Source organism: Salvia hispanica, chromosome 4, assembly GCF_023119035.1.
Source record: "Salvia hispanica cultivar TCC Black 2014 chromosome 4, UniMelb_Shisp_WGS_1.0, whole genome shotgun sequence".
NCBI classification, from domain to species: Eukaryota; Viridiplantae; Streptophyta; class Magnoliopsida; order Lamiales; family Lamiaceae; genus Salvia; species Salvia hispanica.
The window spans coordinates 49,919,542-50,046,579 of record NC_062968.1 but is presented as its reverse complement, the minus strand read 5'-3'; the positions used below and the strand labels follow the sequence as shown (position 1 = coordinate 50,046,579).

Below are 127,038 nucleotides of genomic sequence, written 5' to 3'. Positions count from 1 at the left end.
TTCGTCGCACCATGGAATGATTGTTAATTGATGAGAAAATGGGGAGTTATTTTGACTGCGCCAGTCTGTGAAAATATATTTTGTGATACTCGCTCGATATTCTTTTATAACTGCTTAAAACTCGAGTTCACATGGTAAGTGTGGCATAACTTATAAAATGTTTTTGGCTTAGCGAGCTCTTGAGTATTTCTAAAATATCAAGCCACTTAAATGTGTTTTCATGTATGCGCAGGTTGAATGATGGCCAGTGGTGGCGGGTGTTGAGCGAGATTAATAAATTAAAAAGGATATGTTGAACTTCAAGCGTAGTTGTGTCTTCATACATAGCTATACTTTCTCTTGGTCGTTTTCCGCTGAATTTTTGATATACTTTAGAATGTCTTTTTGGAATATTTGCATCTTACTTTCGGTTGTGGCCTTAGCCCTTTTCTCGTGATTTTGTCTGGGATACTATGTCGTACTCTTAAGGATTTGATTCTCATTTATGATAACTATCCCCTTTTGAACTTCTAGGTTAAGTTGTTGCATTAAATACTCTGATATCTCTTTCAATTCTTTTGGTCAATGCTCTTTAAATGAAACCCTAGCCTATGTTTACTTTTCGGGAGTCGGTTTCGGGTAGCAGCCGCCGCATTTATGTACCCTAGGAGGGCGGGCTGTTAGAGAGAGTGAGTAGATGGAAGGTCTATGAAAATCCCACTGAAATCTCGCTCCTTCCGTTTTAATTCATGGTTGTTTTACAATTTTACCCATATAATGCACAGAAACAATCTAATAATGCAACACGGGATGATTTTGTGAGGCTTCATCTAATCCATCCATCATACTAATCTAATGGTTGATATTAAGAAAGAAATAGACTCTAAGGGGGCAATAGGACCCTAATGCTCCCCTATATATATATATATATATATATAGGGATGTATTCATATCCTTTTCTAATATTATGTTCTATTGTCCTTTTTAATCTTGGCCTTCCATTTTAGAGATCTAATGGCCCAAAATAGAGGCTGATTTATTTATTTTTAATCATTGAATTTGACGAAAAGGGCTGATTAGGAATATACAATATAGTTAGTTATGGTAAGTCCTTGATTTTCTCTTCTCATGATTGTATCGGTTTTTTCTACAGAAATAAACGATTCTACCCAAATTTTATGTGCAATCTTTTCTCCCTTCTTCTCCGTTGAAGATATTTCATCGTCCAGAAAAATGTGGTATGCAATAGGGAGGGCTGCAAGAGGTCGAACGAGGAAGACGAACTAAATCCTTGCATTAATAATGATATTCTATGCATCATTCCCTTTATTTATTAGATTACTGGAGTACTTTGTTAGTGCGAATTATTGCGCTTGTAGCCTTTCATTAAAAATGATATTCTACGCAGCATTTCCTTTATTTTTTCCATTACTTGAGAACTTTGTTAATGTGCATTTGCGCGTTTACGTCATTGCATTAAATATTAAATTCTATGCATCATTCGCTTTATTTATTCCATTACTGGAGTAATTTGTTAATGTGCATTACCATGTTTATATTATTGCATCAAATATTATAGGATTGTGTTAAAATGACAACACCTCTTAAAGTAACACCATACCACCATTCCTAGCCAATCATTTGTACATGTGACGAATAATAAGCCATGTGGCAATCATAAAAATTGCTCAAGGGTAAATTTTCACGAATTGCAATATCTGATACACTAGGCTACCAATTTTTTCCATTGCCCAATATCAATTGCGCTAGGCGCAATCTATAGATTGCGATCTAAGCCGTTTATACTATTGCGTCTAGCATATATAATATTGCAGTCTAGCGTGGTGTCACAGTGTCATTTTAAGAGTGTTGTCATTTTAACGCACCCCTATATATATATATATATATATATATATAATTTTATAATTTACAATTTAAGAATCATTCGATTTGAATTATTTTATTGTTTTAATTTATTTGTTACTATTACGTATCAAAATTATCTCTATTCATGATTTTTTAGTCAAGATGTAGAGTATTGAAATAATTTGATGTATTGATTGTCAATTAGTTGGATGATAGTACTAAAACAAACTATATACATGTAGTCATTTTTATAATTTGTAACTATTATAATTATTATAGTTGAATGTGAATGATTATTATTTATTTTTATTATTTTAATGTAATTTTTGTTAATTTTTTATGGTTTTGAGTCAAGATATTGAATATACAAAAAATTAATTTAATGATCATCAATTAGTTTGATGGAAATAATAGAAAATTAGGCAAATATACATGTGGTTGTTTTGTAAATTACAATTTTACAATTTTACGATTTACTAATAAGAGTATTAAAATAGTAGGATACGAATGACTGATAATATTTGTTAGTTAATATTTACTTTTTACTGTTTTATATTCATTTCATAATTTTCGAGTAAGGATATACAATACTCAAAGAAATCGACTTATTGATATTTAATTAGTTGGATGATAATTATACTAATTAATTAAGTATATTTACAAATAGTTGTTTTTATAATTTATGTAATTTTTATTACACAATGAAATAGTTTGTTTTGAATAACTATTAATTATTTTAGTTTATTTTTTATTACTGATTAATTGTAATTATAATTTTAAATTAGGTGGATGACAATACTAAAGTCTAAAACTTTAAATACATTATGTGACTTTTTTTAGTATAACTACTAGTAACATTTTATATGTTAATGTATTCATTAGATTTTATTGCATATGGTATTTGAGTGTTGGGAAAATAAAGAAATTTAATATTCTTCAAATACTTACCCATTATTTATAAAAACGTATGGTGAAGAATGTGATAAATTCAACTTTTTAGTTTTGATTTATCTATAATTACGTAGCTTTATGAAAGAATGAATATCTTTCCTAAATGTGCAATCTTCCTAAATAGTTATAAAATGGTAAATATGTAATGTATAAACTATTGTGAATGTAAAATATCTAAAATGTCCAATTTTGTATATACAATTTTTGTTAATTTATCACTACTCTATGACATATATAGAGTATTCGTAAATCCTAATTACTATTAATTGAATTCGGCTTCACAAGATTCTGCTCTATTCAACACCTTCTTCAATAATATACCCGATTAAGAAAATTAGACATAATCCATTGAAGATTCTCACCACAATTTTGAATAAAAAAACAAGAAAGCATCTATATAAAGCAAAACGTTTTCACAGTCTGTCATAGCCAATTTCATTGAAGAAACAAAAATATTAGCATCCATGGCCTCTCTCGTAGCCTTAATCATTTTCATAGCTATTGTCATATCGCAAGCTGTTGCAACAACTGATGATAACATCTTGCAGATAGACGATTCAAATGAAAGTCAAGGCAAGAACATGACAGAGTTAACAATGCAACAAATTTCATTAGCAATCCCATATTTCAGTGACAACGGAGAAATCAGAAGTATGATCAACAACACTACTGCAGACAACACACTGGCCTTATCCGCACTGAGATGTTGCCAAGAGCTGCTCCCCCTCGCAATGGACAACCTCAACAAATCCCTCTCGACCGATGTAGCCAATGACGGACTGATGTCCTTGATATGCTCTGCAGGCACCAATCTGGAGACATGCGTAGAAGGATTTGAGGATCAACCCCATGCGATGTTCGAATCTGTATACAACAAACTCAAGTATCCCATCGATCTCAACAGAGGAACGACCAAAATCATGGCAAGGGCAGACAGTAAACCTGATCTTTTGAAAAAAGATTCCGAGTATCCGGATTGGGTGTCTGATAGGGACAGGAATCTCCTGGAGGAGGATTCGAAGATCAGTGCTAATGTTGTGGTGGCCAAAGATGGATTGGGGAAGTATAAGACAATATCGGATGCGGTGAAGGGTGCACCAAGTTATAGCAAGACGAGGTATGTGATATATGTGAAGAGCGGGGTTTATAATGAAAATGTGAACATTGGATCAGATAAATGGAATTTGATGATGTTTGGGGATGGGATGGACAAAACCATTGTCACCGGCAACAAGAGCCATGGAAGTGGATTCCAGACTAGGGAAACCGCCACCTTTGGTAACTTTTTTTACCTTATTCTTTCTTTCTCCAATTTATTTACTCCATATAGTAAATGTGATTTCTAAAACCCTAATATTTTGACAGCCGTACTAGGAGAGGGATTCATGGCTCGTGACATAAAATTCGTAAACACGGCCGGAGCCAAGAACGAACAAGCAGTGGCCCTTCTCTCCGACTCAGACCGCTCTGTGTTCTACCGGTGCAGCATGGAGGGCTACCAAGACACCCTCTGCCCTGACTCCAACCGCCAGTTCTACCGCGAGTGCAAAATCTACGGAACTATCGACTTCATCTTTGGCAACGCGGCGGTGGTGATACAAAAGAGCAGCATCTTTGTGAGAAAGCCAATCCCGGGGCAAGATAATGCGATCACAGCGAGTGGCAAAACCGATGCGCAATGCCGGACAGGGATCGTGGTGCAAAGCAGCACGGTGCTAGCAGCGGAGGACTTGACGGGCGTGAAAACCTTCCTGGGGCGGCCGTGGAAGGCGTATGCGACGCAGGTGTTCCTGCAGAATAACTTGAATGATTTGATCGAGCCGAGGGGGTGGAGGCCCTTCAACCCTAATCAGCCCACGCCGGACACGGTTTTCTTAGCGGAGTATGGAAACAAAGGGAATAGCGCCAACACTGCGGGTCGGGTCAACTGGAAAGGAGTGAGGGTTAGTCTTAGCTTGGCGGAGGCGGGGGGCTTCACGGTCGCCTCTTTTATACAAGGGAATGAGTGGCTGCCTGCAACACAAGTCCCCTTTGATTTCGGTCTTTGATTCACTTCTCACTTCTATATATAATGTGCTATATATTTAGTATAGTACATCATATTCATGATTGTTATCTTTCTTCAATTTTAATTTATTTTATAATGATTATTTGTTAATTATAATTCTCTCTAATTATAAATTACTTATAGCATAGCAAGGGACCTAAGGGTATGCGACTTCTTTTAATTAATCAACAATTAGTAAACATAAATATTAGTATAAGAGTAGTTAGAGATCAATATATTGAAGTTATAATTTAATTGATGATTCCAAAGCAATTACCATACACTAGGAAAAAAATAATACTAACAACACCTTTTTTAATACAGCTTGTGTTTTTAAATATATCCCCAATGCTTTTGAAGCATCCTCATTTTTTATGTTCCAACTAAAATCATTACGATCTGCAGATAGAATTGTCCAAAAAAGTTAAGATAATATGCCATCAATACAAGGATGGTTTATTTTGCGTTCTAAATTATTATTATTTTTTTTAAAAAAATTAACACGAGTAATTGTGTCTTTATCTTTTATATTCTTAAGTTTTTTAGAGTGATAATCTGTTGTTCTAGCAAAATAGTGAAAAATATAGATATTTATTTCCCCTCCAAAATTCATAATCCATCACCAACTAGTTTTTCCAACAATTTCGTATCTTTAAAGAAATAGAGTTGGTATAAATGCATGCAACAGAATCACTAAGCATATGGGCTGACGTAAACAATAGTACTAGTATTATTAAAATTTTAAATCATGTGTTAGATTCGAATTACTATTCAAATTTATTCCTGGATTTCAATTAATTAATCAAAGACTTTCAACCATGCATTCTACAATTTTGATGTTTTTAACAAAACATTGCACTAATGATACCATCTTCAATTTGTTAAAATTAAAACCCCATTTTTTCTCATCATCAGAGAGTTGACATATAAATATAACTACTAACCGAGTCAAATGCCACGTACTGAAATGTGGACAATAACATTCCACAAAACAGAGCAAAAGTTTAGTAAAATACTAGTAACATCTAAATCCAATCAACCTAAACTTCATATACACACATGTAGACATAGAGTTTAATAGGTCCAAACCCAATAATGCCCCTCTAAATTGGATACAAGTTAACAAGTTAGTGCAACAAAAGTTGAGAGGCCGTTGAACTAAACCTTTCACACATATTCAACCACCATACCTTCCACCCCAACCACCACCTCACTCCCTCTTTATTACAAACCCCCCAAAAACAAACTCATGGCCTCCACAGACTTCACTTTCCCCGCCACCGCCGATTCCTCCCCCGACTCCCCGCCTCTGTGGCGTCGCTCCGCCACCGCCCCTCGCCTTGAGGGGGGCGAAGAAGAGGGGTTCAACTTGCCGTCGTTTCAAGCGTTCAGATTTTCAAAAGGCTCTAAGGAGAGAGATGAAGAAGAAGATGGAGAAGAGAAGATGGACATGTTGTGGGAGGATTTGAATGAAGACCGCTTTGTGAAAAATGGGCAGAATTCGGATACTTCGCCGCCTAGGAGAGAAGTGAGGGTGAGCTGCGTCAGAGGTTTGAGGTTGTCCAAAGCAAATGGGCACATAATCTCTGGGAAGAAAACAAGTATTCTTGTATTCATCAAAGCTTTGAAGAAGGTGTTTCTCATGCATAATTCGCAACGTGGGATCAACAAGAAGCTATCTTAGTAATTTAATCAATCTTTTTTTATGATATTAATTGTTCTTGCTTGGTTTGATCTTGATTTAGAGACTTTATTTATTCTTTTGGTTTTGTTGTTGGAAGAGGGAAAGAAGAAAATGATTAAAAAGAATTTTATTTTTATTATTTCCATTTCTCTTTTTGTATTTTATTGTATTTTTATCTAGTGTATAATATGATTAATTTTATTTTAAAGATAAATAGCCAATCCTACTATTTTGTTGGGATGATAGATTTGCATAAGATCTTGTGATTTGGGTATTAATTAATCAACATCAATTATGTGGGATGAAATTGATAAAAAAAAAAAAATCGATGCTTGAAATTAGAGTACGAAAATCATTAATCTGACGTGGCTTAAGCTTACGTGGTGGTATTATAGATATTCAATTGTATACCTTACTCTTATCAATGCATGCATGTCAAATTTATGACGACCCTACTTAGTTTTTAGCTACTACAGTAAAAAAAAATTTTTGGAAGATATGCTACTATTAGTTTGGGATCTCAGGCAATAATTAAGCAAAATCGATAATTTAGGGTGGAATTGACAGGGAAAAGAAAAAAGAAAGAAAGAAGCAATTTGAAATATATGTTACCCATTATTCATGGCAAAAAAGACAGCAGGCCATGCATGTTGTGTATGGAGACAAGGTATGTAATTCCATAGGCTAAGTGCATGACGTTGTGAATATTCTATTTATATGTTGTATTTCAATGTGTTTAGATAAAGAGACATATCAAATATTGAATGAATGTTAGGTGAATAGTTCATTTCATGGGATGGTTCTATTTGCCTGTGACTATCTTGATTGCAAGATAAAGATGCCACCTTTTCCAGTAGCTGTCACCTATCAATTAACTATGTTTAATTAAAAGCTGTAATACACTTACACAAGGAGTTGTTCGTCTTTTGCAAATCATTATTATTTGGAGGATATTAACGAGAGTGGTTGGTTAGTAACAAGATGAAGTCTTCTTTTTTTTCATTAAATTGGAAAAAAAACATTATGTTTGTCCTTGTAAACGTGAGAAAAAGTCCAAATAAATTTGTTGGAATCATAATTCATACATATGCAGAAAATTGATTGTTGCAACACCTCACATACATATTACGAATCTACGATGGCACCAAAAATGCATTTCAGCATTAAAAAAGGAAAGAAAAAGAGGGATAACCATATAAACCAATTCACTATACATGATAATTTAGAATAATTTTTTAAAAAAAAACACCAACCTACGATTGATAATATTTTACCTCAACTCTAAAACTATTTGGTTCTAAAAGAAGAGGTGTGATTACTCTCCATATTCCAATATCTGAAAGTCTGAAACAAACGTACATATGAAGTAAAACAAAATCTGAAAGACAAGAAACAGCAACAATATACATTCCACGTGTATTGACTTAGTGGTAGAAAAACCAAATTGGAGGTTCGAGTCCACAATAATATCATTAGAAACAATTTACATTCAACAAGCAAAAGAAAATCTTGGAATGACCTCCAAAATTTTATCAAGTTAATGATGACAAGAATACATGGTATAGACACTGTAAGGTGCTAGCATAATGAATATGGTTGCAAAAGATATTGGTCGGGTTAAATTTGTGGGCATTATACAATCGATATATCTCATCAATGGACTCGAACTGAGGCTCTAGAACAAGATGTCTATGTTTTATGTAGTTCTTTCTTTTGAGCAAGTCAAAGAGTTAGCAAGAGCTAACCTTCTCCTCGCGTGTATCGTATTGTATTGGTGGAAGCAATGCGCCTTCACCATTCGACGTAGTAAGTTGCAAATATATATGCCGCAAGAGATCGTATCCACCACTCCAACATTGACACATAGATCACAAGAATGAACCTGTTTCCTTGATGCTAGATGAGGCGTGATGGAAAACTTAAACCATTTCGTGTTGTGGGACATTCCTCTTCTCCTCGGATCTGTGATGGTACAGCTTAGCAATCTTTCGCCTCTCGCAGTCCTGAAATGTGGATATTGAGTTCAACAATCAAAACATTAGGAACTGTGATGCTTGAATATATTATCTAAGTCAGGGTTAAACTACAACGATACCTTGAACATGTGGAGGTGAAAAGATTTCTCTGGATTACTCCTTCTCAGTTTGTGATATGTGTAGGCAAAACTCAGCTGGTCACGGGGAGTAAATCGTTCAACCTCGTTAAACCAAAGGCAGGAAAACAAGTTTGACATTGGTGTGTGAGCCCTAACAATGAAAGAACCTTCAGGTACATCTGCCGTACAATTAAAGTGTCATATACAGGAAAGAATATAACAGCCGGATGGAAAGGATTTTTTAAAGATGAAGTTGTCAAAATCATACTGCTTGGCAGAAGTTTGCCAGGATCTGATGCATTGAATCTTCTCATTCCATCTGCTTGATAGAATGCAAACTGTTCATCTATAATGCTATGGTTATACTTGTTGAGCCTCTTATTTTGGGCCACCTCTTCCCACAAGCAATGGCGATCATAGTGATTCGAAATAGCATATTCGTGTCCTTTCCTCCACAAGAAATATTCCAAAATAAGCATTGGATCAAGTTGGAGACGAAGTTTGCTGTCCAACCAAATTGAATACCTGAAATGAAATGGTAGACGGAAATTTTGATAATAAGGTGCTGCGAAATGTGTTGTAAATCATACAAGTATATCATACTGCTATGAGAAGAGTCCTAGCTGAAGTCCTACAAAATCATTTTCCTAAGTTCCCTGCATTTCTGAAGGGGCTTTTAGGACTACATCAGCATCTTTCACCAAAAAATATTTAGGAATGGAACTATGTGACAATAAATTTCATTGGGAATTCAGATCGTGAATGAGAAAGTACAGTTTTAAAGTGTGTGATGTTAATCCATTGCTCTAAAGGTAAAAATATTAAACCACAGTTTACGATTTTCTTCTTGACAGAAATGATGGTGTATATCTAAAATACATGCTTAACATTATTCAACATTTAGGTGCTGGCTAAAATTTCCAGTATAAATAACACCAAAGCTCACTCAGGCCCCAGACACAAGTGTATTTATGTGATAAACTGAAAATGTACAGCCAAAGAAGACATTTTCTAAAAATTTAGCAAAAGACCAAAAATATAATGCAAGCAAAATAAGATTAAAGATGCAATGCATCTTGAAATTGTTCTAGCTATTCTTTGTACCTGGCCGAAGTAAAAAGTCGGTGAGGCAAAAATTTTGGTATCTTCCCTACTCTCCTCATATCAGTGTAAGGAAGATTCTTTACCACCACAATCTTCCACAGCCCAACGAAGCCCATTGTATCAGGCATTTGACCTTCAGACGAAAGAGTTTGTAAAGTCACTTCATCAACGAACATGACGAAGCATACGTTTTTCCTTGACATACGAGAGACCTGTTGTTTAACAAAAGTGAGTACATCTTTGGGTAGAAACGTGTGAGATGTCTCAAATCCAGTTATAGTTCCATCATTAATCTCTACCACTTCTCAAGACGGATGACATGTGAGTTGCACAGATATCAGTAACCTCTTACGATCATAAACCCCAACAAAAATACCTCTAACTTCAAGAAAGCCATTGAATCAGACACTAATGCAGGGTGTACAAAAGTGAATAATGTCAGCTTCAATTAAGACAATAACAAAATACAGAAAGATACCCTGTATGCATCAAGGTACATAGCAGCGAAAGGAAAATGAGCTAAGAATTCCAAATAGATGAATAAGGACCTCCCAAAAGTAGACAAAATCGATGAATAAGGCTCACTTATTTAGTGGTGATCCTGATTATTTTCAAGTGTAAGGGAGAATTGTCTTTCGATTTATTGAATGATGAGACCTCTTGCTTAACAACTTTTTTAATATAGGAAAATACTAAATCTAATCAAAATCCAGTTCTCATACTCCACAAAACTGAAAAACCATTTACAACTCTAAATTACCTATACTTCTAATAAACTTAAGTATCTCATTGGGTTTATCAGGTATGTGTGACAGAAATGAGGTTAAGTACAACTAATAGGCAGAAAAAGGGTCCATAGAATCTTACGGCTTTGCCAATTGGTGATCTCAAGCGATCAGAATTGCCAAAAATGCAAGACATAACAGCAATGTGGCAACTGCTAATGTATTTTGCATCATCTTCAGCTAAGTCAAACCCTGTACTTGATGACCCTTTAGGACCTTTCACAAAGCCACAGTTAATCTTCTGATCATGGGCAATAAAAGATTCTTCCCTTTCTTCGAGACTCTGATGTCCAGCAAATCTAGGTTCCCATTGTTCATCTTCAGTGGGCTTCTCTTCCCTTTCTGTATATTGTAAGGAAAATCTTGCAAATTTTCGACTTTCTATAGGCTCCACAATCAATGCAGAGGCATCCAGAAATTTCATCTCACAAGAACCTAAAATTGTATAGCATCAGCATTTGATCCAGAATCCCAGACAAGGAACAGACATAACATGAGTTCTATTTGTTTTAAAAGGGTCACTATTTCCCTTTTACTTTTTTTTAATTAAAAAGGAAATGTCAGCATTTTGCAAATGACCAATACTTGCCTGGAGAACACTGAACAAATACTAAGTGAAAGGCTTTATACGAGTATTGCTGTAATGGAAGTCACCCCCTCAGTTGTATCAGTATATGAATGATGCAGGCTACTTTAAGTTGGAAGTTACCAACAAAACTCAACGATGCAACCATAGAATTAAATAAGAACCAGACTTTCCACATAACTAGTTGCATCAATTAAAACACATATCAATTGATATGAATAGGAGACACAGATGTTCATTGTCAAACTAAGTAGCAGAATAGCTCATTGTCTCGTTCTTGTAATGAAAAGCTTGACAATCACTGGAGTAATAGGACTTCCAAGAAAAAGTAATTAATAAGTAGACAAATTACCAGAAAATTTTCGACGCTTAGACTTCTTTTTTGAACCCGAGCGCTTTTCAGGAACAACCCTCTTAACAGGCTGACCTTCAGCAGAACTGGCCTGCTCAGAAATCAGGTTAACTTTATCAAGGTGGGAGTCTGAAAGAGACTCCTTCTCATATAAATCAGCAGAAGCTTCATCAAGCTCCTCAATATGCTGCTTACTTTGGCTAGTGTCATGCACAAGAGAGGCTTCCCTATTGTTGTTATAGGATATAGTAGCACTAGAGTGTTCCATGTCATCATTTACAGTATCATCACTTTCTTCCATTTGATCGTCCTGTAAGTCAATACCATCATCATATTCATCCACCTCATCTAGTGCTCTGTGTTCCCTCCCATCAGTATCATGTGACTGCTGGTTTCTGTGATCATCTGACTCCATGGACTTCTCAGTGCTCTTTAAAGAAGCCTCGTATTCAGCCTCATACATTTTCAATTCATTCCGCCCGGCTTCATTGTATAAGCCATTCCTATGGTGATCCGAGTTGCCATGCGACCGGTCATTAGAAGTTACTTTATTACTCTCTTTAACTGGCACATGAACCTTATCCACAGAACCATCCAGAGCTCGCTCCTGTTCCTCCTCGGTATAGTCTTCATCTCTTCTTCTATCATCCCTATCCCAGTACCGTGAATCCCGGCCATGAGCAGCAGACCCATGGCCAAATTTAAGCTCCCTGGGTCTCTGTATTCGTGTCACATCCATGAGAAAATCTGTATCATTGCTCGTGTACTCATCTTCAGTCTGGTGTCTATTGTTTTCCACACCTAACATGGAAATAATGAGTGAATAGCAAATCTCAAGCTTTTGCCTAGAAAGTTGCACTAGATAGAAGTTGAAACAATGCATATTTAATCTAGTTTTTAACAAGAGAATTTAGGGTACATCCATTTCTACATGCAGTTGGATGAAACTACCCAAGTACCGGCAAGTCAAAAAAGCTCTGATTAACCAACATATCAGCACATAGAGCCGATGATTTGTAGTAATTTGGTAAATTTTACAATTTGGATTGAATGTCGGAAATAAATGTTCAATTTCAGATCCAACGTCAATTATCACATATACGAGGCCTCAGTCAATAACTCAATATCTACATCCCTAGGATATTATAATTGAGGCAAGGATCTGGCAAGATTAATTCGATTTATATCTTAATAACGAATCTCATAGCACCTTCCTAACTGTACTTGCAGAGTTCTGCAGATCTAACAACTAAATGGAAGTTTTACAAACCTCTAATGTTGATCAAAGTTGACATATTAAAACTTCAATAACACAAATATGAGCAAAATCATTTGCAATTCACCATGCTAGGGTCCATGCACAAATTTTTCCCACTAAAAATCATCATCCAAGTTCAAAGATCCCAGCAATCAAACACTCAACACAAGTGCTAATCACTGAAGTCTCGAGCTCCAATTCACTATACCAAAACAATTATTCAATCGCAAAAATTTTGAGCTAGAAAAGCTCACAAAAACTGAGAAATTAAACGCTTTAACACCAAACCCCTAAACCCCCAACAGAACAAAATCAATTATTCACAGACCTTTAATCTGCAGTGCGAAGTAGAAAAAAGCGGAGATCGACAGAATGAGAGCGAATATCAGAATGCAGAATCCGATAGCGATCTTATACGACGGCGGCGGCTTGGATCGCCGGTGGTGGAACTGCCTGGAGGCGCCGCGGAAACTGAGCGGTAAGTGATCCGTGACGACGCCGTTTCGGGAGCCATTGCCGCCGGATTGCCTGAACTGAGGCATCCGCGCATTATTGGACGTAGATACACAATGCGCGTACGTATATACCCAGCCCCGGTGGGGGCACGGTTGGAAATATGAAGGGTGTAACTGAAATTACTGAGCAGCTGGTGAGGACAATCGGAGGAATTTGATTAAGCTCACCGGAGAGGAATTGATTTCGCACAGGGGCAGCGGTGGGAGTGTGAAGAAAGGAATGGGGTGGATTTTAAATTTTTAATTATACTTTGATTTTATTTATTGCGTTGCTGCCAGAATTGCCCCTAGATTTACAATTTTAAATTTGTTTTATTTTGTTTTTGGGAATTATCATTTCACCTGATATTTGAACTTTATCATTTGAATTTTACATCCTTTATGTTTTTTAGGTTTCTCAAATTCACTGCATTTCAATTAATTTAATTGTTCAAACATTATCCCAGACAATTTTAGATCCAAAGTCCAAATTTGACGAGGATCATATCACTCAGCCTAATAATATGACAACAAGGATCATATTTAAAAATACATCACTCAAATAATATGATCCTCGTTGTCATATTTAAGAACTAAGTACTATCATGTTTGAAACAAAGCCATGACCATCACTCAAATAATATTCATATTCATATTCATATTCATATCAATCATTGTCATATATATTGGGTTCAATTCATATAACATATTGTCCGTACTGATATTACAATTACGATTATGACCATATCACTAACACATTATTAGTGTCAATATAATTTTCATGCAAATTTATTCCAGCACATGAACATTAATCCCTCAAACTCCTTTGCACAATCAGTGTGTATTTTTAACACTTCTTCTTTCTCTTGCAGCATTTCCGGCAACCTCGACGGCACTCTCTTCTGCTCTCCGACTTGTTCCGACATTTCTTTCTGCATTTTTTAACGCAATCTGCAACACATGTATGAAATTATTATTATTTTTTACATTAAATCGATAAATATAGTAGCACTCCTATCAATTAAAAGGGGACAAATTTCATTAGTTACCACGTCGTTCTGAATCTATATCATCTATATCTTTGCTGATATTACTGATCTTGATCGAACCCCCATTTGCATCCTCCTAAAAACATTAAATAGATTTTGATTTGAATAAAATAGATGCATTTAAACCAAATATTTAAAGATGATTTGTTACTTGAGAAAGAGAATTCGAAGATCCACTGATGGTTGATTCTGCCTCTACGAATTCCTGAAAAAAGAATTGAAAAACATTAATATTAGTAGAGTATGCTCTTGTAATGAGCTAGACTCTATTTGGAATTTATTTTTTCAACATTTTTTGTCATTTTTCAATTGAAAATTGAACCTTGTGACATTGGAGTAAGGTATTTCTTGCCCATTTTTACCTGTATGAGTAGAATGGAGATCAGCAAAATCAAGAGGAACTTCTTCATCTCAGAAACTAAAGTTTTATGTCTTGAGCTGTTTGGTTGTGAAGAATATATACCTATTTATTTATAGACATCATGTTCTGTTATTTTAATCCATTTTTTCGGGTCACATGTTATGATCCTAAACAAAATTCGAAAATCATACTATACGTGTTACCAAAAGTACCAAATTACCAATTAAAATAAGATGGAGAGTCCCTTGTGTTTATTCTTCAATTTTTTAGGTTTTGGACTGGTCTAATTATATGCAGTTCCAATGACTAAATAATTATGAAATGCCCCCCTTAAAATAAAAACAAAACAGTGTTTCATAACATAAGCAGAATATTCAATTACTGAAGTTCGGTATATAGTCCTTATATTATTAAGAATACATGTGTTTTTCTTTTGTATTCTACATTTTGCAACCAAGGAATTGGTCTGGAGATAATATATAAATATAATTATCTTACCATCTGTTCTTTTTCTTCGTTTTTGTATAACTGTTTATTGAGATCTATGACACCTTTTCTTTCTCTCTTTGGATATTAGGTCTACAACTTTACTGAGATTATATTTCTCTTTCAAAATTTTTAGTATAATTGGACTTCTCTTTTCAAGATTCCAAGTATAAGTCATTTCATATACATTAATGCAGTATTGCTTAAAATTTGTTCATATTAATTTCGTAATCTAGCTATCTTTCTGCCTTTATTGCATTTTCATTTTAATTCTTCTTTCTAATTTCTTACATTTTTCAAAAAATTGAAGGGATAATATTTTCTAATTCCATATTTTTTCCAAAAATTGAAGGGATAATATAGTCAATTAAATCACTGACTTTAATCAAATTTGTCTCACTTTGATGAAGTTCGAAAGTAGAATATTAAATCACGAAATTCTAGTTTTTCTCAATTGTCACATGTGTACAAAATAACGACATGTTTGGCGATGCTCAAAACGTGGTTGTTTATTTATAATAAGAAAATAAAGGGGAAGAAAGGGGGAAAATAACCACTTCATCCGTCCCACAAAAGTATGCATTCTTGGTTGATCACGAATTTTAATGCACAATTAGTAAAATAAGAGGGAGATAGAAAAAAAAAGTAATTGAAATATTGTAAGAAGAGAATGAGTCTCACCTCATTAGAGAGAAACGAATTTTCAAAATTAGAAAGTGCATATTCTTGTGGGATGGACTAAAAAGGAAAGAGTGCATACTCATGTGGGACGGATGAAGTATTATTTAATAAAGAGGGAATATTTTTTTAGACCTCTAACTTTGCTAAGGTATCAATTTTGGTCCGTAACATTTGAAAATATCCTGTGAGGTTCATTAACTTTGATGTAATATCGGTTGAACTACTTTTTCATTGTTTCAAAAAAATTTTAGATGAAAATACCCCCAAGCCCATGTAAGGCATTTAAGTCTATTTACTCTCTCTTTTACATTATATAATTGAATTATATCTCTAATTCTTCTTTTCCCTTTCTTCCTCTTTTTTTCTCTGTTCTTTCCCATTTTTTCATTCTCACTTCTTCTCCATTTTCTTCTTCTCTCTTCATCTAAAGTAACAATATACATAGAAATGAATCAATGACAAATCCAGACTTTTTAAATTGGGGTACGAATTTTATGATAATAAAATATAAACATAAGAAAAATAATACATTAAATATAAAATAAAATAAATTGAAATAAATTTAATTATAATATATATAAACTACCATAGTACTAAAAGGAGAGAACATAAAAAAATTTATGAAAATCTTTAAATATAAGTAACAATCTAGAGAACAAAATGATCATCTACAAAATATAAAATCTAAGTAAAATAAGTATACAAAACAGAAAACAAAATCATATAACTACAAAACAGAATACAAATGAAAAGGATACAAAGAAGAAAACAAAACCATATAACTACAAAACAGAATTCATTGTGTTCAAGGAAGTCGAACTCGTGTCTCACCATGTATGTAAAATACCTCTCCAACCGCTGCGCCACAGATATGATTATAAATATGAATCTAAATATAACATTATGTGCAATTAACTGGATCAGCCAGTGGAATGAATGATTGTGTAACTAATTTAAAGTGACATTCTAAAGATGTCTGAAATGCTCTTCATAGGCTTGAGGGTATTTTTTCACAAAAAAAATTTAAAATAGTAAAAAAGTAGCTCAAATGATATTACATCGAAGTTAATGGACATTAGAATATATTTTCAAATATTACGAACCAAAAATTGATGCCTTTGCAAAGTTTGCGAACCAAAAAAATGTTTTAATAAATAACGTCATTATGGTGATCACCAAAATACATTGTTTTACTTTACTGGGATGTGTTATATTGCTAACTATTTAAGTTGCTAACTCTGCTAACTCATCAATACAGTGTATAAAAACTGTCAACACGGTAATATCAAAATGTCAACAAATAATATCAACACATTATATTGAAGTTCAACAAAATTATGTGTTGACATTTTAATATCATTGTGTTGACATTTTTAATACACTGCATTGATGAATTAACAAGTTAGCAATTTAAGAAAGTTAGCAATTGATCACACCTCTTTACTATATACTACTGAGATAACTGATAATAATTAAAACTTTATAATCTAATAAAAAAATATTCTATACTTCATGGGATTGAACTTTATTTTCTTCCATTTTAACTAGTCTTCTATATTATTTTATCTCTTTTTGTATATTTTTTTCTTCACTTTGAATATTTAAGGGTGCTGCTATTAAATTCTACGTAGCAGCCTTTTTTTTCATCTCTTTTCAACCCAGTAATAGAGGGTTCATGAGGGTACTAGTGATAATTTTCACCCGATAAGAGAACATAAATTAAAAGGCGGCCAACACTAAAATTTGATAACAGTAATTTTCATCTTTTCATTATCCTATAGTAATATATTCACCATCTTCATAGATATGAATATATATACTGTAATAATTATTACAGTAGTACTATATACATCTTCGAATATTTTTCTTAGAATCTATGCTATATTTTCGCACTACTTTTGTGAACATATTATTGAAATATACGTTATACGGAGTAGTAACTTTACAAAAAAATGTGATAGGAAGTAACGAAATATGAAAGTAAATATAGTAAAACTAAATGAGACCATCATGTCAGTACACAAACACCAAGTATCTGAAATAGTAGTATGAGTTTTTCAACGGGCTTCAATCCAGAACATTTTACTTTTATTTTACATCTCACGCAGTTATTTATCTATAGATGGATAGGGAAATATACGAACTTATTTTTGATGAGGATGGAGGCGAATAGGAAGTCCATGAGCCGGTGCAGGCGAAAGACGATTGAACAACATCTTCTCATGAGGCAAGACCTTCTCAAATCTGAAGGTGGTCACCAAATTGTGGATGAACACCAATACTACAAGCTTAGCATAGCCTCTCCCAGGGCACATTCTCGCTCCTCCTCCGAATGGGACGAACGTGTAAGGCGGCGGCCCACTCCCCTCAAAGCGCGAAGGATCGAACTTGTCTGGCTCTGGAAAGTAGTCCGGATTGTTGTGGGTAGAGTGTGGCGTCCACATTATCTGCATAGATGATTGAGTTGTAAAATGAAGAAACAAATAGTATGAAAATTTTAATTTTAATAGTATTAATATTGTAGATTAAGCACACCTTCCATCCTTTAGGAACGGTGAAACCTGCAAAAGTGAACTCCGTTATTGTTTCTCTGAATGTTCCGAATGAAGGTGGTGTTATCCTGAAGCACTCGAGCACCACATTCCATGTGTACTTCATCTTCTCCACATCCTCCTCCGTCAGCAGCTCATCAGCGCCTTTTGATGTTGCAATCTCCATTTGCTCTGCGGAACAACACATTCCACTAACTCATATTTACCCAGATTAAGAGTCACACTTTGACCGGGCACGAGTTTTAAGAAATGTAAAGAAAAGTTGGTTGAAAAAGTTAGTGGAATGTGAGACCATTTTTTTATATTGGTTTTATAATAAAATGTGAGTGAATTGAGTTAGTGGAATGTGAGACCTACTTACTATTTATGGTAAAAATGAAGTGTGACTCTTAATTGGGGACGGACCGAAATTGAAAAGTGTGACTCTTAATCGGGGACGGAGGGAGTATTTATTTGCGTACCTTTGAAAACCAAGTCGTAAATGTGAGGAAGTTGGGCAAGATATTGAGTGACAATATTGATTGCAGATGAAACTTCATAGAGGCCAGCAACAAGCAAACCAACAACCATATTAGCAACCCTGGTATGGCTCATAGGTTTCCCATCTTCTTGACTTCTAGCCAGCAGCATCTTGGACATGAGGTCACCTCGTCCCTCGCTCATAACCTCCAGCTCCTTCCTCCGCTCCTCCACGATCCTCAGCAGCTCTGCGCGCACCACCCTGCCTCCCCTCAACGCGCGGTTGAAGGCCGTCCCAGGGAAATTTATAGGCAGGGAGACCATCCCATCCGTCATGAGAGAGAAGGGCCCCAGCAACTTGTCCAGCCGCTCCGGATCCACCACGTCCATGAACAACCTGCACGCCAGCTCGAAGGTGTATTTCTTCGTGGCCGGGCCTGCCTTCACCACCGAATTACGCATCCACCCATGCCGGAGATGCTCACGCGCCAGCTTGTCCATCACCGGGATGTACTGCCTCAAGGCCTCCGGCTTCAGGACGTCGTGCTTGAAGTTGTAGAACGTGGCCTCCGGCTCCTGATGCCTCACATGGTCAAAGTCCGGGAAGATTACCTTGCTCAATGACACAGGAAACCAGGGCGCAAAGAGCTTCTTCTCGTTCGTGAAGATGAACTTGTTGCCGCCTGCGCCGCATAACACAGCCAATTTCTCTCCAAACAAATTGGTTTTGAATGCGTCTCTACAATATTTCTGCATCCGCTCTTTTATTAGTCTCTGAGAGCCTACCACTGCGAACTCCACGTTTTCTCCGAGGATCGGCCAACCCACCGAGCCCGGAGGGAGACGGCTGGACCCTTTTCTGTAAATCAAGGAGAAGAGATAAAGAAAGAGAGGAACAAGGACAGGTAGGAGATAAGGCATCAAGCTTTCCATGTTTGTTTATGAGCATGCACTATTTTTTACTCCACTTTTTATTTCCAAATTCCACCGATTAGTAGTAATTTTTTTATATACAAGCTTGTCGACTTTTTCTAGTATTAATACTCATGGAGTGTTAAAGTTTGATCAAATTTTACTGAAATTTTAAAAATGACCAATTAAATCATAATTTTGACGACTTTCTAATTATCCCATGAAATTGAATTTGGAGAGAACTAAGCATAACATGGACGCTGGAATCGAGCATTTTTTTTAAGCTTTTGTAGTACTGATGTATTGTGTTTATGTCATGCTCAATTCTGGCGTCCATATCATACTCAATTTTCTTCAAATTCAACTTTATGGGATAATTTAGAAAATCGTCAAAATTATGATTCGATTGTTTACTTTTAAGCAAAATTTGACCAAACATTGTGGAATTCTTTTTGCTATTTTCTCTTAAATATAACTTCCATTTATTTTTTAAGTATATAAAACTCTTATACCTACTGATTATTTATACACATATTATATGACTTGCAAAGCTACAAAGGTGTTGACCTTTTATATTCCTTTAATACGTATACGTATTGCAAATAATCACATTTTATTTTATAAGTGACTCGTACATGTCTAGATATTTAAATGATAGAAAGTATATAAAACACTTGCAGCGTCTCCAACAAGGAAACATAGATAAATAAAATAGGCATATCATTTATTTTATCTTTTTAAAAGGTGAATTATACCCTTTCAAAAAATAACATATTTCAAAAGAAAAAAAGTATATAAAAAGATAATTATTTTTAAAAAAAAAATAAAATAATAGTACAAAATATATTAAAAAACATAAAGTGTAATAGCTTCTCTCATGGAGAATGATTTTTCATGAAAAGAAGACAAATATGGTAGTTAGAAGATTTTACATCCTAACCGATGGAGAGGTAAAAATATCTCTTCATCAAAATGAGAAAATGTATAATATCTTCTCAAAATATTGCATCTCCAAGGGAAATGGTAAATGGAAAGGTAAGGTGAAATAACTACCATATTTAAGTTTTCTTCATAAAATCTCATCCTCCAGTGGAAAGGGTATTTGAGGAGGTATTATACCTTCTTTCATTTTGAGAAGATATCTTTATCTCTTCTTGATATAAAAGGTAAAAAAAAGTTATTTTTGTTTGCCTTTTCAATTTATCTTCTTTCCTTGAAGTCCATTACTTTTTAAGAAGGTATAATAATCTTTTTGAAAATGTAAATGAAAAATATATATACTTTCTCAATATACCTGTTCTCCTTGAAGAGAGAATGATTTTTCATAAAAAAAAGAGTAATTATAATAGTTATATAACTTTACCTCTCTATTTACCTCTCTTCTTAGAGATGCTCTTATCCGTCTATACCTTCTAAATATTTAGGGCGTGTTTGATAAGTTAGTAATATCAAGATAGAGAATTATATATGGACATTTCTAATTGTTTGATATCATAATTAAGCATAACTCAAAGCCCAATATAAGACAAGGGCCCTATCCAATCTTACCAAAATTATAACATTAACCATGTTTATGTATCCCACCAATTTGTCAAGTTAAGCCATATTATTTAATATACAATACAAATTTTGATAATTTCTTTTCTATCAAACAACAACAGAAAAAAATCATATCTTTGCATATCTTGACATGAAGCCCGTATTTCTTATCTTGTTTTACATATCTTCTCATATCCAATCTTTTTTATCAAACGAGTCCTTAAGGATAAATGCACCTAATGTCAGAATATTTACATCACATCACAATGAAAACTCAAACTATTTTTATTCACTTTCTTTATATGTAAGTCCTACACCTACTAAATATATAAAGCTAATGTAATCTAATATCAGAATATTTACATCACAACGAAAATTCAACAATATTTTAATTTCACATTTCACAATATTAGTGATAGCAACTCTTCCAAAAAAAACAAGCAGTGGAGTTATGCTCATAAATTCGTAATCTTATTAGGTGGTGTTTGGTTTCCTAAATAAAATAATACTCCCTCTGTCCCAATAAATATGAAATATTTGGTTTCTGGCACATGATTTTATGCAGTGGTGTTTTATGAGTTAATGAAGAGAGAATAAAGTAAGACAGGGGGAAAAGTAGGAAGAGTGATGTTTCTATTTTAGGAAACGTTTCATTTTTAGTGGGACGGCCCAAAAAGGAAAACGTTGCATTTCTAATGGGACAGAGGGAATACAAAGATATAATCTTGGATTGAGTTATGAGATTATTTTAGTTATAGGAGATTAGCTATGACAAATTATCTCATGATTATTCATCTAGGATTGAGTTGTGGGGTTGAATCTCATGAACCAAACACACTATATATTTAATTTCGGAAGACATTCTTGCAAATTAAACACTCCCTTAGAGCATCCGCAACATGGACACATAAGAAATATACACTAGCTCCCTCAGTCAGTGAAAACGTATCTTATATTCCCATATCGAATGCATTTGCGATTTAATGTCTCATTTACCTCTTCTCAATTCTAAGTATACCCTCTCAAGGTCTCCATGCTTGTTTATGAGCTACCAATTAGCATGCACTATTTTTCTAAATATATATCCAAATTCCAAACCAATTAGTTAGTAATTTTTTATTTATATATACAAGCTTGTCGACTTTTTCTAGTGTTTATACACATGGAGTATTAAAATTTGGTCAACAACTGGTATATATTTTGTAACTTAAAAAATGACCAATTAAATCATAATTTTGTTGATTTGCTAAAGTATCCCATGAAGTTGAATTTGGAGAGAATTAAGCATAACATGCACACTAGACACACTAGAATTGCGCAAGTTTTTTTGAGTTTTGCAATATTGATGTATTGTGTTTATGTCATGCTCATCCATGTCATCATGCTCATTTTTCTCCAAATTCAACTCTATTAGATAATTCAAAATCATCGAAGTTATGATTTGATTGGTTAATTTTAAGCAAGACCAAACATTATGAAATTTTCTATTTTCTCTTAAAATAACCTCAATTTATTTTTTTTAAGTATATAAAACTCTTATACCTACTGAATATTTATAGATACATTATACATATAATATGTCTTGCGTGTTGACCTTTTCTATTATTTTGATACACGTATTGAAAATAATCACATTTTATTTTATAAAACTCATATACGGCTATACCTAATAAATAAGTATTTAAGATTAACTGCACCTAATGTCAGAATATTTAACTCATATACACGTATTTTGACTCACATGTCTAGATATTTAAATGATGAAAGTATATAAAACTCATACACGGCTATACCTAATAAATATTTAAGATTAACTGCACCTAATGTCAGAATATTTACATCACAATGACATCTCAACAACTGTTATTTACTTTCTTAATATTTAAGGGCATCCGCAGCGCGGCTCGATGTCGTCTCTATCTCGTCCCGCCGAGACGAGACGGCAACGAGACCGCGTTGCAACCTCCATCTCATCCCGACGAGACGGGACATCCCGTCGCGCGTCGCGCGTGGAAGGGGCCGGCCTCGAGCTGGCACGCCACGCGCGCGGGCCATATGGCGCACGCTGGCGCGCGGCGTGACGCCCACTCGCCGGCACGCGAGTGGGCGTCGTAATAATGACGTCATAATTTGATTTTTTTTTAAAAAAATTGATTTAAAAAAAAAAAAAAATGGTAATATTGTTAGGTTTGGTATACTGAAAGCATGTTTCGAGCAAGTTTCGCGCGAATAGAATCTTGCTTGTATACGTAAAACTCTACAATCCACTTTTAACCCGATTCAGTATTATTCGAGCAGTCTCGCACGAATAGAATCACTATTATTGTTACATTGTGTTTGCTTGTGCATTTATAAGATGTTTTACAAACATTTAAATGCATAAGAAGTAAACAAAGTCTAAGTCTTTTGCTTAGTAGACCGGTTGTGGGTGTCGTCCACTTTAAGGTAACACGGTCAGATCTATGCAATGCTTTGCAAAAGAAAAAGAAGAATTTCACAACCTAGATAGGCTTTGACTACCTATCGTGAAAGGTTGCAATGTCAGTCCGCATATTTCTAAGCCTTACTGAAATAAGATGACATTGGTGTGATATAGCACTGAACGGATCTAACAGCAAGACGTGTCTTTATGCTATCTACTGAAAGTCTTGATAAAATACTATTTCTTAATCTACATATATTAGCATTGAGCATACGGTATTGATTATGCACTACTTTGACTTATCAAATGGTGCGGGTTTTTCGCAACCCAATAATCCCGATATATTGGGTAGTGGTGATTAATATCTAGCGGTGCTAGAATTGTTATTATGTTGAATCGTGCACGAGGTGAGTCTCGTTTGATAATGTCCTCAAGAGGAGCTCGAACAAGGTTTTATTATTCGGAAAACTGGCCAGTTGGAGTTTTATCGCTCTATGAATAATAAATAAATGTTTCTTGCTAAGTCCACTCTTGGAATTAATAAGATATTAATTAATTAAGTCCATAGCAGACATTAATTAATTAATGGACATTTATATCTTAAGCGCGAGAAATAAATAATAAAAGTGGAAACCCGGATTACTTGTAATTTCGTATTTGGATGGGGAGAGTTCAATATTACTTCTGTAGTGGCTACTCGTAATATTCCAATTATAACTTATATTAAATTGTGGGTTCAATTTAATTAGTAAAAAGTAAATTGGATGAGCCCATATCCAAAACCTTCCATAGATCCCTGTCTGGGCCCAAAAGGAACTTAATATAAATAGGAGAATAAAGGAGACAGAAAGAATCACAATAATTTTCGAAAATTTCGAACTCTCCAGCTGTGGAGAATTTCGAATTCTTCACCTTTTCCCAAAAGGATTTCTTCTGTCTTCTTTATTTAAGTCCTAGTATTTTGATAAGATCAGCCCACCCTGATATCGAGATACAGTTCGGGAACCAGAGAGAAGATCCGTGGTCTAGTATTGAAGATCATCACGTGGAGAAAGCGCAAGCAATCGACGATTCTTTGGAGAATCAAATCGGTAACTCTAAACCGTAGTATTCATGTTTAGGATTTATATTTTCTTTAAGCATGAATTATTTGCGTTCTAGCATGCAATTATCTGTTTAACATGTGAATTGATTAATCGCATAATCGGTCAAATAGATCCTACGTCTGATTTATTTGTTTTGTACAAGTCTTCCGCTGTGCAAGGGGCACCAAACCCCATCAAATATGACCGTTCAATTGTCGAATTTTAAATTTTTTTAATTTTTTATTCTATAAATACTCTTCTCATTCTCCATTTTACATACAAACGCACGTCTATTCTTCTCTTATCTCTCTTTCTTTCCTCTCCAATCACTTCTATAAATCATTCCTTTATTTTTTTCTTCTCCCAAATTTAATCCATTCATGGATCCATTTGAGCAAATGCGTCGAATAATGGAAGAATCGCTAGAAGAAGATCGACGTAGGGAGGAGGAAGCCGCCGCGCCTCCTCAAAGGCGACCCCGGACTTACATCCATCATAACCGGGAGGAAGCCGCCGCAAGGTTGGAACGTGATTACTTCAGTCGGAACTCGGTATGGGGAGATATCTACTTCCGTCGCCGTTTCCGTATGTCACGCGCGCTATTTTTGCATATCGCGAATACATTGGCGGCACGGGAAGAGTACTTCGAGAGAAGGGTTCGACGCTGTTGGCCGTCCTAGCCACACGACGCTCCGAGAAATGTACTGCAGCGATCCGTCGGCTTGCTGCTGGACAAACGGCGGATTCGTTCGACGAATACCTGCACGTCGGAGAATCCACTAGGAGACTTTGTTTGTTGAAATTCTGCAAAGGCGTCCGGACAGCCTTCACCGACGAATTTCTAAAGAAGCCAACCACCGCAGATTGTCAGTTTCTGCTCCAACTTCACGAACAAGCACATGGATTCCCTGGGATGCTCGGGAGCGTCGATTGCATGCATTGGCAATGGAAGAATTGCCCTGTGGCGTGGAGGGGGTCATACACGAGCGGTAACAAAGGCACCCACCCCACCGTTATACTCGAGGCCGTCACCGACTACCGGCTATGGATTTGGCATGTGTATTTCGGGGTCCCCGGCTTGAAGAACGATGTTAACGTGCTCAACAATTCCAACCTCTTCAGCGAAGTTCTGAATGGTAAAGCGCCGGCCATCAACTTCATCGCTAACAATCGCCAGTATAAAATGGGGTACTATCTTGCCGACGGCATCTATCCGAAGTGGCCAACCTTCGTGAAGCGTTCAACAGGAACCTGCAAACGAAAAACAGTCTCTTTTTGCGCAGAAACAAGAGGCTGCTCGCAAGGATGTGCAGAGAGCGTTTGGGGTTCTCCAAGCTCGATATACCATTATCAAAGCCCCGGCTCGTACATGGTTTATGGATAATATGGTCGACATCATGTATACGTGCATAATCTTGCAAAACATGATTGTCGTCGACGAAGGACCTGAGGCGGGAAATTGGTTCGACCCCACCCTGAAACCCCGGGAAGCTCAACTGCAAGTAGTCCGCCTCGGAGGGGAGTGCATCCGTCTTTGCAAGAGCAATTGTCTATTCAGGCAAGGACACGTGATTCTACCGCCCACGCCCAACTCCAGAAGGATCTAATGGAGCACATTTGGGCAAAATTTGGCAACCGTTAGATGATCGTCACTAGAGAACTCCTTCTTCTGCTTCTTTGCCTCCATTTTTTTTGTGATTTGAATTTAAGTGTGCAATTTGTAATTTCTAGTTTTTTAAATTATGTTTTTTTTTAGGTATTTAAATTGTAATTATATTTTATTTAATGAAGTGTGTTTTTATTAATTGAATTTGTTGGAAATAAAAATAAAAAATGAAATTGAATGAATAGTTAAAGGATGAGATAGTTAAGAGATGAATGAATGCAGGTGTTGTCTCTTAGTTAAGAGATGGGCTGAAAAGTACAGTGGGGCCCCTGAACAGTTAAGGGATGAGACGGTTAAGGGATGAATAAAAGATAGGGATGCGGATGTCCTAACTCCTACACCTTCTAAATATTTAAAGCTAGTGTATCTACTGTCAGACTATTTACATAATAACGAAAACTCAACAATATTTTAAATTCACAAATCACATATTAGTGATGGCAGCAGTTGATCACAACTGGAGTCAGTGGCGGATCTAAGGGGGGCAGGAGGGGGCGGTCGCCCCTACCGTGCGACTAATTTCTTCTAATCCGGACGTAAAATTACCATGTCCGCCCCCTCCATTTGCCCCGACGTCGCCTCGAAAATAAAAAAAAACTGTCATTTTTGCCCTAAATCAACCTACTAATATATATTTTGCCCCCTCCATTTATCAATTCTGGATCCATCACTGGCTGGAGTTATGCCCATTATCAAATTCGTAATATCTTAAAGCATCCGCAACATATTGACACATAAAAATACTTATAAATTTAATGTCTCTAAGTACATAAAATATGATAGAATTCTAAATAGAATCGAATTTTTTACAATACATAAGGATAATTACATATTTTTTTCTAATTAATTAGCATGTAGGAGTAGCACTCGATACTAGTATACCGGTCATATGAAGACAGTTTCATATTTTGTTTATAACTATTTAATATACTGTATCTAGTTTGTTCTTGGTCTAGGATTGAATTGAATCGAAAAATTTGCGGATTACTTAATTAATATGGGCAGTTCACCTGTCCCTATATAGAAATCAAATCCAATTGAAATATTAATATTTATTACTAGAAATTAAAATTAAAAAATGCTAACAAGACTTTATGATTGATTATGAACTAATAATTTAATATTAGTTTTTTAAATAATTAATGGGCAAATTGCTTGTAAAGTCATAAACTTTCAAAATAGTTTGGTATTTCCTGTGAATATTAAATGTTGCATAAAAAGTCATGAATTTACTGGACTGTGTAAATTTCCTATCCGATCCTATACAATAGATTTATGACAAACTCATGTTTTAATCGGTGTAATTGGTGTGTTGAGGTGCTAAATGTCGAGTTTATCATTTGAAATTGTCTATGTCCAGCCAATTATTCGATCTTTTGGAGTTTTGTGTGTTTGTTGAGTGTTTTAGGAAAAATAGACGAAAAAGGAGATAAAATACGATTGTGGATAAAAAAGGGAAGGCAGTGAGACCTTAAGAGGCTTCATCCGGCCGAGTGAATTTTACCTTATTAATTCCACCCGTCCGGGTAGTGGCCTTGCAGCGTTGGAAGTCTAGGAATGCGGCGAAAAGTGTGACATCCACAACCCAAAACATGCATCATTTTTCATATTAAAATATTTTTATTTATCATTACATGTTTTTTTTATCTCCATGATAAATATTATATCTATATATATATATTACCTGTAAGTAATAAATAGTTAATTTAAGTGTATACATATAATAATTATGTAATTGTGTGTGTATGTGTACCATATACTATTAGAACTTATGTACGTACATATTTATAAACATATAAATATAGATAATGCATGGAATTGTAAAGTACTAGTGTCTAGTTATTAAAATATTTTAAGAAATATGAGAGGAAAAATTGTTTCCCTTGTTTTGAGGCGTGTCATATTTTTGGTTCACTTAGTATGAGTAATGTAGTAAGAATGATGAGTAATCACATTTAGTCGGTTATTGCTTCTCCAAAAAGAAAGATTGATTAATTTTTCTCAATTAGCATACACACATACTCTGCTACACCTATATTCCATGTCCAAAAATAAAAACAAATAATAAGAAAGAGTAAGGTTTCTTTCACAGGGGATAATAAGATTTGTGAAGGTAAGATTAGAATACTTATTTAATAAATTGAGTCATATATAAAAACAAATAATAAGAAAGAGTAAGGTTTCTTTCACAGGGGATAATAAGATTTGTGAAGGTAAGATTAGAATACTTATTTAATAAATTGAGTCATATACATGTTTAGTTATTTAGAATTAAGGATGATATTAGTTAAAATACATGAACAAATGTCACGCCCTTTTTAATTAATGTTTTCACTAATTATATTTTGATACTATTGTTTATGTTAGTTTTTAACAATAATACATGCAATTAGTAATTTGGAGTATATGAGTACATCTTTCCAAATAAATATAGTATATAAAATATTAGTCTAACATATTTATTGATTCAGGCGTATATATGTATATATATTTGCTTTGATAAACCATTATTTTTCTACACATATGTTGATGATATGATATTTATTTTTCGAACGGTTTGTGTTAAAATGACAACTCCTCTTAAAATGACAACGTGACAACGCTTATACAAGCAATATTATTAACGCTACACAAGAATATTCAATACGGTAGACAGCAATCTATAGATTGCTGTATAGTGTGTCGGATATTGTTGTTCAAGAAAAATTGCTGTTTAAAGAACAGCAGATTGCTGCCCGTCTTTTTCCAGAATTTTTTTTTGCCACGTGGCAGCTTATTATTCGTCCACGTGTACAAATGATTGGCTAGAAATGATGGTATGGTGTTATTTTAAGGGGTGGTGGCACCCTAACATGCCCCTTTTTCGAACTAAATATATATAAGGGAAGCTATAATCAGATACATACATGGAAGAATATAGTTATACAGTTGTTAGTTTATATAGATAATTATAAACTTAATCATGTAGAAATATATGAAGTTAATTTAAATGTGCATTTATTATATAGCATCAAGTGTCGTGGATAGAGAAGGAGGAACAAGTGCTTGACCAGACTACTTTTCGTATTGGTGTGTATAAATCACACTTTTAATTTTACATACTTTATATGCTTATTTGCAAGGTATTTATATAAAGTGAGTAATTGGATTATATGATGTGACTCTGATATGATTATGTGTTATTTGATATCAATGGTAGAATATGATAGAAATATGTAATTGATATGTTTGCACATGGTTTTGGAACTAACTGAATCATTTGGTTAAAGATGATCTGGGATAGTCTTGTCCTGGATCTGAAATCACAGTGGACATATTGGGACCTTCGGGTCAAATCATATTGGGACCTACGGGTCAATTCACAGTGGGACCTACGGGTCAAATCATAGTGAGACCTTCGGGTCAAATCATACTGGCATATTGGAAATCTGGGGCAGATACCAGGCTTGAACTATCACTGAATAATAAACTGAACAGAGTGGCATAAGCATATTTGTATGAAATTATTTTTTTATATTTGTTGATTATTGTTATAAATAGTGGTTAAAGAAAATGTTTGATTTTTGGGATGTGGAATTAAAGGTAAGGTTTATACACCCTGAGTTGTGGCTCATATAAACCACTATTATTTTTCAGGAATAAGACATCAGTAAAGCTTTTGGTTGACGTGGGTCGTAGGAACTGCACGTATCATCAGGTTCGGCGGCTGACGCGTTTTGGAAACCTTCTCCTCCTCATCATTTTTTGCATGTAGATAAATATATAGTATATAGAGTGGTGAGAGAGTCCCACTACAATTTAGAATGTTTGAAATATGTACTTGATAAATAGTGGTTTTTGAAATTATATAATATGTGTGCTTTACATACTCGAAATGCAGTTATTTGTTTTAAATATTTGAATTTATTTATAGTAAGTGCATACGTCATAAAGGTTGAGGTGTGACAAAAAGCTTCACCCGACCCTTTAAAATTCCACCGGGCCGGGCACGGTGTTTTGGTGAGTTAATTTTGTTGATACACGATTTTTGAAAGTAGAAAAAGGCTAGGACTAGAAGCTATCCGCCTAACTAGCTGCCTATTACACTCTGACACACTCCCGAGAACACTTTTGAAGAGAGATTCGAAGATTGAAGATTACAAATCAGAAGATTGAAGTTCACATTCCATAGAATCATGCCACATGAGTATCTAGTTTTCTTTTATTTATGTATTTGTTTGAATCTTTGTTTGAATCTTTTTTTTTAGTTTTCAAGAAGAACATGAGTAGCTAAACTTATTATGGAGTTTTTGTCAAGACTACAATGGATGTTTGTGATTAATCCAATAACTTCTTTAGATTGCTTAGCTCTTGTGGTGTCTTTGTTCATTCTTGTGCTTTATTAACTCAATTGCTTAGCTACCAATTCGGTTTATTTACCTAGATAGTAGTAATCGAGAGATACCTAACTAGGGGTGATAAAAGAGTGAACATCACTTAGATAATCTACACTCGAGAGAGGGGATCCTTTGTAAGGGCTTGGGTTTTTCGCTCCGTGGAGTTAATCTAATCATGTTAGAAGGACTCAACCCCTTCAATATCCAAGGTTAATTAACGGGGTGAATGCACTCGAGAGAGAGCTCAACCTAGACTAGCAACTTTCCTAGTAATCCTACAGATATAAAATGGGTAATCAAAGTTGTTGGACTAATTGCATGACATTTCTAATGTAGTTGGATCTAAAATTCTACTTTTCACTCTGATACTTTTTTCTTGCGTTAAACTTTATTTTTGTTTATTTTAATCCTTTTGCTTATTATATGTTTTTCATAGTGTTAAAACAAAACCAAATATTTTTTAATTGTGTAGACAGTTGTCAACGGTTGTTCATGGTACTTAGGTGATATATTATTGTCTCTATGGGATACGATACCCTAGCTTACTTATTGCTACACTAGCCCCGTACACTTGCGGGTATTTCTTGTGTTAAAATAAGTCAAGTCAATTTCTGACACAAACTTATTCTACGTGGCTCGCCGGAGACGTGATTTGACAAAACTCCACTAATTCTGATTGTTTCTCTTCTATATTTGCAATCTCCGACCTTGGACTTAATGCAAACATACAAATAGCACAAATGAAAACATACAAATCGAATTCCACAAATTGAATTCAGCATAAAAGTAACACTAATTCCACAATCCGAATTGAACCCTAAATTTGTCATTTGCCAAGTCATGCCTCCAACACGCGATATAGGATAAGTTTGTATCGGAAATCTATCGGGTCGGGTCGGATGGGAAATTATACAGTTTTGTAAAGTTCATGACTTTAATTTCATGCAACATGTTAAATTTAATTAAATAATCAAACTATTTTGAAAGTTCATGACTTTACATACAATTTCCCAATTTATAAACTCTAATTGCTAATACTTTTAAAATTTACAAAAAAACAGATCTAAATTGGGATCTCGATTAGACATGAGTTAGCCCTATAGTCTTCTAAAGTCGAGCAATTGATTGTTATTAGGGAGTGATCTACGTAGTATATAATAACCTCAATGAAGTAAGCTTAATCTATTTTTTCTCAAATCAAATATGAATGATAAATTAAGTTATACTCCCTCCGTCCCAGATTTGTAGTAATATTTTGCCATAAAAGTTCGTCCCACCTTTGGAGTAATATTTAGAATTTACCATATTTGCACATAAAATTTTATCCCATTATTCACTAAAATTACACCCAAATGTCATTATCTATATTAAAATAAATCAAAATAAAAATAAAAAACCAAAAAGTCAAAGAGGGACCCACCTTCAACCAACTCACTTCATTTATTACACACTCCATCATCTCACTCTACCATTTCATTTCATTTATTACACATTACACCTCTCACTTCATTAATTACACATTCTACCAATTTCTTAAAACTCATGTCATAACTAAATGCTACTACAAATGTGAGATGAAGGGAGTAACTTAAATCAACTTTTTTTAGTTATGCACGAGGGATCTGAGATTCTAGAGTAGGCTTTATAGTTTGACCCAACAATTAGCTTTGGTTGCGGATTGGCCCAACACTCGATAATTGGGCTGAATATATCCGGATCCATTCATAGCTTTGCAGGAGTAGTTGAATGTAGGCCTGTCATAATGGATATTGGGTATTGGATACCCAGTATCCAAATCCGAAAAGGTCAGATAATTAGATATTCGAAACCCGATTTTTCGGGTATCGGATCGGGATCAGGCGGATATACCCGAATTATCCGATTTATTTTTAAAATTAATAAATTATATTTTTATTATAATTAAATGTGATTTAATTTATTAATTATAAGTGGATGGATAAAAGATGTTAATATGTAATTTAATTTCTTATTATGGATGAATGAAAGATGTAATTTAATTTAATTTCTTAATTTAATTTCTTATTTTGGAGGGATGAAAGATGAAAAATGTAATATAATTTTTTAATTAAATGTGGATGGATGAAAGATGTTAATATGTAATTTAATTTCTTATTGTGGATGGATGAAAAATGTTAATATGTTATAACTTATGAATTTTGTATTTTTAAAGTTTAGAGTTATTTTTTCTAAAATTCGATCTATTACAAGAATTTGTATTTCCAAAAAAATTTAGTTATTTTCTCTTAAATTCAAACTACTACAAAAATTTTGTATTTCTAAAAGTTTGTAGTTATTTTCCTTTGAATACTACTTCAACTTTTTGTTAAATTCGAACTAAATAGTATATTAAATAAGGGGCATGTTAGGGTGCCACCACCCCTTAAACTAACACCATACCATCATTCCTAGCCAATCATTTGTACAAGTGGACGAATAATAAGCTGTCACGTGGCAAAAAAAAAAAAACTGGAAAAAGACGGTCAGCAATATGCTGGTCTTTAACCAAGCAATATTTCTTGTCCAGAATATCCGACACACTATACAGCAATCTATAAATTGTTGTGTAGTGTTTGTAATATTGCTGTGTATCGTTTATAATATTGTTGTATAAGCGGTGTCACGGTGTCATTTTAAGAGGGGTTGTCATTTTAACATAAACCTATATAATAAACCTTTAAAATTATAGTTAGTTTTCTAAAAAGATTTAAAAAAATCAAAAATCAAAATCACAATCGGGACTAGATACCCGATTTTTCGGGACTAGATACCCACTCGGGTATCCGGGTACCCGAAATCAAATTCGGGTCGGGTATCGGGTATTGAATTTTGAGAATTTCGGGATCGGGTACCCGAAAATTTCAGATTGGATATCCGCGGGTACCCGATTTGACAGGCCTAGTTGAATGTAATAAAGATCGTTCATTCATTCTTTTGTTAACAGATCTTATAATGATCTTCTCTCTATATATATACATACTCAGTCCTCAACGAAAAATAGTCTCATTTTAATTTGCCGTTTGAGTTATAAAAAAAAATAGTCTCATTTCAAAATAAAAAAATTTCTATTATATTTTCTCCTCTATCTCCTAAGTATTTATCTATGTTCTCTATACTTCATCTACTTTTTCCCTCTTTCTCTTACTATATTTTATAAATTTCTGATTAAAATTTGTGTCATCCAAAAACTATTTTTTTGGAGGGAGAGTATATATATTTGCAGAAGATGGATACATTGAGGGACAAGGATCCTCTGCTGTGCACAGCAGGGACTGTGCCAATAATGCACATACAACATACATTATTCTCACAGCAGGGACTGTGCCAATAATGCACATACAACATACATTATTCTATAATAAAATATATTAATATTTTAATATTATATTTTTAAATGAAAATAATGGAATGGACGTAACAGCATTCCCTGTTGTCAGCAACGGATCCAAATCGAGATCTATTTTCTGATCAATAGCTTTTAATCTGTGTTACCCTCTCTCCCTTATCCTGAGAGGAGCCTTCTTACATGATGCATCTAAATTGCTTATCATGTCTCCCACCACTACATGTTTAGCATAGAAAGTGATGATATAAACTGACATGCACTAATAAAAGAATACACAAGATTAAGAGATAACAAATGATAAAAAGAAAGATTCAATAAATTTAAATGGTGAATATATTGCTTGTTTAACTTAAGAAACCTATTGATTCTTGAGGAAATTGATGCTAAAAGAAGCAGAATTCCACTGGGAGAGTGAGAATCTTTGAGTTATCCATTGCAGATTCGAGAAATGATTGTTGAAACAAAACCAAATTGATTATTATGATCATGGCTTGGGTAGTCCCACTTGCAATCCAAGCAATGGCCAATGCTACGATATATATAAATATATATATAGAGAGAGACAGAGAGCATTACTTTCCAATAAGTTAACAATTCCAGAAATATAGTTTCAGCTTTATTCAAAAGAAGATATCGTTTGAAACATGAATATGAAGAAACATAAATAGAATAAGATTAACATTGTGATGGTGTCATCACTAAATGATATCTAAGGAAAAATGGAAAAAGGAGACAGTTTATTACTCCCTCCGTCCCAAATAATTCGTCTCAGTTTTCTATTTCGGTCCGTCCCACATAATTTGTCCCATTTCACTTTTACCATTTTTGGTAATGGACCTCATATTCCACTAACTCATTCCTACTCACATTTTATTATAAAACTAATATATAAAGGTAGGACTCACATTCTACTAACTTTTTCAACCCACTTTTCATTACAATTCTTAAAATCCGTGCCCGGTCAAAGTGACCCGAATTATCCGGGACGGAGGGAGTATTATTTTTGTGTGGAGACATGTCATTATCATCCTTAGTCTAGCTAGATTCTAGAAGCCTGTTAAGTCATTTTCAAGTTTAGTTAAACACACCTATCCAATAACATGGCATTCCTTTTGTTCCACAAACCGCCCCAAAAGACTTGGTTTACACTGTACCCTTTTAAGATATGTACACTTGCTTCAATGTTTTAAATTTATGGCTAAAGCCATCATCCTATTCCTAGGAACATTTTAACTCCAGAAATGATAGCTAGTTCCACTATGTTTGTGTTGGCGGCTGCGTTCACATTGGATACTCATGCTTTGAGTCATCCAAAATGATTCAATTTTTGGACACATTTTGCTAAAATAAAAGAAGACAACTTTGCGTGCTTCATGCACTGATTTCGGACATCAGGAGCTTCCACAGATTTTCATGTCAGGACTAGATCTTTTGAATTGATAAGCTAGCTATTTATTTTTCAGAGTATAGTTTTATTTGATGAGGTGGTTTATGAGCAATTCGAATAAAATATCGATTACTTTGAGATTTTGTAATTTAAAATTAGAAAGATAAATTGGGTTAGTGGCTCCGCAGCTGACGTCATCAAATAAACGTTTCATGTGTGCGACATATAGTACATAGAGCATACCTGAGCTGGTTAATTTAGACACTAATTTTTTTGAAAACTTGTGGTGCAAGATCCATATTTTATGTGAAATAGTATTAATATAAGGTTAGTGGTGTTTGACAGAGCCTTTGGAAATGGGAAGGGGTAAAACTCAAAAGAAGCTAAACTACAACATGGAGATTGCTCAACACAAAACAATAAGGCCCACAAATTTGATTTTTATCTATAATCAAATTATTGACATAGACCTTGTAGCTAAAAGAACTGGTCGCCATGCCAGTTGACGAAAAATGTGACACCAAAATCTCACTTTAATTTAACCTTTTGAATCTCGACCATCGGCCCGATCGAATAGCACCGATTTATATATCTTCCATCGACACGCATGGATATGTGTTTGAGTATTTTTCATTTGTTTGTCTTGCCAAAGCAATAATTGCAGGTATTCAATATTAGGTTGTTTTTATAGTTAATATATCATTTTCCAGATGGAATGATACAATATCTAATCCATGAATATTTAATTTAACTAATCAAATCTAATGATATGAAAAAGAGAGGTCGGTAGGTCACTAAAGATTTGTTATCATTTTCTCAGATTGGGAGTCTGGGTAGGTCCACGACTAAATTTTTTTAGTGAAAATTTGTGAATTATCAATTTGTAAATTGAAGTACAAATGATAGATAATAAGTGAACTATGAATCCGACGGATTAAAATTTGTTAAGACATATCTAGATTGATTCAAACACTACTAAATTAAATACTAATAACATTATAAATATGTCAGTGTGTATGAGTTTATTAAGGAAAACGAAACCAAACAATTTCCTCAAATATTACCAATAATCTTCGTTTTAAATAGAAAAAAATGATATATCCATACAATTTCTTAGTTATATTGAAGTTCTAAGATTCTACAATTAAGGAAAAGCAACTTACCGACCAGACAATACTTCCCATCAACAAACTTTAGCCAAATGAAATAAAACAGCACGAAGATATTCACATTGTCAATTAGTGTGACATAATTAACCTCGAAGAATTGGCCCCAATTACTGCCACTTTGTAATAATTATGAAAAATATGTAGTTTATAAGGTCATTAAAACCCCATGGACCATATTACCATAATTTCCTCATCCTTTTCTTATCCCTATCTCCCCTCTTTCTATATCAATATGTTGCATAAATCATTTCCAATCATGGCCTCTTTTCGCATTTTAGTACTATATTTTATAGCAATACTGCCAATACATGATTATAATTGATTTTTGAGATACTTGGTGATATTTAGTAGCTACAGTAGATATTATTTTAGAAAAACTCGTTAACAATTTATTACTAGTATTTTCTTTTTCAAAATAAATTTAAAATACACATAAAGGTGAGTTTGTGTGTATACGGAGTATATTTTTTCCGAAGCTGTTTTTGATCAAATTTGATAAAAGTTATTTTGTGATTGTATGCTCTTCGTTAAAAACCGTCGATAAATTCGTATACCGATGAGTTTTTAAGATTCACCAACTGAAAATCCATTGGTTAAAATTTATTTTTTTAGTTTTGGATATAGTATTGCTGTATATATGGTCTCAATTCTTTTAATATCTACTGACATCGGAAGGATTTAAAAATTAATCTCTTTTAGTTCTTCTCTTACAAAATACTCAAAGTCATTTAAAAATTTATAATCGAAAAAGTACTCTCTTACGCAAAAAGTGCAAATTCTATAGTAGTATTTGCTGCGATCTGATGACATGAAGGTTCTTGAAGTTTGGGACCAAAAGTTCAACCTGATGAAATTTTAATTTTTTTACTAATAAAGTACAAAATGATTTTTTTTAACTTTATATTGTTAAGTTTTTTTCTCTCTTTAAAACGAACTAATTGAGGATTATAATGCTTTGAGATTTTTATTGTAACCACAAAGAACTCGTTCAAAACAATGTGGCATTCTATCTTTAGCAAACCTAAATAAACAATCGTAGTGATTTACATAATATGACATTAACAACTTGATCTTACTCAATCTTATAGGAGTATTAAAATTTTAAGTATTACTACAAAATACTACTCCTCCTTTCGTTCTACCATTAATGACACATTTACAAAAATACTCTCTCCATCCGTGAAATATTGTCTAGTTTTACTATTTTGATCCACTTGTGAAAAGTTGTCCATTTTTTATTTTTTATTTTTGGTAAATGGATTCCGCTAGACTTCACACCCACATTCTATTACTCCATAAAACTAATATATAAATGTGGTATCCTCATTCCACTAATTTGTTTAACTCATTTTTATCACATCTCTAAAAACTCCACTTTGCTTTACACTCACATTTTATTATAAAACTCAGAACAATATTTAATGGACGTGAAGAAATACTTGAATCGTCGTGAGATAGTGAGAGTAGAACAGAAGCTGGTTATCCGTCCGTCTTTCCTCAAACTCACCCCCGCACTAAAGAAATGATTAGCTTCCCCCAAGTAAACAGGTGTGGGCCCGTCCACGTGGCAAGCATCCACTGGTGCCAAATATTCAAGGGCGGCGCACCAAACAAACATAGCTTCGCTGGACTTGTGAATAATAAACATGCATTAGTAATTTTTACAATAGGTAGTGCTTAATTAATGAATGAAATGTAACAACTTGTGCTATTCAAGGAAATAAAGGGTGGGCCCCCGGGGGGTGGGTTTGGCGTGAATGCTTGTTGTCACGCCGTCCAAACAAGCCTTTGAGCCAACATCAGCCACCCCACGCGCAATCAATATCTATTTTTACACAATTGTGTGTGTATATGTATAGGTGTGTATCTATATGTTTTATGTGTGTGTTATTGTTAGTGCTTATGATCCCTATGATCATATAAATATAAATACGCGTCGTCACCAAATTTAACCAACATTACATAACTCGTTAGCTTCATTAACATTGCATATTCACCGGTCACCACCCTTTTCTCTCTATATATATTCACCGTCTCCTAATTTCCTTCTCCCAATTAACGTGACGATCGCGCGAGCCTCCTGGTTAGTACATTTTGTACTTCTGATGCTTGTAAGCTTTGCTCGGTTTGAGAATATATAGGAAAGAAAAAACTAAACACTATATGATCAATTCTGCATATACATATCTTGATTATTTGTGTTTGACAGAGGGCAAAAAGTTTATAAAAATCATAAATTATTGAACAAGAGTATGAGGGTTGGTACTGAAAACCCCTTGTGCACCAGGAAGCATGGAGTGGAATGTACTCAAAGAAAACAACATGTAGTCAATGTTTTCGGCCAACACCATATATATGCAACTTTTGTGTTTAATATACTCTCTCTGAATCACTATACATGCAACTAAGTGATTGGCCTATATTTCTAGATGGGTGGGGGTGTTATTAACACATGTAATCAAACATCGCTGGGATGGGACCATCATTCCATTTTGCTCACGAATGGATATGCAATGAATCATTACATCAAAGAGTAGTGTGAATTTCACTAAACACAAATATCTCTCACACACCATTTTACTACTGCTTGAACCCCTGCAAGTATTTACCTACCTAGTTTCTCTCTCTCTCTAGATCAAGGAAGAAGATGATGGACATGGAGTCGTGCGTCCCTCCCGGCTTTCGATTCCACCCCACCGAAGAAGAACTCGTCGGCTACTACCTCAAGAGGAAGATCGACGATCTCAAAATAGACCTCGATGTAATTATCGAGGTCGATCTCTACAAAATTGAGCCATGGGACATTCAGGGTACGTTACAATTAAATTTATGTATTATTACAAGAAAAAAAATACTATGATCATTAGATGATGGATGGTAGTCTGTGTGATTAATAGATAGGTGCAAATTGGGATATGATGAGCAAAATGAGTGGTACTTCTTTAGCCACAAGGACAGGAAGTATCCAACCGGGACGCGTACTAATAGGGCAACCGCGGCTGGATTCTGGAAGGCGACTGGAAGGGATAAGGCGGTGCTGTCCAAGGAAAAGATCATCGGCATGAGGAAGACGTTGGTATTCTACAAAGGCCGCGCGCCAAATGGCCGCAAAACAGACTGGATCATGCACGAGTATCGCCTTCAAACTTCCGACCATGGACCTCCTCAGGTAAATCAATTTTCAAAAACAATTAATCGTGATTTTCTTTACCCCTGATTAATTCTAAAAATTACTAGTAGTCTTTGTAACTTTATTTAGCTAGGTTGATCTCCATTCTTTGAATGTTTGGCATGCCTATTTATGTTACTTTGCATAAGCATAATGATTTCAAAACATGTCTTTCTTACTTTCTTAGAGCACTTTCTAAGGTTGAAACGCTAATGAAAACCAAAACAAAACTCTTTATTGTTTATTCAACATTCTCTTGCTTGCAGGAGAATTCAATTTATGTTACTTGATCTAATATCTGGTTCCACAGGAGGAAGGATGGGTCGTGTGTCGCGCATTCAAGAAGCCGAACCCAAGCCACAAGCAAGGGTATGAGGCTTGGAACTACATGAGATCAAACATGGGCGGCTACCGGCCTCAATCGTATCCCAACATGCCTAATTTCGACCCTAACCAAAACCTCGATGGCCACATGCCGAAGCTCGACAGCCCTACCATGTCCACCACCAGCTTCGCCACCAACGAGGAAGACATCAAGAGCAGCTTTGGAAGCAGCTTCGATTATAAGCTTCTTGGAACTTCGCATCAACTCATGGGAACGGCGTCGTTTGACTACACGAACATGCCGCTGATCCCACACGGTGATTACTTGGATGATCAATCCCACTTGAGCAATCTACTCCAATGCTTTCCTGACTTATAGATTTGCGTTTTATTTTAGATTTTTATAGAGGGAAACTCAATGGTAAAGAGGGAAGAACTTGTAAAAAATAACATTGATCAAATCTATCTAGCTGCATTTGGTCTTGCGACGTAGGCTGATTATTGTTTATTCTTGACTGCTTTTTGTTTCTAAGCAATTGTGAATTTTATTATACTCCTATATATGGGTGGGTCGATATCGTATCGAAAAAGTTGTATCGTGTTTCGTATCGAAAGTTTCAATATATTTAACTTTTGATATGGATAATATCAATATCGTTATCGTATCGAATACCTGTATATCGAAAAATATAATTTCAAAACTGAAAAATAATACAAAAATTAATAAAACTTCAACACAATAAAATAAATAGTGTTCTTATTAGGGTTTCATATATATATATATTTCTAAATATATGAATGAATTAAATGGATTTATATATAATTATAATTTTAAACTTCAATATGTATTGAATTTCAATATGTTCCGATATAGTATATGATATATATCGATATATATCGTATATTCGATAAAAAACGATATATCGCGATATAAGGAAATCCATATCGTTATCGTATCGAAAACTTACGATACGATACCGTATCGTATCAAAAATTATGATATACCGAAAATTCAATAATTTTTCGATATTTTTCAATACGATACAAGCGATATATCATTTTTTCAATATTTTTTTCCAGCCCTACTCCTATATAAATATATATCGGTTTTTATAGATTGCCGCAGACGTAAATGGAAATATGTGACAAATTTTCAGGGACGGAGTGAGTACAATTCTATTTTTTGTTTTTTCGTTATTTGGAGATTATCGAGTTACTTGATGCCAAAAAAAAAACGTAACCAACATAAGAGAACATGATATTCCCTCCGCCTGCCATTTATAGTCTCATTTTGATTTGATATACGAGTTTTGAAAAATTATTTGACTTTGTGAAGAAATATTAGAAATGTGAACTCCACTTTTATTTATTTATTTATTTTATATTTAATAGAATGTGAGTATAATGAGTTAAATAGTGATTTTTTTAAATGGCAAAAATATAGATAGAATTTTAAATCACGAATATCCAAAATTGCAAAATGAGATTTTAATCACATAAGTAAAAAGAAAGGTAAAGAAATTAAGTCAAATTTCTATAATCGAGTATAATAACAAATCAAACAAGCTACCATTAGTTAGAAACGAAAAGAGACGACTCAATCCCTTTGGGGTAGAGTTTGATTTAAACCCAATTTCTAATTAATTCTAATAAGATACTATAGAAGATATTCTCTCCATCTAGCATTAAATGTCTTATATTAATCAGATATGATTTTTAAGAAATTGTTCAATTTTATTAAGAAAAGTGGGTAACAAAAATTAGTGGAATGATTGTCCTACGAATAATAATTTATTATATAAAATGTGAATAGAATGAATTAGTGAACAAATTTATTAATTATAATAAAAATAAAATAGAATATTTAACGCAGACAGAAAATATAATATGAGACCTTCAATGCCGATTGAGTATATTCAGTTTCTTACGAAGATAGAATAGGACACAAACAAAACAAACTAAACTAAATTTAAAACTGGAAAACAACAAAATGGACACTTCTCCTATTTCAAGTCTTCAGCCTACCATCATTTGTCAATAGATTCTATAACATTCGAATAAGACAACCACAAGCATAAATTAAATAATAAAAATAATCCTTAAAAATCGATGGTTTTATTAATAATGAGATGAAATATACCACATTTTGTGCATACACTATACTACATTCTCAAGCCTGTTGTGATTCACCTCTCAAGAATCCAAATATACTTCATTTTGTCAAATGCATGCATGCCAAAAAAACTTTTTAAGTTTTAGTCCTATAAATAGAGCTTGCTGAGAAAATGTGAATGCAAGCTAACTACACATATACAACACATTGTTCAAACAAACATGGAGGCCTTCCTACCATATCTTGTTCCTCTTTTCCTCATTCCTCTCTCCCTTTATCTCTTCTCCTCCCTCCGAAAAAAAGGTTCCGATGATCTGAAAAACCTCCCTCCCGGCTCCAAGGGGTGGCCGATGGTCGGAGAAAACATGGAGTTCGCCGTTTTAGGCCCCCAGAAATTTGTCAAAGACAGGATGTCCAAATACTCCCCCGAGGTATTCCAAACCTCGTTGTTGGGTGAGAAAATGGCGATATTTTGTGGCGCACAAGGCAACAAGTTCCTCTTCACGAACGAGAACAAACTCCTGACCTCATGGTGGCCTCAGTCAATGAAGAAGGCCTTACTCTTCCCAGAATTCATCGAGAGCGACTTGAAGGAAGTATCCGCCTTGAAAAGAAGCTTCCACCACGACATCCTCAAGCCGGAGGCCTTGAAACAGTACATTCCGGTAATGGATGAGCTGGCTCGTGACCATTTGGATAACGAGTGGAAGGCTAACTCAGTGGTGAAGGTTTTGCCTATGTCGAAAAAGTACACGTTTGACCTGGCGTGTAGATTGTTCTTGAGCGTGGTTGATCCCATGCACATCAAGAAGCTCTCGGATCCCTTCACTCTGGTGACCAATGGGATGTTCTCCGTGCCTATAGACTTGCCCGGGACGGCCTACAATGGGGCGATCAAGGGGGGGAAGATGGTGCGGGATGAGCTCATGAGGATCATCAAGGAGAGGAGGGAGGAGCTGAGGGGGAAGCACGAGGGCGAGGGGCGGGACCTGCTGTCGAAGATGCTGCTTGTTACAGATGAAGATGGCAAATTTTTGAGTGAAATGGAGATTTCTAACAACATTATAGGATTGCTGGTGGCTAGCTTTGAGACAACCAGCTCTGCCGTGACGGCCGTGATGAACTATCTTGCTGAATATCCCCACATTTATGATGGGGTTTTCAAAGGTAACAAAATACCTACTAACTTTTCTTCAGATTTCTTAAAACTCGTACCATGTCAAACTGGGATTTTAAAATGTGAATGTATCAAATAGGCCAACAAGTTTATTGATTCTTGCTAACCCTCTGGTTTGAAACAGAACAAATGGCAATTGCGGAAACAAAAGGGTTTGATGAGCTTCTAACATGGGAGGACATTGAGAAGATGAAGTACTCATGGAACGTTGCGCGTGAATCGCTTAGGCTGACTCCGCCTGCACAAGGAGCCTTCAGAGAAACCACAACAGACTTTACCTATGCAGGATTCACCATTCCTAAAGGATGGAAGGTAAACACTAAACTCTTCTACCTAGATAATTACGCCAAAATTTAATATAGAGAGCTTACAAACTAATTCTATTCATCCAAACATGCAGACGTTCTGGACGGTGCATTCGTCCCACAAGAACCCTAAATACTTCCCAGAGCCGGAAAAGTTTGATCCATCGCGGTTTGAGGGGAGTGGACCAGCGCCCTACACATTTGTTCCATTTGGAGGAGGACCAAGAATGTGCCCTGGAAAAGAGTATGCAAGGCTTGAAGTGCTGGTTTTCATGCACAATGTGGTGAGGAGGTTCAAAATGGAGAAGGCAATCCCTAATGAGAAGATAGTTTTCTATGCTTCGCCTACGCCGGTTCATGGCCTTCCGGTTCATCTTCGCCCTCACAAAAACTAGCTACATCCATCCACTTTGCACTATTCACTGCTTTCACATGCATTTCTTTCTTTTCTGTTTGTGTGTGCTAATAATCTACCAATGTAGAGCTTTCAATATTGACATAAAGAAATATATATACAATCTTCTTCTTCTTCGACAAGTTGCAGAATTCAACGGTTTTGATTATGTTTCTCCAACAAATTTAGCTATGGCCTGATTTCTTTATTTGATCATTTTATTTTTTTGCCTTCGTGCTTAATCTTGGTTAAAGTGAGGCGTCTACGTTATTTTATAGCCATATATCTATATTCGATTATTAAAATAGATAACGTATAGTATTACCCATAATATGATTGAAATTTGAATGTATTCAAAAGAAATTATGAACTACACAATATTACCTTCTAAAAAGAGAATAATAAAGATCAAGAAACAAATTTTCGTTTGAGACATACGAAATGAAAAAAAAAAAAAGATTATTTAAAAAAAACATAGAATAAAATACGTTTGTTTTATCAATATTTAATTTTGTGTACTACTAGTACAAGAGTAGGATCCAAATCCAAAGATATGAGTCAATAACACCAAATCCTTGAATCTCCGATTCTGTTCTCAAATTCAAACGATTGCTGAACAAGCATTTGACTCCTATTCCACTTCTCTCAATTTGCATTCTAGGGTTTGTTTTTCTATGATCAATATCAACCCCTCATTTTTGTTTCTTCTAATTTTGTTGATATATAAGCGCACACACGCAATTCAGTTATCCGCCCCTCAATTCCAGCTCAATTTGATGAAATTCCCCCAATTCCAGTTGCATTAACAAATCTCCCCCAATTTCTGAGCGTGTTTTTGAGTGGGGGCGGTTTCGACTTGTTAATCGCAGGATCAGCAGGAATGATCGAATCCCAAAACTATTATTTGAATTCGTGTTCTGATCATAATGAAGGCTACTAAAATCCTGCGCAGTTTGTCGGCTCCCAACGCATTGTTCGAGTCGTTTTCGACGTCGTCTGCGCCATCGATTTCCATGGCGGCGCCGCGGAGCGTCTACGTGGAGAGGTCGTTGGATGAGGACAGGGAGAAGAATGCGGAGTCTCCGACAGATAAGAAATTCAGGGCGGAGAAATCGCCGCCCTCTAGGTGGGAATTTGTGGCAGCGTTGGGGGTATTTTTGTCATTCTCGTCTGGTTTGTTGTTCATATATCTCACGATGCCCGCGGCGGATTATGATATCCTCAAGCTGCCTCGCACTCTTGCAGATCTTCGCTTGCTCAAGTAAGAGATGGTTTTTTAATTGAGTTGCTCGATATACTCTATTTGTAGGCTAAATATTGATCGACAATTGATATAGCATTAGGCATTAGCTCAATTTGCTTTTGATGAGTTACCTTTTTTTGCAAGAATTTAGTTGCTCCATATTTTTTTTAGGTTGAATATTGATCGATGATTGATAGAATTAGCTCAACTTGCTTTTATTTCCATTTTGAGAGTGTTTTGAACAATTTGTATATTGTTCATTGATGAGGTAGTGTTGGCAGAAAGTTAGAGAAACTCAAAATATGTAATCGAGAATCTAAGATTATGATCATGACAATGCATCACTTTTTGGATTTCTACATCAGAATTTGAAATAATGTTGGCAGGAAAAATTAAGATTTGAAAATACCTAGTATAATGTATAATGATCTCTTTATAGCATTAGAAATTAGAATAGCATGTTATGTTAAAGAATGGAATTTCTAAGTTTTACAGCTTGTGTTTTGCACAGTTCGTTTTTTTGCTTTTTTATGGGATAGAGTTAGCCTAAAGTAAGAGAAACACAAATATGTAATAGGGAATCCGAGATTATTATCTCAGCATTGTGCTTGTTTAAGCCATTTTTCAAAACATCAGAATTTGAAATAATGTGGCAAGAATGGTGAACAAAAAATTAAGATTGAAAATGCATAGTACAAGGAATACTGATCTTTTATAGCATTAGAAATTAGAATAGCGTGTTAAGTTATAGACTGAAATTTCAATTTCATCTGTTGTGGAAAATGAGATTGATATATCAGAAGAATGTAATAAAACCTGGGTTGCCTAAGCTTTATTGTGGAGGTAACTAGGTACATTGTTTGATGTCTTATTTGTGAAGTTTTTATTGTGAAACTTGTTTTGTGTTCTAGAGATCATCTTGCAAGCTATGCTCGACACTACCCAGCAAAGTTCATTCTGGGTTACTGTTCGACATACATATTCATGCAGACATTTATGATACCAGGGACAATTTTCATGTCCTTGCTAGCTGGAGCTCTTTTTGGAGTTGGCCGAGGCCTTTTCTTGGTTGTCTTTAATGCCACTGCTGGTGCATCGTCTTGCTATTTTTTGTCAAAGCTTATTGGCAAACCCATTGTTCTCTGGTTGTGGCCTGAAAAGCTAAGATACTTTCAGGCAGAGGTATGTTTCTCTCTCCCCTTTGGATCTCAACTAGCAAATAGCCAAGTATCACATTTTACAATCCTTTATTCCTTTACTTAAGTCTGCATCTTGTGTTTTACGCTAATTCAACATCCACATTCCACACTATTGATTTTATTAAAATGGATTAATGGGAGCGAAAACTAGTTAGTCTACTATGTATATGTGTGAGATAATAATGACTATTTATGGGTTAAATGCAGACACCATAGATTTTGCTTACCTTTTTATGCATGTTACAGCCATCAATGGTTTAGATATTTTAGCTATTCTAGTTATCCAACACTCTTGACTTTGGCATGCTGCTGATATCCGTCTCATTGATTTCAGATAGCGAGGCATAGAGACAAGTTGCTCAACTACATGCTCTTCCTGAGAGTTACCCCAACATTGCCCAATCTTTTCATCAATTTGGCTTCACCAATTGTAGATATCCCATTTTATACCTTCTTTCTTGCAACTGTCATTGGTCTTGTTCCAGCCTCTTATATTACTGTCAGCGTAAGCCCTTTTCACTTTCATTCATTTCTTCAATTTTCTATGTTTATTATGGCTGTTGACATTCATCTTATGAACATATGATTAATATCTGTGTCACTCTGTGGTGTCTATATTTGATGCTACATTTCCTTTGTTTAGGCTGGACTTGCACTCGGAGATCTGAAGTCGGTGAAAGATCTATACGATTACAAGACCTTGGCCGTACTTTTCCTCATTGGGTCTGTTTTATTGTTTCCGACCCTCCTGAAGAGAAAAGCAAGTGTATGAATAGATTTGTACGTGCATTTCCTCCAATCTCAGTGGAGAAGGAAATCCATAAACACGGCGATTCCTTCATCCGCGGTGAGTATTCAAGTGCAGAAGCCTGCTATTCATTCTTTCTTTCAAGATATCGCAGCAGAAATGGTGAGATTTTACATTTATGCGACATGAAGCAACACATGAATGTTGCTGTATGTATATATTCATTCAACTCAAATTTTGAATGTCGCTTTATAGTGATAGTTATTTTGGTGTTTGCCATTAATCAATATTAAGCACTGAGTTATACTGTTCTGATAGATTTTTGTTTCTCATTTGCCTCAATGAAATAGCAGTCATAATTCGCCTTCTTATCCAGCACATGCATAAAATACAACTGAGTAAGTTGATGCAGTAAACTACGTGATTATATATACAAGAAAACGTTATGGATTCTGATCATACTTGCTCTTCAAAACTAGGCTCATCTCAGTCATCTTGACAAGTAATATGGATAGAAAAGATTTCTATACAATACGAAGACAAAAAGGTAAGGGGAAAGATTGTGAATGTGAGATGAGTTGATATCCACAAACATTTGCAACAAACAAAACCAGTAAAATACTTTATTGCAATTATTGCTGGAGCCATATGTTGCTCTAGCTGCTTTCATCTTTTGTGATCATGTACAAGACGAACACTGCAAAATGTTGGAATCACTGTGGCTATATTCGAGGTTGCCAGAGGCTATCTCTGGAATGCCACGACCCGGGTGTAATCATAGGGGCCAATTTAGTTGGTTCCAGGATATTTGGATAGATGTATAAAGAACTGTCAATGATGATGAGGAGAGATGTGGCAGTGAAGGTTCTTATTCCTGATGAAAGAGTTTGGCATCAAAATGCAATGCATTAAGAGGCATAAGACAGAAATCTGATCAAGATTATAAGTGTGTATGATAGCATGGTGTATGAAATTATGGCCTTCGGAAGGCTGGCTGCATCATAGTCCTGAGGAACAAGGCATAACTCTCAGTACTATTGACTCATTGTTCGATATTCGATATTGCATCTGCAGTTGGTAGTGACTCCATAGCTATTCATGTAATTTGAATCCCAATAACATCCTCTTGAATCCAGACATGATCGCCCATATTGGCGATTTATGATACCGCACATTACATTTATCAAGTTTAGTTAATTCACGGCCTTGGTTAGAACTGAATGTCTATCAGTTGATCTTTTGAACGGATGTATGGTAGCCCCACACTGCTTCAAGTTTTTAAATAAAATGTCTATCTACCTCAACGTGTTTGATTCAATTATATTGAGTCAAATTTTCTAATATATTGATTGCATGCGGCTTATAACTGACAAGTTTGAGTCAAAGAGATATCATTTTTTCATAGTATTAGCTCCCTCAACACAAATTTTCAGTTAGCTCTTTGCTTCTCTGACAACCAAATATCTAGCAATGAAAGTATATTTTTCATCCATGAGAAGAATCCTTGATTCTTATGAAGCAAAGCTCATCTTGTTTGAAACTCAAGATTATGGACTAGAAAATCTTGTCTTGTCAGAAAAATAAATTATTATGAAAACAAAGGAATAACGAGTTCAGTATGCATACGAAAAGGAAATGGTGCTTCTTGTTACTACAAATTAAATTATACTCTTGTCAAAGAGAATGAAAATTAAAGTAGTATATACAAATTACAAAGAGGGTGCAGGAGAGGTAAGTTGTAGGACATGAAAAAATTAAAGATTACATTTGTCAGAAACATATACAAAAAAGTGAAATTTAGTCATCGTCCTCCTCCTTGGGATCTTGTTTACCTTGGAGTGCATCGGCCAAGTTAAAGTTAAGATTTCCTCTCATGGTTCTTGAACTAACTCCAGGATTGCCTTTCCTCATCATAGTTGCGAATTCGCCATAGTCAATGCGTCCATCCTTGAGATAACGAAAGCATCATTTAGGTAGCTAGGCAGGGTGGTGAATGAATGAGTGGAGAACATATACATACTAGTCTATATATACTTACATTATCTATGTCGATTTCTTTAATGATCTCGTCAATCTGATCGTCTGCGAGGCCAAAATCTTTGCAAGCTTGTTGGAGCTCATCAGTAGTGATGTAGCCACTCCCATCTTTGTCGAAGAAGGAGAAAGCAGCAAGAAGATTTTCCTCCCTTTCCATTTTGTTCATGTGCAGTGTTGCTGCTAGGAACTCACCGTAGTCTATTGTCCCATTGTTGTCAATATCAGCCTGCAGCCATAACCTTATGTATGTGAATCAATTTTCCCCATCAAAAATTTGTAATAGAAATGTACGAACCGCATTCATTAGTGCAAGGATCTCCGATTCCATGAGTTCGGATCCCACTTTTTTTAGGCCATGTTTGAGTTCCTCATAAGTTATTGTCCCACTGTTATCCGCGTCGAGCATGCTGAATAACTGTCTCAATCCCCCGATTTCTTCCTCCGACAACCGTTCCGCTATAACCTGCACATTACAACTTCATTAAACTAGTAGTTATATCTCATTCTCTAACAATTTCATTGATACGTACGCGAAGAGCCATCTTCTTGAGCTTGTTCATGGCCGAGAACTGCTTCAGCCGCGACAAGACTGCTGATCCGAGCGGCTTGTCAGGCGCGACCGTGTCGTCCACGATCCACGGATGGCCTGTTACAAAACCGTGATGCTGTTATGGTGTGGGAACGAATAATGAGGGATGAATGGTACTACTAACATAGGACTTCGTGAGCAGATATTCTTTGTTTGGGATCTCTTTCAAGCATCTTTTTCACCAGATCTTTGGCGCTGTCTGAAATGTGGGGCCATGGTTCCGACACCAAATCGATCTTCCCTTTCAAGATTTGTCTGAAGATCCCATTATCAGTTTCTACAAGCCAAGAAACAAATATAAATAAAATATCCTCTTATTAATTAGAGTCCTAAGCCTAGCTGCTGTTGTGAGGTTAGTCGATGCACATCCAAACTCATATTAGTATGATACTGTCCACTTTTGGTTTAAACCCTTAACACTACTATAAAGGTTCACCTGCCCAAAACGGAGGAACACCACATAGCAATATGTATAGAATCACACCGGCACTCCATACGTCGATTTCAGGCCCATAGTATTTGTGGAGAACTTCAGGCGCAACGTAGTAAGGGCTTCCGACAACGTCATATATATATTGCCCTAAAAGAGCAAATCGACTTTCAAATCCATAATTCACGTAGTTTTGCAGGTAAGGGGTAATATTTGATGGAAAATATAAGATACTATATGTTGAAGAAACCTGGCTTATAAAATACGGACAAGCCAAAATCTGTGGCCTTGAGCATGGCGTCCTCATCGGGAGAATCAAAGAGGAAATTCTCAGGCTTGAGATCCCTATGCATGACCCCAAGCGAGTGGCATGCCTCCACCACCCCGACAATGGTCTTCATCAGATGGGCGGCCTTCTTCTCGCTGTAATGCCCCTTCTGCACGATCCGATCGAAGAGCTCACCGCCCTTGCAGAGCTCCATGACCAAGTGGACGAACATGTTGTCCTCGAAGGTACCCTTGATCCGCACCACGCATGGGTACTCGGAGAGATGGTGCATTATCTGGATCTCCCGCCACACATCGTCGCAGTCCTCCTTGCACGTGAGCTTGCGTTTTGGGATGGATTTGCACGCGAATTCCAGCCCCGTCGCCTTCTCCGTGCAATGGTACGTCGTCCCGAACTGCCCCTGCCCCAGCTTCCGCCCCAGGCTGTAGTGGTCGCGCAACCGCGGGGTTTGGTACGGGAGGATCGGCCCCGACACCTTCGACGTTGATCGTTTCTTCATCTTTATTTCTCTCCACTTTTTTGGCCTTCGCCTGTTTTTGTTTCTTTCGTGTTTTTTTTTTTTGACTTTTTGTTTTTGGTTTACGCTGTTTGGCGTCACTTCTTTTTCGCATTGGAATAGTTTGTATGCTATTAATATATTCGGTTAGCTAATAATGGAGTTTTAATTTATAAAATTGCCACATTCACTCTAGCTTGTCATAATAAAAGGTCGCACTTACATCACTATTATCTTTTGCGAAAAAGAATTTTACATGAAAAATATCATTTCATGCATTCAAACTATAAGAAAATACTATAACTAGAGAGAGATAGAAAAAATATCATATACAGTATCTCGATATAAAAGTCTAAATATGGTCAAAGTCTAAATATGGTCTTAATGCCTTGGGAGGTATATTTGGTACAAAATTGTGACGTTAGCGGAAAAGTATCACCAATATAATTATACCTTAATCCTGGAACTATCAAATGATATTTTTAAAATTTAATGACTGTTTGGGTATATGCATAGTTTACTTAATTTTTATTTACCTTTACTGAAACTTAACAATCTAAAAATATTGGGCCTAAACTTAATAGTAGTCTAGAGAACCATTTTAGGGTCAGAGGTAGAATTGGGGCAAGTACAACCCGTTTACAAAAATTGGGCTGCTTACTTAAAAAATTACTACTAATATTTGTAATTAAAGGAAAATTTGATTTCTCCCTACATCGCCAGCAACAGCTGAAGTTTTATTCACCTGACATTTCTGTTCTAGCAATTGTTGAATTCATCTGAAGGTAAAATCTCCAGTTCTGGTGGAATTCTATCTTTTATGTTTCTATTGCTGGATTTTGTGCTTGTTTAGTTCTATTTATCTCCATCACTTCGGAATATTTTCTCTACTTATGGAAATATATCTGCTGATTCTCCAGCAGTCCAGCTGCTGTCTGTTGTTTTCACTAATTTCACGGGGCGTACATGCAATTATATTTGGAGCTATCACCTTGCTAAACAGTACTCCCTTTGTCCTTAAAAAAATACAAACTTGTAAATGACACCGTATTAATGTGTAATTTGTAAAGGAAGAGAGAGATGAGAAAACGTATAAGAGAGGGGAAAAAATAGTGGAAGAAGTGTTAGTGAATTATGGAGTTCACATTATTAATGGTGAGTAATTAGTTAAACACTTTCCATATTTAGACTTGATCTAATTTTGGGGGACGGCCAAAAAATGTGGTCAAACTGGTTTATTTTTTAGGATGGAGGGAGGGAGGGAGTATTATTGTGATTGTTATGTCTTAATTTACTTTTGTTGATTGTTGGTTCTTCGTTCGGCAGTTCAATTGCTCTTTTTTTGTTTCCTAGGTTTAGGATATGGGGCAGAATGGAATTATTTCAACTGGATGCTTGTGCGTGTCAATTAAAGAGAGAGAAACCCTGGGTGGTATGGTGGAAGATTGCGGCTGAATACTAGTTTTTTGGTAAGTGGGAAATTGAAAGCTAGTTGTAGGCGTCAATGATTTTGGTCTTTACTTTTAGTGCTTAGATGGTTCTGATTTCGGGACAAGTTGTTATTCTATGAAACAAGAAGCTGTTTGGCTAATTTATTTATTTGTTCTATGATGTATTAGTAGTTGTAGTAGTTGCATGATGTGCCGGCATTGTTTCACTTTGTTAACCAGTAGAAACATCTGAAGATCTTCTATGACATTGATAGTAACAGAAAATGTTGATTATGTATCATGCCATGAGATTTAATCTAGAATATTGCTGTTTTTAAGGGGCTTTCCAACCGTAGGGATTGTCATGGAGTGACGATTTTATAACGTTTCTGTATTGCTTGTGATTTTTTTCAGCAAATTGAACAATTATTATGATGGCACTGGTCATGACTTATGATTCCAAATTGCACATGCTGTTTGCCTATTGGTTCATTGTAATATTGTATCCTGTCTGTCACCAGATTATTTTTACAATAATTTTCTATTCATCGAGGTTCAGTCAAAACTTTGTATGCATTTGTAACTTACTATGTATTTCTGGTGTGTTACTTTTAGATCATGGGAAGTCTCTAGTGGTTCCAATGTTCTCAAAAGGATCGGTTGTGGTGGATGAGCCAGATTCAAGGCCAGTTCGTACAAGTGATAGGCTCAAGAGTAGGACAAGGCATCATAATCATCGCATGTATTATACTCCAAGCATTGTTATGCGGAGTCAGAAAAGGAAGCCAAAGAAACGAGCTTCATCTTCACATTTGGCGAAGTTTTTTTAAAAGGAAAGAAACTCAAAAGCAAACGTATGAAGTATAATGTGGTTTGTATTTTTTTTTTATTTTTTATTTTTTATTTTATAGAGCATGAAAGTATGGAAACATATATTTCAAAGTAAGAGAATATGATCAATGTATATTCTACAACATATTTTTTTGATTTTTCGTTTGGTTTGTTGAGCAAGTCTAGGATTATCTTCCTATAAATTGTTTTCTCTACTTCTACTAGAATCGGAGCAATGCCCTATTTATATAAAGTTACTTGTTCATGGTTGTTACTTTTGAGTTCTTGCAGTCAGTGGATGCCAATCTTAGGCGGTCTACTAGGAAGTGGAGGATGCCCATGAATCTTGGGGAATATACCGATAGTTCTGGAACAGATGATAATGACTTGATGGTGTCTCTGAGGCCTAGGTATCGAAGATCTAGGATTGGAATAAAAAATAACATTGCAAGCCAAGATGAGTTGACAACTCGCCGTGAAGGGCTAAGACCCCGTCGGGAAGGACTCCGGCCTCAACGTTCCAGGGTAGGTTCTAGAAAGGCACTGCGCATAGAATCCGATGAGGAACAAATCACATCTGATGAAAAAGAGGCAAATGACGAACCTGAAAATGCTAAAGAGATGGAGGATAATGATGTTGATGATGGAGTGGGGGAAGAGGAGGTTGCTGGTGAGGAGGATGGCGAAGATGAAGAGGAAGATGGTGATGATGAAGAGGGGAAAGAGCAAGAGGGTAGAAGGCGATATGATCTCCGTAATCGAGCAGATGTCCGCAGGCTCTCAATAGAGCAGAGTAAACAAATGCGAAGATCTCCACGTAGAGTACTTCATCAAGGAATGGGTTCTAAAGTAGTCACAGGGAGGGGCTCACGAGTTCATAAACGTCATCGAATGACTCGAGCTGACGACTCTGATGATTCCCTTCTAGTACATGAGCTTGATCAATCTCCTCCAATACCTTGGGCGAGAGGTGGGAGCAGATCTGCGCCTCCTTGGTTGTTTGGAGGTCTAGATATCCAAGGGACTACATCATGGGGTTTAAATGTTGCTGCATCTGGCTGGGGTCATCAGAATGATACTCTTTCTAATTTATCTTCTGGTATTCAAACTGCTGGTCCAAGCTCCTAAGGAGGGGCTGACATTCAGCCTGTTCAAATTGATGAGACTGTTAGTTTTGATGATATAGGTGGTTTGTCTGAGTATATTGATGCCTTGAAGGAAATGGTGTTCTTTCCACTGTTATATCCAGACTTTTCCGCAAGCTACAACATTACTCCACCAAGGGGGGTCTTATTATGTGGTCCTCCTGGCACAGGGAAAACATTGATTGCAAGAGCATTGGCATGTGCTGCTTCAAAAGCTGGACAGAAAGTCAGTTTTTATATGCGAAAGGGGGCTGATGTCCTGAGCAAATGGGTTGGGGAAGCTGAAAGACAATTGAAATTGTTATTTGAAGAATCTCAAAAAAATCAGCCCTCAATAATCTTCTTCGACGAGATTGATGGGCTTGCACCTGTTAGGTCTAGCAAACAAGAGCAGATTCATATTTCAATTGTGTCAACTTTGCTTGCCTTAATGGATGGTCTTGATTCTCGTGGACAAGTAGTCTTGATTGGTGCCACTAACAGAGTTGATGCTATTGATGGAGCCTTGAGGCGCCCTGGGAGTTGATTGTGAATTCAACTTTCCCTTGCCAGGCTGTGAAGCACGTGCTGAAATTCTGGATATACATACTCGTAAGTGGAAGGAAGCCCCTTCGAAGGAGCTAAAACTGGAGCTTGCAGCTAGTTGTGTTGGGTACTGTGGTGCTGATTTAAAAGCTCTATGCACAGAAGCTGCAATACATGCTTTTCGAGAAAAATATCCACAAGTTTATACAAGTGATGACAAATTCTTGATAGAAGTTTATTCTGTGAAGGTGGAAATGTATCACTTTGTAGAGGCTATGACAACAATCATCCCTGCTGCACACAGAGGCTCCATTGTGAACTCAAGGCCATTATCACCTGTTGTCTTGCCATGTCTGCAACGACTTCTGGAAAAGGCTATGAGTATCATTTGTGACATATTCCCTGTTGTTTCATCAGATATAACAAAGCTCTCAATGCTTTCCTATGGATCTGCAATTTCCCTTGTGTATAGACCTAGGCTCCTATTGTGTGGTGATGATGGGGTTGGGCTGGTAAATGTCTTATTATTTCTTTTCTCTTTCTTTTTTTTTTAATTTTTTTGTATCAATCATAATAACGCCTATTTGAGACAAAAAAGTACCGATTGCTTTGGTTTTCAGGATCATCTTGGGCCTGCAGTTTTACATGAACTCGAGAAGTTTCCTGTTCACTCTCTTGCACTACCATCTTTACTCTCTGATCCTGGAGCTAAAACACCTGAAGAAGCTTTGGTGCATGTTTTTGGTGAAGCCAGGAGAACTACACCCTCTATACTATATTTGCTGCAATTCCACCTTTGGTGGGAGAGTGTGAGTGCATTATCACTTTCCTTTTGGTGATTATCTGGATCTGGTTCGCTCTCTATGCCAACTCACTTTAGTATCAATAATTTTCTTTTAATTGCATAAACATTTTTACTTTTTTAGGCTCATGACCAACTCAAGGCTGTTCTGTGTATGCTATTGGAAGAATTACCTTCTGGTTTGCCCATATTACTATTGGGAACATCGTCTCTCCCACTTGCTTAGATATGTTATAGTCCCTCGATATTTTCCGACCGCCATGTGTATGTCTGTCAATACCTCTTTTATTATGACGTGGATTTACTTTCAGGATTTAACTTGTAGCTGCATCACATTGTGCAAACTTATACACCAAATATTTATTCTGTTGATTTCTATTTCTTGTCGGTATTTATGTTCTTTCTAACACGATAACTCAAGCAGTGGCTAGTAGTATTCATTTTTCTTGTTACGATTTTAGGAAATATTTCTTTCAGTTTAGGATGCCTGGAAACTTCTATTTGGGACAATCATTCATTTTTCGCCTTTTTTCCATTATTGAGACAATCATTCATCTATTTCATGCATTTGTCTTTTTTTACACTATTTTTGAAGTAACTGCATTCCTTGTCTATATTTCAAACCTTAACTGTGTAGGTTTTCTCTTTAAGTGGAAAAAAGGTCCATGCTTCTAAAATAATTGGAATGGCAAAAGGCCTCGGCTGTGTAATTGCTGGATATCCATTCTGCAATTTTTGCGTTTACCTCATTTTTTATCTGAGGTACATTGTTTTCAAATTATGCTAAAATTTGTTCCTTTTTTGTTCTTTTGGGCCTTTTGACAGTTTGCATCTTAGCTCACCATTAAAAGAAGACAGATCATTGTTTTTTGATCGGCTGATAGAAGCAGCATTGTCAGTTCAATCTGAGAATGTGACGACATCAGCTACATCTAAGGGCCTTCCTGAACTTCCTAAAGCACCGAAAGTGGCTACAGGACCTAAGGTCTCTGAGCTAAGGGCTAAAGCCGAAGCACAGGGCCATGCTCTTCGTCGACTGCGCATGTGCCTTCGAGATGTTTGCAATCGGTGAGAAATACCTAATTAACTGATGGTTTCCATGTCAAATTCATCTATACATCATTCTGCTTTGGGTATCATTTCATGACTCTCATAAACTTTTGGGATTCTGAGTCCTTTATTTCTTTACAGGATTATTTACGATAAGCGGTTCAGTTCCTTCCATTATCCAGTCACAGACGAAGATGCACCAAACTACCATGCAATAATCCAGAATCCTATGGATATCGCTACTTTACTGCAGCGTGTTGACAGTGGAACATATATCACTTGTAAATCATTCGTGGAGGATTTCGACCTCATTGTGGTTAATGCTAAGGTTCGTGTTCATGTAAAACTGGTTAAATAAATCTGCAAATATGCCACTGCATGTTGAATGAAAAAAACGTGGATATCTTATGCAAACATACAGTATATCATCATCAATGTGAAACATGCCAATCAGCCAATGTGTTCTGGGATTTTTACATGTTATAATCAAAATTTGGATCCATTTATCGGCAAGACTCATTATCTTCCGCTAGTTATTGGATGTGCTGGTTATTTCATCATACTCCTTCGAGTGGCTTTACCTTTCTAGATGTTTACTTCCTGTATGAAATGTTTGTTTTCCGTTTTACTGCTATAGCAGTTGTAGATGCTTGTCTATAAATAAGTTGACTCATTCTCCTGACAAATATTTTTCTCTTCCTCAGAAATACAACGGGAATGATTACAATGGATCTAGGATTGTGAGTAGAGCATATGAACTTCGTGATTCTGTATGTTCCTAAACCAGTTTAAAGATTATCTTTTCGAGATGAAGCCTTGAATCCATCTGATGCAAGTAAACATTTAACACTTATTCAGGTTCACGGTATGCTATCCCAGATGGACCCTTCTTTGGTAACATATTGTGACAAGATTGCTGAGGAAGACGGCCCCATCTCCTTGCCTGTTGAAGACGGTACTACTCTCCCTCAACCTCCCGTTACCCAAATGATGTCGATGACTAGGGCAAGTGCCCGTCTTCGTAATGTCCAGCCCGAAGTTAATCTAGATCAGAGCTACGAGCCCACTAGAAAGCCAAAGAAACATAGCGATGCCTCTCAAGCAGGTATCATCATCGTCTCTTTTCATTTTATACAACATTATCTAGCTGAATGTCTTATTTCTTGATTGCAATACCAATTGTTTTTTGCCTGTTCTTCACCTCACTGTTAGCAGCAGAAGAGGGATCAGACCTTGACTTGGACCCACCAAAGCCATCCGAAGAAGCTGAGGCTAACTGTACAGAGGAGCCAGTAGTAGAGATGCCAGTTTCCGATAGTGATGATCAGCCGGGAAACTCTAACTGTGACACCGAGTGCACGACACAAGACACCATGTCGTGTGCAGAAACTTCCGATCATCAAGTGGATTCCATCAAGAAGCTGCTCGTGGATCGGTCGAAAGAGTACAACATCCCACAGCTTGAGAGGTTGTAGACAAGCATAATGAAGGGCGTTTTTGTAACAAAAGATAAGTCTGGGGTTAAAGATCTTAAAGCCTCGATTTTGCGTTTTTTGTTTGAGTTGGCGGAAAACCAGTCTAGGTTCTAGCTCAAATTTCATATAGTGATACTATTTCTAATATTATTTAATTAATTTACAACCTAAAGTCAATGAATTGAAAATATTTTATTTGTCGCATGGTGTGAAACTAGAGTAAATATTCCAATATAACTAACCAAACCAATTCCAAAAATCTTAAACACGCATTTTCCTTGCTGACATTTCATCTATAAATACACAACATTTTCAAGCTTTTATCACACTCTATTTTGCTGCTGCACGAAATACTCCTACTATATAACAAAAAAAAAAAATCCACAAAAGACAAGCTTGTACCAAGCATCATTCAAAGTTTCAAACTACAATTCACCATGTTAAAATTATGAAGCAAAAGCACCTAATCCGATCTGGAAGTTTATTACTAGTTCGTTTCCGCAGAGCACCTTATGCAAGACGCCACCGGGATTCGGGAGGGAAAGCTGCTCCAAAGACAAAATGTGCGGGAAAGATGAAAATTGATATAAAAAAAAAAAATTAAAAATTAAGAAAGAAAAAATACTATATTTATTTTAATGAGATAAAGTCATTTTGAATATAGACTACATTTTGCATATAAATAAATGAGATCATTGAGCAAAATTGAAACTTTATGATTTAATATATCAATTTACATCTAATGGAACATACGAATTTGACTAAATTTTATGATTTATAATTTTAAATAACTATTAACACCTGTATATAATACTATGCGATAAATGATGATTTCCTATTAGTTGTTTAAACATTAGAGCATCCGCAATGGTGCTTAGGCCAGCCATAGGCCAGCAATAGGCCAGTCATTCTCTTTCCCTGCCACGTCAGCTACACTAAAAATCCACCTGCCACATCAGATTTAGGCCACCGCAATAAAAATAATTCATATTTGGATTTTTGAAACAAATGAAAAGGTTTAAATGAGGATTAGGTGAAAAACGTACTGGGAAGGAATAATCGTATTAGCAGACCATTAGCTGTTCAATGAAAAATAAAAATTAAACTTGAAATTAGCTGGCTAGTAAATACTCATTCAATAATCAATATTGATTAAATTCATTCCAGAATTTCGAATTTTCTTTCAACTACAACAAATTTTCTCTACAGTGAAAAGGAGAAAAGAAACGAACAAAATTTTGAAGTAAAATTCAAGGCGGTCGTCAATTTTCCTTCTTCGACTGCGGAATTCGCCGATTATTTTGTTCGGAGATATTTGTAGAATTTTATTCATCGTTTCTTCGACTGCAGAATTCGCCCTAGCATAGATCAGGATCAGGTATTCTTCTCCTTTCAATTTTGTAAACCTTAATCTCGTTACCGATTAATTACTTTTCTCGTTCATTTTCTTAAATTTGAACTAGTCTAGCTTATAAGTTGTGAGGTTTTAAGATTTTTCCGAACTCTTCGTTTATAATCGGAATATTAGATTTCTTAAATTGCGAATAATTTCGCGTGGATTTAAAGTAGGGTGTTGATTTCCGGTGTTTACGATGTGGCGTTGAAGTATGCTGGCGTTGAATCTTAGGTTTTGTTTGTGTGCTGCCGATGCTTTTTCAATTTCAGTAGTTGATGTGTGATTTTGTTCTGTAGAGCTAGAGATTTGTAGTTTGTGTCCGATCATAATGGCGAGGATCAAACCCCAAGCTCTCTTACAACAGAGTAAGAAGAAGAAGGGGCCAAATCGAGTCAGTGTTGTTACAATTGCAATTTACGGCCTGATTGTTGTTGTGGTGGCGTTTTTTCTATTTGCTTCCTACAGACACTGGACTCGAAGGTATTATTTCTGTCTTCTCCTTTTATCTTTTGTTATATTTTTCAATGCTCAGTTGCAGTTTCAGTAAACTATTTATGATTGGTTTTTCTGAATTGAATGTAGTGGACGAGATAAATTTTATGAGAGTATGTTGACCTAAGATGGTCTGTGTTAACATGAGAGTGTTTAGGTTGATTTCTTTGGTGCTTGTAGTGTAACTAGTGTTACAGAAACATAATTTTGTTAAGGACATTTTGTCCACAGTCTACTATAAAATGTGTGGCCTTCATATCTCATTGAACCAAAATCGACCAATTGATTATGTAGTAAGTAACTATGAAAATGCTGAAGGAGTTAGAAGATTTTTATGATCCATATGTTATATTCATTCTGCTAAAACATAAGGTTTACAAATGACCTATACATTGTTTTTCTTACCTCTTTTCTTTGTCTTCCTCAGATCAAAATACCCGATAGAGGATACATTCTCAAGTGCAGAGGTAGAAGGCTTGAAGTAAACTCATTTCTGCACTAATACTTACTCCCTCCGTCCAACAAAATATGTCCCATTTTACTATTTTCGTCCATCCCATAAAGTTTGTCCCACTTGGAATCTTTCCAAAAATAGACATTAAATACACCCCTCAATCTCCTCACACCGGGTCAAACTGGGACAAACTTTGTGGGACGGAGGGAGTAGTTTACTTTGAAAATGAAGTTATGGTGCTGCTGATTATATGGTCATAAGTTTATTTTTCTTGATGTGAAAAGCATCATATGAACTTCCTTCCTAAATCACATCACGTGCATCACTTATGCTCTTGTATTTATTTTCATTTTCTTCTGAAATTGTATTTATGTATTTGCAGCATGATAGTTCATTTGGAGACTCGAAGAAAATTAGCATCCCCAAATATGCTGTAAGTTTCTTGATACATTTTCTGATTAATAGATTAACTGATCAGTGGTTTCGCAACATTGAATATTTTCATGATGCGGTCAGATTTTGTGAGCATTTATTTTTATACATCTCACAGTTTCATAGCTGGAAATGTTATTGAGTTTCTGTTCTGGTGTCAGTTTCTATTAATGGCATCAGTTTCTATTAATGGCATAGTTTTAGTTTAACCAGTTTGACACTAATATATCTAGTCAATTCCCTTGCTATTGTTGGACTTGGCAGTTCTCCGTTCAATCTGTTCTTTTTAATTTTTCTTTGCCTTTAATGGAATATGCTTACACATTCATTAACAGGTATTGCAAACCTCAAAAGGCTCAGTTACTGTGGAACTTTATAAGGAAGGCTCTCCTGAAGTTGTTAATGAATTTGTTCAGGCATGGTAGGTTCCCTGCTGATTACTTGAACTATAACTACCCTGCTAAAGTTATTTTACTTGATCTTATGTTCGTAAGCATAATCTAGCCAAGTTGGTGCTTAAGATATTCTGATCTGCTGTTACATTTTCTAAAATTTCAATTTCTGAAATCTCGTTGTGCATGATTTCATTATCCATTATAATTTGCAGCCAGAATGGCCACTTCAAAGGAATGCTCTTCAACCGTGTAATAAAAAACTTTGTAATTCATGGAGGTGATGCTAATAGACCTGGATCTACTGAAGATTGGACTTCTAGGGGAAAGCATTACAATCAACTCGATACAAGGTCAGCCTTATGCAAGATCTCGCATGCTCTCTCAAAGTCAACTTACTCTTGGAAACTATATCTACTGATTCATATGTTTTTATAGCCTGAAGCATGAAGCTTTTATGCTGGGCACTTCCAAGATAAGACCTGATGGTGGGGGATTTGACCTTTTCATTACAACAGCACCTATACCTGATCTAAATGAGAAAATCAATGTATTCGGACGTGTTATAAAGGGTGAAGATGTAGTCCAGGTAATTAGTTCTGTTTCGAAGGGCTTTGTTTTTTAACCAAGACGACATTCACTATAATTGCCTCACTTTGGTGTTGAAAATCAGGAAATTGAAGAGGCAGACACAGATGAGCACTATCGCCCTAAAGCCCCCATAGGGATCACAGACGTGACCCTGAAAACAGAATAAGTCATGGAGGTAGAGTGGTTTGTGATAGCGTAGGATGAAAACCATCTGATAATCAAGGAAGGGTCTTGCGATTGAGTCACTTTCTGTTCTTGTAACCTCTTCACCTTGTCCCATTAAACCCGATCGAGCTCTCATTCCCTGCCTTCCACATTCATTTGATCGATTTGTATAAACCTATTATCTGTTTAGCTTTTAACTTTTGAAATTTTGTTTCAATTTGGTTCACTTTGTGTATACAAATTGGCATTTGTAGCGCTATCTTTTAACGACTTGGAAGAAACGTCCTCTACAGAACTGACTCGTTCCTTTGTTTCTTTTAATTGGACATTGGTATACATATGTTGACTGTTTCTCATCAATTTGGCCAACTAGTTTAAGCATATATATTGCGTCTCATATTCCACATACAAAATGATGACAATTACCAAAAAGTTTCTCCACAAAATTCAGAGGGGATGCTTTTCAAAAAAAACTTATTTGCCACGAATTTTCATTCAAGAGGAAACGCTCGCGACCAAGTCCTCAAGCTCACTGCTTATTTCAACTCCATCTCTCTTGATCCTTTCACGTACATTGTGTAATTTTTGCCCCGCGTCAGAGTAAATCTGAAGCAACATCTCGTAAAAATGGTCGTTGACACAGTTTATCCTCTTCATCAACTTGTATAATTCCTCAGCGCCCTTTACATCCCTCTCTAACTTGAAGCAGTCCAAGAATCCATCTATAGTGTCTTGCCTAGGTTTCCACCCGTGGTTGACAGCTTCGGACGTAGCTTTTTCCATGATCTTCATAGCCTGCTTCACACCATGCCTTTTCAAGTAGAAATTCACCAACGTTTCACAGGCATAGAAGAAATGACCTTTTGATTTGCCGAGCATGCTCTGAAGAACTGACTCGGCTTCTTCAAGCCTGTCATGCCTCAGATAAGCTCCAATGACTGTACTGGGCAACCTAGCATCATAATTGGAGCAAACTTTCTCCCATTCCTCGAAGCATTCCTTCAACCCATCGATATCATTGAGATTATCTAGAGTTCGGATCATGGTTATATAGTTCATGTTCCAGATCACGTTACAGCCTGACTTAAGAGACTTCCAAACACGATGGACATTGTCAAGATCACCCATTCGAGCATATATGCTTATCATGAAATTGTATGCAGCACGTTCATGGCCACCAATCTCCTTCTCAAGAGCTTTCAGAGCCATCCTAGCTTTTTCATGGTCTCCAGCTTGGACGTAGATGTTTGCCAAGTTACTATATGTCGTCCAGTTAACTAGCTTGCTGTTCTCTACTGTCATCTCCTTCAAAACTCTTTCCACTCCCTCGAAATCATTCAAATACGAATAGCTGCTCATCAACAAGTTGCATGTTGATGTGTTGGGCTCAATATTCGCCTTCTTCAGTTCTTCCCCCAAGCGTATCGCCTTTTCTGGCTCCCCCAACCGTATATGCATCATCATAAGATGGTTAAAAGGCACAGGTGTGTGTATCATGTTTTGCTCAGTCATTTTTTTGAAGAGATCTAATGCTTTATCATCCATCTTCTCAGTACAGTAGCAATTTAGAAGTTTTTCGTAAGTGCACCTCACCCTACTAGATGGAGGCAGGTCGTTGAAGTAATTTTCAGCTGCAGCTATGCCCTTAACTTTTGCAATCGCCCAAAGATGAATCGCATTATCTTTGGGCTTCAAGACAAACTTTTGAGCCATCCACTCCCCAACCTGAATGTGTTATGCACAACAGAAATCGTCTCAAGTCATAAACATTATCTACTGACAAAGGACAACGAAGATTCTACAATCGCACATTTTAGTGACCGAAATAAAACCTTGTTCAAGGTAACCACATCTATTTCTTAAACGATTGGCTGGAATTCTTCAAATACAAGACATGAGGCCATGTAAAATGGCCCAAAAAATCTCAAATACAAGACATGACACCATCTTAAAGGTCCCCAAAAGCATAAGAGTAGTGTCATTATACTTCCATCAACAGCACATTAAGTATGTCAGCTCCAAAAGACTAAAGATTCTCAATATGAAGCATCTGTTTAGTTGGCTTAAATATAGTCTAAAACTCAATGCTGCCAAAATCTCTATAATCATCTTCAAACAAAGTATATTACTACAGTGATAGGCAACAACACTTGTACAAATTCTTATCCCGTAAGATTATGAATACATATTAGCAACAAAATTACATACTACTAGAAATGATTCTAGATTTAATGAAGTTAATCGGTTCAAGCAGAAAATTAGCGGCAAAACAATCTCTACAAAGTAACAACATTAAGGGAACCTAGAATCTGTTTATCAAAGAGATGTCTATAAATCCTTGCATATAACATACAAATCGAGTTTTATTACGAATATGCGAAAAATCATAGAACCTCAAGAATGTGGCGGTATCGTTTGAATCTGCGGAAGGCCTTGATATACTGATCGAGCTCAGCTTTCTTGACGAATTTTCCCCCCTCCTTTGTGTAGTCATCAATGGCAGTCGCCACCTCTCCATCGGTATATCCCACTGCAGACAATCTCTTAAACAAATTGAGCTCCTGCTGCTGCGGCGGCGTTCTAGGTTTGGGAGAGAAAATTCGTACCAACGCAGATGCTCCGGCGCGCAATTGGGAGCTTGGAATTGCCATAGAGGGCTTTAGCCTTTAGTTTAGGTTGAGGTTTACTCTGCTTTGTAGAGCACTTCTCCTAGTGCTCTTCCTAAAAACTCCCTTATTTCTCCCTAACTCCTGCCACATCAGCACCAAAATTTATCCCCAATTTTTAAACTTTTAGCCAACTGTTCCAATGGTTTCTCCCTTATTTCTCCCTTATTTAACGCCGAATTATCGCCGAAACACACCCAAACTTTGTAGAGCACTCCCAGTGCTCTCCCTAAAAACTCTCTTATTTCTCCCTAACTCCTGCCACATCAAGCACCAAAATTTATCCCCAATTTTTAGTCAACTTTTAGCCAACTGTTCCAATGGTTTCTCCCTTATTTCTCCCTTATTTAACGCCGAATTATCGCCGAAACACACCCAAACTTTGTAGAGCACTCCCAGTGCTCTCCCTAAAAACTCTCTTATTTCTCCCTAACTCCTGCCACATCAGCACCAAAATTTATCCCCAATTTTTAGCCAACTTTTAGCCAACTGTTCCAATGGTTTCTCCCTTATTTCTCCCTTATTTAACGCCGAATTATCGCCGAAACACACCCAACGGCCGGCGATAACTCGGCGATTTTCGGCTAAAAATCGCTGAGTGTTATCGCCGGACCATTGGGAGTGCTCTTACTCTACAAATGGCAACGGGAGAAACGCAAGTGCGGATTCAGCGATTTAGACCATCCCAAAACTTATTCATTAAACCATTTTTTAGTGACTAAAAATATTTAAAATGTAATTAATTCTTTATCTAAAGATTTATGGTGATATTATTTTTGTTACATACCATAAAAACACACACCCTGAAGTTTTTTAATAGCACACTCTTATTATCAATATCTATATAATTAGAACAATAACTTTCTCTTAGCATAAAAATCAGTCAAATTCAATTCATTGATTTTGTGATCTAATGTTTAAAATTTAGTAGGATTACTTCGTAATTATTAGCAGTATTATACTAGAAGTAGAGTTTGCATTTGATTACATCCCATTAGGAGTATATATAAAAACTCATGTCCCCACCTCACCTGCGCTGGCGTCTCAACGGGACAGGTCACGGAGGTCCATGTTCGGTTCGTCTTGGTGGGACGGGACCAAGCTCCAATCCGGCTTCTGTTGCATGTGCTCTAAATTGAAAGTAAATTTTCATTTTTAATACGAGACCAATTTTCATTTTGTAGATGGATGAAAATATGATTTTTATAAAAATAATTTAAATTGAGGGAATAATATAAAATTAACTTTTGGCATCAAATATTATAAAAATACACTACAATATTATAACAAATCGATCAAGTTATGTATCTACACTGCACTACAACATTATTCAAATGCTTCATCATCATCAATTATTCCATACATTTTGACCGTAACCCGTCAGAAAATCATAGATTTGCAAGAACAAGCTAATACAATCACACCAACATGATCCGAGTTAGTACACAAAAATTTACAGTTTATGCTATAACAATTCATATCAAGAAGAGAAATCAAATTCTACTACTGATGATCAATAGACAGTCAAAATTTTCTCATCAAATGTGTCTGTAAAACTGGAAATCAGAAGAAAAATTTGAGAGGCTTTTACACCTGCTTGACCTCCCAACCACAAACTTGCTGCATTATTATTTGCATCACGGACTTGCTAGCAACTGCTCGATATCACTGCTTAATTCAACCCCATCTGCTTCCATCCTCGCACGCATATCGAGCAAGGTTTCTCCAGAAGCTTTATATGTCTCAATTAACGACTCGTACAGACGGCCGTCCACACAGTTTACCCTTTTCATCAAATGGTAGAACTCCTCGGCAAGACTTACATCTCTCTCTTGCTTGAAATAGTTCAAGAATTTGTCTATGGTTTCAGATCTAGGTTGCCACTTATTCTCGTGAGCTATGGATGTAGCCGTTTCCATGTGCTGCAAAGCTGGTCTAATCTGATTCTTGTTCAAATAGAAGATCATAAACTGCTCCCAGGCATAGACGAAAGGCCCTTCTGATCTACGCATCGCGACTTCAAGAACCGCCTCAGCTTCCTCGCCCATGTCATGCCTTAAATAAGCGCGGATAACTGCAACAGCCAACTTCAGATCGTAGCTGGAGCACACGGCCTCCCATTCCTTGTAGCATTTTGTCATCCCTTCGATGTCGCCCAGATTACCAAGAGCCTGAAGCACGACTAGATAACTTCTGTTCGTTGTGACGGCCAATGTTGACTTCAAGGTCTTCCAAACACGGTGAACAGAATCAAGATCAGATACCCCAGCATACAAGCTGATCAAGAAATGGTATGCCTCACGATCATGTGAATCCATTTCCTTCTCTACATTTATCAGAGCCAACTTAGCTTTTTCTTGATATCCAGCCTTGATGTAGATATTCGCCAAGTTACTATATGATGTCCAATTACATTGCTTCTCATTTTCCAATTTCATCTCTTCAAAAACTCTTTCTGCTCCTTCAATATCATTCAGATTTGCATGGCTGTTCATCAATAAGTTGTAAGTACACGTGTCTGGTTGGACATTCCCCTTCTTCATTTCCTCTCCCAAGATGAGCACCTTCTCATATTGCCCCAATCTACAATACATGGACATAAGATTGTTGAAAGGTAATGATTTGAGAACCATTCTCTGTTCAACCATCTTAGCAAAAATATCTAATGCCTTATCAGCCATCTTCTCGTTACAATAGCAGTTTAGAAGCGAGCCATAAACGCAATGGACCACATTACTTGGAGATAGGCTATTGAAGTAATCTTCAGCTGCAGCTATCCCCTTCGCTTTTGCAGTCAGATCCAAACGAATTGCATAATTACTGTGATTGAAGTTAAACTTCCGAAGCTCCATCCACTCCATTATCTAGTATGTGACATAGTAAACATATCAGTACCCATCCTACTACAACCCCCCCCCCCCCCAACACACACGCGCATACAGGCACATCACACAAAAAGGGGGATCAATTCCTTCCCCTAGTCAAACACTGATACTATCAAATGAAAGTCAACCGAAAACCAGCACTAAATAGCCAGCAACACTTCAGAACTACAATTCACTGACATTGGTTCCTAATTTTCAAGATCCTCAGTCTTGCACAGCACTGTGCTGTAGCAAAAATTGAGCTCACAGCTGTAGTGCATTGGTTCAGTATCTACTGCTCATGTTCAGTTTTATCCACAGCTTAGGAACTTCGACCAAAAACAGGATACAAAAATTTCAAATTACTTAATTTTCATTCATTTATGAATATTTCTATCAACAACTTCTTCAAAGTGGATAGGAAACTATCCAAACTAGAAATTGAAGCTCGCTTCCTCAAATTCTAAGCCAGCACTAACTTTAATAATCGAGTCAAAACAAATTATACCAATTCAATCACTCAAAAATCCTCAAACAAACACTGTATAATTAAATATAATCCGAACATCTTACGTTTTCCATTGCCATCCTTTAGTAAACCTAGTTTGAATTTAAAATCTATTTTGACATCGAGTTCCATCGTGAATAATAAAACGAATTCGAATATGCAGACGAAACGCGCGCATAAATTATACGCACCTCGAGAGCGTCGCGATATCGTTTATATTTGCGGAGTTCGTTGATACACCTCTCGAGCTCAACTTTTCTGATGGTTCTTCCCTCGCGTATGTAGTCATTTATGGTGCGTGCCACCATTCCAGGGTTGCGCCCCAAAGCAGATAATCTCCGATACAGACGGTCTTCCTGTAGGGGAGCTGCCGCGGCTTTCACCTCCGTAGAGAGCCTCCGGACGAATGTAGGAGCCCCGGCGGCCAATTGACGGCTGAGATTCACCATGATCAGTTACCCACTATGCTAGTTGTTGGTTAGGGTTTAGCTGACTGAAACTATTGGAATCAATGCTGGAAAAGAAATGCGACTTAAACCCCAAAAGGAATAGTAAAAATGTAAAATAAACTAGAGTACGATCAGTTTGACAGTTTGACTTAGAGCATCCGCAATGGTCGGCTAGCGACCGGCTAGCCGATTCGTCATGCTAGCCGATCGGCTAGCCGAACCATTGCAACCGGCGAGGCGATTTCGGCGAGCGGATCGGCTGTGCCGGGCCGACGCTTTGCCGGGCGGGCCGAAGCGTTAGCTCGATCGGCTAGCCGCCATTGTGGAGGCCCGATCGGCCGCGCCGATTTTCGCTTTTTTTTTTATTTTTAAAATCATATATAACGCGATTTTCGTTTCATTTTCATTCGCACCACTTGTTTTAACGAGTTTTCTATCTCTTTAACTTTCTGTACAAGAGCATCATCGAACGATGAGTAACGCGGGTGGTAGCGGTAGTGGTAGTGGTAGTGGTAGTGGTAGTGGTAGTGGTGTGGATCCCGAGGAGTACGAACGGAGGATGAACGAGGCTATGGAGGCCTACATGAACCGCGGGATGGAGCGGTACATGCGTATGGTGGAACAGCAGGCGATACCTCGCCCTCCACGAGTTGTCCACCACCGAGCGGTTGATTGATCGGGATCACGTAGCCGCACATCGGCGGCTGTACGAGGACTACTTTGCAGAGTACCCGCGGTTTCCCGCCAACATGTTCCGGCGGCGTTTCAGAATGCGCAGGGAGTTGTTTATGCGCATCGTATGCGTATTTTGGGGTAGCCGGGTCGAACAACGACCTCAACGTCCCGAACTCGTCTCCCCTCTTCAACGAGAAGTGCCAGGGCGTCGGTCCAGCCTGTCTCTTTTGTGGCCAACGGCAACCGGCATGATACGGGCTACTACTTGGCGGGTGGGATATACCCTCGGTGGCCGGTCTTTGTGAAAACGATCCGACAAACAAGTGATGAAAAGAAGGCCTACTTTGCCAACGACAGGAGTCGGCGCGCAAGGACGTGGAGCGCGCATTTGGTGTGCTCCAGTCTCGATGGGCGGCAATCAAGGGCCCAACGCGTTTGTGGGATGTCGGATGCGTTTCCGAGATAATGTACGCCTGCATTATCCTGCACAACATGATCGTCGAAGACGAAGGCGTACAACCGACTAGTTGGGTCAAGACGATGAAGCCGGTCCAAGCCACGGAACGGCCACCCCTAGTGTACGACAGGGGGTACCTCTCGATGAAGCCGGCCGACTCAAGGAATTTGCCAACATGCGCCAAGTGGATGCTCATATTCAACTCCAAAAGGATATAATTGAAGAGTTGTGGGCACGAAGGACTGCACGACGATAGTTTTTTTTTCTTTATTATGCATGTACTTTTTTTTATCTATGTAACTTTTTTAAATGCAATTAATGAATTTTCCCGTATACGTGTCTAAATTTAATTCCGTATTTTAATCGGAATTTTAATTCCGTAAATGTAGTATATTTTGAATTGTTTTTATTGCGGCTGGCCTATGGCTGGCCTAAATCTGACGTGGCAGGTGGTTTTTTTAGTGTTGCTGACGTGGCAGAGGAGAGAATGGTTGGCCTATGGCTGGCCTAAGCACCATTGCGGATGCTCTTATACTCATTCCCTTTCTTAAAAATAGGGACATTTGAAACTGGACGAGTTTTAATGTAAAATTTAGTAAAGTAAGTGAGAGAAAAATTGGTAAAGTAAGAGAGATGGAGAAAAAATTAGTAAAGTAGGAGAAACAGAGAAAAAAATAATGGAATTAATGTTAGTGGATTAAGGAGTCCACTTTATTAGGGAGGTGTATAAGGATCTAAAGATTTCCAAAAATGGAAAGTTTGAAAGTTGTTATTTTTAATAAACGGACTAAAAAGGAAAGAGTTGCTATTTTTAAGAAACGAATGGAGTATATTTATCCAAAGTACTGCTACTACTAAAGGTAGGATGAACGGTTAGTCCGTGGGGTCATTCCGCAATAGCCGACTAAAGGTAGGACGAAAAGTAAGATGTCCCGAGGTGGGACGAAAAGCAAGATGTCCAAAACCGGACGTCCTACCTTTAGTCCGCTACAAGGGCGGACAAAAGCACGAGCGTCCTAATTTTTTTAACTTTTTTATTTATACTCAATATTTACAACTCATTGCACCTCATTTTTTTAATATTTGATAAACACTTATAATTAAAATGAATTAATCGTATTTTTCGATTGTTTTATTGGCTAGGGCGTCGGCTAGTCCTAGTGATGTGGCAGTGCAGTGATTAGTCTTAGTGACGTGACGGGAGATATTTTTGGTTAGTCCTAGTGCTAGGCTATTGGGATGTCCACACTATTGTGGACTATAGTACTTTCTCCGTTCAACATTTAAAGAGTTATTTTGACTCAGCACGAGTTTTAAGAAATTGTTTGACTTCGTGAAGAAAAGTAAAAAGAAAAAGTGAGTGGAATGTATGACCCATTTAAAGTACTCTCTCCGTCCCGGCTAAGATGACACATTGCTTAGCCGGCACGGGATTTTAGGAATTATTGGTTAAAGTGTTTAATTGGAGAGAGAAGGTGGGTGTAAGTATTAAAGTGGAGAGATAAAGAAAGAAAGATATTTTAATAGGAGTGAGAAAAAGTGGTTGAGTGTATTAATTAGAGAGAGAATGTTACCAAAAAAGGAAATGTGTCATCTTAGTTGAGACAAACTAAAAAAGGAAAACGTGTCATCTTAAGCGGGACGGAGGGAGTAGTACTATTGGTTTGTGGGATGTGAGATCCGCATACAGAAAGTGGAATAAAGTAAATGATTTTATAAATCATGGACAAATCAAAATGACAAAAATATTCTTTAAATCATGGACGAAGGGAGCACGAATTTTTTATGGTATCGTGGAAAGGACTTTTTATTGGGATCAAAATACCTCAAGGCTATTTTTTTTATAAGATAAAGAACCAAACACTTTGATTCATTCATTTTAGTAGACTATAGCATTCACTACTAACCGCGACAAAAAATGTCAATACAAAATTAATCGTTGACATTGTATTGACATTTTTTATTGTTGTTATAATGTCATATGTTGACATCTTCTAATAATCCAGATAATTAGAGCTTGTACTTAATTTAGAGTTTTCATTTGACCATAGTATTACGTTTCCCTTTAGACCATAGTATTACATTTATACACTTATATGATTTTATATTAATATTTTGTACTTTTAATTTCATTACTATTCTAAGCAACCCGTTTACAAATTGAAATTGACTCCATATGTCAACATATTAAAAACAATAATATTTTATACATTACAAAGTTTTGATTTTTTTATCAATTGTTCATTTGTGTATAAAATTATGTCTTTAATGATGTTCAAAATTATAACAAATAGAATTTTTAATTATAATAATAAGTACAGTAGTATTTTTATTGATCATAAATTTTTAACTAAATTTATAATTTAAACAATTATTATCTCTGAAAAATTCAAATTTCATCACTGTAATAAAAAAGAGAGATTTCGGAAAAAGGAATCATATTCATTGACCTTCCGAAATTCAGGATTAATTTCGCTGACCTTTCGGAATATGGGGCCAAGGCATGTGAATATTTTAGAATAAGGGATTTTTTATTTTTTCTCTTTTTCTTATTCATTTTTCATGGTATTTCCCTCGGTCATATTTATGAATTGACATAATTATCCACCTGATTTAAATCTCAATTCTTAAATTCTTCGACCAAAATACTAACTCTTCTAGTAGTATATGAAAACAAAATAAAAATTTTGAAAACAAAAAAAGATTCACGTTTACATAAAACAAAATCTTCCGTCCGCCCTCCTCCTCCCCTCCTCGGCGCCTCCACCCTCCTCCTCCTTCTCTTCCACCGCGTATCTGATACTTTTATAAGTTTGCACTTGTATTTGATGCAACACTTTTATTTTTCTGTGCATGCTCACACACACTCTCTCATATTTTAAATTTGTGGGATTTGCTTTTCTTTCTCCTGCCATACGTTTTTTAACACCAAATTTCTTGAATAAAAATCTAATCTTATGAGCAGTAGGTCATTCATTTTAGGATAAATTTTTCAATCTTTTTGAAATAAAATCTTACCTGAATAAAATAAAAGAAATGGGAGTAGATTATCCATGTGTCCGTAAGTGTATTTATTTTATTTTCAGAAATTTAGAAGAGTTTTAACGATGGGTAGAAGATTTAAAGAATTGGGGTCAAATTTTATGTGGGTAATTTGGTCAATTTATAAATATTACGAGGAAAATCATATGAAAAATGAATAAGAAAAAGAGAAAAAATCAAAAATCCCTTATTCTAAAAAATCCACATGCCTTGACCCCATATTCCGAAAGGTCAGCAAAATTAATCTTAAATTTCGAAAGGTAAGTGGATATGATCCTTTTTTCTGAAATCTCTCCATAAAAAAATACTAGTACTACTAAATGCACATGCGAGAGGCATAAACTACAAAAATAGGAGAGGGTGCGCAGGGTGATATCCTGCGCATATAGTTGCAGCATAAATTTGTTGAAGAGAAAGAGTTAGGAAAAAAGGAAGCTAAAATGGGGCAGAGCAGGCCGAGTCAGCTCGCCAGGATCTTACTGAGTCGCGAAGCCGAGTCCAAATATCCCCCACCCAAAAACAAACACACAAAAATTTCACACACAAACAGGTGTGGAAAAAATGGAGAAGAAATTGGGAGTCTTCTTTACTACTACTACTATAGTAACCCCATATCAACAACAGCCTCTCTCTCTATCTTCTCTAACCCTAACGCAAACATCCAAACGCCCCTTTTCTTCCCTCTCCCTCTTTCTCTCTCTACTATTCGCACGCTTTTGCGTATCCATCTGCTTCGCCGACTCCATTCTCTCTTTTTCCCTCGAAATTGTACAACTCCTGTTTTATCCTCTTCGTCTCCCAGCCTTCGGTCGTTCCGTTGTACGCCTTCTCTCGTTGGGTAAATCTTTGTTTTTTTGAGTTTCGTCTTTTGTCCCGACGACATTCTGTGTTTGGGGCTTCGATTGAGCCGGTCTCAATTTTGGGAATTATAGTGAATTTTGTTGGTTTGAGCTGTGTTGTGGAATCTGGTTCTGCCGCGATCGATTAATGTGGGGGTTTATCGTGTATGATGTTTTTTCTCTCTCCGTGGGACGATTTGGGGATGTGTTTCTGTATAATTTATGGGGGTTTGGAGTGGAATGTGTTCATTGTTGGTGTTTTTGTTTAGTTGGTTATGTTTAATTATGTTCAAGCAAAATTGAGATTTTAAATTGGCTATTTCTGCATTCTCCCTCAGTTAATTAAGCCTGTTTTGGCATTGATTTAAGTGTATCTATTGTTTGTTGTGCAATAATTTATTATTTTATGGATTCTGTTTACTTACATTTATCTTTGCTTGTAATGGCTCTGTATCAAAGAGATTCCCACGCGTTTCTGATTTTAATTCTGCTTGATTTCTTGATTTTACTCTTTTAGTTGGTTGGGTGGTGAAGACTTAGGGCTTTTGGTGATGTTTGAGTTCGACTATTGGCTATTACTGCATTTGTTGTTACCATTGTTGTCCTTGTTTGCTTAATCAATCCCTTCGTGGTTAGTGGTTACATAAGCCATGTATGTCACTGCAATGCCATTGGCTTCTTCCTTGTTCTATACATTCCTCTACACACTACTTAGAGCTCAATATTCGGTCACTTTTTGTGTGTGATTCCTGAATATATTTGCAAAACTATTCTTCCCTTTTTGTGTCTTAATCTAATCTAATGGTTAGTCTAAAAACTTTTGCAGAGACCTTGAAGCGCCTAGGGGTTTGTGTACTTCAGCTTGATTTGAGTCTTTATAATTTAAACATGTACCACTATTGACTTTGGAGCCAGAATCCGGTTTAATGGATCAATCTAGGGGGCCTTCAATGGAGGGTGCTGGGGCTTCTATAAAAAAGAGGAGAAGCCAAACATCACGCCGACCTAGACCTGAAGGACAACCACTCTCTGATCAATCTCCTTTGTCAGTGGCACCAGGTTCAGATGATATGGGTAAGGTCTCTAGTGATGAGAATATTGGTGATGGAAACTCTGGGGGGAAAATGTTCAATTTGAGTCAGTGTGTGTCGAGATCCTTACCTGTTGGTGGCTCAAATGGTGCTGCAAGTAATGGTACATGTAATGGAGCAGGAAGTGAGAATAGACCTAAAAAAGTTAAGCTGAAGGTTGGTGGCGTGACACGCACACTTCAGACTAAATCTAGTTCTAATGGAGAATCGGGGAGTGGGTCTACAGCAAAAGCCAGTCACTCCTCTGATAATGCCCAGCCACGACAGAGGCTGATCCCACAGGTTGTCAAAATTGCAGCTTCTGTAATTGAGATTCATCTAACTTTTTTTGCATACAACACATTTCTTAGCACAACTGCCTTGGTCTTAACTGTTCGCACATTTAGCTGCTGAACTAGTGAATGATTCATGCACTCATCAAGGGAAATAAGTTATTTGTGTTCTTAAGAGCGTGCTCTGCTTATATTTTAGAATGAACTCGTGAACTTATTAATGGATATCCCAAAGCCATTCGTATCCTAATTTTGCACTGGATGTTAACTACTACCTCCGTCCCTTAAAAATTGAAACTTTTGAAATGGCAAGGGTTTTAATGCACAATTGGTAAAGTAAGAGTGATGAATTGGTAGGGTTAGAGAGAAGAAGAGAAAATTAGTACAGTAAGAGAGAGGAAGAGAAAAAGTAGCGGAGATGGTGTTAATGGATTGTGGGGCCTACTTTCTAAAATATAAATTTTAGAAAGTTTCTATTTCTAAGGGACGAACCAAAATGGAATAGATTCTGTTTATAAGGGACGGAGGTCGTAATAATCTCTCCAATTAAGCTGTCTTTTGTTGGTTTGATGTTCTACTTGTGCAGTGGGCACCGGATAGAGTAATATGGCTTGACAATTGTTATTATTGATTAATTGAGTTTCTTCTCATGGCTTCAAATTATTACTACCTTGATGATTCTGAAGAAGAAAGGTACTTTTACTGTGTTGAAGGATAAAAAAAATAAATACTCTGTAGTAAGTATGATGATATGAGGCTCATTCATTAAGGGGAATATAGTTATTTTTTGGTAAACAAATCTTTTTGCATTTAAGTTTGCGGATTGTGATTTAACATATCTTACTATGTGCTGACTCTGTCATTGGCATGTTATCATTTTAAATTTTTAGGAAAGTTCTGATGAATACCATTCCCCACCTCTCAATAAGAAAGCCACCTTAAAAGGTGTTCCATGGAAAGATTTCTCTAAAAGTAGTTTCACTTTTGGGAGAGAGGATATGGGGAAGACATCGGCGAAAAATTCCATTGAGAAGCATGGAGATAAGCCGGATGCAGTTCGTAAGAGCAGAAGGGTTCCTAAGAAACGAGTTTTGGATGGGGATTTTGATGAAGATGACGATGATGAGATAAGGTATCTGGAGAAACTGAAGACTTCAAGGTTTTCTGGATATAAGGATTTGGAGGCACAGTCAACCAGAAAATTGCAGAAGGGTGTGAAGAATGAAAATACAGAAGATACTGCAAGGCGAGATTCTAGGAAACCCAGATCTGGAGACACGGACTATGAAGAGGAAGACGAACTTTCCTCTGATGGCGATGCTGAAGGGAAGAAGAAGAAAAAGCAAAAGAGGGATCTGACAGAGTTACCATCAGAAAACAAGAGAGAGATAGCTCTGACAACTCGTCAACGAGCCCTTCTAAGCAAGGATGCCCCAGAAGTGGGTGCAAGTCAAATTGAGTTCCCAAACGGGTTACCACCGGCTGCACCTCGAAGTGAGTACAAATCCTCTTTCCCTATGACCCTTTTGATCGCTTATTAGAATAAGCAGTTTGAATTTGTATTTGTTAATTTCAACGACTCAGAACAAAAGGAGAAATTAACGGAAGTAGAGCAACAGCTGAAGAAGGTGGAGGCTGCTCAGAGACGTAGATTGCAGAACGAGAAAGCTGCTCGTGAATCAGAGGTTAACTCTTGCAAATACTAGTATCTCCACTGCTTTATGTAGCTTAAAAGCAAGATGTGAAAAATAAGCTAATTGTTTCAAAATTGTAGGCAGAGGCGATCAGAAAAATACTCGGTCAAGATTCCAGTAGGAAGAAAAGGGAAGAGAAGATTAAGAAGCGCCAGGAAGAATTAGCACAGGTATTTTCCTTCAAACAGGATACTTTGAATGTGTATTAATTAAGTGATGATATCCCAAATCTGCTAATGGAAGCTAATACTTCTATTTTTGCCATCAATAAAAACTGAAGAACAAATTTACTACCTGTCCAGTTCTTAAAGGAAGTACTACATTATCGATTAAATTCATTTTAGTTCTTATATTTTTAGGTTATAAACATTTCGTCATAGTAACAAATGTGGATCATTTTTGGTGTGTTATCAAAGATCAAAAGTATGCAGAAACAAGAGTTACAATGAGCTCTGTAAGTGTATCGAAAAATACACTGATCTTGTAATAGAAGTTAACACTAGTCCTTTTCCTCTGCTAAAATTGAACAGGGGAAGGCGACGAATGCTCAAATGCTTACATCAAACACTATCAGGACAGTCATGGGACCTACGGGGACTACTGTCACATTCCCTCAAGACCTGGGCTTGCCCAAATTTTTCGAATCCAAACCTTATAGGTAAGATTTGTTTTGTTGTCTGCATGGATAATATTGCTATTTAGACCCTTGGTGAAATTTCATTGCGATTTGGTGAAAGCATAGATTGCTGAGGCCCTTTTTTGAAATTTCAGCTATCCACCTCCTCGGGAGAAATGTGCTGGGCCGTCTTGTACCAATGATTACAAGTACCGCGATTCAAAGTCGAAGCTTCCTCTTTGCAGTTTGGAATGCTACAAGGCTGTTAATGAAGATATGCACACTCAGAAGGCTTGCTAAAAGTATGGCCTTTCTTTTGTCAGTTAAAGAGATGTGGATTGTGGGGTGATTATCTCTCTACTCCAAGTTTCCTTTCTCAAAGGTAGAAAGATAGGTTGGAAATGGGCTCTGTAATTGGTCCTCTACATGCAAAGATTTTGTTTTTTGCAGGAAACTTCCATTTGATCAAATCGGAAATCATTATGTTTTTGCTATTAAAAGTTAAATGATCTCTTGGCATTTTAGAAAGGTTAAAGGATTTGCGGATCACTTAACTTTATTGCAGTATTTGTAAGTCTTTTTAATAAGAAAGTAATTCAATATAAAAGAGAATCGTATTGTGGCTCGTGGTAAAGTACTACCTCACCGGAAGAGAAATAAATCGATGTCTGAATACTGATCATATTTGAAAATGTGAATACGCAATGTAAAATTTTCTCTTAAATCTGACAAAACTCATTTCGAAGTTTATAAATTCTTAAAGAATGGATAGCATGTGAAAATGCAAGACTGCTGGTTTGGCTCTCATAATTATACGCTTTCATCTTTTGAAAAGCATGAACTATTTTTTTATTAGTCTGTACCCGAAAGATATAAACTCTCTTTAGAATAGTTAAATAACATATTATTCGTACACATCATTTTATTTACAACTTATACAATACATTAGTAATGATGTGGAGTACGCTCTCTGCTAATACTACTTACACTACTCTCTATTTCTTTCTTATTTTACTAATTATACATTAAAACTCATGCCAAATCAAATATTTATATTTTTTCAGAAACGGAGGGAGTAGTATAAGATAAATCTTCAAATTCTCAAATATAGGTATTTTAATTAATAATATTTTTAAATTTAATAATTAAAAATAAAAATAACTAAAATGCCTCAATTTTTTGTTTAAATTGATTGGATAAGTGAATCTCGTGCACTTTTGAAAAAGTAGAACATTAATAAAGTACTCCATACTTTAGTCTCACTGTACACGCAGACCTGCTTTTAAATTAATCACGTGCCATATTCACAAGTCTAATTCAAATTAAAGAAAATTATCTGCCCGCACGTGTAAAACTCAGGAACAATTAGGGATGTCAATGTAGCCCGCGACCCGTGGACTAGCCCGAATAGCCTCCTAAATTTATAGGGTTAGGGTCGGAAATTTCTAGCCCGATAAAAATAAAACCCGATAAGCCCGTACCCGATTAACCGCAACCCGTTAGGGCCAGACCCGAAAACCCGATGGGCTGGCCCGATAACCCGGTAAAATTTATATTTTTCAATTTTTTATTCCTAATTCGACACGTCATTGACTAATTTTATGACATAGATAACTACAAAAAGATAACTTTCAATTTTATGGTAAATATATAAATTATATATTGAATTTTTATTAATATAATAATTGTTAAATAAATTAATCTCACTAAAAGAATATTTAAATTTTTAACATGCATTAAAATTTCATGAAATATCACAAATATTATTATTTTATGATTGAGTTTAAGCATATATATCAAATTTATCATAATTAAATATTTTATATTTTATAAATATAACTAATTTTCATCATGATTTATTGGATTGTTCGAGCCTTAACCTTATCGGTAGCAACCCGATTAACCCGTCGGGCTAGCCCGAAACCCGAGCTTTTAGGGTTAGGGCCGAACTTTTACAACCCGAAAGAAATCACAATCCGACAAGCCCGCACCCGATTGACCCGCAACCCGAGTAGGGTTGGCCTGATTGACATCCGTAGGAACAATCAAACATTCAAATTACTCCACATAATAGTAATACGCTGTAATTAAGAATCTACACACACAGATCCCTTTCAAGATGAGAGATTTACAGCAATTGTTCCCCCATGGAAGCCACTCTTCATGAAAGCCGTGAAGGAGGAGGAAGTGGGAAGTTCCTCGAGCTCATCGTAGAAATCTTCTCCTCCGATTTCAACACAACGCAACCGTGATCGTCGCCGCCCGGCTTGCCAGGTGTTTGAAGAATTTCCTCAAAGGGTTCTCCGCCTCCGCCCACTGCGTGACCCGACGTGGAATTCAGTGGATCGTCTCCGGAACTCGGCGGTGGGACCTCGATTTCATCTGGGTTTGTTTCTGAATGAGTTAAAAATGAGACTCCTATTCGTGACAGTATTTTGGAAATTAGTTAAAAATAAACACGTTGAATTAATAAATGAAAACTTGCGCTAGCTATCATTATTTATTTCTTTGTAACTACGTTTATCAAAACTAAATGTATGAAGTATATAGACGGGCGGTTTTACTACTATAATATACTATAATATTTACTACTATAATATACTACCATTATTTATTTACTACTACAATATACAAACAAATAATTTAAAAATCAAAAGTTATAGTAGTTTGAAATTGAAACTCTTTCATAGTAGTATATTTTAGGAGTGTCAAATGTAATTGAAAATGATGTGTTTTTACAAATTTGAAAATTTACTATCATGGAGTAATATTAAATTTACAACATTACAAGCAAATTACCATAATATAAGAATTTACCATTTGATTGTCTAGTATGGAGTACTACCTTTTTAGCGAATTATTATTCTTACTTTTAAAAAATTATCACATATTATGTGGCAATTTATTGACTATTACATTAATTATAAGATCTTGTGATTTAAATTTGATCATGGTTAGTTGGTTATGCATTTGGATTTAAGTCAGTTTTGATTTGAACTATAATTACTGTAATTTATTCTTGTAGATAAATTCGATTTTACATCTGTAGGAATTGACTGTTAATTTAGTTAAATATGAATAGACTTTAATTTAATGAAAAAAAACTAATGAACAGATTGATTATTTTACAAAGTTAACAATAAATTATAAATGCGGACGTCCGCTCCAAAACTTTCAAAAAAAGTTTAGCTACTAGATGGCAGATGCCACTAAAAGATTGATTTCTTTTGCTGCAAAATGACGAGTGTTTCGTTTACTTTATTGTAAAAAAAAAGTTAATTAAATTCACAATGATAATACACGTGCACAACGTGTAAAACTGGATATGGAGTACTTAGTATTTAATTTATTAATATTTATCAGGATAAAATTTACTATAAACGTAAATTGTTTACATTTTTAGATGATGTATTGTATATACATGTCCATTTAAACATGGATACTCCTTCCGTCCCAAGATAAGTGACTTGTATTTCTTTTTGGGTGTCCCACTATAAGTGACCTATTTCTATTTTTAGCAAAAAGTCATCTCTCTTACTTTATTCTCAACTTATTTTATTCTCTCTTCTCTCCTCTACTTTTCCATCTCTCATACTTTACTACTCTCTCCACTTTAACTTATTTAAATATCATTCCTTAAATCCCGTGCTCAAAAGAAGTAGGTCACTTATCTTGGGACGGAGGGAGTACTATTTAGAAGATCACGCATTACATATACTACTTTCTTTATTCCTTATTAATGTAATCGGGCTGATATCTTAATTTTCACTATCTGCTATTATTATGATTTGTGGACCCGTTTAGTTTGCATAATTATATTTCATGATTAAATACTATACTATATATTACTACTATTATATTTATTTATAAGATTAAATTTCACAACTTAATTCTGGATGGATAATCATATAATAGTGAGTTATAGTTACCTCATTCAAAAAAATTATCTCACAATTTAAAATTCTAAATAATAATAACGTGATAATGAGTCGTAGTAACAAACCCGCAAAAAGATGGATTATAATTTATTATCAAAACTATTACTATTACATATGAGAGACTGAGACTACCAAAATATTAATGACAGATTCAATCTAAAGATGGATTATTAATTTATTATCAGAATTATTACATATGAGAGACTGATACTACCAAAATATTAATAACAGATTCTCTTCTAAATCCATTGCATATATCATTAAATATAATTTAAATCCGCGTGAGTGAAATGGTGACAAATTATTAGAAACTGAAATATATTTATATATTTAAATCCGTGCGGATAAAATGGTAACAAGTTATTAGAGACTTAAAATTGTTTCATATCTCTAATTAAACCGATTCTATTTCGACTGAAAAAATGAAAAATCAGCGGTGGCGCGGTGCTGCCGCCGTGGAAGAGGGCGGCAGGATTATCGCAATTACCTTCATGAGCCTCCTCCTGCCCCTCTCCTTCCTCCTCCTCGCCCGCCTTTCCGCGGCCCGCTACTTCTCCGCCGCCGCCGTTAGCGGTCACGAAATTTCCTTCCTGACGTCTGTTTTCGTCCGCCGCAACACAACGCTGATCCTCAGCTTCCTGGTGATCGCCGTGGCAATTGAAACTCTTTTACGCGGTGATAAACGGCGTCGTTTATGGGTTGCGTTGGTGATGATTTCCCTGATGCAAATTTGCCTCAGTTTAGGGATTCACGGCGGCGCCGCCGTCGCTGAGATAAGAGGTTCCGCGGCTGGGAATCTAGTTTTGGCGAGAAGAGCGGTTTTCGTGTTGGGGCTGCATGAGGTGACGATTTTCTGGCGGCGGAGCGTGGTGGCGCCGGTGGTGGACGATACAGTGGGCGGATTTGGGTTGGTGGAGGAGGTGATTTTGGCGGCGGGGTTTGGTAATCTGTGGTGGAGGAGGCTGAAGGATGAGGCGGAGGCGCTGGTCGAGGTGGCGGGTGCTGTGGGGTTGCTGTTGTATTATTTGACGGCGGTGATTGGCGGAGTTAGGGTGATCAAGGGCTTCGCGTGGGCAGCGAGATGGATTTGCGGACGTCGCCGTTGGCGTGGGAAGAAAGAGGTCAACGCCGCCGTCAACAGTCCCGTTTAAGCTAAAATATCTAAATCCTTTGGGTTTAGATTTTCTCATTATGACATTAATTACATTTTCGCTTTGGCTTGCAAAAGTTAGCAACTCATTTGGGAAAGGTGATGTTTACGGGATTCGATTCTAATTAATCAATCAAACAATTTAGTAGTAACTAACAAACCTTCTTGTAATGCTTATTTAATTTATGTTTGTGCGTATCTGTTTCAGACTATGTAATTGATAGTTAATAGCAGTATATAAGAAAAGCGCGTATAAATTAAGCAGCAGTAGTTGAAAGGAATCCGTGCATTGAAATAGTAGTACTAGTATATAACTCATTCAAAAAAAATAAGTAGTACAGTATATATTTTGATGGGTGTACAATAGGTTGCTAAATAAATATAAAATACAATTAATATTTTATATAGATAAAAAAGATAAAATTGAAATCGACATATAAGTTTAAGTTTATAGAGCTAGACCATATCTTTATTATTATATGAAAGAACTGGTTAGAGACTCAATGCAGAATGCATGTAATGCCACAAGATTTACCGTATGAAAGAACTAGGTAGCGAGATGCATATGATGCTACAAGATGTAAGTTGTAGTACTGTGCAAAATACTCACGCCCACAATATTAGTCATATTTGGTATGGAGGTTTTAAGAAATATAAAGAATAGTGAATTATAAAAGTTAGAGGAATATGAAGTCCACTTGTTTATACTCCCTCCGTCCACAAAATATGTCCATGTTTGACTCGACACGAGTTTTAAGAAATGTGAAGAAAAATGAGTGGAAAAAGTTAGTTGATTGTAGGTCCTATATTTATATATTAGTTTTATAATAGAATGTGAGTGCAATAAGTGAGTGGAAAGTGAGGACCATTTATCAAAAATAGAAAAAGAAAAACAAAGTGGACAACATTTTGTGGACAGACCGAAATGACAAAACTGGACAACATTTCATAAACAGGGGGAGTATTAATTTTATAAATTCGCAAATTGTACGACAAATACTCAGCTTCATATACTAATTTTGAAAAACAAAATTGGGTTGGTTTTAAACTAATTAAAGCAATTAAACAAATAATAGAAACAATTAAATGATTGAGAAACAGTGGAAATAAGAGAATTCCAGGGATAAGATTTCATTACTTTAGCTCATTCAAAATACAATACAATATTCAAACAATGACTTCAGGGTTACTAGGGCGAGCCACCTAATTACTACCGTTGACCGGACAACGTTGATTATTAGCATTAAGGTTTTTAATCTTAGCTAATATGTAACTCCCAACAGATTAATTAGAAGCCCTCACTCTTAGGTTTACCTTTTTTGGGATATTAACTGCAGTGTCATCAATCCTAATCTAACATATGGATCCATATCTTGATTCCCTTCATGCTATTAGGGCAGGCTCAGGTGGTAGGTTGTAAAATTATTTTCATGACTTTGTAGATATGAGCTTTTCCCACTTTCATGGACAACTCTATAGGCTGTTTGGTACGGCCAATAAAGTTTTTGCAGCCCATAGTGTGGTGTTTGGTTGAGTCCACCAAGCCTTGAAAAGGTAGATCAAATGACTAAACCATCCCTTGCCCCCTTGCCGTACAATTCTTATCCCCGATCGATTTCTCATAGTTGAGAGCAAATTACGCCAGCAAAACTCCAAATTATAACAATTCGGCCAATTTGAAGAATCTACAATCTACCAATCGTCGAATTACAACAATAATTTGAGGAAACGAAATCAATTACGAATACCCATTAGATCGAAAGCTTGAATCGCAGAATTCGAACAAACCTATGGCGAAATTGAACTCCAATATGGCCGCCGATCGAAATTTGAGGAGAAGACGAGGTGGGCGCCGTCAATGGGAGAAGCAGCACACTCCAAGATGGTGACTTACGGGAGCTGTGGCGTGAGGCACCAATTTGAGGAAACGAAATCAATTACCCACACCCAGTAGATCGAAAGCTTGAATCGAAGAATTCGAGCCAAGATGTGGCGGAATTGAACACCAATATGGCCGCCAGTCGGAATTTGAGGAGAAAACAAGGTGGGCGCCGTCAATGGGAGAAGCTGCACACGCCAAGATGGTGACCGGCGGGAGCTGTGGCGTGAGTCCGGCGAGGGTATAAACGGTCTAACACAGCGCTTTCAGCACACTACTGATAACCTTGAAACTAATACCTCACTTCCACCCTGATAGAGATAACATGAATTGAGTGAAAATAGTAGATGTGGGTGTGAAACCCGGATGTAGTTTACCGGGTCGGAAGAATGGTTTCGGGACTACCAAACGGTGGAAACCCTTTTGCTACAGTGTTGTTTCAAGGGATTTCAGGGCTATCACCCGCACCCTTAGATTATACATAGGTTGTGTCACGCAACTAGAAGCATTATCAAACAGGATTGAAAGAAGTAAAAATAAGTCTTGGATAACAAAACATAAAGAGTTACTCTCAAATCCTTAGAATTCAAGAAATTAGTTACCCATATACGAGATTACAAAATCCATAGTAAAGTACGAAAACATGGAAAACATCAAAGATAAAACTCAAAGGATGAATCTAGAAGTCTTCAATCTACTTTTCTTTACTTGCTCCAATCTCCAAGTACAGAATGAGGATGAATGATTGAGGAATGGATGGATGAATATCTTGGATAGTGAATTCTCAGTCTAAGTTTGGCTCTCTTCGATGATGCATTAAAGGGTGTATTTACAGAATTTAGGGCATTAACTTCCCTACAACAATTTAGGCTTGAAAAGGAAAGTCTTTGAGTGATGTGAAATAGGGCAAACTGCATTCACTGCACAAACGCAATGGACCGCTGACATGGTTCCAACGGGTCGCTAAACTGCTTCTGGACTTCTCGGCATTACTCTCGGCGGGCCGATGACTTCATCTTGTCGGTCGGGACATCGTCTTAGGCTTGATTTCCACAACGGGCCACTGGGATTGCTGGCCTGCTCAGCGGCTGCTGACTTCGGGTCGGCGGACTGCTGAAATAGCTCAATTCCTCCAAACTTCAATTTCAACATTTTTATTGTGAATTATGCAGCGATATTCGACCAAGAACGAGAAGCAAAAGGAACTCAGGCGATTACGTGGTTCGGCACTTAGGCCTACGTCCACGGGCAGAACTAGTGTATGCTTTATTTATCAAGCGAGTACAAGGATTACAAGAAACACTCAATCTCTCAAGCTGAATTTACAAGAAGAAGAACTCTTCTCAACTCGCTCAAAGTCTACTTGCTTTGAGAGCTATCACGCACAGTCGAAAGAATTCCTAACTCTCCTCTTGATTTTTCACTCTTGAATTGAATGAATAAAAATGTATAAACAACACGGTATTTAAATGCTGTTACAAACACTCCAGAAGAGAACTAACCAACTTAACTGCCAAACCAGCTCAGCTCCCAAAATCGGTTGAAACCAACGGTCACCTTCAATTTTGAGTCTTCACTTCTCCAACGGCTATATTTGGTAATTCCCCAAATTGAGTTGTTGATCAGCTCAACCTCTAACAAATCCTCCACCTTGAGTGATCCAATAACTCACACCCCTAGCTCCGCCTTTGTAACGCCCCGGAATTTAAAACCCTAATCTTAGAGCCCTAGAATTAATTGTTGATGACGTGGAATCGAGAATGCTTTAATTTCGTGAGATGAATCTATGTTGAAAGTTTGAAAAGTCAAACTTGTTGATTTGATGATGTGGCATGTGTTTTATTTATTGTTTATGTGGCAATTTAATTGTTTAAGGGTGAGTGAGAATGTTGGAGAAAATTTCCATAAATACTTGTCACCCTAATTCTTGTGAATTTCGAACCCTAGCCCCTTTTGTGGAGGATTTCTATTTTTCCGGATTTACTTTAATCCTTGGGATATTTATTTAAATTAAGTTCTAAAAGTCAATTATTTCCTTGTTTAGAAACACAAAAATCGAGCCCCCTTATTTCATAGTGATTTTCGAAAATCACTATAGTTGGGAAGGAATGAATTTAATTGATTTTATTTGATCCCTCACTTAATTTCCTTCCATACCTAGAATTTAATTATTCTACCAAATCTTTCCATACTTCAAGAGATCTTACCTTACTTTATTCTAATTAATATTCAAAAATCCATGCCTTATTTAAATAGGCTAGAAATCGCCCCATACCTTATTCCATGGAGGATTTTCCTTATTTTTATCTTGCTCCATAATATCTTATTCTATATGGGAAAATACCAAAACAAAATCTTGGCTTTATGGAAAGCATTATTTTCGAAAATAATGGGGATTTGCCCTAGTCTATTTTTGTTAATTCTTCTTCCCTACTTCACAAATATTATATCATTTTATTTAATTTATGGAGAATGAGATCTTACCAAATATTCTATTCTTATTACCTAAAGATCTCATTGGACTCTATAAATAAGAACCAACCCCAACCCTAGCCCCCATAGTTTTCGAAAATCCCTCCCCCATATGCTCTCTCAATTTTCTTCCACTTTACTCCATAAATCCTTCATCTTTTGAGAAGAAATCGAAGTTTAATCCGTGGATATTGAAGAACCAAGCCTATACTTTGTTTCTACCGATTGATTTTCTCTAAAAAGGTACTTTCGTTTAAGAGTTATGTTGTTCTTCTTATACCTCTCCTTTTCTTTTTCTTCCAACCGATTTAATCGGTGTTCTTGAACCTTCATGCATATTAATTGAGAGAAAAAGGGATAAGAAGGGATATGGAACATGTGTGTGTGTGTGTGCCGAGAGGGTGAGGTGTGTGTGTGCCGTGTGTGTGTGTGTTATGCGTGTGATGTGTGTGTGTTGAAGTGTGTGTTGTGTAGTATGTGCTTGATGGCTAAATACTTTTGCATGACATATGATGATAGATCTAGGGTTGAGACGCTAAGAAATACATGTATGTTAAGCATGACTTGAAATTTGTAATTCATGGTGAGTGTGACTTGAAATCTATAGGTTATGAAGAGTTAGGTGAATTGTTGGGAAAGAGAGAAGTAACGAGACATGCATAAGTTAAGAATTTATAATTGAACCTAATTTGTGAATACGTGCCTATGTGAATTTAAAGGTGAAACCTCGGTTGCGAAGCCAGATAACGGAAAAGCGAAACTACTTGAAATCTAAGCAGTCAAGGTGGGCTTTACTCTCAAAAACTCTCTTTTATTTTGTCAAAGATAATTATCGGAGCTATAAGGGTGGTTTAACTGTTATGCCATGCCTATGTTTGTTTTATTGTGAGATTGTGTGCCTGATGCCTAGTTTGTGAGTTCGCTCCATTGGGCTTTAGGGCTATGGATATGATATACGAATTCGGGTCTGAGTATGGGCCGCAAACCCTACCAGGCTGTGTACACGAGGGGATCGGGAGCCGTCCTAGCTAGTCGGCCGGTCTCGTGGGCGAAAAGCGTGGCCACGCTTTCGTCGCACCATGGAAAGATTGTGATACGTGATTGTGGAATTTGATGAGAAAATGGGGAGTTATTTTGACTGGCCAGTCTATGGAAAATATTTTGTGATACTCGTGATATTTCTCTTAACTGCTTAAAACTCGAGTTCACTTGGTAAGGGTGGCATAACTTTTGAAATAAAATGTTTTGGCAATGAGCTCACCGAGTATTTCAAAATACTCAGCCCTGCATGTGTTTTCCTATGTGCAGGTTGAATGATGACGAGCGGTGGCGGGTGTTGAGCAGCTTACTTAATGAATATGGATATGTTGAACTCTAAGTGTAGTTGTGTCACCATACATAGCTATGCTTCTCTCTTGGTCGTTTTCCGCTGAATTTTGACACTCTTTAGAATTTCTTTTGGGATATTTGCGTCTTACGTTTGTTTGTGGCCTTAGCCCTTTTCTTGTGATTTTGTCTGGGATACCATGTCGTACATTTAAGACCTTTGAACCATTTATGACATATTCTTTTCTTTAAAATTTCTAGGTCAAGTCTTTACTATTAATTACTCTGATATTTCTCTCTAAATGTAACCCTGGCCAATATTTACATCTTTGGAGTCGGTTGGGTAGCAGTTCGCCGCATTTATTGTACCTTAGGAGGGCGGGCTGTTACAGCCTTCTTCCTGCCACTTACAACCTCTGAACTATCCCAACCAAATCCAAGCAATATTTGAACTTAGATTTTTTTAAGGCCTTTGTGAGCATGTCCGCTACATTGTGATCGGTGCTCACTTTCTCAATCTTGACCCCTCCTTTGTCAACCTCATCACGGATGAAATGTAGTCTCACATCTATGTGTTTGCTGCGTTCGTGAAAATTTTGATGCTTTGCTAGGCAAATGGAGCTGTTGCTGTCGCATCTAACTGTCATACTTTCCTGCTTCACACCGAAATCTGAAAACATTCCTTTGAGCCAGAAGCTCTCTTTTACAGCCTATGTCAAAGCTATATATTCCGCTTCCGTGGTTGACAAAGCTACCACAGATTGAAGATTGGATTTCCAACTCACCGCTGCTCCAAACAAAGTGAATATGTATCCTGATTGTGAGCGCCTATTATCAATGTTGGCTGCGTAGTCCGAATCACAAAACCCAATTAGTGGATCTCCATCACCATCCTCCTCTGCTTTAATCACTGCAGCCCCTGAGATATTTGAGAATTCCCTTCAAAGCCAACCAATGCTCTCTTCCTGGGCAAGACATGTATCTGCTGACAACACTAATCGCATGAGCAATGTCTGGCCTCGTGCAGATCATCATATACATTGCACCTCCAACTATGTTTGAGTAAGGTATCTTGCTCATCTCCTTCTCTTCTAGCTGACTTCTTGGACACTGATCCTTTGACAGTTTCATTTGTTGTGACAATGGAATTGCTGCCACTCTGCTCTTTACAATCTGATACTTTTGTATGACCTTCTTGATGTAGTCCTCTTGAGACAACCACAAAATCCCTTTGCCTCTGTCCCTGAATATATCCATACCCAGTATTTTTCTTGCGCTGTCAAGATCTTTGATCTCAAAACCTTCTTTCAACATGTCCTTTACTCTATCCAGCTCTTGTCTATCTGGTCCAGCAAGTAATATATCATCTACATATAGAAGCAGGTACACCACTGGCTCCTCACCCTCAGACTTGAAGTAGACACAACTGTCATATTTGGAATTCACAAAACCCATTTTCTTCATATGCTCATCAAATTTGATATGCCACTGTCTGCTTACTTGCTTCAAACCGTAGAGACTCTTCTTTAGTAGGCATACTTTATCCTCACTGCCATGCATCACAAACCCCTCTGGCTGATCCATATATATAGTCTCCTCAAGGTCTCCATGAAGAAAGGCTGTCTTCACATCAAGTTGATCCAAATGCCAGTTTCTTTGTGCAACAATGGCTAGTAAAATTCTGATTGAGGCATGCTTTACCACGGGAGAAAACACTTCATTATAATCTATTCCCTCCTTTTGAGTGAAGCCTCTAGCTACCAATCTTGCCTTAAACCTGATTTTATTTCCAGCCTCCACCTTTTTCTTGTAAATCCATTTACAGCTTGCTGGTTTCTGTGTGGCTGACCTTTTAACCAAGATCCATGTCTTGTTCTTGAGCAAAGATTGTATCTCCTCTATCATTGCTTCCATCCACTGCTTGCTCTCCTTTGAATTCATGGCCTCCTTAAAGTTTGCAGGCTCAACATACTCTATATTCTCTGCAATGCAAAGTGCATACAACAAGTATTCTGCCTCACTGTATCTAGACGATAGCTTAGGTACTCTCCTTGTTCTATCTCTGGCTAGAAGGTAGTTATCCAGATTTTGCTGATCAGCTTCAGGCTCTGGTGTGTCATTGCTCGGTTCTCCTTCATTAGCAGCGGGCTGGTGCTTAGCCTCAGTAGTCTCACCAATTCCAGAAGCCTCCACCTGATCTGAACTCTCAGGTTCCAGTATTTCTACTTCTACCAATTCCTCATGATCTGGCTCTTTCCTGGCTTGAGATGACTCCCACTGCCCTGAGCCTTCTCTAGGTATGGCATCCTGTTTTCTTCAAACTGCATATCTCTAGATATGATAACTTTCTGATTTCCTGGCTCTATGCACCATAACATGTAGCCTTTGACTCCTCTTTGGTACCCAATCATCACACATCTCAGAGCTCTTGGTTCCAACTTGCTTTGCCTGATGTGGGCATATGACATACAACCAAAAACTCTCATACTTGAGTAGTCTACTGTCCTTCCATACCACTTCTGATCAGGGGTATCAAAAGCTATTGCTGAGGATGGACTCCTATTGATGAGGACTGCAGCCATACTCACAGCCTCACCCCAGAACCTTTTGGGCATTCCAGAGCTAAACAACATACATCTAACCCTCTCTAAAATGGTTCTGTTCATGCGTTCAGCAACCCCATTTTGTTGGGGATTGCATGGAACTGTCCTATGCCTTTTCATTCCCCTTTCCTTGCAAAAAAAATCAAATTCCTTGCTCAAAAACTCTAACCCATTATCTGTTCTTAAGCATTTCAGTGAACAACTCTTTTCCACCTCAACTTCTCTACACCATTCTTTGAATTTCATAAACGTTTCAGACTTCTCCTTTAGTATAAAAACCCACAATTTCCTAGAGAAATCATCTATAATAGACAGGAAGTATTTACCTCCACCTAATGTGATTGGTGTAGCCGGCCCCCACAAGTCACTGTGGGCATAGTCTAATGGTGATGTTGAACCGTGGATACCTCTTGAGTATGGTAGTTTCTTGCTCTTTCCAAGTACACATTGTTCACATAACCCCAGCTGCTCACTTGAATTCTCCAACACAATCAGATTCTTCTTTGCCAATTCCTTGATCCCAGCTTCCCCCAAATGCCCAAGTCTCAGATGCCAAGTTTTCAGACTCAAGCCTTGTGTAATGTTCACTGCACCAGAAATCACCTTTGCCTTGAGGTAATAGAGGCTCCTTCTTCTTTCTGCCTTCATGATCACCCTTCCATTCTTGACAATATTCATGACTCCATTAGAGAGGACACAAGCATACCCTGCAGCATCTAAAACTCCAATAGAGATCAAATTTCTTTTAATTTCTGGAATGAACCTTACACCAGTGAGTAGCCTAATGGTTCCATCGTGCAGCCTGAGCCTTATATCTCCAACTCCTCTGATTCTGCAGATCTGGTTATTTCCCAATAAAACTGACCCAGCTGTATCCTTAATCTCATTGAACCAGCTTCTAAATGGACACATATGGAAGCTGCATCCTGAATCCATGATCCAAGGAAGCTCCTCTACATTTTCAGACATACACAAAGCCTTTGGAACTTCTAATTCTTCTGCAAGATCAGCAGTGTTCTTCCAACCTTCTTCCTCAGATTGCTTCTTTTTCCAAGACTAGCAATTCTTCTTTAGGTGGCCAGGTTTCTTGCAATAATGACATGACCTGGTTTCTTTCCCATCAGTCCCTTTATCCTTCCAAGATTTCTTCTGTGACTTCTTCTTTCCATTCTTCTTGAAGTCAGCCTTGATGTTCAAACTCTCAGCTGGTACATCAACAGGTTTGGAGTTGATCTTCTGGATTTCCTTGAGTTTTAAAGCAGAGTAGACCTGTTCATAACTGATCTTGGACTCCCTACCAAGAAGCATAGCATCCTTGAAGTGCTCATAGCTCGGTGGCAGAGAGTTCAACAACATTAGGGCTCTATCCCCATCCTTAATCTCCTCATCAATATTTTCAAGATCATCTAGACATTTTCCAAACTCCTCAAGCTGCTCCAATACACTCTTTCCATCTGTAATCTTGAAGGTTAACAACTTCTGTTTCAAATGCAGCCGATTGGCTAGTGACTTTGTCATATAGAAAGACTCCAATTTAGACCAAACTCCAGCTGCTGTGTCTTCCTTAGACACTTCTCTGAGAACCCTATCAGTGAGATTCAGAATCAAGGTGCTATATGCCTTGTATTGCATATCCTGAACCCTTGCCTTCTCCTTCTCATCCAACTCGGCCTTCTTCTCATCACTGCCTTCTCCACCATTCAAGATTTCCCATAAGCCCTGCTGCATCAAGATAGCCTTCATCAAACCGAAATCATTCCGGCCAGTGAACTTCTCCACTTCAAACTTTGAAGTAGACATTTCTTCAAACAGGTGGTGTGCCTTGCTTAAAGAGAAAAACAAGAACAGAATGGAAAGAACAACTTCTAATCCTTATACCTCCTACACAGCTTCAAAAGACCCCCTCTACCTTCACGATCCTTCAACTTCCTCCCACAGACGGCGCCACGTTGTGAATTATGCAGTGATATTCGACCAAGAACGAGAAGCAAAAGGAACTCAGGCGATTACGTGGTTCGGCACTTAGGCCTACGTCCACGGACAGAGCTAGTGTATGCTTTATTTATCCAACGAGTACAAGGATTACAAGAAACACTCAATCTCTCAGCTGAATTTACAAGAAGAAGAACTCTTCTCAACTCGCTCAAAGTCTACTTGCTTTGAGAGCTATCACGCACAGTCGAAAGAATTCCTAACTCTCCTCTTGATTTTTCACTCTTGAATTGAATGAATAAAAATGTGTAAACAACACGGTATTTAAATGTTGTTACAAACACTCCAGAAGAGAACTAACCAACTCAACTGCCAAACCAGCTTAGCTCCCAAAATCGGTTGAAACCAACGGTCACCTTCAATTTGAGTCTTCACTTCTCCAACGGCTATATTTGGTAATTCCCCAAATTTAGTTGTTGATCAGCTCAACCTCTAACATTTATGCCATTTTCTAAGTCTATTTTGCACATTTATCACGAACCACGTCAAAATACCAAATAGTAAATATGAAATACAATTTAAGAACATATTTTGCATGAAAAATAATCAATACTAGTCCGATCTAGGCCTTAAAAACATGCAAATTTGTGTTTATCACTTACTCTTGCAACTAGAATTGTGGAAAAACAAAGATATGCATACATCAACTCCAATATGTATATCTAGTACATCACACATTCCTACATCAACTATTAAGGAACTTCGACATGTACATATGTTATGTAAAAGTTGAGACATATGATGGGAAATCAAATATACATACGGTGTGGGAAATCAAATATACAAATCCAAAATAGAAGCAACTGCAATAGAAATAATTTACCAAATTCAAGGTCAATGTATGGAGAAATTCAAACTCAAAGGTGTATGTGTGGCAAATATTCTTCAATAACAGTCATGAATCCTATAAATGGGGTAGAAAATGTTACTCCCCCGTCCCAGTATTCCATTTTGGTCCGTCCCACATAATTTGTTCCACTTCACTTTTATCATTTTTGGTAGTGGACCTCATATTCCACTAACTCATTCCTACTCACATTTTATTATAAAACTAATACTTTAAAAGTAGGACCCACATCACACCAACTTTTTCAACTCACTTTTCATTAGATTTCTTAAAACCCGTGCCCGGTCAAAGTGGGACGAATTATCCAGGACAGAGCGAGTATAAATCTTCAATATTGTTTGCAATTATAGCTGGTAAGTCATTGTAAGTTTTCAGATCAACCATATAAGACCAATTTCATTGAAAAAACACAGGGTCGAACCAATTTGGAAAAATTACAGTACATCTTCTTGAAGTTTGTGATATAATGATAGAACGTGAGGTCCTATCGATGCAAAAAGAGCACGCGTACGACAGAGATTGATCGGAAAATATGATAAACACACCTAGTTGAAGTTCTATGGTTTCGGAACAAGAATGAGAAAAGAAGTATTTTATTTCTTAATTCTCAATGAATGAAAATACGATAGAATTCTATTATATAGAATTCTAAACCCTAACACAATCTTGATAATCAAGAAAGATAATTAAAATAAAAGACTATAAAAAGATATGGAAAATTACTAAAGATAGATAACTAAAATAAAAGATACTCTTTATCAAATAAATTCATGAAAGATATATTGGAGATGATCTTCGGCAATATCTGCTAAATCAAGGACCCTATCAACTCCCCCAATGTTGAAAACACCTTGCCCTCAAGGTGGAAGGCAAGATAAGAACGGCCGTAGTGATTTTCTCTCGTGAAATTGATAGCAAGTGAAGGCAAACAAAATCAAGCATCCAATACAATGCAAATACCCCATTAGAGAACACCACAACCACCAAATCAGGTCCTCTGTGATAATAACATGCTGTTAACTTTGCCTGCGTTTGCATAGAAAAGTCATTTTTGTGGAATAACTCGTCATTCTCATCAAGCTCGTCTCCATTAGCACCAACATCATTCCTTTTCTTCAAATTAACATCTTTACTTTCTCTTCCAATAACTTCAATGTCGGACAGCCCATAGTTCAAGGCTCGGCTGGAAAATGGATCGTCCGGTGGTATGGTGCGAGCATCGCCGTACAGATTAAGGAGGACCTTTGCATCACCCCAAACTCTCATAAAATCTCCTGGGTCGAAAATGAGCACTCCTTGCTTCACATCAAACTGAAGAATTTCACACCCCCATCGTGTTGAAGCAGTAGAGAGAGTCGGTGACACTTCGTGACCCGAACTGGACTTGCGCACATATCCGGTGGAGGACTCGGCCGACTTGTGGCTGTTGCGCGTGTTTGGAGCAGCGGCAGAGGCTGAAGTTATTTGCAACAGTGGCTGCGTGTTCGTGACAGGGGTGCTGATCCGTGACAACAGCGAGTCCACAGGAGAAGAAGCAGCCCGGCTAGAGCAGGTTGTTCGGTCAGGCGGCTGTCTCCAACCTATGGTAACGTTTCTGCCCAACTGCAACTTATCATTGCACGGCGGAATCAAGCGGGAATCAGCAGCAAAAGCTGTTAATTGATGGGGAATTGCATGTTGTTCCAATCGAAACAACTCACGATCATCAACATTATGCAAATTCTCCTTTTTCATACATAACTCAAAGCTTCGAGTAGGAATGGGCACATATGATGCAATTATGAGTTGTGTGACATCAATGGAAGGAGGAACTTCGTCAAGTGGTGCACCGACAACAGAGTCTGTAGCGGCATCAAGAATTGAAGAATCTGTCACAATTGCGTGTGCATCAATAATGGATTCAGCTCGATGTTCATTAGAAACCACAGGAGCAGCCATTACTGCCTCCATAGAACTATCACGTCTCTCCGAGCTCACAATTGGAACGCTAGTATCAATTTCGTGTGAAATCAGATCCAAAAACGTGCCTGAAGGTGGATTAAGTAGTTGCATTTCATCATCTATATGTGTAATCTCCTCAATCAATTCTGGAGCAAAGTGGTGACGAACTGCCACTAAGAAATCCATCCACGAACCCTTCATGTCATACTTTTGATAAGTATGAAACCAATCCAACGCCGGTTGTTCAATAATTTTTTCAACCACGGCCAAGCGAACCGATTCATCAGTTACAAAATAATTGAAATAGTCTTGAATACCAAAAATCCAACCTAACGGGTCATCTCCGTTGAAGAGAGGTGCTTCAATTCGAACACGGGTGGGGACAAATTCTCCAGTGGTGCGTGATGGCGGAGGTCTCCAAGTTCGAGTTGATGAAGCGACCATTGGTTGCGGCGTCCGAACTAGCGAGTTGCTGCTGTCGCAGGTAAGTGTGCGCCGCTGATGGCTCTCATCGGGTGGCCGAGTATGCCATGTCGAAAGCTGAGGCGAGCGCACGTCGAGGCTGTCCGGAGGCTCCTCGGTCAATGATCGCCGCGCGAACCTTGTTGGCATGATATCTGTGGTTTGAGCGTTGATTAATTGGCGTAATTCCACAAGCAACGGATGGATATCACGATGAGCATGTTGTTGTGAGTCCATAATTTGTGGAGAATCTTGAGAAAGTGTACTGGGGAAATAATTTGGAGAGATTGTGGGGAGATTGTGACGTGAGTTAGAGGGATGTTGAGGTGATCAAGCTGATGGAGGAAGAGTAAACAATGGAAGCACCAATTGATAGAACGTGAGGTTCTATCGATGCAAAAAGAGCACGCGTACGACAGAGATTGATCGGAAAATATGATAAACACACCTAGTTGAAGTTCTATGGTTTCGGAACAAGAATGAGAAAAGAAGTATTTTATTTCTTAATTCTCAATGAATGAAAATACGATAGAATTCTATTATATAGAATTCTAAACCCTAACACAATCTTGCTAATCAAGAAAGATAATTAAAATAAAAGACTAGAAAAAGATATGGAAAATTACTAAAGATAACTAACTAAAATAAAAGATACTCTTTATCAAATAAATTCATGAAAGATATATTGGAGATGATCTTCGGCAATATCTGCTAAATCGAGGACCCTATCATATAATAATTGATAATTTTTTAAATTTATAAGAAAAATTGAAAAGTGATATGTTGTAGATCGAATAGTAACATATACCATCACCTGAATGAAACTAATTAATTCGTACTCAAATTAGAATAAAGATATTTTTTTGTATCATTCAACCCTACATTTAAGTGAAAAGTAATAAAAGTGGGGGGAGTTGAAATGAAATTCCACGCCCTTTTTATGACAATTTGAAAAGAAAGTATTCCAAGGACACATAAATGGCATAAAGTTGAAACTTGAACTAAGAAAATTATGCCGGTTCACAACGTTTATAATAGGCTACAACAAACTCTACCGTTCTCTTCATGCACTCACCATATCAGGCGTGCCACGTGTAAAACACCCTTAGAAGAAGATCGAGACCGTTGATTCATCGTCATGTAGATAGATCCGAAGGCCACATCATATCCGGTCCAAAACACCGCGATGTATAGTTACTTCTCTTCATAACGGAGTTCGCTCGCAACTTCGTCTCTTAATGTTTCTCTCTCACTCTCACTCGCGCCCTCTGTTTCTCGCTCTAAGAAGAAACTCGCCTTCGAAACAGAGTCATGGTCTCCAAGCCTAAATTCAGGGTTCGATTTACTGTATCTTTTCTTGTACTCAATTTTTATTTTCCTAAGTTGATTTTCTGCGTATTATTTTGGCGAAATTTGGGCTGAGAATTCGATCATATGGTGAATTTATTGTGATCACAAAGTAGTTAATTTGCGTTTCTCCCCAATTTTAGCCCGTATGTTGTATGGTTGAATTATTGAATTCCGTTAGTTTTTCTAGCTCACTTTTTTGACTTGAATGGATAAGTAGCTAGCTAAGAAGGTGATGGAGATTGTAAGCTTCTTTGATTTTGATGAGAACGAGGATGCGGATAGTGTTCGTTGTTTTGATTTTGTACTCTTTTTCTGAGGGGTGATATAGCAGAAGAATCTACGAGATGAAATATCACTGATTATTTCCTCTGTTTTGAGTCTTCGAGTGCAAGGGAAGCAGGAGGGCAATACATCTGTCGAAGATAATTTCTTTTATATTGATTAGTCTTGGTTAATAACTTAATTATGATCCAATGTGTGGTTGAAATTGATGTGAATAGTTCATTTGTAGAGGGCTATCCTATCTTTTCTGAAATTTTTTTCATGAATATATTTTTTTAGATGTTTCAGATCATTGATATGCGCTTTGGATAATAATCTACACACAATTTGGATAAATTTGAAGACTTCATGAAAGAGAATAAATTGAAAAAAAAAAAAGATATGTAGGGGCTTTAAGCACCTTCGCCACTCCATTTGTGTCTGCCTAGGGTCACACACACATACATGAAACATCATGTGGAACAGGGGATTGGTGATTAAATAAAGGTCCATTTTTTTTATTGATTCTGCTCATTCTTCGACAGAAAGATTACGGGGAACAGGGGATTGATGTTATAGCAAACTTGGCTGAGAAACTCGCGCATATGAAAAGGCAAATTCAGACTGAAAGAGTTGTTTCAGTTGGAGTAAGTTTTACCTTGCTCTTTCTCTAATTTGCTGGTCCCTATCTGTCCAATTGCTGCATCTGCTTTATTATAGTGATAACACATGTTCAAATCTTTAGCTATCATCCTCAAATCTGATGCCCTGAGTGAGTTATTTGGTTTCTTTCTCCACTGCCTGTCATGCAAAATTGTTAACTTATCCTTGATAGCATTAGTTCAAGCACTGATGGTTGATAGCCACTATTCTTTGCAGGAAAAACTTGAAAAAAATAGCAATAACATTCAATCTTATGTTTCTCATCTCAAAGATTTGGCTGAATCAAGAGATGATTCTACAACTACTACAACGACTAGTTCAGGAAACCTCCTTTCTTTAAGAATGAACTCTCCTCTCTGCAAAGTTAGTGGGCTTGTTCAAGAATGTGAAGATAGAGATGGTGATAACAGTGAAGAAGTTGTATTTTCTAGAACAGCCAAACTTCCCCTTGTTGAGAGGATACCTTCCTATACTACGTGGATTTTCTTGGATAGGTACCAAATATATCATCATTACTTCCTTTTTCTTAATGCCTATAGTGAAATTTCATATTTTTGTTCTGTCTCTTTACTTCTCAGATAGAATATAATATAGAAATCCTTTTATTTTGCTTTCAAATATTTTTCTTGTATGATCAAGAGAGGTTAATCTGCTTGATATTAGATCAAGTGTTAGGATAAGCAAGCTTATTATTTCTTGATCTCAAATGATTAATAGATCATATTGTAAGGGATTGATTGCATTTAGTTTCTTACAATTTTATCTGGGCACAAAGAAGTTTATAGACTTGGTAAATTATATTATATGCTTGGTTGAGTTGGTGCTCAGAGGAGACCACAGACTCTCGATGATATAATGCTTCAAATTACTTTGATGTCATGATGCATGGCTATAGTTGATTGAGAGTATGTTGATTTGATTAGCACAGACGTTATGTTATAAAACTAGTCTATCTTTTCTATGTGGTGATGGGCCAAAGTTAGGCTAGTCTGGGATAGAAGGATCTGATCAACCTATGCCACAGCGTTAGATATGACGAATAACTGAACTTGACCAACTAATGTATTCCTTAATGAATTAGAACTCGCAAAATAGAGATACTTAATGTGGAAGTTGAACTAATGCTTGACTATTGATATAACTTCTCCTTTTACTCCTAGTTTTTGGGTTTATCAACAGCCATACCGTGGAGCAATTCTCATCTTTTAATATAAATCTATTATTGCTATTATTTACTCAAGTTTTCTTCACACAGCACAGGAATCAGAGAATGGCTGATGATCAGTCAGTCTTAGGGCGTAGGCGCATATACTATGATCAGCATGGTAGTGAGACACTGATCTGTAGCGACAGTGAAGATGATCTGGTGCAATTGGAGGGTGAGAAACGTGAATTTTCTGAAGGGGAGGATCGACTTATGCGGTCAGTTTGTAATGTCTTTAGTGCTTCCAAAATTTGATTCGGTAGAAACTATTATTTCCTTTGCTCTTCTAGTTTCTCGTGGTGGCTGTTCCTGATGTCACATTGTAGCTCTTGAACATTCGAATTCATTTTAACCAAATCGGCAAGAGTCACACATTTTTATGATTAATGTTTATAATGTTCAAATTTACACGAGCCAGATTTGGGTAATCATAATGATATACCAGGAGGTCTATTCATCCATCAAATTGTTGATGCAAATGAGCTGTCTTCCACTGGTTCAAAATTTGAATTTATTTTTATTTTTATGTTTTTTTATATGGGCAAGTTATTTATTTTGAGAACTCATGAATTATGGCATGTTTATTTTGGAATCGCAGTGTGGCTTTTTTAGAGTGTGGGATGGGGAATGAAGTTCTTGATCTGTTGACCCAGTTTGTTGGAGGAACCTCTCAGGAAATTCAAGTAATTTCTCTCTGCAAGCCCCTTAAGAATTTGGAAGAGAATAATTGAGGGATGGTTTTCTTTTGCTTTATTATTTTCAAGGTGTCCATAAGTTTAATAAAAAAAATAGTATGACATTTGCAACCTTCTCTCTTTCTATTATTCAGATGTAAATATTCCCGTGTTATGCAGGAGCGTTGCACTGTGCTCATGGAAACAGATCAAAAAATGGATATACAGAAGAAACCTTTGAAGGAAGAGAGATCTGGAGTTGACATATACCTAGACCAAAGCCTCAGTGCTGCTTTAGATTCTTTTGATAATCTATTTTGCCGCCGTTGTCTGGTATGAGTTCTTGGCTTGTGAATTCTCCTTTGTTTTCTGTTGCAATGTGTTGAGAAGCTACATTTATTTATTTATATATTTTGTTCGTTACCATGAATTGCACTGCTCAAATTTATTAAAGTTAGTACTAATAGTTTCCCACAGTTAGTATGCCCAGTGCACATAATATCAACTTCTATCATACTTATCCATCTGAACTAATTTCTTACACCATATCATCAAATGTTTGCTGTTCTGTAGTATATCATGGGGTTCATCTCACATAGATGGTATGTAAAAATTGTTTAACTCAAGATGTTTGTCGCCAAAAAATTGTAGCATGCACTTAATGAAATCTCAATGGACTAATCCACCAACATTGACCACTCAATGGTAATGTAAAAGTCAAATAGTGTAGCATATGATTTTCACCCTCAAAAAAATAAAATTCAAGTTTTTTATGGTGTATAGTTCGGGCCATACAGTGTGCTAAACCTGAGCTTTAGATTATATAAGTTGCAGTATATATGTGTCTTAATCAGCTTTTGGGTTTCATTTAATATTTTTTTTATAACATGCATATTCATTCTTCTTTGTTGCAGGTGTTTGACTGTCGTTTACATGGTTGTTCCCAAGCTGCAACCTACCCTGTAATCAAAAAGTTTGCTTGGGTTCTTTTCAGTGCTTGAGTTTTTTTTTCATATGTTGATTCTAATAAGTTATGGTTGGCAGAATGAAAAGCAAATTGTCCAATTTGACACTGAAGAAGACCGTAAGCCGTGTGGAGATCAATGTTATCTTCAGGTATTGACAAATGATCTCCATTTTAAACTATTTTCTAGCATGAGATGTATAAGAATTGGCTATCTTTTACTCCCTCTACCCTATAAGAGTGTGCTCACTCTTTATTGGCACAAGTTTTAACAGGGGAGTGGTGGTTTTGAGTGGTCCCACTTTTTTTTTTTATAGGAAATTGAACATAAATTTAAAGGGCCACTTTTTTTATTGGTAAATAAACAGAAATATTAAAGGCAGCGTCACAACCTTTGGCCTCAGGCATTAACCAATCTACCACTAGGCCAACACACACACACAGGGGTCCCACTTTTTGGTATAGGGGTATGTGGGTAAAGTGGAGAAAAGGTCCCATCTTTTGTAGTTAGAGGGTAAATGATGTGGGCCATCCCTGGCTTTGTTGTAAATAAGTTGAAAAGATAAAGATTAAAATATAAGGGGTAGTTTCCAAAAAAGGAATAGGCACACTCTTGTGGGATGGATGAAAATGACAAATTGAGACTCTTGTGGGATGGAGAGAGTTTTTTTTTCGCAATTCAATTTCATTCAATCAGTCACTAGAACTTCCAAACGCATCAGTAAGAACTAATTCGTGCTATTAGAGACTAGAAATTCCAGAAGAACAGTATTAATAGCAAGTTCTGAAGTGATTAAAAGAGACCCAACCAACTTGATTTTTTTGAATATTAGTATGTTTTTCCGATTCTACGGTTTAGTTTTCTTATATCTAGTTTTTCCACAAGATAATTATTGTTAGTTGTCATTGTTGCACTTAACAGTTATTATCAGACCAAATGGTAACATACTTCTAGCTGTAAACTTATGCTGTCTCTGTGCCAAATTTCATCTTTTTTCCTACTAGTCAAATAGTTTCAAAGACATGCCAAAGCGTTCAGAATCAGATAGAGAAATGTTGAACACACATAATGCACCCACTCAGGAAGTTAGATCCCCCTTGTCTCCACATGTCATTCAGCAAGGTAAAAATTATGGACTTGTTTATTTGCCTTATCTTCTGTGTTAAAATGTTTTAAGATCATCTCATGAGGAAAATGTAAATCCTTGATAGAACATCATCTGGAATGCCAAGGGAAGCCCGCAGTGCTTGAATCTTCAAAATCATCGGAAAAAGCATCAAAAGTGGTTTCTGACACATTACCAAGTTCATCCAGTTCGAAATTAAAGTTGGCCAATCCAGATCCTGTGGGTTACAGTACAACTCTGGTGGACCAGGTCCCTGAAGCAGTTATATCCCGTGAAAATGAGCTTGAGACATCTATATCTGGTTCACGGCTTGGTTTTGACAGGCCCAGTGTAGGTTATAGTGATCACTCCCAGAGTGAGAATGTTGAGGGCATCGAGAAAGCTGCATGTGATATTACCGAGCTCTCTCTGAAACAGACATGCAAATCTATAGGAAATTCAGCCAAAGCTTCACGTGGATGGAGCAATTGGAACCCTTTAGAGAAAGACTTGTACCTCAAGGGATTAGAAATATTTGGAAGAAATAGGTATGTGAAAATTGATTCATCTTGGTTGTATCTGGTATTGAATCTTATTGGATCAGAGTTAAGTTAAATTTAAACTTGCTTACCAAGGATCTCATATCATAAGCAAAGGAAGCACCCTGACATTTAATATGTGGTGAGTAAGTATCAGAAAGGTAAACAGGGCCAAGGGAAGCATAAATTAGATTATTCTAACATACCAACTGTATACCTTACTTAATCTCCTATAATGATGGGGATTTAGAGTATCTTAGGTGAGTCATAGCCCAATTTTTGTGGATAAAGCAGAGCAACAAGATTGCATCCACAAATCTAGTTATATGGGAGTATTTGATTGATTTAGTAATGTTCCTGTACTTCTAGGAGTTCTTATACTATCTGTTTACAAATACGCTTGATGAGCATGTCTTTATTGCACTTCTTGGATCTCTTAAACATCGTTTTACAACCTTTTTTGCAATATTGCACCTTCTACAGCTAATACAAATTTCATGTTTTAAAGTTGTTTTATAGCTCGGAATTTGCTCGCTGGTTTGAGAACTTGCAAAGAAGTATCTAACTACATGTATGGTGATGGAGCCGTAATGTCTCGTGGATCTTCAGCTATGCTAAACTCATATCTTGATGATGCTGGGAGGGATGACATAGATCCTATGGTTTGTACCTTTTCATAGTTTTTCCTAACAATTAATGGTCCTGATGTGTCCAAAAGGTCTTATTTCGAGTTTGGGGGGAGAAAAAAAGGAACTACACCTACTATTTCTGTGTGCTTAATTCGTTGAATGGCGTATCAGTTCTTCTGATGGTTCATTCTTGAAAACATAGTTTGGGCTGTTAAAAGTATAATTGATTTTATTGATGATACATCAGGAGCCAGATATGCCTGTCAAATCAAGAATATGTCGTAAAAGGGGCAGAGTGCGCAAGGTTAAGTCCTCATGGAAGTCTGCTGGCCATCCATCCTTGTGGAGAAGGATTGCGGATGGAAAAGACCTGCCATGTAAGCAATATTCTCCATGTAGTTGCCAGCCAACATGTGGAAAGCAGTGTCCTTGCCTTCAGAATGGAACTTGCTGTGAAAAATACTGCGGGTACTTAAAATTCTGTCTCGTTGCATACAGCGTATTGAGGATATGTAGTTCTATATCCAGGAATTAATGTGATAAATCTTTGGTGACTGGATGTAATCATTGCATATCTGGTCCTCAGGATGTAATCATTGCATATCTGTAATCATTACATATGTGTCCCTCATTTATTCTTTTACGAGGTAGGGTTGGATTTGGTTTATTAACTTATCTCTACTTTCAGATGCTCAAAAAGCTGCAAAAATCGATTTAGAGGGTGTCATTGTGCAAAAAGTCAATGTAAAAGCCGGCAATGCCCCTGCTTTGCAGCTGGACGTGAATGTGACCCAGATGTTTGCCGGAATTGTTGGGTTAGGTATTGAGTTTTTATGTCTATTTGTCTCTTCAACTGAATGTCATGACTACTCTAGTATTTTTTGTTCTTACATCTTTTTACACCTTCCATTTACTTTTCACAATTGTTGCACCCCTGATTCACATACTTGACAGTCCTGAGTAATAAATTTTTATGAAGAATTTGTTCCAAAGGATTTCCAACTTTGTGCAGCTGTGGTGACGGTTTGTTGGGGGAACCACCAAGACGAGGAGATAGTCAGTGTGGCAACATGAAGCTCCTTCTGAGGCAACAGCAAAGGGTAACTGATTTGGATCACATCTAATTTTACTATCCTTTTTCTCATGTAATGAATGCACTGTCTAGAAAACTACTTGCTTTTTCCATTGATAGGTTCTCTTGGCAAAGTCGGAAGTTGCTGGTTGGGGAGCATTTGTTAAGGTACTAAATAAATGCAAGCCTTCTATCATGATTGTAGTCATGTAATGGTTACATTAGGATGTGTAATTTCAGAATCCTGTCAACAAAAATGATTATCTTGGAGAATATACTGGTGAATTGATCTCCCATCAAGAAGCAGATAAGCGGGGAAAGATATATGATCGTGCAAATTCATCATTCCTCTTTGACTTGAATGATAAGGTAAGCAGCAGCATCTTCTTGGCAGATAATCTCCTTTGCTTTAATTATTTCTATATCAGTTTGTTTTTCAGTCATTTTGCTCTTTAGACTGTTCTACTAAAATACAATAGCAATAGAGGAAGATTGTAGATCACTGTCTCGTATTCGTACTTTTCTTAAGATCCATGGTAGGATAACATGAAACTTTACATATGATGAGTACATGAGAAATTGAAAGAACTAGTTCAAAATAAGCAGTAACAGGACATTGCAGATTTATATATTTAACGCTAGAGGATGAACTAGAATCTGTCAGCTGGTGCAACTATTTCTCATTAGCTCAATACTTGTCAACTAAGGGCTAACATTAGCAATAGGACAAAATATGTTTGGTACAATTTTCAGTATGCACGTATGTTTCTCAAGTTATGGAGAATGAGCAACTGGTGTAAAGAAATACTATGTAGAAAGCCTCCAATCCAGGTCGCATACGACATTTTTATAGAGTTCTCTTGTTTCAGTATGTCCTTGATGCATACCGCAAGGGAGACAAGTTAAAATTTGCAAACCACTCATCAAATCCAAACTGCTACGCGAAGGTATTCATCTTCCATAGATCTTCTTCTATGACAATATCATCCTCCTCCGTATTTTTTTTCTGAGATAGGATGCGATATACAGGTAATGCTGGTGGCTGGTGATCACCGTGTTGGCATCTATGCTAATGAGCACATCCAAGCTGGTGAAGAGCTTTTCTATGATTATCGTTATTGTCCTGATCAAGCACCGGTCTGGGCCCGGAAGCCCGGGGCTTCAAAGAGAGATGGATCGCCACTCCCTCATGGTCGAGCAAAGAAGCACCAATCTGGTTGAGGAGCCAAATCTCCTCCACGCAGTGTAAGTTGTTGGAAAGTAATAACTTAAGTATAATGTAGTCACATATCTATAGTCTGCCGCCTAAACTTACTCAGTTTACACCTTGGTGTCTAACTTCGATATAGTATGATAAATAAGCAGCAAGAGGTTAAAAGTGTTGAGGGGTTAAGCTGTGGACAGTGAGGAGGAGTTAATCAAAAGTTAAAAGTGTTGTGACTTTACAGTTGCAGCCTAATTCTGCTTTGAAGAGAGACGACCACAATAAAACAAAAAAAAGAATTGGAAGACGCAAAAATGTTATCTAGTCTGCAAAATGGCTTTGCTTGTTGATTGCAAATGACAGTACAACAGTTCATTCCAGATATCAGGAGCACCGAGCAAGCACCAACGGGTGCAATCTTGATCACCTCGATTTGTAGTTTTCTTCCAGGTATGGACGGATGAGCATCCGGTCTGTAATCTGACAGACCTGTCATATTCGGAAAAGTAACGGGTGTCTTCATCTTCCTCAAGACCTCCTCCATGATCCGATTCTTCTTTCTGGGTTGACAGAAGCGAATGTCTCGGTTAGTGACTCTCGGCAGTGGCCTCCCATCTACATCTCGATGTTCCTTTATCAATACACAACGTCTGTCCTTTCTTTTTCCCTTACTCTCGTGGACTAGATAGTGTGAAACATAAAACTCAACCATGCATTGAATTCCTACAAAGCAAAGAAGTAGAACAATACAGCACATACACAATCAATTATCACAATTCACAAGGTCAGAAAGCTTTGAGCAAAGTTACCTCAAACTTGAAACAATAACTCCCCCCTATCTAAATCTGTAGATAATGGAAGGAGTTTGTTAAGGAATTAAAGGACAAAGTTGAGTAGATAATTCGTTGCATTCAAAGAAATTCGCATGTTCAATCTACAAACCGCGTCAAATGTCCCAAATCAAATCCACCATTATTTTTTAATGATGAATTTCAATTTAAATATTTGTAGTCGCTATTATAAACAAGTTTTTCTACTGCTCCCTCCATCCCATAAAAGTTGAGTCGTGTTCTTTTTTAGTCCGTCCCAACAAAGTTGAGTCATTTCCTTTTTTAACAAAAGACAAAACATCTAATCACTTTTTTTTTATTCCATCATTTACTTTATTCTCTTTTATTTTTCCTACTTTTTTCATCTCTCCTGTTTATTTAATATACACTCTTAACCTCCGTGTCCAAAAGTTTTGTCTCAACTTTTATGGACGGAGGAAGTACTATAAATCTGTTTTCCGTTTTTCATCTGAATCTCACCAATTACATTTTAAAATTGAAATATTTTTTCTTAAATTTGTTCTAAATTTCTTCTTCAAGAGTAGTTTGGCAAAATTTGTTCTTCAAGAGTAGTTTGGGAAAATTTGTTCTTCAAGAGTAATAATTTCCATATACTGGATTCATCGAAATTATTGCCTGTTTAACTATACGTTTAGAAGTGGTGGAATATGTTGGAATAATTGAATGAACAATTACACAAAGCTCTCTATGATGATTAACCGAGAACGACAGAGAAGGAGCAGAAACGGTAGAGCGGAAACGTACCTCGATCCATAACGAATTGAAAGGCGGAATTCTTTGCAGCGGCTATGGATCTTCCAAACGATCAGAGGCGTCCTTCACAATAGTCTGCCGAGAGAATACAGAGATATTGAACGTTCTTCTGACGTCTGGGGACCATAACCCTAGCTTATATTTATATTAAATATAAACCCCTTTATTTTCTATTCGGTCCCTCATCAAATAGAAAATCACTTTATGGTATCTACACTTTTTTCCATAACAATTAAATACACTTTAGCCCAAACTTTAATCTTTATTGGATCACTTTAATTGGGCAACTGAAAGATAGCCATACACATTAAATTAGTCATGTGGAAGCCCAAATTTCTAACAATCTCCCACTTGGGCAACACATGACACCAAATAAATGTGTACAAACCGAATGAGCGCTCAAAAGTGCTATCACATAGTGTATTTCCGAACAATCTTATTATCAACCATATCGACATAGGACTAAAGGGGCAGTCACCATATTTTTTCATGATTAAACCCATCAGTAATCACATATGCAAATATAATCAACAACAGATCAATTATGGAGTGTAGCATGGAAATTTCATGCAAGGTGATCATACATGCCTATTTCCAACTGGTCCTCCCAAAGTGAGATCAAACAAAAATAATGGACAAAACATAATACTTTAATTCTGCAGAGGATAACATGAGTTTATAACTTCATGTTCAAAACACAATATAAAGCATTAACCAAAACTACTAGCCAACAGACACACGTAACCTAAAATGGATCCTTTACTGTATTGGCATCTAACAAAATCAGAATCAAAATGCCTAAAGATCTCTCCAAATGATCTGATTTTCTGTATGCGAGCATGTAATGCTTAGTTCTCTATAAATATCTCATAACCCGTTTTGCTGCTTCCTAATGATCCATATCGGGTTATTGAAATATCTGCCCAACATATAAACAATTAAAACCAAATTGGGTCTAATACACACTTGAGCACACATTAGGCTCCCAATCACCGAAGCATATGGAACCTTCTGCATTTTCTAAATCTCAAGATTTATCTTAGGGCACTGAATGAGACTAGGTTTGTCTCCTTTAGTCATAGGGGTATTTCTTTACTTGCAATTATGCATCTCAAATACTTTAGGCACCTTTTCACTATATCCCTTCTGTGACAATCGAAAATTATTTCTTTCGATTCCAAATACAAAAGAGGCTTCCCCAAGATCTTTCATCTCAAATTTCTTCGAGAGAAAATTCTTGGTGTTAGTGCAACATATCCTTATCGAAAATTATTTCTTTCGATTCCAAATACAAAAGAAGATGCATTTGCTCCCACTGAACTTGTGATACACACAACCATCAATAGCATTCTTTCTGAATCCAAATGAAAGAACTACTTCATAAAATTTGTGGTACCATTGACGAGAGTCTTAATTGAGGTTGTTGAGATTGACTTTAAATGATATCATCCGCATGAGATTGAATGTTTACAACAATATCATCTTGAGGTTCTTAATATGCTTCTTCTTCAATGATAGTAATTGATACCTGATCATTGTCAGAAGCAGTAGTAGGTGTCTATACAGACTCCTCCTCAAAAGTAATGTTCCTTAACACATTCTTCCCCCCAAACTCAACATCCTCAAGGAATACTATATTTCTCGTCCCAAAAATTAGTTCCTTTTGTGGGATCATAAAATTTAAAAACCCCTAAATTTTTCTGGAAGACCAAAGTGAGAATATATGCTACAGTCTTTAATGCCTCTCCCTAAAGCGAATGCGACAAGGAAGAATGATAAATCATACTCCTTCACATATCTTTAAGAGTTTTATTTCGTCTTTTAGCTACACCACTCATGCTAGGCGATCCCGGCATGGTGTACAAAAGGACGATCCCACACTCTTCCAAATAGAAGGCAAAAGGTCTTTGACATTGTTCACCTGAGCAGTCATTTCTGTCGTAGTATTCGCCACCACGGTCAGATTTGACTTTCTTAATGCCTTTGTTGAGTTGGAGCTCAACATCAACCCTGAATATTTTGAACTTGTCTAAAGCCTCAGACTTTTAATAGATTAAATGTAGGTGCCCAAAACAAGAATATTCGTTTATGAATGATATAAAATATTGTTGATCATTCCAAGAAACCGAAGTGAATGAACCACAAATGTCCGTATATATCAATTCTAAAATGTATAGCTCTATTGGCACCTAATTTCTTAAGTTTGGTCTGCTTTCCTTCGATACATTAAACACACAAATCAAGTTCTGAAAAGATAAGTGTATTCAATATAACATCTGACACAAGTCTCACAATCCTTTATTTTGAGATATAACCAAAACACTTGTGTCATAAATTAACCAAATTCTAATTATTTAATTTGCTTAGTCCCTTTTGATTCAACATGTAAAGCTTCTGAATATGAAGTAACATAATTGAGCATACAAAGATTGTTATATGCACTTAAGGAAACAGTGCCCACAATACTAGAATTATTTGAAGGAAGAACTTTACTATTTCTGAATGAACAAGAGAAACCAAATTTGTCCAAAGCAGAAATAGAAACCAAATTTTGTCTAAAAGACAGTACAATAAAGTATCCTTCAAAACCGAATAATTCCAGTCTTTAATAACAATCTACAATGCCCAATAGTCTCTACTTCCACCGATTTGTCATGTCCCACATAGATGTATCTTTCACCATCAATTGACTTTCGGTAGCTCAGACAGCCTTGCACTGATAACCTTATGTGAGTAGTAGCACCAGAATCTACCCACCAAAATATCATTAGAGACTAAAGTCAAATTAACTTTAGAACAGACCAAAACAAGAATTGTAACTTCCTTTGCACGCCATGCGTGATATTTACAATTCTTCTTTTTATATCCATGTTTACCACAAAAGAAACAACTATCATTATCCTTATGTTGTTTCTTTTGTGATGAACCCTTATCCATAGCAGCATTCTCAATACACTTTTTCTTAATGCCCTTTACTTTATTTCTTGAGATACTGACCAGATGTGCAACACCAAATGCACAAACAAGTCTTTAGAATTCAAGCTTAAGTGAAGCAACGTGAGACATTTTCATAATGTGCTCCCTTATGTTGCCCTTGCCCTTATACTTTATTGAGATCAAGCATGTTTGTCTCAACCTTATCGTTTTTCACAAAACATTCCTTAATTTTGGCAAGGTATTCACTGGCCTTAGTGATATACTCAGATGCAGTGCCTCGAAAGGCTTCTGGGATGCTACGCCTAATGATCAGCAGATTTACACGATTTGAGTGTTTCCCACTTCTCGTAGTTTCTCCTTCGATAAGAAGTACTATGTCCGTAGGAGAATATTGTTCATGTTGAAAGAAACTGCAGAAGTAGACATCATAACTTAACAAAGAACAAAACCAAAATAGTTGTCATGCTCCCATAATAAAATCTAAATAAGAAGGTAACATCTCGAGGTACCGGCACAACATCCATATCAAGTCTTTTGACAGTAATATGAACTTGTAATTGGTAACCTCATTGTAGTGATCAAACACTGACAATAAGATCTGGTCAAGTAATGTCCACCTTTTGGCATCACACTACTCACATGAACACTGAATAATTATCACGTATTTATCACCACAGGTATATATGTATTTCGTGCCAAACATTAATCTTCCTTTTGGCCGACTAATATCCGCATTAAAATACATACACACATACCGTCCTAACATTCGCAATAAAGAAATCTAGACAATAGAGGTTACTTTTGCAACGTCTTGCTTCGACTAATCTACTTTGAATATTAGTAAAACATTACGAGGTACCGAGCACAACATCCACATAAAGTCTTTTGACAGTAATATGAACTTGTAAATGGCAACCTCCTTACAGAGGTTAAATACTGACAATAAGATCCTATTAAGTAGCGTCCACCTTTTGGCATCACACTTCTCACAGGAAAACTGATTAATTGTCACGTATTTATTACCACACGTATATGTGTATCTCGTGCCAAATATTAATCTTCCTTTTGGCCGACTAATATCCGCATTAAAATACACACTCATGAGTAGAAAATAAGGAACATGAGATGTACCCAAGAATTTGAATTTAAAAATTCAAAACCGAATACAAACGCTCGCAAGGGAGTCGTTTATAATTTTCTGGAATACAGTGGCTAGCCAACGAGTCACTGTGTTCGCGTACCTCGCGAACTCAACAAGTCGCTGAATCCTGACGGCCAGCCCTATAACTCCCCAGCAAATCGCAAATTGCTGACTCCTAATGGGATTTCATATAATTTTTGTTCAAATCCGATTTTTCATTAAAATCGATAAAATCCAAATTTTGATGTTTTTCAAGAACGTAGCCAACAACCATAAACAACCAATAGCAACACCAAAATAACAACCAATTAAATACATAAACCATAGATTTATAGATTCACCAAAACATGCAATAGAGAAAACCTTAATCGCCAAGCAAGAATACAGTTTGCGATATTCTAATCCGAAACAGAATCAATGCATAAACGAACACAAGCGAAACTGTATTCTCATTTCAGATCCAAATTTTTCTATTTTTCACAAAATTCGACTTACCGTATGCGTGTGCTTGAATTGAAATCAATTCCTAAGCCAAAGACGTAACTATGCAAATGATCATATAACAAAGGCAATCATTCAAACTTGGTAAGTGTGCATAATTCTTTACCATATTGGATGAATTCATTAACATAAGGAAATTGTCAGAAAAATAATCACAGTGAATTCACCAAGATTATAATGCAGCACCTTATTTGAATTCTCAATTCTCGGCATCGCAAAAGAAAACCCTGAATTTCTTCTCAACGATTTCTAATATAATCCAATAAATTTCACATGGATCTCAATTTCTTCGCATAATTAAGAAATTAAAACATAAATTCATGAACCTGATTAGGCATATCATACACGCCGCCAACACTCTTGCGTATATTATTCATAAAACAAAACCCTAATTCTCCTTTTCCCTATTCTAAGAGAATCATCAATAGAGTGGCTCTGATACCACTTGTTGGAATAATTGAATGAACAATTACACAAAACTCTCTATGATGATTAAGCGAGAACGACAGAGAAGGAGTAGAAACTGTAGAGCGGAAGCGTACCTCGATCCATAACGAATTGAAAGGCAGAATTCTTTGCAGCGGCTATGGATCTTCCAAACGATCAGAGACGTCCTTCACAATAGTCTGCCAAGAGAATACAGAGATATTGAACGTTCTTATGAGGGACCATAACCCTAGCTTATATTTATATTAAATATAAACCCCTTTATTTTCTATTCGGTCCCTCATTAAATAGAAAATCACTTTATGGTATCTACACTTATTTCCATAACAATTAAATACACTTTAGCCCAAACTTTAATCTTTATTGGATCATTTTAATTGAGCAACTGAAAGATACTCATATACATTAAATTAGTCTATCTGTTTAACTATACGTTTAGAAGTGGTGGAATACTCAAATTAATTCATCTCTTATAGAATGTGTGTAGCATTTCTTGTTACTGAATGTTCGTAATGTCCAGACATGTAATGTAACATACTACTCCTATTATTTATAGTTTTAAATAATTATTTTTAAAAATAAAGTCAAAACATAAGAATTGTGAAGCTACTCAGACTCATAAAGTAGTACTTGCTGCACTCACTTTTATCTGTCAAAAACGTTAACATTTACATAAACTAACTACAGCTATATCATTTGATTCATATTCATATCTGGAAATGTTTATTTCCACTTGGTACAATCAGCATTAGCTCATGCATATTTCGACGTCAAATTTACCATTAGCTAATAAAGACAGTTACAAAAAAACTAGTTAGAACCATGGCCAATTGGCCATCACCAATTTTTTATTTGTTATTTTTATTTATTTATAGTTAAATACGAAAAATGAGCTTTTTTTTAATACTTATTTTTCCTAGTATTTGATTTGTGTCGTTGGGAAACGGTCAAATTTTGATTTTTAAAAATACTTTTTATTCTAAACTCATCCCATAAATATCGTTCAAACTAGTAGTAGTACTTCATTTTCACGCATTTCATCTCATTCTTCATAATTTTTTGTCTCTTACATGCATCTCTTTATGCATAATAACTTGAACAAAAAAGGCAAACACAAAAAGAAACACTACCATTAGAAAGTAACAGAAGGTCCTCTATCCCACAATCAGAACCCCTCGAGTCTTGTTATAATCATGTAAAAATAGCCTCAACAAGAACATGTTTCCTCGTAGGATACCCAAAACCAACAAGGTGGTTCAAATAAACCTTACCCTCCTTCACCGTGGCTGCTGTCACCACACGATGACCAAGACCCTTCGACTTCCCTACAATGCGGGCACTCTCCCAATCATCCGTGCTCTCCACCAGCCTTATTGCATTGCCAGCAACCGCGATCTTTGTGGGCGATATGAGCTCCAACCCATCTCCAAACATTAGAGAACCACCAATGATGTTAACTTCCTTAACCACGTCTCCGTTGCCAATCTCAACCTTGAAGAGCTTGCCCCAGAGAGTATGGACAACCAACAAATACCCGTTCGGATGGTACACGATGCCATTGAGACCAATCAAGTTGTAGTACCACTCTTTTGGGATAAAGAGTGGGCTCTTGATGGTGTAAAGGAGCTCACCATCCACACCAACCTTCCAAAGCTTGCTTCCCTTTACATCAGTTACATAAGCATTTCCTTCTGTGTCAACGGCTACATCATCTGCAAACGTCTTCTCACCTTCTGTACAAGCACATGATAAACACAACAGCATCGTCTATTAATACATATTTCCATCTTTACGAAGATCCAAGTATAATACTTAAGTGCAACCACTACGAAATTCCATCTTCAAAAAACGATTCAAGCAAGCAAAATATCGAAGTATTAATTATTTTGTATATCACATTGAGATATTCTAATAGAGAAAAGGCCAAGACTAAAGATATGGAGTATGACAAATGACATTGGCCTCAAAGAGTTTCAACCTATTATTCAACTCCTGCATCAACATCATAGACTGCGTATTTAATTCTTCAATCTTGATGGAAAACCTACCTACCTAAATCCATATATCTTGGTAGAAGTTGATGAATGCTGGTGATTAAAAAGCATAATTTTAATTAATGGATGAGCGAGTTTATGAGTAATAACCTCGTCTAATTAAGAGTAAGGATTTGAGCTCTACCTATTTAGGAACTCGTTTTGGCCACTAAATTTGGATACACTCAAAGACCACGAATCTTAGAGAAACTCTTCCTAAAACTTCAAAAGGGATTTTTTTCCCTTTTCCATCTATTATATTTAATGTATTAAAAGAAGTCTTCTAATTGCATAGATAAAATTGCTTAAACTTTGTCTAAACACCCCAGCCGCAAGTGAACACTTTTTTGGTGCCTAAAAAGTTGTAAACTTTGAATATAAAGTGAAGGTGGAAACGTTCTAAGATGAAACGGCAATTAATTTAATTTCCACAAATTTACTGTAAATATGTGTTGCAGTAAATGTGTTGCCCCTTAAACCATGAAGAAAATCGTTGTTTTTCAAATCCTACATTAGTACTACTTGCCATCTTTTACGCGAAATGCAATATGTAATTAATAATATTGTTCATTTACACAATTAGTGGTTAATAATTAAACCAATGTGTAATTAAGAACAAATATGGTAAATACGCAGTCGACTTTTAGTAAGTAGAGTAGTTGTGATGTGAAACGGTGAGAGAGGGAGGGTGGAATCACCTGGTCCGGCGAGTTTGGTGTGGAAGAGGAGATTCCACGTGGTCAAATCGTAAGCGGCGACGGCGCTGTACTTGTTTCCTTGCACATCGGCGATCGCCACCAGCAAGCGATTCCTGGGGCGGTCAATTACGATTCCGAGCGACGAGTTATTCCCGAAGGCGGCATCTCCGACGACCGTAATCTCCTCCAAAATGGAGGCGTCTCCGTGTCCGTTGAGGGGGACCACGCCGACGCCTCCCTCGAAGTAGGAGACGATGAAGCGGCGGTTGAGATGGTCCCACTTGGCGCACTCACGGAGCCACGATTTGCTGGCGTAGGCGTAGACGTGAGCAGCGCGGTGGGACGTCTCGGAGTGGATGATGTAGGCGAGGGGGATGGCGGAGAGGAGAAGGAGGAGGAGCAGGAATCTGGTGGAGCACAATGCCATGGCTGAGGCCTGAGAGACTACTGATGGATGTAGAAAGAAGGTGAATTTAATTATTTTTAGATACACCAAAAACGACTGCTATAAGTACTACTCCTACTACTCAAAATTTCTTTTTCATGAGATTTCAAATTGAGTTGGTGGAGCCAGAAATCATCATTTCCTCCAAAATGGGAATGGTGGCTATTTTATGAACAAATTTAATACGGTCAAGGTCATCATCCTCTTTTCATAATTAACTTTATCGCCTAATGTCGCCTCATTTATATTTTGTGCGTATATCCAATAATTATACTCACTCCGATCCATAGTAACGGAGGCGTTTCTTTTCGGTACGGAAATTAAGAAAAATTGTGTTAGTTCAGTTAAGTAAAGAGAGAGTAAAGTGGAAAATATAAAAGGTAAAGAGATGAAGAGTGAATAAAGTAAGAGAGGTTAAAGTAGAGGTGGAAAAATGTGTTGATTTTTATTAAAAAAGGAAATGACTCAATTACTATGAAACGTATCACAATAGCAAAACGACTCTATTACTATGGAACGGAGGGAGTATTAGATTGCTATTTTCAACACTTGTATGTTCGGTTTGATAGATAAAATATAAATTCTTTTTTTTTTAGTTCATCCCTTAAAAGTATAAATGTGTCACTATCTTATTTTACTAATTTTGAAGTTAATGCATAAACTTTTTGTGCAGCTAGATCATTAAAATTTCTAGCAATTGCGAGAACCCAAAAATTCAACTAAAATCAAAGATAAAAATCCAACAAAAACGGCCGACTTCCTCTAAAATGGAACATAGAAATTTAACAAAAATGACTGAGATTTACAACAAAAAATCATTGGCATGGCTGCAAAGAAGTTTTCTTCTGAGTTTTGCCCAGCCAAGCAACAACCACCACCCAGCTCTTTCGAACAAATTAAAACTAACTTTGGATTTTGCAAAAATCATCACAACAAAGGCAAGAGAGAGGAGAGATGACAAATTTAGTTATTGGGGTAGGGTGAAATGGAATGTTTAGATATTGAGGGGCAACCAAACGGGTCGCGACAAAATAGAAACGGGCGGACGGGTTGGCGAGCTTAGTTGTCATGGCAACCAAACAGCAAATTATCCAAGAAGAGACAAGTATAGCGTAGCGGGGAAACTGAACGGGCACTACGTGTATGTATTATGCGACCAATCGCTTAGTCTTTGTACTAATACATTTTATTTTTATTAATAGTATTATATTTAAACCATGAATGGCCATACTTTTCAATCTTATTTACTTCGGCCAACCCCACGTCCAGATATGGTTGGGACTTGGGAGTAAGTCATTGAATCATGCATATTAAGTAAAAAAAACCCTCACATAATAGTGTGATAAAGAAAACCCATATACAAATCAAATCAAAACTCACACGACAGAAATAGATTTGTCCGTTCAGAGCTGATATTTTCGAACCTGCAGCGTTGCAAGTTGAAACGTGTGTGGAAATACATCAACTTAATACACTAATTGTCCACAAATTAACCATTGCTTTTTAATTTCTTAATTCTTTTTATATGTATAATGAATTAGCACGATAACGCAAAATAAAAAAAGTCCAGAAAAAAGATATTTTATGCAAAAAAAGATCTTGTATGGTAGCCACGTGGACGGCCAAGGATGGTGATGAAAATGATAAGAATTTTTATCCGCAATTCACCACACATCCCAACTCTATATAATTTCCACATAAACCATATCAAAACAGCATCATATCATTTTGTTCATCTCGCAAGAAGCAAAAAAATGGCAGCAGCCGTAGCTGGAGTGAACTTCGCCGCCGTGAAAGTGTTCGCTAGGGCATCGGAGCAGCCGAAATCCGTGAGCTTCTCGCAGTTGAACAACCCGTGGAGGCGGAGCGTGAGCGTGCCACTGAGAAGGATGTGCGTAGCCGCGGCGCCGGACAAGCTGACCAACAAGGTGGAGGAGAGCATCAAGGCTGCGGAGGAGGCGTGCGCGGGCGATGCGGTGAGCGGGGAGTGCGCGGCAGCATGGGACGAGGTGGAGGAGCTGAGCGCGGCGGCCAGCCACGCCAGGGACAAGCACAAGGACTCCGACCCCTTGGAGACCTACTGCAAGGACAATCCCGAGACCGACGAGTGCCGTACTTATGATAATTAATTCTTCTTCTTCTTCTTCTTTATTGTTGCTGTAATGTTTTTTTTTATATATATTTTTAAGGATTTTCGATATTTACGGTTTATTGTTAGTTGTTACAGTATGCAACTCATTATACGATACTTATTCAAACATACATCGCTTGTTGATTAGAGAATATAATTAGATGGAGTAGTATTTATGAGCAATCTGTGTCTTATATTTCATGAGCTAGGTTGGACAATGATAAAATTCACCAATAGTTGTGAGATCATTCTTATAAAGTGTTGAGGCCTCATCTCATAATTAATGTGAATTAGTAAGGGTCCCCTACTCATTGTTAGCTAGGAGCACTTGATGTCTCTTTTCTCTTTTACTGGTTGAAATAATACTCATAAAGTGAAAAGTGGGGGAAACATGATGGGCTAAACACAACAGAAAATGAGTTCCGAATTGAGTTACTATAGTGATTACTGAATCAAATCGATATTTATTCATGCCACAAATCCATCAATAAATTAACAGCACAATCTTATAACCCAAAACGCAGGACCTTATTGTTAAGAATAAGATAATTGCAAATCCCTGTCTAACTCTAACAAGATGCATGTCTAACAAGAGTATCAGCTCAGGGATGTCACAGGCAAAGCCACTCACCTCCGATGGAATTCTCGGATGCAAAGTTGATCAGGTAGAGTTGGGAGGCTCCATCAGTCATCTCCCACAGCTTCTTGTTTCTCCTCGACCTCCTTCTGCTCTTGGGCGATCAGCTCGTCCTGCTGCGAGCGTCGTGCAGATTCACGGTTGGACAGTGTTCTCTTCCTCTTCAAAGAAATTCCTCGAGAGGGGATGCAGAAACAATAGGGGTCTTTGGAATGCATGGGGCGTTTTTGGATGGATACCATTTACTTGCTCTGAGATTAAATTTTCTACTAATTCAATATGCAGGCTGAGAGCTACTGCATTTTTCGGTGAAATATTTTACTCCTACTAGCCTTATTTGTAGTACTACTAAATAGTTTGGTAACTGTTAGTTTGAGCTCCAGCTGCAATTTTGACTTGTCTAGTTTACTCTTGTGAATGAGTTGCAGATATTGTTACTGAGTGGTGAAAAAACTATGAAAAGGTTCATAACATTTCAATACTATTATTCAGCAATTGCAGATAAAATTTTTAAAAAATCAACCATTTTCATTATGTTTCTATAAGGTTTTTATATATCTTCATCTGTATACATAGAAGAAGGATGAAAAAGAGGGAAGAATACACAAAAGGAACAAAGAATAGGTTAAACTAGAGCGCGGATACTACTATGCCGCTGCTCTTCATCTTCATCATCGTCATCAGAGTTTGAATCAGTGTCTGCATTCTGAAACAGAGATAAAATGTTGTTGATTCATTGCAAATTTGCAATACATGCTAGGTCGAAATATTTATATGTAGTAGTACCTGATAATGATGCCTAATGTTGGTCTGTAGAGTTGCTAAAATCCGAATGAGTATGTACATGGGAACTACTATACCACTGGCCTTGGCTATAAGCACCTGCAAAATACCAGTTCCAATTATTTATGCAACAAAACATGACAATAACACACATTTTAGATCATTTAAAACCAAATAATTTCAAGGCAAACAGAATGTCAAAAAAAATGTGGCTACTTACCGTAAGAAGTGAAAAAGGGTAATCGCCATCTCCACTTACAACAGCAATCAAGTGTCTTGTTAAAAGCAGAGCTGTGAACTGCAAATTTCGGCCAATTAGAATATTCCCACTATGTGTCTGTCAAAGAAGTTACTATGAAACTATAATGTGAAACAATCATTTTCCTAATTTTCTGGAAGATGTTTCCAACCTAGTAACTGATTCAACCCTCCAACAGTCCAACTGTCTCATGCACAAATTGAAGTCAATAATAATTTAGAAGAAAAGAAAGGTACTCACAATTAGAGCTAGTGTTCTGCAAAAAGAAGCGCTTCTATTATCTCCATCTTCACACTCTGTTTCAAGCCTTTCATTTTCTTCTTCTTGCTCGTTTCTTGGCACTTCCAAACTCACCCTATTATCGAATCCCATGTTTCATATTACGTTTATTAAATGTATAAATGATCTTCAAGTTCGAAACAATATTCACTAATTCATATGAATATCATAATAATGCATGTATGTGATGTAGATTGATGTGATAAAATAATGTGTAATGCTTATGTCCTATTTTTCTCTAAAAATCAACTTGGGGGCATTAGTAAGACAAGAAAACATTGTAGAATCTTGAATTATTGGCCTCAATTTGAGGACAAATTAAATATTAAGGAAATGTCAGAATAAATTCTTGATGCGATGATTCATGATTTCATGAATAAGGCGGTGTATTTAAACGACAAGAATAAACAAATCTTGATTTAATTACATACCAAACAACACTGTTAATTTATAGTAGTATAAGATATAATTTGAAGAGAGAAATAAAAAGAAGTGGATATACCTTATTGTGACAGTTGCATCAATTAGCTGTACTTTTTTGGGTGGCGATGTGTAGCCCGGTTCAAATTTCTGCAATTAAGTTTTTAAAAAGGAAAAAAGGTTAAGCCACTTTTCGTTATACTAGTATTTAATAAGTGCTACTATAACAAAAACTAAAAACTCCCTTTTCCATTAAAATATAATTAGCCCATCACAAAAATGATGGGAAAAAAGTGGGGAGACTAAAATATAAGTAGTTAGGAAAGAGAATTAGATAAGAACGTATGGTGATTGATGAATGTCCCATTCTTGCAATAGCTACATTCAACTGGATTTAAAAAAGGCAGCCTTATTTATACTCCAAGACATTCAGTTGAGATAGTGACATTAATATTTTTCTTTAGCTTTTAAGACAGTATATCTGGAAAACCACATACACGCACTATTAATCTACATGTATATATAAATATAGAAATATAATAAATGAAAATTTTTTCCTTATAATTTGAGGGAACGGACAATCTTGAAAAAAAATCCAAACTTTGAAGCTCAGAAAACAAGTTGTAGTAGAAGAAAAAAGGAATATGTGAAAGTTCTCAAACAGGAAACGAATTCTAAATTCTAAAATTCGAATTATCAGCAAAAATAGGAAAACTATTTAATGTGAAACCACAGTAATTTGAAGATTCTGGGTTTTATACGATGATCATCAAAGCCTATTTCACTCTTTCTCTTTCTCTCTCTAACCTGTAAGCAAATTTCACAAGTTGTGTTTCCCTTTTCATCGCACCATCTCTGCACGCAATCTCTGTGTGCAAACTGCAAAACAAGAATATTCATTTATTCAATCATCACAAAATATAAACACAGTAAAAAGGGGATAGATGAATATACCTTTACAGAGCCAGAGCAAGCACAAGGAGTCTCCAGAGTTTGGCAGCTCTCAAATTCTTCTTCGTGGCAAATTCTGCAAATTTTGGATGATGCTGCTGAAGAAGAAGAATAAGGAGGTGATGATCTCAAATCATCTATCAATAACACGATTTCGCTCATCGCTTTCCCCTCAAAAATAACGAAATTTCTAATTCAATTTGATCAACCTGTTTTTTGGTGTTACTCTGTTTCTCTCCAATTCGGACTCGTCTTATGTAGGGAAATATAGGACAGGTATGAAATTACAGTAATACCCTTATGTGAAATTTTGTTTACGTTTTTAAACGTAGACGCGGCGCAACTCATTTGACCATGTGACCGATCTCCAATTTATGATATTTTGACTTCATTTATAACTTGCAAATTCATCAATATATTTTGTCAAACTTCAATTATTATGGACTCACACCCTCCCTATTTTTTCGTCAATTTGGTCCTAATTAAACATTATTAGTTAGGTCATACCCGCTTCTTAATATTTATTTTACTTTTTAATACTGTGTCTCAAATAAATATTACTCGTATTTATTTTTGTGCCAATCTCTACTTAGGAGTTAAGCTATATGTAATTTGGTGCTTCCTATGCAATATTTGCCCTCGGATTTAAATTTTCTATCCGCATTTATAATTAGGATTGCTAGGAGGAATCGCAATATTTATTACTAGTATAGTTAGAAAAGTAAAATATTGCTAGCGTTACTTTCTTAAAATCACACAACAACAATCCTTAACAATATAAGAATATTGTTAAAATAAGCTGCCCTGAGCCTGCAAATTTGATTTGAATGGACTTCCATGGGGTATCCCATATTAAGGTTGATTTTTTCAAAGAAAAAAACAATAATTACCCAACAAAAAGCAGGGTGACAAAAGAATAAGAAAACAAAAAAGAAATACATACATAAATATATGGATGTAAGCAAAAAGATTATAAATTTTAATCTCTTTAAAGTTGAATCGGTATTTATGAACATAAACGGCATCAAGTAGCTAAAGATACTAAAACTGTAGATTTGATGTTAAAACCATTAGTTCCTTAATTTGGCATTTGTATTTTATCCCTAAAAGCCCATTAATTTTACAAAATTCCCAGGACGCTCCCATAATTATATATGGCACTGTATATAGGTGTTCAACATCATGGCGATTCGCATATGTACATAAAATTGTAATTAAATAATACTTACACCTTTCTAAAAATTTAACATATTTAATTAAATAATTATAGTATGAAATAACAAAAAAAAATAAAAAGATACTAAATGAAAATTAAAAAGAAAAGTTCAACTTCAAGCATCAACATTTGTTATAGGTGGTAATAAAGTAGGAGTATTAAAAAAATTTGTTGTGGACATATGAGTAGTACGTGAAGAACAAAGGTTCACTCATGTTGTGATTGCTATATACTATTTTAATTTTCTTAATCCCATATATATGAATTATAATTGGAACTTTCCTATATATTTTAATTTTTTTGTTTAATCGTATGTTAATTTTATTTCATTATACAATCGAATATTTGGTTTCAACTTTCAATGACACAAGTACTACTACATTATAAATAAACACGCTATAAAATAAAGCATGTGACGGTGAGCAATAATGTCTTTCTTCTAGATGTAATAATTAGTAGTCAATCGTAGTTGTAGAACACAAATAAACAAACCTTAAAACATGTTATTGTATTTTATTTTTGAATGGACTAATAAACACATACAAGAAAAGAAAACTAGTGTACGATAGTAGTTACTAGTACTTAATTGGAATATATGTTTCGATCAAAATTGTGAATCTAAGGATTACTCCCGCTGTCTCAGAAAAATTGTCTCAGTTCATTTTTTGCACTCATTTTATAAAAATAATAATAAATAGATAAAGTTGAAAGAGAGTAAAATAAGATAAAGAATAACATAGGTAAGACTATTCTCTACATTATTCTTTCTTTTACTTTACTCACTCTCTAATTTACTATTTATTACTCCCTCCGTCCCCCATTAAGAGTCATATTTTTCCATTTCGGTCCGTCCCCAATTAAGAGTCACACTTCATTTTTACCATAAATAGTAAGTAGGTCCCACATTCCACTAACTCAATTTTACTCACATTTTATTATAAAACCAATATAAAAAAATGGGTCTCACGTTCCACTAACTTTTTCAACCAACTTTTCTTTACATTTCTTAAAACCCGTGTCAGGTCAAAGAGTGACTCCTAATAGGGGACGGAGGGAGTATTATTTTTGCAAAACGAGTGTGAAAAAGGAAATGAGACAATCTTTCTGGGACGGAGGGAGTATGATAATTGTCGAACTAATTTTAGCACTGAACCGCCTAATTATAATTGTTAAAATAACATGAACACGAAAATGAAAATGAACTGCTGTGTTAATTTTAGGGTTCGACACTAATTTTGCATGCATCACAACCCTCTCCGCATATACATAGAGAGAGAGAGAGGATAAATGCCCCATTACCCGACCTCTTTTTTGTTGATTTATGATAAAAGGTAGAAAGGCTATGGCCTAACCTCACGGGGTTTTAACTTTTTGACTTCAAGGTAAGAAATCGGTTACTTTGCTAGATAAATGGACTACCATTTCGAATTTATGGAAGGGTGAAAATTATTTACTTTCACTTTTTCGTAATATAGTTATTAATTTCGTGTATGGATTTTTGTATCAAATGGATTTTACATCGATGAAAGAAACATTTCAAACCGTAACCCATTTAACATTTTATAAATAAATTAATGTATAATTAGTTTAAGTTAATGAGAAGTGGAGCGCATACGCGCACGCTCATACACGAATTATAATGATGGATCAAACATCTTCTACATGTAATTTAATGAAGGATGGTAATATAAAGTTAAATTTTATTTTTATTAAATACAAAAGAATAAAATAAATGCAATGATTGAATATAGCTAATTTATTGAAGCAAGTAAGAAATCAATAAATGAGCTGCGAATCGAGGTCTCTCACTAATTTTCTTGTGTTTAGGCTTTTTGGCTACTTTGAATTTTAGCCTTTTGTGTGTTTGAACGTGAGGTGTATCATTGCTTGATTCCCACAATTATACCAGAAATTTGAATTTGTGGGCCCACTTCCACCACAACGCGCTCTTTCGTGACCCAAGATTCAATGGGGCCCATTTTATACCTTCACCTTTTATATTTTGATATTTTCTTGAGAAAAATATGTAAATTGCAGTGTGAATGAATTCGTTGTATATTTCTTTACATTCGCGGTTACGAAAAAGAATTAAATATATAAAATCTTCATTAAGTTGTTGCCTTGTTGGATTGGATTGGGTTTGATTGGATTGGATTGGTTTCTTTTAAAATGGAGATTGGTAGAATTGATAGTTGAAGCTAGCTAATGGAGAAATTTGGCCATATAAAAAGATTTAGTATGGATGAAACGAGAGTTGTTATTTTCACTCATTCCTCTGTTTACCAAAAATTTATCACAATTTTTTTATCGGTCAATTCATGAAAAATTTATTATTTTTATTTAAAATAATAAAAATCATAAGTAAAACTCATCGAACAATTAAACGCTGATACATTTACAGATTTACTTCACTCATACACTACAAATTATCAATCATGTTTTAAATCCATGCCATCCATAATGCGGAAGGTTATATCTTATACTTCCTTGGTCTCATTATAATTGAGATGCATTCCTTTTTGGATTGTCCCACTATTTTATGGCAAAAAGGCAATGTTCTATTTCTGTCTTACTTCATTCCCTCCTCCTTTTTCTTTCTACTTTTTTCTAACTCTTACTTTATTCTCTCTTCATATAACTACTAAACACTATTAGATAAAAATTTATGTCCAAAAGAAATGTATCACATATATTAGGACGGATGAAGTATTAATGTTTAAATACTGCATGAGTGATTGTTTGAATAGTTTCGAGCCAAAAGGTATACTCCATGATTAACTTTGACGGATGGAGTATTAATTTTTAAATACTGCATGAATAATTGTTTGAATAGTTTCGAGCCAAAAGGTATACTCCATGATTGACTTTGGTGCTAAAGTATTACTAATAAAAAAAATAATACCATTAAGTCTTGAGAAACACTAAGTTACACGTAGCAATATGGCTTCATGCTATTAGTGATCTAATCGGGTTGGGTTTTTTTTGTTTTTCTTTCATACATATTGTTATCTTGTTTTCAATCGGAGTCTTTTAAGGTCACTCGCGTACTAAAATTTATTGATTTTAGTTTGATGAAATTCTTTGCCAACAAATTTAGCTAGTTATCGTTTTACAGTATTTAATAATGTTCACGATTATTTAGTATTCTATGAGATTCTACGAGAATATTTAGTGAAGTAGAAAAAATGTGGAAGATGCATGGAAGTGCAACGTACAACAATGTAAAGCGGACGCGTGGACAATTGCATTTGGGCATACTTAATTATTTTACTCAGATAATTTAGGCTGCTGACATTTGGTGCTTATCCCCAATCCATTCTTATCTTCATTCTTCCTTTCTCTCTCTAACTTCATTTTCTCTTCCTATTTCTCTCCTATCCATAAATACAATCAATTGATTAATTAGGATTGGGCAGTTGTAGCGCTACCCGTCTTTATCTCATTCGCCAATTTGCAAATATGTAAAACTCGATCATCATTCTCATCTTATTCTATTTTGCTTTCTTACTTCCTATTTTATCCTTTTCATTTATTATATTTATTGGTTGGAATTCAGACGGCCTAAAGATTTATTTATCTATAATCAAGAATATAATAGTAGTTGAAATTATGACATTTATGTAAACGATAAACTGGTACATACAATACTCCAAGCTAGTTAAAAGATATGGAGTACTCTAGAATTAAAAGTTTTCGAAGTATTTGATGATTCTAATTAATTGTCTTCTGAGCAATGAGCATTATAAAGGTATGAGATTTATGAGCTCCAATTAACTTATCTAAAGTACATATTGTTGAAATTTTTTTTAAAAAAAGAAAAGAATAAATACTATACCATTTAATCACTCCAATTTTTTCACAATTGTACTACAATTACAATAATCGGCTCATTTTCCCCTATTTGAAATTTGATCTCTAGTTTCCTAAGTTAATTCGCGCTATCTTTTAGCTGACACGCATGAAACCAAGAAATATATAAAATTTCATGTTTTGATACATAAATCCATGTCTTATTTTGAAGGGTTGAATTCATAATCTAAACATATGTGTTTATTCGTGTAGCACTACGGGCTGGGCCAATAAATGGGCTAACGATCTAACTAAAAAACTTTCTACTAATGGCCCAATCTGTTTTCAGTAAGATCAGATCACGTTAAATACGAACATGAAAAAGTAAATAAATTTATTTTAAAAAACGGTTAAAAAGATGTCACAAATATTAATTGATTTCAGCTTTTCTCATATTTATAATTATCTTGGAAACTATAGTCTGCGATACTAATTTCAATAGTAAAACTGACATATTACGAACATTTATATTTTCAATTCCTCCTTTTATCGAGTCTCGTACATATGCCCAGGGACGGATCTATAGTATTGTGAGAAGGGGCAAATGTCCCAGCTCATTTTTCTAGTAGCATGTAAATATATATATTATAATATTTAAAACAACTAATTTGCCCCCTTGTTTAGAAAAAATATTTTTTTACTTGCCCCACTCCTAACCTACACTCGAAGGCTCACCCTCCTCTAAGATAAAATACTATATTATTTTAATGTATATATATTATTTTTATATTTATTTATTTGTATGTTAATATTTTTGCCCTTCCTATTATAATTTCCTGGCTCCGTCCCTGCATATGCCAATTAATTAATATAAAAATCTTGCCATTTCATAAAAAATTATTCGAGTACAGTCAGT

The 127,038-nt window shown here is 36.3% G+C and overlaps 18 protein-coding genes and 1 pseudogene across 30 annotated transcripts; 12 read left to right on the top strand and 7 right to left on the bottom strand.

Annotated features, from left to right (window-relative positions):
- Window positions 1-3,260: 3,260 nt before the first annotated feature.
- On the top strand, window positions 3,261-4,844 carry LOC125221322 (pectinesterase-like). The gene is made up of 2 exons (XM_048123444.1): window positions 3,261-4,074; window positions 4,162-4,844. Exons 1-2 carry the CDS (start codon window positions 3,261-3,263, stop codon window positions 4,842-4,844), a joined length of 1,497 nt encoding a protein of 498 aa, XP_047979401.1.
- Window positions 4,845-5,995: 1,151 nt separating this feature from the next.
- LOC125185293 lies at window positions 5,996-6,767 on the top strand. The gene has a single exon (XM_048081809.1). It carries the CDS (start codon window positions 6,093-6,095, stop codon window positions 6,525-6,527), a length of 435 nt encoding a protein of 144 aa, XP_047937766.1. The 5' UTR covers window positions 5,996-6,092; the 3' UTR covers window positions 6,528-6,767.
- Window positions 6,768-7,918: 1,151 nt separating this feature from the next.
- Window positions 7,919-13,434, bottom strand: LOC125185206. The gene is made up of 7 exons (XM_048081706.1): window positions 13,036-13,434; window positions 11,450-12,250; window positions 10,594-10,946; window positions 9,727-9,938; window positions 8,891-9,147; window positions 8,623-8,801; window positions 7,919-8,530 (listed from the first exon to the last, which is right to left on the bottom strand). Exons 1-7 carry the CDS (start codon window positions 13,247-13,249, stop codon window positions 8,447-8,449), a joined length of 2,100 nt encoding a protein of 699 aa, XP_047937663.1. The 5' UTR covers window positions 13,250-13,434; the 3' UTR covers window positions 7,919-8,446.
- A 4,309-nt stretch (window positions 13,435-17,743) lies between these two features.
- On the bottom strand, window positions 17,744-19,722 carry LOC125224035 (beta-amyrin 6-beta-monooxygenase-like). Its single transcript, XM_048127376.1, has 3 exons — window positions 18,792-19,722; window positions 18,314-18,501; window positions 17,744-18,225 (listed from the first exon to the last, which is right to left on the bottom strand). Exons 1-3 carry the CDS (start codon window positions 19,720-19,722, stop codon window positions 17,923-17,925), a joined length of 1,422 nt encoding a protein of 473 aa, XP_047983333.1. The 3' UTR covers window positions 17,744-17,922.
- A 5,578-nt stretch (window positions 19,723-25,300) lies between these two features.
- Window positions 25,301-26,131, top strand: LOC125221321. Its single transcript, XM_048123443.1, has 2 exons — window positions 25,301-25,448; window positions 25,560-26,131. Exons 1-2 carry the CDS (start codon window positions 25,301-25,303, stop codon window positions 26,129-26,131), a joined length of 720 nt encoding a protein of 239 aa, XP_047979400.1.
- Window positions 26,132-38,683: 12,552 nt separating this feature from the next.
- LOC125223728 (NAC domain-containing protein 30-like) lies at window positions 38,684-40,690 on the top strand. Of its 3 annotated transcripts, none has more exons than XM_048127002.1 (4): window positions 38,684-38,792; window positions 39,344-39,519; window positions 39,607-39,878; window positions 40,189-40,690. In XM_048127002.1, the coding sequence occupies exons 2-4, from the start codon at window positions 39,357-39,359 to the stop codon at window positions 40,579-40,581; spliced, it is 828 nt and encodes a 275-aa protein (XP_047982959.1). In that variant the 5' UTR covers window positions 38,684-38,792; window positions 39,344-39,356; the 3' UTR covers window positions 40,582-40,690. The 3 variants fall into 3 exon arrangements, with proteins under 3 accessions (XP_047982959.1, XP_047982958.1, XP_047982960.1); XM_048127001.1 differs by lacking the exon at window positions 38,684-38,792 and adding an exon at window positions 39,094-39,242; XM_048127003.1 differs by lacking the exon at window positions 38,684-38,792 and adding an exon at window positions 39,223-39,245.
- A 1,846-nt stretch (window positions 40,691-42,536) lies between these two features.
- On the top strand, window positions 42,537-44,192 carry LOC125218485 (beta-amyrin 6-beta-monooxygenase-like). The gene is made up of 3 exons (XM_048120157.1): window positions 42,537-43,482; window positions 43,617-43,804; window positions 43,893-44,192. The coding sequence occupies exons 1-3, from the start codon at window positions 42,537-42,539 to the stop codon at window positions 44,190-44,192; spliced, it is 1,434 nt and encodes a 477-aa protein (XP_047976114.1).
- Window positions 44,193-44,719: 527 nt separating this feature from the next.
- Window positions 44,720-47,713, top strand: LOC125218689 (uncharacterized membrane protein At4g09580-like). 2 transcript variants are annotated; one of them, XM_048120420.1, is made up of 5 exons: window positions 44,720-44,853; window positions 45,061-45,452; window positions 46,346-46,616; window positions 46,968-47,138; window positions 47,277-47,713. In XM_048120420.1, the coding sequence occupies exons 2-5, from the start codon at window positions 45,118-45,120 to the stop codon at window positions 47,403-47,405; spliced, it is 906 nt and encodes a 301-aa protein (XP_047976377.1). In that variant the 5' UTR covers window positions 44,720-44,853; window positions 45,061-45,117; the 3' UTR covers window positions 47,406-47,713. The 2 variants fall into 2 exon arrangements, with proteins under 2 accessions (XP_047976377.1, XP_047976376.1); XM_048120419.1 differs by having other exon boundaries at window positions 44,724-45,452.
- A 1,380-nt stretch (window positions 47,714-49,093) lies between these two features.
- LOC125222199 (calcium-dependent protein kinase 11-like) lies at window positions 49,094-51,264 on the bottom strand. Its single transcript, XM_048124693.1, has 7 exons — window positions 50,688-51,264; window positions 50,444-50,587; window positions 50,132-50,284; window positions 49,949-50,064; window positions 49,714-49,881; window positions 49,420-49,644; window positions 49,094-49,328 (listed from the first exon to the last, which is right to left on the bottom strand). Exons 1-7 carry the CDS (start codon window positions 51,223-51,225, stop codon window positions 49,179-49,181), a joined length of 1,494 nt encoding a protein of 497 aa, XP_047980650.1. The 5' UTR covers window positions 51,226-51,264; the 3' UTR covers window positions 49,094-49,178.
- A 664-nt stretch (window positions 51,265-51,928) lies between these two features.
- Window positions 51,929-58,652, top strand: LOC125222198 (annotated as a pseudogene).
- A 992-nt stretch (window positions 58,653-59,644) lies between these two features.
- LOC125221995 (peptidyl-prolyl cis-trans isomerase CYP21-3, mitochondrial-like) lies at window positions 59,645-62,697 on the top strand. Its single transcript, XM_048124366.1, has 8 exons — window positions 59,645-59,858; window positions 60,173-60,356; window positions 60,796-60,835; window positions 61,205-61,255; window positions 61,590-61,675; window positions 61,862-61,999; window positions 62,085-62,235; window positions 62,320-62,697. Exons 2-8 carry the CDS (start codon window positions 60,205-60,207, stop codon window positions 62,401-62,403), a joined length of 702 nt encoding a protein of 233 aa, XP_047980323.1. The 5' UTR covers window positions 59,645-59,858; window positions 60,173-60,204; the 3' UTR covers window positions 62,404-62,697.
- Window positions 62,698-62,762: 65 nt separating this feature from the next.
- LOC125221994 (pentatricopeptide repeat-containing protein At1g02370, mitochondrial-like) lies at window positions 62,763-65,083 on the bottom strand. Its single transcript, XM_048124364.1, has 2 exons — window positions 64,796-65,083; window positions 62,763-64,127 (listed from the first exon to the last, which is right to left on the bottom strand). Exons 1-2 carry the CDS (start codon window positions 65,051-65,053, stop codon window positions 62,898-62,900), a joined length of 1,488 nt encoding a protein of 495 aa, XP_047980321.1. The 5' UTR covers window positions 65,054-65,083; the 3' UTR covers window positions 62,763-62,897.
- Window positions 65,084-66,548: 1,465 nt separating this feature from the next.
- Window positions 66,549-68,952, bottom strand: LOC125218557 (pentatricopeptide repeat-containing protein At1g02370, mitochondrial-like). The gene is made up of 2 exons (XM_048120243.1): window positions 68,632-68,952; window positions 66,549-67,932 (listed from the first exon to the last, which is right to left on the bottom strand). The coding sequence occupies exons 1-2, from the start codon at window positions 68,887-68,889 to the stop codon at window positions 66,706-66,708; spliced, it is 1,485 nt and encodes a 494-aa protein (XP_047976200.1). The 5' UTR covers window positions 68,890-68,952; the 3' UTR covers window positions 66,549-66,705.
- Window positions 68,953-73,481: 4,529 nt separating this feature from the next.
- On the top strand, window positions 73,482-78,045 carry LOC125223097 (cylicin-1-like). 3 transcript variants are annotated; one of them, XM_048126072.1, is made up of 8 exons: window positions 73,483-73,901; window positions 74,729-74,976; window positions 75,115-75,275; window positions 76,156-76,759; window positions 76,850-76,950; window positions 77,040-77,129; window positions 77,490-77,617; window positions 77,731-78,045. In XM_048126072.1, the coding sequence occupies exons 2-8, from the start codon at window positions 74,829-74,831 to the stop codon at window positions 77,873-77,875; spliced, it is 1,377 nt and encodes a 458-aa protein (XP_047982029.1). In that variant the 5' UTR covers window positions 73,483-73,901; window positions 74,729-74,828; the 3' UTR covers window positions 77,876-78,045. The 3 variants fall into 3 exon arrangements, with proteins under 3 accessions (XP_047982028.1, XP_047982027.1, XP_047982029.1); XM_048126071.1 differs by having other exon boundaries at window positions 73,482-73,882; window positions 74,729-75,275; XM_048126070.1 differs by having other exon boundaries at window positions 73,482-73,901; window positions 74,729-75,275.
- Window positions 78,046-81,898: 3,853 nt separating this feature from the next.
- On the top strand, window positions 81,899-82,803 carry LOC125217595. Its single transcript, XM_048119115.1, has one exon. The coding sequence runs from the start codon at window positions 81,936-81,938 to the stop codon at window positions 82,662-82,664; it is 729 nt and encodes a 242-aa protein (XP_047975072.1). The 5' UTR covers window positions 81,899-81,935; the 3' UTR covers window positions 82,665-82,803.
- Window positions 82,804-97,382: 14,579 nt separating this feature from the next.
- LOC125222555 (histone-lysine N-methyltransferase EZA1-like) lies at window positions 97,383-106,600 on the top strand. 8 transcript variants are annotated; one of them, XM_048125229.1, is made up of 19 exons: window positions 97,383-97,520; window positions 98,342-98,443; window positions 98,676-98,953; window positions 99,720-99,881; window positions 100,262-100,346; window positions 100,518-100,670; window positions 101,252-101,299; window positions 101,382-101,453; window positions 102,307-102,424; window positions 102,514-102,955; window positions 103,455-103,608; window positions 103,823-104,043; window positions 104,264-104,395; window positions 104,588-104,675; window positions 104,768-104,815; window positions 104,888-105,016; window positions 105,517-105,594; window positions 105,677-105,892; window positions 106,291-106,600. In XM_048125229.1, the coding sequence occupies exons 1-18, from the start codon at window positions 97,497-97,499 to the stop codon at window positions 105,866-105,868; spliced, it is 2,526 nt and encodes an 841-aa protein (XP_047981186.1). In that variant the 5' UTR covers window positions 97,383-97,496; the 3' UTR covers window positions 105,869-105,892; window positions 106,291-106,600. The 8 variants fall into 8 exon arrangements, with proteins under 8 accessions (XP_047981186.1, XP_047981184.1, XP_047981183.1 ...); XM_048125227.1 differs by having other exon boundaries at window positions 106,233-106,600; XM_048125226.1 differs by having other exon boundaries at window positions 106,223-106,600.
- Window positions 106,601-113,591: 6,991 nt separating this feature from the next.
- LOC125221320 lies at window positions 113,592-115,639 on the bottom strand. Its single transcript, XM_048123442.1, has 2 exons — window positions 115,213-115,639; window positions 113,592-114,214 (listed from the first exon to the last, which is right to left on the bottom strand). The coding sequence occupies exons 1-2, from the start codon at window positions 115,637-115,639 to the stop codon at window positions 113,673-113,675; spliced, it is 969 nt and encodes a 322-aa protein (XP_047979399.1). The 3' UTR covers window positions 113,592-113,672.
- A 1,727-nt stretch (window positions 115,640-117,366) lies between these two features.
- LOC125223779 (calvin cycle protein CP12-2, chloroplastic-like) lies at window positions 117,367-117,971 on the top strand. Its single transcript, XM_048127075.1, has one exon. It carries the CDS (start codon window positions 117,412-117,414, stop codon window positions 117,784-117,786), a length of 375 nt encoding a protein of 124 aa, XP_047983032.1. The 5' UTR covers window positions 117,367-117,411; the 3' UTR covers window positions 117,787-117,971.
- Window positions 117,491-121,340, bottom strand: LOC125223778. Its single transcript, XM_048127074.1, has 7 exons — window positions 121,121-121,340; window positions 120,974-121,045; window positions 120,249-120,316; window positions 119,708-119,822; window positions 119,429-119,506; window positions 119,212-119,307; window positions 117,491-119,131 (listed from the first exon to the last, which is right to left on the bottom strand). The coding sequence occupies exons 1-7, from the start codon at window positions 121,277-121,279 to the stop codon at window positions 119,051-119,053; spliced, it is 669 nt and encodes a 222-aa protein (XP_047983031.1). The 5' UTR covers window positions 121,280-121,340; the 3' UTR covers window positions 117,491-119,050.
- Between the last annotated feature and the right edge of the window lie 5,698 nt (window positions 121,341-127,038).

What these genes read in the sequence shown, in the direction of transcription:
- LOC125221322 (XM_048123444.1), top strand. Translation starts at nt 3,261, where the DNA reads ATGGCCTCTCTCGTAGCCTTAATCATTTTCATAGCTATTGTCATATCG. An exon ending in TAGGGAAACCGCCACCTTTG is followed by an intron (nt 4,075 to 4,161) that starts GTAACTTTTTTT and finishes ATATTTTGACAG; the next exon opens with CCGTACTAGGAGAGGGATTC.
- LOC125185293 (XM_048081809.1), top strand. Translation starts at nt 6,093, where the DNA reads ATGGCCTCCACAGACTTCACTTTCCCCGCCACCGCCGATTCCTCCCCC.
- LOC125185206 (XM_048081706.1), bottom strand. Translation starts at nt 13,249, where the DNA reads ATGCCTCAGTTCAGGCAATCCGGCGGCAATGGCTCCCGAAACGGCGTC. An exon ending in TAAGCGTCGAAAATTTTCTG is followed by an intron (nt 10,947 to 11,449) that starts GTAATTTGTCTA and finishes ATACAATTTTAG; the next exon opens with GTTCTTGTGAGATGAAATTT. An exon ending in GATCACCAATTGGCAAAGCC is followed by an intron (nt 9,939 to 10,593) that starts GTAAGATTCTAT and finishes GTTAAACAACAG; the next exon opens with GTCTCTCGTATGTCAAGGAA.
- LOC125224035 (XM_048127376.1), bottom strand. Translation starts at nt 19,722, where the DNA reads ATGGAAAGCTTGATGCCTTATCTCCTACCTGTCCTTGTTCCTCTCTTT. An exon ending in TTACGACTTGGTTTTCAAAG is followed by an intron (nt 18,502 to 18,791) that starts GTACGCAAATAA and finishes GTTGTTCCGCAG; the next exon opens with AGCAAATGGAGATTGCAACA. An exon ending in CCGTTCCTAAAGGATGGAAG is followed by an intron (nt 18,226 to 18,313) that starts GTGTGCTTAATC and finishes TCATCTATGCAG; the next exon opens with ATAATGTGGACGCCACACTC.
- LOC125221321 (XM_048123443.1), top strand. Translation starts at nt 25,301, where the DNA reads ATGGGGAGATATCTACTTCCGTCGCCGTTTCCGTATGTCACGCGCGCT. An exon ending in CACACGACGCTCCGAGAAAT is followed by an intron (nt 25,449 to 25,559) that starts GTACTGCAGCGA and finishes AATTCTGCAAAG; the next exon opens with GCGTCCGGACAGCCTTCACC.
- LOC125223728 (XM_048127001.1), top strand. Translation starts at nt 39,139, where the DNA reads ATGGGTGGGGGTGTTATTAACACATGTAATCAAACATCGCTGGGATGG. An exon ending in TGAGCCATGGGACATTCAGG is followed by an intron (nt 39,520 to 39,606) that starts GTACGTTACAAT and finishes TGTGATTAATAG; the next exon opens with ATAGGTGCAAATTGGGATAT. An exon ending in CCGACCATGGACCTCCTCAG is followed by an intron (nt 39,879 to 40,188) that starts GTAAATCAATTT and finishes CTGGTTCCACAG; the next exon opens with GAGGAAGGATGGGTCGTGTG.
- LOC125218485 (XM_048120157.1), top strand. Translation starts at nt 42,537, where the DNA reads ATGGAGGCCTTCCTACCATATCTTGTTCCTCTTTTCCTCATTCCTCTC. An exon ending in TTATGATGGGGTTTTCAAAG is followed by an intron (nt 43,483 to 43,616) that starts GTAACAAAATAC and finishes GGTTTGAAACAG; the next exon opens with AACAAATGGCAATTGCGGAA. An exon ending in CCATTCCTAAAGGATGGAAG is followed by an intron (nt 43,805 to 43,892) that starts GTAAACACTAAA and finishes CCAAACATGCAG; the next exon opens with ACGTTCTGGACGGTGCATTC.
- LOC125218689 (XM_048120420.1), top strand. Translation starts at nt 45,118, where the DNA reads ATGAAGGCTACTAAAATCCTGCGCAGTTTGTCGGCTCCCAACGCATTG. An exon ending in GCAGATCTTCGCTTGCTCAA is followed by an intron (nt 45,453 to 46,345) that starts GTAAGAGATGGT and finishes TTTGTGTTCTAG; the next exon opens with AGATCATCTTGCAAGCTATG. An exon ending in TAAGATACTTTCAGGCAGAG is followed by an intron (nt 46,617 to 46,967) that starts GTATGTTTCTCT and finishes CATTGATTTCAG; the next exon opens with ATAGCGAGGCATAGAGACAA.
- LOC125222199 (XM_048124693.1), bottom strand. Translation starts at nt 51,225, where the DNA reads ATGAAGAAACGATCAACGTCGAAGGTGTCGGGGCCGATCCTCCCGTAC. An exon ending in TGTTCCTCCGTTTTGGGCAG is followed by an intron (nt 50,285 to 50,443) that starts GTGAACCTTTAT and finishes CTTGGCTTGTAG; the next exon opens with AAACTGATAATGGGATCTTC. An exon ending in AAGAAATCGACATAGATAAT is followed by an intron (nt 49,329 to 49,419) that starts GTAAGTATATAT and finishes CGTTATCTCAAG; the next exon opens with GATGGACGCATTGACTATGG.
- LOC125221995 (XM_048124366.1), top strand. Translation starts at nt 60,205, where the DNA reads ATGGCGAGGATCAAACCCCAAGCTCTCTTACAACAGAGTAAGAAGAAG. An exon ending in TACAGACACTGGACTCGAAG is followed by an intron (nt 60,357 to 60,795) that starts GTATTATTTCTG and finishes TGTCTTCCTCAG; the next exon opens with ATCAAAATACCCGATAGAGG. An exon ending in AATGAATTTGTTCAGGCATG is followed by an intron (nt 61,676 to 61,861) that starts GTAGGTTCCCTG and finishes TATAATTTGCAG; the next exon opens with CCAGAATGGCCACTTCAAAG.
- LOC125221994 (XM_048124364.1), bottom strand. Translation starts at nt 65,053, where the DNA reads ATGGCAATTCCAAGCTCCCAATTGCGCGCCGGAGCATCTGCGTTGGTA. An exon ending in GATACCGCCACATTCTTGAG is followed by an intron (nt 64,128 to 64,795) that starts GTTCTATGATTT and finishes TAACACATTCAG; the next exon opens with GTTGGGGAGTGGATGGCTCA.
- LOC125218557 (XM_048120243.1), bottom strand. Translation starts at nt 68,889, where the DNA reads ATGGTGAATCTCAGCCGTCAATTGGCCGCCGGGGCTCCTACATTCGTC. An exon ending in GATATCGCGACGCTCTCGAG is followed by an intron (nt 67,933 to 68,631) that starts GTGCGTATAATT and finishes GTCACATACTAG; the next exon opens with ATAATGGAGTGGATGGAGCT.
- LOC125223097 (XM_048126071.1), top strand. Translation starts at nt 74,829, where the DNA reads ATGGATCAATCTAGGGGGCCTTCAATGGAGGGTGCTGGGGCTTCTATA. An exon ending in GACAGAGGCTGATCCCACAG is followed by an intron (nt 75,276 to 76,155) that starts GTTGTCAAAATT and finishes TTAAATTTTTAG; the next exon opens with GAAAGTTCTGATGAATACCA. An exon ending in TTCGAATCCAAACCTTATAG is followed by an intron (nt 77,618 to 77,730) that starts GTAAGATTTGTT and finishes TTGAAATTTCAG; the next exon opens with CTATCCACCTCCTCGGGAGA.
- LOC125217595 (XM_048119115.1), top strand. Translation starts at nt 81,936, where the DNA reads ATGAAAAATCAGCGGTGGCGCGGTGCTGCCGCCGTGGAAGAGGGCGGC.
- LOC125222555 (XM_048125229.1), top strand. Translation starts at nt 97,497, where the DNA reads ATGGTCTCCAAGCCTAAATTCAGG. An exon ending in TCTCCAAGCCTAAATTCAGG is followed by an intron (nt 97,521 to 98,341) that starts GTTCGATTTACT and finishes ATTCTTCGACAG; the next exon opens with AAAGATTACGGGGAACAGGG. An exon ending in GTTGGGGAGCATTTGTTAAG is followed by an intron (nt 104,816 to 104,887) that starts GTACTAAATAAA and finishes GTGTAATTTCAG; the next exon opens with AATCCTGTCAACAAAAATGA.
- LOC125221320 (XM_048123442.1), bottom strand. Translation starts at nt 115,639, where the DNA reads ATGGCATTGTGCTCCACCAGATTCCTGCTCCTCCTCCTTCTCCTCTCC. An exon ending in CACCAAACTCGCCGGACCAG is followed by an intron (nt 114,215 to 115,212) that starts GTGATTCCACCC and finishes GTGCTTGTACAG; the next exon opens with AAGGTGAGAAGACGTTTGCA.
- LOC125223779 (XM_048127075.1), top strand. Translation starts at nt 117,412, where the DNA reads ATGGCAGCAGCCGTAGCTGGAGTGAACTTCGCCGCCGTGAAAGTGTTC.
- LOC125223778 (XM_048127074.1), bottom strand. Translation starts at nt 121,279, where the DNA reads ATGAGCGAAATCGTGTTATTGATAGATGATTTGAGATCATCACCTCCT. An exon ending in CTTGTGAAATTTGCTTACAG is followed by an intron (nt 120,317 to 120,973) that starts GTTAGAGAGAGA and finishes ACTTAATTGCAG; the next exon opens with AAATTTGAACCGGGCTACAC. An exon ending in GATGCAACTGTCACAATAAG is followed by an intron (nt 119,823 to 120,248) that starts GTATATCCACTT and finishes ATTCGATAATAG; the next exon opens with GGTGAGTTTGGAAGTGCCAA.